Genomic DNA, 112,727 nt, shown 5'->3' on the forward strand with positions numbered 1-112,727 from the left:
GCACTCACGTGTGGATTCCAGAAATTCTTGCATAAACTAAGGCCATCTGTTCCTGAACGCTAAAATAATTAATTGTACGATCCAAACCAGAAGAAAACCCCAAACTGAACATCGCCTTTGATTAACTGAAGAACATCGGTAGTAAATGTTTTCTCCGTACCCTGCAGCCCAGACCAGACATCAGTTGCCAAGGCAAAGCATTAACTGGAAAGGAGAATTGCAGGTCAATGCATGGAAATATCTGAATATCTGGAGAAGAGGGAATAATGTGTCCCCTGCTCCAAAAATGTTTGGCATGGAAAAGAACTGCGGTGCAGCGGGAGACGAGAACACGCTGGGCAGGACCTGGGTCCACCGGGAGGACAAAACAGCTCACCCTGGTGGAGTCAACTCCGCGCTCTTCCTGCTCCAATGCACCACTTAATTGTTACTAAAAAATAATAACACAACCATTTTCTGTATATCATAAAATTAATACTCTTATGTATCTTTAAATATTTATATAAAATGGCTACAAAATTCAGGAATATTTATCCATAAATTTTACCCAAAAATACTTAATATAATAACAAAAGTGTTTCTCTTTACATTTTTAAATCAAGGAACTATTCCATATTTTAGAAAACCAAGGGTTACTCATAAGTGCCGCAAGTAAAACAAGAAATGCCAATGCCAGGCCCTTAGCGAGACTCCGGGAATACGGTTCTCCTGAAAGAAAAAAATAAACACATAAGAGCTAAATTTCAGTTTAGACAACAACCCAAAATATATAGATTAAAGTATATGCAAAGCCTGAATCAAATAGTGGAGCAGAAAGCAAGGGATACGCTGCTTCGTACTTATGAAACTCTATACTTCGTATAACTCCAGTCCCAAAGGTCTGCAGATAACAAACACGGGCAGTTGCCTCTGTCCATGCAGCTCTGGGAACAGAGCCCAAGTGGCACCCTGAAATTCCACAAGAGTCTCCCATAAAACATCCACCACACTTTTACACAGAGAATATTTAAAAATTAACTGGTTTACGAATCTGGCAGATTTTTACTGGAACTCACACGGGCTGACTGAAAAAACATACGGGCAAAGTGAGAAAAAGTCTCCCACCACCCTCCCAGGGCACTGAAAATACTACAATAACACTGGAAAATGGAAAGAGAACAGTATCATAAAGTGATTTAACTCTTCTCCCTCCAAACTCTACAGAGGAGTGAAAAAAGAACCTCTCTCTGTCAAAAACCTATTCACAAAATGTCAATCTTAGCCACAAAGTACACCTAGTCATTTTTTTCCCACTAGTCTAAGTAAGAAATTATGCATTGTCAATGAAAAAATTAATGCATTTTTGGACCATGCTTTCTAACAGAGGAATTTTAATTCCCTCCTACAAAGCATTCTTTCAGACTAAACTCCACACGTGTCATTACATTTCAAAGCAATAAGGCCAGTTCACAGCATTCCACACTGCTTATTATTATTTTTACCTGTGTAAAACCGTGTCAATGGATAAAAAAGTTGTGGCCAGCACACATCGTTTCGATTGCAGTCAAATTCTGTATAATTAATCTGAAATCTGAAGGAAGAAAACAAACAAACACAGGTTAATTAACTACGGTACCAGAACACCTGCACAAATGGAACAAAAAAAAAAGGTGAAAAGGTGTCCAGATTACAGGAAAAAAATAAAAAACCAACTAAACCACAAACTTCCCGTTACTCTCCTATGACTTTTTTCTTTAATAAAATCAGTGTCCCTAAAATAAAATTGATCACTTTAATAAAATCTGTGTCCCTATCAGAGCTGCTAATAAATCTTTGAACCAGGCCTTCTTGGTGTGCACTCCACCAAACCCAAGTAACCTTTTGCTCAACGCTGCATCTGGTTAATTCAATGTCAAATATCAATGCTTTTAAAAATTACCTCGTCATCGGAACAGGCGGCTGAGCTGGCACTTTGATAAACTGAACAGAAGTGGTGATGGGAAGAAAGCTGACGCTGTTTTCACAGATAAGCCCACACTGGAATTGCCATATGACAGTTGAGTAACTGTAAGAATACACATTATTATAGCTTGAGGGCTGTAAATGGAAATTTAGAGCCTAAACATAACCATGAAAGGAGAAAATGCACAGTATTTAGGAGGTGGTTGCTGATCTCTGGATTTTCAACACCATGTGCAGGAAGGGAACTTGTAAAGCCTGGAAATGAGGTAAAATAGAGCAGAGTGCCACGTATTTGGTTTGGATTAATTTAGGAAAAAGTGTTTGCAAAATGAAAATTTCCTATTTTGGGAAAGGAAAAAGCATTCACCACAGCTCACAAGAAGATGCCAGAGCACAACACAACGTTGTCTTTTCCACCACGTGACAAGAAATTACAATATTCTTCTGATCAGATGGCCTGTGTATGTGTACTACCGGCAGCATCATAGATTTTATTTCACATTTCAGTGGAGTAGAAAGATTATCTACTGCTACCCATTCATAGTTTTGTTATTATTTTCATTTCAGAGGGAGAAAGGCAAACCTCGTTGTGATCAAAGGAATTTGGGCTGCGCATGCAAATAGAAAAGGCATGAAAAATTAGAAATAACAGTAACATTTTTGTTTGTAAAATTTAATCTGGGTACGTTAGGTAAGCAAAATGAACCATTCATTTGTCAGATCGCCAGAGACACAACTGTCTACCTGATCTGCACAGCGAGGATCTCTTGCTGGGGAACCCCTTGTACGGCGCCCACATCGGCAAAGATGATGCGAATATTCAGATTTGCAGGAATATCTGGACAAATGCCATTAAAGTTTCTAGTGCTCACATTCGTATCAGAATTAAATGGATCAAGACCTATGGAAGAGAACGGAGTTATTTAAAATGAAATATTATGGAAAAGATAACATTTTACATGATTATTGTCATAGTCCAGTGAAACGCTTCCAACACAGGAATACAGTAAAAAATGCTCATAAGAAAAGGAGCACTTTATCAACAGTATCTGTATACATACTGAGCTATATGTGTGCGTGTACACATATATGGATGGATCCAGACATACAGATCAGTATCTTTAGGCATCTGAAATTACAGTTTGGTTTTATTTTGAGACGCTCTATTGATTGTATGGGCATATTTAGACTCTAAACAACACCACAAACCTCACTTACGTATAATTTCCACCCAGTCATTTAAATCACTGTAATTTGAATTGTCCCTCTTTCCGACGTGAGTGGCTTGTATTAACGAATTCAATTTCTCTGTTACGTTTCTTCTGCAAAATAAGAATGTGAGATTATGCAAAAAGTCAATCTGTACTGTCTACTGCTCTGGGTCCCAACATTATTGTGTCATAAGGTCGGTTTCCTCTGAGAGATGTTATCACTCAACAAAAACTAACAAACTATTGAGTTATCTGTTGAAGGGAAGAAATGGCAAACATTCCACTGCAGCATAATCCTCATTCAAATACAGAGAGATCTGAGCAAAACCATTATTATAATTACCCTGATAGGAGGCACTTGGAGAGAATCATGTTATAAGCAACAAAGGAGATGCAGAGATCTACATAGCTCACCTTAAAAAGCTGCAATCTTCATTAATAGCAACTTCTAGAACGCACCCAGAGAGTGAATCCAGTCCGAATAAAACTGGTGTATAAGTTGCTGACGTACATAAACCCCTGCCGGCTATGAAATGAAAACATCTTACTCGAGCTTTCTTCTATCAACTTTCAGTTTTATGAAAAAATATCAAACATTAGAATTCAAAACAATAAGTGGTATAATTCATATACAGATACAAGCCCATTCAACGTATATTTTCCAGTAAAGCATTGGGGGCTTACTCATTGAAGTTTGAACAAAGACTGTGGTATAGTCTAGAAAAGCAAAAATACAAGGTTTGGCAGAGATTCTTAACTAAAATACCTTAAAAAAAAGACATTTTAGCATTACTGCAGTTGAAGTTGCAGCCTCACAAGCCAGTACCTGGCTGCCAAATGTTTAGGCTTCCAAAAGTCTCAGAAGCATTTATATTTGCAGCTCTCACTGGATTTCCAACTTGATAACCTAAACACAGAAGGGAAAACAGTGAACATTGTATAAGAATCAATAAGCATTAGCATTGTTTTAATAATAAATGTCACCAGTCTCAAAGTAAATGAGCAGACATTGCCATTACAGCAGGAATACACTCACTTTAAATGATCAATATCTATACAACAAAAGCCTGAAAACCAATCACTGCTATTCCAGTTGGCAGTGCAGCAAGACAGAATGGTGGGGACCAGCAACATAAAGAATTATAAAAGGGATATAAAACATCACCACTGATAATCTGTACAGTGCAGATTTCTTTCTTTTCACTTTTAAGAGACAAACCAAAATATTAATACCTGGATTTCCCAACAGTTCTGCTGCATTAGTACCCTCTGAATTTAGAAATCTGGCCGTGAATCTCTGTGTCAGTATTTCTGGTAAAAGACAAAAAAAACTAACTTTACTTTGAAATGAGTATATTAGCAAAAAGTATGTTCTATATAGGACACAAACTTCCATCCTTCATTAGTGAAAGAAGATTCAAAATAGTACAAACTGATGGTAATCAGCCCCACAAATTTTCTTTCCAGAGTCCAGGGGAAATTGTTTATAAGAAGTATTAGGAAATAAGAGATTCCATCACAGCATTTCCATGCTGAATTAAAACATAAAATAAAATAATCTTAAAAGAAATTTCCTTATACCTCCATCACATAAACTTCCGAGGAAGACTGTGACATTTATTTGCTCTATGTTCTCGTCTTTCCAAATGAACGTATAATGCTCTGCAAAAGTTACATTTTGACACAGAAGCTCAGCAGTAGGAAGGCTTTCTGGGGAAGAAAAAAAAAAAGCTATAATGAAAAGCACTGCTAATTAGAAAGCTACATTACTGTAGCTGAAAAAGAACACATTAAAGAACTGTAGCAAAACTCTGGAAATGATAACATTTATCTTTTTGAGAATATCTTCTACTGTTTAAGTCCCATCTTAAGAGGACGGTGCGACAGTACAAGCCCCTGGCTTATCAATACTTTAACACTGGTGGATCCAGGCCCTTTTGTAGCTAAACCTCTCCTGAAGAACCCAGCGCTGGACCTTCCATCAACAGCTGACGCTCTTCTCTGGACTCAGGACTCTGTCTACATTGATCTCATCCCTCCCAGGGAGCCACCGCTGCCCAGAAAAACACATTAGCTTGGATGCCATTAGTTCCACTTGTGTTGCATTACCCTCTTGCTGGCTGGGAATCACTGTTCTACAGCAAATAACTGCTCTGTGGGCTGAAAAAGGCCCTTAAAAAACACAAGAGCTTACAAAACAGACAGATACATCTGCTTACAGTCTGCCCATCCCACTTAAAAGTTCATCACAGAGATGTTTTTAAAGCATTCTTTATACCTTTATTTCTTGACCAACTTTAAATGAAGTTGGTGTAAATTAAACCAGTAAGCAAAATAGTTTACCTTTTGAGCATTAGATAGCATAAAAGATCCCTCCTAAGGATTGCAGCAGGTAAACATGGTAGGCATCAAAATAATCGATTTCTTATATAGTCCAGGTTATGTAAGAAACTTATTTGTTAAATGAGAGACCTACCACTTTCAGTGATGAATTTGCCTGTGTCAGCGACAGTCCTATAGATGACGTTTTGTTGGATGAAGTCTGAGAATAAAAACCAAAAACTGCAGTAATTCTGACTAATAAGAGAGACAGACACCCACGATGCAATCTTTGTTGTTATGAAATTGGTAAAGAACCAATCAGTTTATGCGTTTTGAGAGCATAGTTAGTTATCTCCGGGTCTGACAAAAATAATATAGACAAAATTAGACAATTACGTAGTGTAAAATAATATTTATGCTGCTAATCAGATTATCTCACACTTCAGAAGGACACTTTGTAAGTATATGCTTTTGTCATGCACATAATGTAATTCTAAAATGATGATACTGCACCCTCTTGACAGAAAAAGGGCTCTGCAGCAGCCTGAAAATAGAAAGTGGGAGAGATGCTGTTGTGAGGTATGTAGCCACAAGTCAGATAAATGGGAAACAAAGGCTGATCTCTCTATTTCTTATCTCCTAAATCCTGGGAAATAGTGGGACACTTGCAAGAAGGACATCAGAAAGAGGAATTGAACATCCCCAAACGCTGAACTACAGTCACCAGAAAACGAAGATCCTAGTTGTATTACAGCTACTATGTCAACAGCCCTCAGGTTTGTTCTGTTCCAGCAGCTCTGAGAATCACACCTGGTGTTCCCGTCAGGGTTTACGCAGCGTACCTCCTGTGCCCGTGTTTATCCTCACGTCGTGGGGCAGCCCGTCCTTGTAAGACGCTCGATCGGAAAGGCATTTGACATCAAAGTTCTGGAGATACGCGACAGGGGCGTTTCCAACGCACTGACCAGCCAAGGATCGCTGCAGGTAGTTCAACAGAGATATGCTGGGCCCTTTCCTAGTCCCTTGCTTCTCATCTTAAGACTATTTATTAGTGAAATCCTGCAAGTATGTACTACAGCCACATGACATTTTGACAAACAAGTGATCAGCGTCATCCTAACTTGTCAATAATTATAACCAATAAGTCCCTCTTAAATGCAAAAGGAATTTGAAAAAAGTAGAACCAGATGGCTAAGATTCAAAGGGGAAACCAACTGTAGTGCTCAGTAATACAGCAGGCAAACCAAAAAATACAGAAATATGATAAGCCATAAACTATTGATCAGGATGCCAAGCTTGCTTTTACTTCTTAAAATAATTTAATTACCATTTGGGGGGATATGCAGGGGGACCTGGAAGGATAATGTTTACTTTTGATAATGATTTTGTGCCTTTTTTTTTGACAGTGAAAAATATATTCCACCACCTCACAATAGCAAGTTGCAGAATCTGGTTACAAAGCCACAAGGAGTGTGGTATATAGAGAATATCAAACAAACCAAGAAGAACCAAGAGCTCCTAAACATGAAGTGATTACCTGGGGAATGGTAAAATACTCATTTTCTTCTGTCATAATTGGATCTCCTTGTCTGTAACCAGTGAAGAGTTTCCTGGGAGAAGTTTGTAAAGGGATCTTAAATGGAGGAACTCTGGGTGTAGAACTGCAAATAAATTTAAAAATTAGACAGTTCTTTGCACTCTACCTTACGCAATTATACATTTGCTTTCATGTCCCACGTCCTTGTATAGTAACAATGACATTTCTCCGTTTAAAGTTCCCACCCTAGATTCCAATTTCAAAATAACTTTCATTATAAAAACAGGTTATATTTTTGTCAGCACATCTAATGTATGCGTTGAGAAAATAAATTTCCTTAAGACTTACGTAGAGCCATGATAAAAGTAGCCAAGAAATGGTGTATTGTTAAGAGAAGACTGTACACAGAGGAAGGGAAACCAATCAGGGGTATATTCCATTGAGTGAGAAGAGCACAGCTGATCGAAAGGTGGGTTTACATCCCCACCAAACACGCCAGTGAAACATGATCCATTGAATAACTGCTTCAAGTCTGGTGTACATTCCTGAAAGGGAAAAGAATGGTCACTTTTTAGCACAGTAATTGCAATACCACAGGCACCACAGCCATACTGGCAGGTAAATCACACCCATTTTGTAGAGAAAAGTCATATTTCCTATTAGAAACACTGGAAAATCCAAACAAGCCCTCTAGCCCCATCGAGTCTGAAGCATTCAGCACCTCTCCCTCCAGACAACAGAAAGAAGCTACACATTTTGAAAACACTTCATCAAATTTTAATAGGAAACAAGTACCTGATCACAGCAACAGCGAACATCACACGCTCCAGCTGTCAAGTCACAAGGACAAGAGCCCAAGGGCTGAAACACCTGGTTTGGGATGACACTTGCATTTTCTGTAAAAGAATTAAAAAAAAAAAGAAGATAAAATCATATTAAATGGACTGGAATCCAAATAAATAGACCATGTGCATTGCAGGTTATTCTGACTGTGTACAAAACATTTGTTAAATTCCATTAATGATTTTTCAGTGTCTCTTATTGCTGCCCAAGTCCCAATTTGTTGGTTGGTTGGTTTTGTTTTGTTTTTATATAGAGAGGAAAAAAAACAGCCAAAATGCCATTTCTTCTTTAGCATATCTGAACACTTACCCGACACATTTCCTGCAAAGGAAGAGTTGGCATAGATTTCAGCTTGAATCAGGAGATGCGCCAACATCACTGAATCACGACAAGCTAAAACCTGAAGCGTTTCCACCACGCAGAGAGGTGCCGCGCAGCAGTCAGTGGCATTGGGCAAACACAAGTGCAGGTTTTGAGTCGAGCTTACAGTCACTTTGGAAATGTTCTGAAAAAATGCAAAATAAAGTTTGACAGCTTTGACGGCTCATTTTAATTTGCTCTTATTTATACGACTCATCAGCTTCTGAAAGAGAAGTCTGAGTCCCACTGTGCTTTGTCAGAGCTAAAATGCAACGACGTTCATCCTGGATAAAATAGGACGTTTGTTGAGCGTGGAATGACAAAGGGTCTGCAACAGAGAAATGCAGTGAGGATGTGAACTGTACACAGAATTTTTTAAGGCACACATGCAGGTTAAGTTACCTCAGAAATCACATGCAAATTCGAAAGAAAAGAACAAATACTGAAAAGTGAATTTCAGTTTTTACAGCTGCCTTCAGTTGGAAACAGGAATGACTGCAGAGCTGATAAAACCCCCAAGGAATTATGTATAACATAACATTGAAGGCAAGTCTAATAAATATTGATGTTCCAGAGTTTGTGCTGTGTAAAACCACTACATTTTTATTTCTATTAACATCTTACATTAACATCTTACTAGAGTTTCATTAGCCCTTACTATATGACACTTCAGTCCCTCCCATTTTGAAGAATCAGTATTTTACATACCACACCAGGTGTTACATTCAAATTCCAGGCACCAGCTCTTGTACTTCCACTGCAATTTGCAAGTTGCAATCTTCCTATATCAAAATAAAAATTTAAAAAGTATTCCACTGTCATTGAGAAAAAGACTAGGAAATGAGGTACATATAAACTCCTCTGGTGCCTTTAAGCAGTCATCCCCTCAAGCCCAGCTGACAAGGATTTCCCAGCAGAAATCTTTTGGAACTCCTATTTCAGTAACAATTAAAGCACTAATTCAAATGCACTACTGTTTCTCCAGTAATTTTAGTGGCAGAAAAAAAATATTCAGAATTCAAACATATTTATTTACATGCTATTGGGGGGGGGAGAGGGGGGGAGGGATTGTTCTTACCTGTCTCTTCATCTACAGAACTTAAAATGATAGAAAAATTAACTCCTGAAGAATTTCCGTGAAAAAATGAATTGACTCTGGGCCCTGACATATGGATAAATGAAGGCTGAAAGACTAGAAGAAAAAGAAACAAGTCTTAACACACAATGGAAAAGGTAACATCCGTAAGACATATTTAGGTCTTATACTTGGGCTAGATTCTTATCTTCCTATACTTTAAATTGTCATAAATAGCACCAAAATATCTCATTATACAGGTCAATATTTACATTCTCACAAAATGCCAGAGCAGCGTGTTCACCATAGCTTTCTGTATTTCAAATTTACATTTGTTAAGATTTTCAGTAAACATGGGAACTAAGGCAGGAGTCTGCAGCACTGACTGGGCTATGCAGATACCACCCAGACCAGGCAACAACATATTTAGCATTTCTTGCTGACTTCAGCTCTCACACTTTAGTTTCTTGCAGCCACAAAGGGCATCAGGATGATCCACAACCTGTGATCCCGTAATCACAGTGTCCTCAGCATTTGGACATAGTTTCAAGTTCAGGGTTCCCATTAGGAGCTTCACTCGAGTTTCCTTCACAGACTTTACCAAGGTCTAAAGGTTCAAAATAAGCAGCTCCACCTTTGCCCACGACCTCCTAGTCCCTGGGGACCCCTCGGGGTCTCCATGGCCTCCCCTCACGCCCACCCGGGCAAGCCCCACCACTAGTCAGTCAGGGAAGGTCCCGCCGCACACCGACCCCCCCTTCCCCTCACCCCCGGCCACCCTTCCCTCAGCAGCCTCCCCCAGGAGGCTGCCGTTCACCGCGGCCCCTGACGCTCTGCACCCACCGGGGTCCCAGGCCGGCTGCCCGGAGCAGGGTGCCGCCAACAGCAGCAGCAGCGCCCGGAGGAGCGCGGCCGCCATGGCGCCTAAAGAGGCGGCGGTTCCCGCCCAGCCGCCATCTTGGAGCGGCAGCGCCGTGTTATGGCAACGGGTCACCATGGCAACGGGAGAGGGCGGGAAGCGCTGCCGGCGCCGCCTCCCCGCACACAGGCCGCGTCCCCAACAGCCGCACTTCTATACCGTAAAACTGCGGCTCGCCCTTAAAAATATCCTTTATTACTGTAGCAATATTTAACCACGTTTGAAAAAGAAGAGGTTTTATTACAAAAGTTTTATACAAAGGAAATTATAAATACAGCCTTCAAAGAAAATAGAGTATCAAGAAACGACATAGAATTCCTGTATACACATTGAGGAAAAAAAATACATATATTTTTCTACGTAGGAAGCAATTGCTGTCCATTTTACTTTGAGGAGACATCAGTTACTTGCAACAGGTTAAGACACCAAATGATACAGCTACCTTTTGAAAGCAGATTTGTTGTTTGTTTGTTTAAACCAAAGACATGTACCTGAGTACACAGCACACCCTCATTTCTGACACAAAACACACCAAACCCCTTCCTTCTTACTTGCCAAATGCCACACATAAAACCAGAGTAAAAAACAAAAAGTGTGCCTACTGTCATATTACATACAATTAATCTTTTGTTTTCCAGTTTTAAAATACAACCTGAAAGACTAACCAGCATTAACTAGACTGCATTTATTGAAGCTGTTTTAAACAAAGGGGCGGCTTTTTGTTCACACAATGAACAGAGATCCGACTGAGAAAGAAATACCACAAAGACAGTACGGTCAAAGGAATACGCAGGGGAATTAGCATCTTAAAAAAAGGGTTCTAAGCCATCTTGAAAATCTTGCTCATTTATTTTGAAATTGATGCTGTCCCAGACCAAAACTTGCTAGAAAAAGATGGCAAGAAGTTCAAGTCCCTGAATAAAAGAGTGTTAAGATGCTGACCCTACACACCAGAAATTGCTGTTCTTACCTTTATACAAAAAAGAATCCGAGCTTTCTTGTCTTTGAAAATACTTTGGAGGTGTGATATTCACATTGGCTAAAATAACTTCTACTTCACAGGGTCTGTCTGTCTGTAAACTTCTGGTTCCTCTCAGAATATTTAAAACAGTACAGGTTACATGGTAATACAGTGATTTGTTACTTAAAGAGCTGCGTAGAAAACATATGATTTAAATATCTATCCCTTAAGAAACAAGTAGTAACACTGCACACAGTTCTTTCATATCCAGTTAACAGTGCCATCAATTTCTTACATATATTCCATTGCATGGAATTACTGGAAGAGGCAATGATGTATTTACATAATGTTGTTACACAGCTAACTTTAATTTCTTCTTCTTAGCTTTCATAACAGGCGGCAATGATATTTTGAAAGCAGTCCTGAAACAACATAAAAAAGGAACTGTCAGATCCACGGAACACATCTCCACACCCATCCCTAAGACAAGAAAAAGAAACACTTACTCGCATGTGCTACAAATAGGACTGAAGTTGCAGAATACTGGAAAATAAAAGAATTTGCTTTCAGTAAAACGGTTCATTGGAATGTAAGGAATCAGACTCTTAAGTATTTATAAACTTACTTGACAAGCACACAGAGCACACGTAACCAATTTCAATAAGATTTCGATGACAGAAGCATGCGGCTCTGTAGTCAACATGAATGGGAGGTGGGAGGACAAGCTGTGATCTTTGCTCTTGATCAGGGAGAAATACCCACTGCAAGAACAGAGACAAATATATTTTGCAAATTGGAATGGTCTTGCTGTATTGCCTTGTCGACAAAGTCAGTAAGATTTCGCATCTGACACAGGAAAAACACTGAAGTGGTTTTCAAATGACTTACCAACAAATACTGCAGAAGGGATGGCATGTGGAGCACCTTCAAATATATACCACCCGTAATGTCACAAGCCTGGAAAGCGGAGAGCAGGATCAGATTGTTAAGATTTATGAGATTAACAGGGTATTTAAAATATCCACATACTGCTCAAGGACTGCATGTTGGAACTGTCAGATTCACTGAACAGATTTGCACACCCACTCCTGAAACAACAGAGAGAGCTTAAGAACACGTCAAACCATATAGCACGAAGAATCTATGAATTAGGATAAACGCAAATAATAGGATGTCTGTACCTGTTGTAGAAGACCCGAGTCAGACTCCAAGACACAGGCATCAATCAAAACATTCTGCAAGAATAAAGATGACATGCACAAAAAACAAATTCAGCTAGGGCTAATGTAACCTCAGTGTTATTGTCACGATCTGTTTCCGCTATAAATACGCTCCACATATAAATGCACAAGCTTCTACAGCAGAAGGACCACAATAGCCTTAGGGAAGCTCTTTGACTTTATCAGAAACACAAATCCAACCTCCAGTATGTCCCTTCTAACACATGGTAAAAAAAGAAGTGCCATCAAATGTACCTCATACACATTAGCTGTAAGGAGGGACAAAAGGCTACTACTGGTACTTCCACAGTAACCTTTCATTAGTCTAGTAAACTACGATATGGATTGTTCTGGTTTATTTTTTAAACTTGGTTACCACTTTTTCCCCTGGCCATGACAGGCTTCATATCAAAGAACCTTTAACTAGATCATAATAAGAGAAATGAACAGTTTTGTTATCTTTGCACATTAATAAAAGATAATATATATAACAATGAAATGCCAGCTTCACCTGTTTCTGTGCTGCAAAGATCACATTCATGAAATTCATATATTGCAATGCACTGTCTTCTGCAGCTTTTATGACCTAAAGAAAGCAATTCAAACTTGTTAGCTTATATAATATCACTGGATCGCAGGACTGAAAGAAAACTGACAGCAGAAGTTCTTACCAAAATCCTTGATTTTATTTCTTGATTGGCTAAGTATTGAAAAGAAAAAGAAATGTATTAGTACATTGCATCTACCTCTGGGAAAGGAAAACCAAATCTGAGTAAGAAATTCAAGTATTGTCAGAGCCCTTTGGAGGAGGATTTGTGCATCAGGTGACTTTCCAAAAGTTCCTCTCAGCCTCCCGATGTTGTACAGATTCCAGTTTCAACTTTACTTGTTTCACTTGCATTCGATAGAAAATCAGAATACAAGCGTGGACTAATGATCAAATCATCACCCAGACCCAGTTTAAACCATCCAACTTCAAATGATGGGGATAAACCTATACCTATTAGACACAATTTTGGAAATGGGCATGTGTCAAAACACAGGCCTATTTGACCGTATGGACATACGCACTTATATCTGTTATTCTGATTCAAATATTTATGTTAAGTATTTAAAAAAGGAGAAGAGGCGTTACCTTTTACCTCTTTGCTTATCCTGTTGATATCTGTGTCAGTTGACATTAAGGAATCTACATCTATTCTTGGAAATAACACCAGCATCCATACCACGTATTCACCACCTCAGCCAACACACATTTCAGTGACTCACAGTTATTAGGCAAACATTTCAGTTTTGAGTACTATTATAGAACAGGAACAGTAAAACTTATATTGAAGCATAATTAATATTATAAGAAACAGTCTTAAAAATACATAAAGGCTTTGAAGACTCTACGATCAGAAGGATACAACAAAGAGCTTTAGCAAGTGATCCTGCTAACTGAGTTTCTGTTTGCTCGCCCTTCATTTCAGCTGCAACACAAGAAAAGTTGGAGAAGTTACTCTTATATATAAAACCAGTTCCTAAAACTGACAATACCAAATGCTACAAGTTTGATCTTTGGCAAACAGTATTACTGCAGAGGCCTGAAATGTCAGGTACAGGGTGTTCCAAAAAGATGGACCCAATTTCAAAGCAGTGTATTGCACAATGGCAACATGTTGCAATTATACAAAAATTTACAAACGGTTTAACGAGTTATCAAGTGTTAAGAATTTGAAACTCTATGCCCTGCCCTTTCCAGTGGAAAGAGTTTCATTCACGGACAGTTTGTGGTTGCAGAGATACAGTGATTTCAAATTGGGTCCATTTTTTTTAAGCACCCTGCGTAATAAACTTATCTACTTCACATATATTAAAATTCACATAATCAAAATAAAGGACATTCTTACAACTCCTTGACATAAAAGTGTTTTGCAATTCTGTATATTAAGCATAGACTTTTATTTTCCTTACTTTTTGTCATGAGATCTTTAATCTCTTCTGCAATTGCATCATTTATTGCTGTTAACAATTCATATTTTCCATCCCTGCTGCCAGAGCAATTAGATTCTATGGAACTCCCACCATCTCCAAAGAGATCAGCAACGGCCCAGCGCTTCCCAGGGTACAAGAAACGGCTGAAACAGAGAAAATTTTTTAAAAGTATTTGTGTTTTGTCTCTAAAAAATACCATAAACTAATCAGCTGTAGACACCAATACTCTGAAGTATAATTTCAAATAATTTTAATACTTTAGACATAGAAAAGCAGGCAATCTTCAAACCCAAAATGGAGTAAAATCCACATTCACCTCCCCCCTTTCAAGATGTGTTTTAAGAGAACTGGCAAATAGGCACCACACTTGCACTTAGCAGTAAATCCTGACTCACTAATATCTAGGTATAAATATCCCCCAAACAGGACACTTCTGTCACTTGCATCGTCCTACTTGTCACATCTCTCCCATCCTCTCTCTCCATATATTTTTAAGTAAAACTCTGTTTAAACCTCCCTTTTATCTTATAAGCCTTTTCATTTATTTGTATAAGTCACATTACTTCTTTCCCACACAGTTTTAGTTAATTGCTGCTCTTAAGACAACGATATCTAATGCATTTTAAATCTGGTATCAATTATATACTTCAACAAAAAAATCAGAAGACAGGTACAGGAAGGTACACTTCAAACTTTTACACTGATAAGAAGCAACTACACCTTTCTTGTGTGTGACTGGCTATGACAGCCAGCTTGTTGTTACGATTCATAAGTAAGTGTGAATTTCCCAGTACCATCACGGCATCGATGCATTTTGATAGGGTGAACTGTTGGGAAAAGAAAAAGAAGTAGTAGACACAGCACAGTAACATTTATAGTTAAGAAATGTATAAGTTTCTCAGGTAACTGCAGTTAAAGAACTTCAGTTTTAAGATGCTGAAAGTTCTTCCTAAGTGGAAGTGATTGTCCCCCTGTATTGGGCACCAAGGAGGCCAAACCTTGAACACTGGGTTCAGTTTCGGGCCCCTCATGACAAGGACGTTGAGGTGCTGGAGCGAGTGGAGAGAAGGGAACGGAGCTGGTGAGGGGCTGGAGCACAAGTGTGATGGGAGCGGCTGAGGGACCTGGGGGGTTCAGCTGAGAACAGGAGCTGAGGGGAGACCTTCTGATCTCTGAACTGCCTGAAAGGAGCTTGGAGCCAGAGGGGTCGGGCTCTGCTCCCCAGGAACAAGCGCCAGGAGCAGAGGAAACGGCCTCAAGTTGCACCAGGGGAGGTTGAGGTTGGATGTGGGAACAATTTCTTCCCCAAAGGGCTGTGGGGCATTGGAACAGGCTGCCCAGGGCAGTGCTGGAGTCACCGTCCCTGGAGGGCTGGACAGACGGACATGAGGTTCTCAGGGACATGGGTTAGAGGTAAACTTGACAGTGTTGGGTTAATGGTTGGACCTGATGATCTTCAAGGCCTTTCCCAACCAAAATGATTCTATGATTTAGAAAAAAACTTTGAAAAATACACAACACTGGGTTGCTATTTTTAAAAGTGTATTCCATTATGTTATCTCTGTTTTAGTAGACAATATTTTGGACATAGCTTGGAAGACTAATCTCGTTTGTTCCCCACTCACTAAGATATTTATTCAATAAATTATTTCCCTCGGAAATCACCAGCTGCAGCACCAACCCCCACAGATGTACCTCAGCTTCTCCCAGCGCCTTCTTCCCCCACCAGATCGGGTTGGTGTCAATGACCACGACCAGCAGGCTCAGCTCATCATCTGAAAAAGCGACAGGGCGGCAGCGTCACCCCGAGCTCGCCCCAAGGTCCCCGGGGAGCTCAGAGGAGCCGCAGCCGCGGCGGGAACACGGGGAACCGGGCACCGCGGAGCAGCGCGGGCCTGGCGGAGCTTCGTTCCGGAGGCACCGGGGCCATAGGCCACACGGAGCCCGGGCAGCCCGGCGGCAGAGCCCCGCCAGGCCCCGGCAGCCGCTCCCGCCGCCCCGCGACCGCGTCCCGGCTCCCGCCGCCTCACCCGCACTCATCGCGGCGGCAGCGGCTGCCGGCACCTGGAGATGACGCCACCGTGGCGTCATCCAAACGGGTCGCGTCACGTCCAGCCGGGGCGGGGAGCGGAGCGGCCATGAGCACGGACGGTAACGGGAGCGGGGCCGGGCGGGAGGGGCAGCGCCGGGCCGGGCCTGACGCGCCCCCCGTTCCCTTACAGACCTGATCGAGACCTTCAGGGCGCAGCTGAGGAACGACCCCGATGTGGCCTCGGCCGTGGCCGCCATCCGCGCGCTGCTGGGCTTCCTCAAGCAGGACCGAGGTGGGTCCGGGTTCCCCCTCAGCCCCGCCGGGGTCCCCCGGGTCTCCCCTGACCGGGCTCCTCCGCCTCTCCCCGCAGGAGAGACCATCCAGGGGCTGAGGAGCAGCCTGCGGGCCGCCATCGACACGCTGTCGCGGGTGGACTCGTCGGTGGCCGTGTCGTCCGGCGGGGAGCTGTTCCTGCGCTTCATCAGCCTCACGTCCCTCGAGTACTCGGTAAGGGCGCCGCGCCGGAGCGGGACCCGCTGCGGGAGCCTCCCGCCGCACAGCGGAGATCTCGGTGTCTTGCAGGACTACTCCAAGTGCAAAGAAATCATGATCGAGCGCGGGGAGATCTTCCTGACCAAAGTCTCCGCCTCGAGGAACAAAATCGCCAAGCTGTGCCATCCGTTCATCAGAGACGGGGCTGTAAGTTGGCCGGGGCGCTCTGGTCCTGCTACTCTGCTCCTCCTGCAAGGGAAACGCACAAGGGGAGGAGAGGGAAGCTCATTAAAACTCACTGCAGTGTTTTCTGATGGTGGCTTCTGCGAGCACATGGATAGAATATCACCCAGCGCTTTATTTTATTAAGATTTTCCCCTCTCCCTGCTTCAGTTTCTGTGCAATCCGACTTTAACCTGTGATTTACTTCTAAGAGGTACTGAGGAGTCACAGCTTCGAGTTACCATTTAAACTACTAGATCATCACCCCTTGGCAGCAGCGCACAGCGTGGTTTGCTAATCTGTGACTTATAGAACACGAGTGACATTAGGTTATTTAACATTGATGGGCAGCTGCGTGAAGTAGAAGCCGTGACATCATTCACAATTAAGTAAAGGTTTCCCAGAGCTCAGCAAAAGAGTAATGCCTGGCTATTATTATTTTGACAGCGAATATTGACACATGCCTACTCAAGAGTGGTCCTCAGAGTGTTAGAAGCAGCTGTGGAGTCAAAGAAGCGATTCAGTGTTTATGTTACTGAATCACAGCCAGATCAAGCAGGGCAAGTACTCATTCATTTGCGTTTTGTCTCGGTTAACAGGGTAAGGTACAGCTAGCATCAAATCTGTCATACCATGCTAGGCTTGTTTGCAACATTTTAAATGGTAATCCTCATTAATAATATCACATTATTCTGGACAAATGAAAATAAAACAAACAAACAACAGTACTGGCAAGTAACTTCTATTAACAGTGTTAGGTAGGTTTTCCTCAAAGGTTTACAAAGTTTCGATCAGTGCCAGGCAACCTCTGTTTCCCTTGGGAGAAAACTGATAATCAGTATTATCTTAAACATAGCAAAGTAAACCACTTAGCTAACAATGTCTGAAGATGCCAAATAAAACATGTTACTGATGGCAAGAGAGCAAGCTTTCCCTCTTCAGAGCAAACACTGTTGTGCAGGGGAAGCACTAAATCCTACATACGGGATAATACATGTTAACAAGTTTTTCACTAGAATCAAGGATGACCAGTAAAGTGAAGTATATACTTCACTAAAATAACTTCTGGCAATGCACTCTGTGCTTTATTACTTGTTTCTTACACCCTGTTGATGAAAAAGCTCAGACAGTTTAGGTTATCTGTCATCTTAATAATAGTTCACTGACTCATCTTTGTGTAGCTGTAATTCCTGGCATCTAAAACAAACTAACTTGACTTTTGTTGCGTTTGTTTTAACCCGTTTGTTTCCATTTCTGCACAATAACTTCTTTTCTATTAGAGCATACATAATAAACAAAAACTACAAGCAAGGGAACATGGGCAGTTATGGGTTTCAGTCTTTCTGCTAATACATTTCTAGCACTCATCTTAAAGAAAAAACATTTAAGCTTCACATTTTTTTTCAATAGGCAAAAAATGGCAAAGGCCTTGAGGCAGCTGAACATTCCTGTGACTGTGATTCTGGATGCTGCAGTTGGGTAAGTCTGATCATTACATCTTACCATCACCACACTTTCATTTTGACTGTATGTTTCCCTAGAAGCTTGTTCAAACGACAGAGTTTATTAACCTGGTTTGTCATAGTGGTCAAACCGGCTAAACAAGTTACACCTTTAGGTGCACAATTAGGAGAATGCTCCTGCTACAGAACAAGTATTTGCTGTTTGCACATTAGAATGAAAACTGGAGTCAGACCTAAGCGTAGAACTTGGGAATATATGTCATTAATTAAAGAAATAAAAACCTGAGGTGCCATACAAAAAGGCTATTTTTTTTTCTAAATTGCATACATGATGTCATTGGGGGTTTCTTAAGCTATTTGCTGAAACTAGTTCAGAAAAGTGGCAGACTGTTTGAATTACTAATTTCTGTTCTGTTCAGTACGTCATTTGTTACATTACCCAGCAAGACTTGGATTTTTTCCCCCTTTGAACAGCTACATTATGGAGAAAGTGGACCTGGTGTTAGTTGGTGCTGAAGGCGTTGTTGAAAGCGGAGGCATTATTAACAAGGTAATAGGTAGTGAGTTTATTACATCATTCTGTGAACTCTAAAGTTTGGTTTCTATGACTAATTCAAGGCTTTCTGAAAAATCTTTTCTATTTGCATGTTATCCAGTAAACAGCTATTTATTGCTGGAAACTGAGCAATATTCTGTCACGCTAGCACTGAGCCTGCATGTTGTTTTCCATCTGTCTCCACAGATTGGCACTAATCAAATCGCTGTGTGTGCCAAAGCGCAGAATAAGCCATTTTATGTGGTAGCAGAAAGTTTCAAGTTTGTAAGACTTTTCCCTCTAAATCAGCAGGACGTCCCAGATAAGTTTAAGGTAAGAGAAATTCAAATTATTTCTTAGCCAGCTCAGATGCACACTTAGGTATCTATGAACAATTTTCATCTAAGCTTGTCTTCATTTATCTGGGTCTCTCTACCGTCATTTACTTTACGTAATACAGATTTGCTCCATGTTACAGTCACACATCAAACAGCCATAATTAGTCATAACACTAACACATCATTCCTAAAGCAGTTCCTTTGGGGCACAGGAGCAGGTGAGGGCAAGATGCAGTTAAATCAACATGCTTCTCAACTACAGGTTGTACTTTATAAAGATAAAACAGCTGAGACCAGGGCGGCACAAGCCTCACTTTAATTGACTTTTTTCAGTTTTACCACAAACATCTGCTCTGGACTGTAGCGCTGCTCTTGCCCAAAAGCCGTTTTCACCTGCAGTTGTGTAATAACTAATGGTCTCCCTTTCCTTCTAGTACAAAGCAGACACTCTGAAAACAAGTCAGAATCTAACAGAGGAGCATCCCTGGATCGACTACACATCACCGTCGCTAATTACGTTACTTTTTACAGACCTGGGTGTATTAACTCCATCAGCTGTCAGTGACGAACTTATTAAACTCTATCTGTAACACAGGACTCAGCCTACAGGATGTATCATCTTCAGCGACTATCACAGTTGTAACAACTTGCAAGATGATACAAGTTATATGGACACGGTAAGACAACATTATAGGGATTAACGTAATTATCACTCGAGTTTTTAAAGCAAAATGTTACATATGGATGGACCACTGTTAAAAAAAAAATCCCCAAATGACTACAGCTTCTAAAGACCTAAAATAAATTATTTTAAAGATGGGTGGAGCATTTTTATATTGTAAAATAAATACCTTATGCTGTATGAACCTCATCCTGAAGTGTGCTGTTACTTACTGATCTGGGGTACGTACCTGAGAAAAGCAAAGTGAAAACATGGCCGAGGCTGGTAATGAGAGTCTGCAGCTCCTGCCACGCCATGCGAGAGCTTTTGTTCTTAACCACGGGCTTGTTTGTACGTCTTTATGGACACCAGGTCTCTTTATGAAGAAATTAGATCAATTCTGTTCTCCACATCATTATGTTGTTACAAAAATACAGTTTTATTGAAATAGGCAGTATTTTAATCTAAAAGTGGCATTAGAATAACTGTCAACCTTCAGACTCCAAGTCAGCAACAGTTTCTGCTTTAAGTCTGCTCGGGTTGCCTGTTAGTCTCTTCTCAAACTCTTCTTCACTAATTTTCCCTTTTTTTAATCGTTTCAAGAGTCTCGTGTCATTCAGCAGCTCTTCCATATCCTCATCGTCGATATCAGAGCCCTGTGGGCATTGAAAACCAACAAATTAAACACAACCCCAAAAGGTTTTCATTCTACACAACTGAACACTAGAGACATTTACAACTCTGATTTTGCCAAGAATATCCAAGCAGGAAACAGTCGCAATTTCTACCCAGGGAATTATGACCTCTGAGAAATCAAATCGTTTCCTAGGCTGGCAGCATTACTGACTAACATCAGAGCTGACAGGTTGTTTCAGTGTTTGCCTTTAAAAAGCTTCTCTATAATTTTTGTAAGCTTTGCCTGTCAAGGTCCTAAAGTTAATTTACAGTCGTCAATCCCACCAACCCACAGCTCTGCCATTTGCTGCAGTAATCACGTGCAGTTTAATAGAACGGGCACCGTTTACCTCTTCACGTTTCCTTTTAGCTGTTATTTTCTTCTTCTTCTCCTTTTTGGCTTTCTGCTTCGACCAGGCTTTATTCTTTACAAATTTCTTTTTGCCCCCATTTTCCTCTCTTTCTTTTCTTTGTTGTTCTAATTGCTTTTGCCTCTGTTTTTCTCTATTTTTATCCTTAAATGAAATGGAGTCTGTATTAACAGTGACCGGAGTAAAGTCTGGAAAACATTTTCCTCTTAGTTCAGGCATCTTTGGCATTTTTAACAGTGCGAAGCCTTTGGCAAGGCTAGCAAAATCCAGATCTGTTAAAATAAAGATGATAAAGTCAGTTTCCTGCTGGATAAAAAGTTGATTTCACTTAGCAAGTCACAGAAAAATAACATCATCTTATTGTATCATTGGCATTCTATACTGAATACTAGTAACAATATTAAGTCACTTTTATTTATCCTTATGTCAGTTTGGTCAACTCGCTAATTAAATATCTTCTCTTGAAAACAACGAGAAACAAGTTCATTGGAAAACATAGGAGTTTTGTCAGAATCTGATGCTACAGAAAGTAAATCTGAGATGAGGAATCAATAGTTAAAGCTTGTGGACAATCACAGCAGTTTTTTTTACCAAACTAAATACTGTCTTCTGAAAAATCACAGTAAAAGATACCAGCTGCTGCCGGGAATTACCTTTTATTCGGAAGATCAGATTACATTCGTGTTTGGCATAAGCCTGGACGTAAGACACAAATGCTTTCATCCCCTTCTCAAACACGGCCCTGTCAGCCAGGGCCATGGCCTTCAGTTTGGGAAGGAGGTCTGACACGTTTGTCTGGGGCTTCATCTCCTGCATGGGACACTGACAACCAGAAAAGAAATATAAAACCAAAGGAAAAGTTAATTCTGAGTGAGCTTTGAGCCCCTTTCCCCTCCTGCTCCGTCATTTCAATGCTCCCGTTTCACCGTTCAGCCCCACGCAGCCGTCCGGGCCCTGCAGAACAGTTCACGCACTGCGGCTCAAGAGACAACGTCTTCATCTCATGCCTTATCAAGCCATGTTCTCATCAGCATGGCTCTAGAGAACTTCTTATACAACTAATCCCATAAATGCAGGAAATTATCCAAGATAAAAATAAATAAACCAATAAATAAAGCAATGCTGGCAGGGTTGGGGGTAGGAGCGTAAACCAGCGCTGCCCTTCTGGAAACACTCAGTCTACACATCCTTAGAAATTAAAAGCTTTTCCTTACTCAGTGCATCACATATTCCTATTACAAACTCAGTAGATAACACCAGGAGCAATTGTGTTCCAACAGTTGCATTTGGTGATTAATAAGCACCTTTATATTTTTTTAATCATGCGCCTCTGCTAAAACATTATTTATGTGTACGATCTTAAGTCCTCCAAATTCTGATTTCCAAATTCCTACCAGTAAGCCTGTCCCCTTGCCCCTTCCTGCTTTGGGGTGGAAAAAAGTCTACTCACCTTTTGGTTGATGGAGAGAAAGTTAATGTAGGATTCTTCCATGGGAAGCAAAAACACAAGCGCGCTGCCTACATTGCCGATCCGCGCTGTTCGACCGCACCGGTGCACAAAGGCACTGAAACAACACGACAGAGGAGATGCTCGGTTTGATTTTAAAGTATTAGAATGGCAAATTTGAAGTATTGTATACTGTTGAATTAAACCAACAGGAATCAGTAAAATGCAATACAAGGGGTGTGTAGCATTCCCACTCCATTGTTAGGACTGTATGCTAAAGCAAGGGGCATCTGGTTTGGGGGTGACACTTGAGCAAGTTGCAGAGAGAACTATGACAATAGAAGTTAAAATACAGGGAAAAGCACCTTTAATGTGAACTTTCAATGCGCTGTTCTTAGAAGAACTCTGTCCCCGCTCTCACCTCTCATTATTTCTTTGATATTCTCCCACTAAGCCTTACACCAGAGCCTCTTCACACAAACATACAACAAACACCCATTTGACTTACACACGTACAAAGTCACGTCAATTCACACTGGTTACAACAAAAATCGCATCGTTTTGATCTCCCTTGTTCACGCATTATTTTGTGCGTTCACTCAGACCAACTTCCAGGCAGCAATTAAACGTGTTTTCTGCAGCTGTGTGTTCCCAATTTATTTCTGAACAGCACGCTAACATGACCACAAGTAGAGATTGTTGAGATCTGAAGTTGTACCTGGCGCTGCTCGGTGGGTCGTACTGTAAAACCCAGTGAACCTCTGGAATGTCTATGCCACGAGCCATCACATCAGTGCAAACTAAAATGCCACTAGGAAGAAGAAGAAAAACCACATTTTCATTAAATTGTCACTTGGCCAGTCTCCCCTCAGCTGTGTATTCTGCATCTACACTGAAGAACGACGAACAAAGTGTTTCAAAACATATATTTTTTGAAAAGAGACCAAATATTATAAGGTAGTTGCAGCTTTCAGCAAATAAAATTCTACATAACATTATGAAAAGGAATGTGATTTATATCACAACCAACATGTCACTGAGAAAAATCAATTTCCTATTACAAATTCTATTTTTCAATCACCAGTGCATCCACAGCTGAACATAACGCTACAAATGTTTTAATAAAGACCTAAGTGACCGCCAGCCTTGGCACGCTATTCCAAACAGTTCTGCCAGTCTGTTAGTAATTATTTTTCCTGCAATATAAAATGCTAAAACTCAAGTCCTATCCCACAAAGCTGCCGAAGAACGCTTTTCCGCAGGTAAATTACAGCATCATGTTGCTTTATTCTTGTTCATATAGCAACAAAACAGTATCCTGAGTTTCCACTCTGGCAATCCATCAGGAGAAGGTGATTTCCCCTCCCAGGTCCCTGCTGATGCCACTTTCCGCCTATTCGTATGTTCTTACCCTGGGAGCTTCCGAAACTCAGTAAAAATCTTGTTGCGCTTGTGTTTCATTTTCCCGTGAATGCTCATTATTTTCACTTGTTTAATTAAGGATTCCAAAGCCTTCCCATAGTATTCCACACAGGCACACGTGCTGTTGTGATAAAGACAGATATAAAAGCCAAAGATTGTGCTGCATTTTCAATCTGGTTTAGACAGTCAAGTTACAATGGTCTGAGACTTTTCAAAAATATACACTATTTTTTTTTAAATATGTACCTCATTTTTATAATCAACATATAATCATCTATAATGCCTTACTTTAAAAATGCATATAAAATTTATGTTTTGCTTAATAAAGTTCAACAGAATCCTGAAAGGAGGCAATGACCAATTGACAAGATATCTATTCTTATTATTATACTTGACAAGATATCTATTAAAATGAATCACTTTTAAAATAGTTGTGTCCTCCTCAACACAGGGCACAGTTTTGGAATTCCAGTAATAAATCACTGTACTGTTTTCACAATGAAACACACAGAGAATTACCTGAAAAAGACAAGATGTTTTTCCTGTTTGTGCTGTCGAAGAAAATGCACCAACTGATTAAATTTTTCATCTGCTTTGCAGATCTATACAATGTAAAAGAAAAGAAAAAGTAAAGAAATGGATTCAATACAAAGTTTCCTCCATTCATTGTGCACTGATACGCCTATGGACGTAATTCCTTAATCATTTGCACCAGTTTATAATGTGGAGTGTTTCTCTTTTATGGATCTTAAGTTCAAAACCAAATACTTCAGCTCCCTGTTTTCCCACCCGCAGCCACAATCTCTCTCCTGAAGCAGCATCTCAAGGAACCCTCAGGTCCTTCTCTAAAATCCCCAGCGTCTCCTCCCACACCCCCTCGCTATGAGCAGGACAAGGAGCAGCACAGCAGCGAGTTTGGGATTCCAGCTCCTCCAAGCAGCCACAAAAACTCGCAGAGCAGGAAACAACAGGGCTGCTAATTCAGATCTTTCTCCTCAGCTTGGTTGCCGATCTTTGTAGAACCTGCAAGAGTCCTGGAGACTTCTGGTTCCTCGATTAATGTGATCCTAACTGGGTGAGATTGACAAACTTATTGACAGAACCACGGAAAAAGGAGAAGGAATGAGAAACGCAGTGGTTCGCACCATGTAATAGTTCTCCAGGCGTGTGGGAGTTTTCTGTGCGTTGCTCGCTGCCACCCCCTTCTCTTTCACCGAGATGCGGACGGGATTGCGCAGGCCGGCTCGCACCAGGTTCTCCACCTCTTGAGTCTGAGTCGCTGAGAACAGACCCGTCCGCCTCTGCTTGGGCAAGAAGTCCAGAATGGTGTTTAAACTGCAAGTAAGCACACAGAAAACAGAACTGTCCTAAGACTTCCCTCAGAAAGAAGTTTAATCGTTGGAAACAAGAGTTTATAATCAAAGTAGCTTTTACTACAGAGTGCCAAGGACACAGCATCTTCTATCGAGCTAATTATCTTAAGAGAAAAGGGACATCAAAGGTTATTTATTAGAGTGTTTTAAGCCATTCCAGTGCATAAATTATATGTAATCAAGTGCTAATACACGTGCTAATACACATTAAAGAAATTGTAAACTCTCTATTCATCAAGGATCCACTTTTCCTGATTCTTTACCCCTCTAAACAATTGCTTTACATACTCTACAGAGCAAAGACAGGTAAAAACAAAGCAGAACAAATTTAATTTTAGAGGTCATTGTCGGCCACACTCATGCACATCAATCTTATATGAACTCATTTAAAACTTCACAAGGATTACTAGAATGTATTACTTACCTTGCTTCAAAGCCCATATCTAGAAGTCTGTCTGCTTCGTCTAACACCAACACGTCCAGAGACTTCACACAACTTGCCAGGTCCAGCCCATCTGCTTTTCTTCTGAACAGATCCTCCAAGCGGCCTGGTGTAGCTACAATGATGTTCCCGCTGTTTGCGAACAAAACACACTGCGGTTTTGTGACCAGGCAAAGTAAGGACTTCAGGGGAGCTGGAACATTGTTATCACAGCACAGAGCTGCGTTCAGCAGTAAAACTATTTCAGTTTGTCACTTCTAACTGTTTTCGCATCTCAGTGCCTTTCAGTCACTATGTCAATGTAAATGGTACCAATTCCATGTATGATCATTTCCTATTGTCTCACTCACGGAAAATAATCGACAATTTCCACATACACCCTCACATTCTCAAGCAGCACCACCAAACTGCAGCACCAGCGGAAGCAAAGCCCTAATCTGAAAACCCCGACAACAAGAAGAAAACCGCAACTGCGAGGCATTGACAAAAATTATTAACAACTCACCCGTGTTCTTTAAACTTTTCAACATCTTCCATGGGATTCCTACCGCCAATTAAAAGAATCTGACTAAAACAATAAACCAGAAAGCTTTAGGTCATCCTTTGCTAGTTTACGAATGGCAGAAGTCCAAAGGAAAAGGAACTGCGGGCGTGACAAGCCTGAAGTTCACTCACCTAAACCTGGGGAAGTGTTTTGTGAAATGTGATAGCACCTCATCAATTTGAATAGCTAATTCTCTTGTTGGTGTGATAATTATAGCTCCAACCTGCATGTGAAAAACAAAAGAAGTTTGATCCTGTCAAATTAAAAGCTATATCTAAGTACAAAGAGAGCACCCCAATATTTATATTCAAGTTTTAAAGTTTCTTGTTACTGCTACAACAAAGAGCAGAGCACGCAGTCACTTTAGGTTTATGCAATTTTCCACATTGGTACTTTTCCTGAAGTTGTCAAATCTTATTGGCATATCACAAAACCATACTCAGAGCTGAATAACTTAATCTTACCTGCATTTTCTTCAATTTTTCTTCCCGTCTGAGAAGAATTTCCAGTATGGGAATCACAAACGCTAAGGTTTTCCCACTGCCTGTCACCTGTAAGAAGGGAAAGAGTCAGTCCTCTGCTCCAGAGACAAACCAAGAAAAGTGATGAACTCGACCAAGACAGAGTGCTCACCGCTTCCGCAGCAACATCTTTGTTATTCATGAAGAGTGGGATGGTTGCCGACTGAAAAAAAAGAGACATCACATGAACAGCTGAACTGGCTACGGTGCAAGTAACCACACAGCACCTAAATCCCCCCAAGGACACCAAAGCTTTCTGTAATGTGCCCCAAGCAGAGCCCATGGCAAGAAAGCCACAGGCAGAGACTTCTAGTGAACCCACCGCCCGCCCCGGGTGCCCCGGCCCACGGACCCCACAGCTCGTCCCAGGGCAGCCGGGCTGGCCCAGGCACCCACAGCCTCCTTGGGGTCACAGAATCAGTTTGGTTCTAAGAGACCCTTAAAATCATCAAGTCAAACCATAACCTACATCTAGCACTGCACCATGTTCCTGAGAACCTCATGTCCGTCTGTCCGACCCTCCAGGGCTGGTGACTCCAGCACTGCCCTGGGCAGCCTGTTCCAATGTCTCACAGCCCTTTGGGGAAGAAATTGTTCCCAGATCCAACCTCAACCTCCCCTGGCACAACTTGAGGCCGTTTCCTCTGCTCCTGGCGCTTGTTCCTGGGGAGCAGAGCCCGACCCCCCTGGCTCCAAGCTCCTTTCAGGCAGTTCAGAGATCAGAAGGTCTCCCCTCAGCTCCTGTTCTCCAGCTGAACCCCCAGGTCCCTCAGCTGCTCCCATCACACTTGTGCTCCAGCCCCTCACCAGCTCCGTTCCCTTCTCTCCACTCGCTCCAGCACCTCCAGGGATTTCTTGAGGGGGGCCCAGAACTGCCCCCGGGATTCGGTGCATCCTCAGGCCCCGCCTGCCACCCCCGCCCCCCGCACAGCCCGGCCCGGCGGGGACCGTCCCCTCACCTGCACCGGGGTCATGCGGGCGAAGCCGAGCTCCCGCAGCGCCCGCAGCACGCCCGGGCTCAGCGCCACGGGCAGCGACTCCCAGCTCCCCTCAGTCACCGCCTCCATCTTGGGCGGCCCCGGGCCCGCCCGCGCTCCGCTCCGCCCGACCGTGCGGAAACAGCGGCCGCAGCGCTTCGGTTCCGGCGCGGGCCCCGCGGCTCCTCCGTGAGGAAACACCAGAGCCAACACCGAACACCCCGCTTCGGTACAGCAAAATTCATCTTTTTTATGGCAAGAAGTACGTTGTGCGGGTCGTACAGAAGCTCTGGGACACCCAAATACCTGGAGGTGAGGAGCAAAGCTGCAGGATTAGGATGGTGTATCAGAAAAGAGGAAAGATTCCAAAAGCGAGGTTCTGTCCCGCTTACAGTATCGTGTTCTAACAGCGGACAGGACAAGCAGCTCCTCACACCATCAATAATTCTCCATCCCACTTATAGTATCGTGTTCTAACAGCGGACAGGACAAGCAGCTCCTCCCACCATCAATAATTCTCCTCTAATTCTGCCTTTCACCCGTCTAAATTTTTAAGGACTGCTGCAGCACTGAAGCTTTTCAAGCGTCTTCATAAATGGTTCAGTGATATAAGTTAAAAAGACCCATAAATGCGGCACTTCAGGACATGGTTTAGCGGTGAGCTCAGTTTATGGTCAAACTTGATGATCCTAAAGGTCTTTTCCAACCTGAGTGATCCTATGAATTACCTGTGATTTCTTCTACCTGCTCACAAAGCTGAGTGGCCTTTGGATGAATCCAACAAATCCGAACAAATACTTGGTAGGTTAAAGCAGCTCTGTGTTAAACTGTCCTTCCTTAAAGTATCAAACTAAAAAAAAACCCAAAACACCAATGTTACTTTTTTTTTTTTAAAGAATTTGTTTATTTATCGAACCTGGGTCATATTTAGATTCACAAGCAATTTTTAAATGTACATCTTAGAATTCAATTTTAAGTGGTTTTTTTTTTTTTTTTTTACACAAAAATATTGGCACACAACAGTCGCAATAAGGTGTAACAGCCACCTTCCTGAAGAACTGCTGCAAATGTTCGCCCGAGGTTGAAAAAACTTTACCTGGAACATGAAAACCTGTAACAAATTTTAAATTAATTGTACAAAACTGTTGTGTGTTACTTGTAGAAGCTCCCCCCTGGAAAAGACCCCACCCCACCCCCAAAAATGATTACAACTAATATACATCAGTCACAACATAATCCTGGCTCAGCACCCACATCAGACGCTTCTTTAATTTTTAAACCAATCATCAGATACCGAGGAAAGTAACTTTATACAAAAACAAATCTACATGTGCCTGAAAAAGAAAACACACCAGTATTTAGCATTATGCTAATTATGATCAGATAATGGCAGAGACTGCCACTTAACTTAAATACAAGGGCTGCATAGCATCACAATAAACCCCCAGAATCATTAACCCTTTGGCAGCAGGAACCCAGATTTCCTGAACACTCGTGGATTCTGCAGCAGCGTCAACAGGCTGAGCTTTGGCCCTGCGGCCACCAAAGGGTTAACTACTGCTTGCCAAGCCACCGCACACAACCAACTTCCATATAAAACCTCCAAAAGGCTAAAAACCATACGATAAATATTCGGTGATGAGAGGAGGAAACACATTTTCATAGGCTATTTAATTTAAAATAACTTTGGGAATAAGTTGATGTAACCAGGACAGTTACTGAGGATTTCCTTTTAAATAGCAACTAGGCGTCAATACTAGACGGGAAGTTGTCAGCTGTCTCCTATTCGTTATCAGAATAACGTTCCGATTGCTTCTCCTTGGCAGTTTATTTAAGTGAAGAAGGGATTATTTTGATTTGGTAACACTTACTGCAGGGTTAAAGATGCCAAAAACGCAACAGTCATGTCAGGGCCTTGTACCGTTTCCCTAGATAGAACCGCAAGTACGAAAACAGGGAGAAAGGTTAGAAAAGACATCGACATCGCTTGTTACTACAGCTGAATTACAGCATTTGCAGCTTGCTTGGACCTCGCTTAGCGCACAGACTAGGCAGGTTTAAGTGAAAAAAATGATGCCAATTAAGTGACAAGTTTTCAGCACAGCTTTCGCTACAGAAGAGATATAAAAACAATTCATTTTTTAACTAGGAAGGAACAGAAGCAATAAGTTTTACAGTTCAGTAAAGAGGGTTCAGAAACTAAATGACTTTTTTTGTGACCAGGATGTTTGGTAGACAGTGAACTGAAATCCGGGACCAGAAAAGTACTCTTAAACAACCCTTCGGACTTCAAAAAACCTCTTCAGGTAGTAGATTTGTCCCAGTGTCATGGCAACTAATACGAGAGCTTCAAAGAATGACCAAAGAACCACTCTGCTGTTCGTGTTGTCATTAACTGTTGGGGGGAAAGATAAAATGCAGTAAGTAACAAAGCATTTAAAACAAACTTCAAACATAATTTGTCATTGAAACTGAAGTATTGCATATAAACCTCTGATATTTCTCTCACATCATTACAAATGCCCCAGAGGACTCTGCAGCCTCAGAGACGAGATCTGAGAGCTGAAAGGGGATGTTTTCTGCAAGCAGATGTTTTCACCTCACTTTTGGACACACGCTGTAGTTTCATTCTCTATTCTGCCCAACCTCAAAGAGGCCAACCAGAAGTTCCCAATGCCAAACAGAACCCCCTTGATTTCTCAGGTAACTGTTGCATATTATGGTCTCAATGGAAAGTGGGGAATTTCTAATCTCTAAAGGGTTCATCATATTTGGTTCTAAATATTCAGCATTTTCTTCAATCAGACCCCTGGCAACAAAAGTCATAATACTGAAGATACCCATAGGTTCAAACAGTTGAGGGGCCAGTACTTTAATGTTGCATTTTCACATTAAAAATATTTGCCCTTTATTCTCACTGGGCTTCCCCTGCGGCACCACTGAGCACCCTTAGCCATATTTTAACACTATATTTCAGAAAACACGGGTTGCAACAGAGCAGTTCACCTTATTCTCTGCTTGCTAATAACAGCAGTTCTGCTCTATTTCAACTTAACATTTTAAACATACTTTGGCTGAATTATTCAGCCACACCCGCTTCAAGGATGAAGCCACCAAAGTCTGTCCCTGGGAATCATATCATTACTGTATCCTCATGAATACGCCATTCAAAGAATTATAGAATGTACACCTATTAAGCAAAGATTATTTTGCATAACAGTCTTAATGACACAAGAGATGAGCCAATTTTAAGAAGACTGCAAGCATCTACTACATTGTATGGGCAAATCCTTCAGAACTTGCTCTAATTTTTTAATAAGCTTGAACAGCTTTCATGAACTCGTACTTGAAATCACATTTTCTAAGTTCATTTGAGAGATGAGTTAAGTCAAAGACACGTACTTGCTCTATGTATTCTTTCACGAACTTCCATGTACTCCTGTTCATGCTTCACAGCTGTCATGGCCACTGCTAACTCGTTAATCATCTCTTCTAGCCTGTTCTGATGAGCTGCGGAATAATTTCAGAAGCATCAGAAAGTCCGTCATTGACTCAAAAAACAATGCGTTAAAACTTATGAACAGTTAAACATCATTTCCCGTTGCAGAAGTTCTGTAAAACACAGTCTGTGCAGCTGAAAACTTTCTATCCTTACAGCACAGTTTAGTTTTCACAGCGCCACTTCTCACAACACGTCTCTGTGGTATTTACTAAGTGGGAAAACATCTTTCTCCACATCCGACTAGAAGGCAGAAGACACGCAATTTAGAGTCAGTACAGACCACTTATTCCAAATATGGGCACGCTTTTCCAGAAAAACAGAAGGTAAGAACGCATGAGATCAATACCACACACTAGTATCTATTTTGCCAATATCGTCCAATATATTCCAAGCAAATTATCTTAACGTTACAGCTTTTCCTAGTTGTTAAGCTTGCAAAAATAGAACGACTGAGAATTTAGCTTAAGATCATGATGCTGGCAAAACGAGATCACTTTCTGAAGCAACACATCACATCTTGTGACCTTCCGGTTCAGCTGAAGCACAGAATTCAGCAGACACGATGCCAAAGGGGCCCGGCAGGAACCGGCTGCAGGTTCTGGTATGTCGTGAAAGCAGAAGAGGAAAATACCAAACCAACGACAAGAGAAAACTCGCTTGAGATAGTTCAGCAAATGGAAGGATCAGAGATCCAGGATTTAGTGATCTGACTGTCAATCGCAGGATCTTTGAAACACATTCATGCTCAAAGAACTGTCCACTTATAAATTTATAAATTAAGTGATTTTCAAAGTCTTCTAGCACCAAAAGAAGTTCGAGATCTCATTCTGCAGACGCGCTGGGCAATCAGCTCTTTTTAAAAAGCCATAAAACCCAACATATTATCTATTGAAGGGACATACTTGACTCTGAAGCTACCTTATTACATTTTTTTATTTATTAATTAAGTATTTCAGATCACAATCTGAAAATTAAGCTATTCAAAATACACACCTTATGGGGAACAGTCAAAAAGAGGATCAGAGAATAACTCTCATTCGAGTTCCAATTAAAATCTAAATTGTTGTGTAAACCACACTCACTTTTCTAATACCATAAATCCCTTCTTTTCATGGCCAACTGGTCTTTGCAATAAGTGTATTTTATTAGTAAGAGAAGAAATTACAGTTGCTCGGATTGTTTCAATCCACTCAAAAGACCCTCAAGAAAAAGTGCCTTGAAAATTTAAAGCTGCACTAAAATTCTTAACAACGGATAAATTCGGACTCCTGATTTAACTTAGTCTTTTTAAAAAGAAAAAGTTGGGAACTTCTTACTTTTCGAGTGATATCAAGCACTCAATGCACAGTTATTTACTTGCTAAAATAGAAAACAAAACTTTATCGCCCTTCTAGCTACAGCTAGTGATTTCTAAATAATGCTTGATAAATTGTTACCCAAAACATTAATTTCTTTATTTAAATGACAAGTCTGAGGTTTTACCTCTTGTAACACTTCTGATAGTTAATAACCTAAAGGAAGCTTATTGCTTCCAAAAGCCGTGGATTATTCAACACTCCCTGTAGCGACAAAAAGCAAACACAGTCTAAAACATCCAGTGCTCTCGGATGTTCGGTGTTTTAGTTTAATTTCACCTAAAACTCCTGATTAATTAAGTTTTCTGTTAGCCAGAAATAACCACCTGCAGACCAACTGTCAGGGGCAGTTCAAGGACCTGATCCCAAGAGCTGCCAAGTGTATGAACCTCTCGCTGAAAGCTTGCAGGTGCTCAGCATTGCTCAGAATCAGACCTTGTATGTAGTTTATTAAAAAGACATTCTCATGCTACAAACAGACGTTACAGAGAAAAAGCAAACGTTAGCTGTTAGTGAATAAACGTATGCAAAGGACAAGATGCTAATGAGCTTTCAAAAAGCAGTACACATACCATCCCAGGTATCTCCACCACCTAGAGAAAAGTGTAAGAGATGAACACAAGTACAGAACAAAAGGCTGCAGATAAAACAGTCATTTACAGGGCTAAGAGAAAATTTATATATTAGCACATTTATCCAAGAGCTCAACTAATGCAGGTAGTAGCCTACATAGTGCTGAGCAAACTAGAAATCGGAGAATGAAACCGATGAAAAGACTAAAGGATGAAAGCATTAGTTACTGCAGATGGGCAAGTGGTTCCCTGGTGATTTTTGCATTAAACTGTGTAACGAGATCTAGAAACATCCACATCCATTTTAGCTATGCAAGAGAAGAGCTGACTAGACAGCCTGAAGAAACAAGATTTCTGAGAATCCCGGTCAAGTTCGGAAGTCCTGCACGTAGGGAAAAGCTCCCAAACCCCAGCTAATTTCTTCCCAGGAGTCCTCCTCACCTTCTGTCTCCATGTCTTGCCCCTTCGGAGCTTCCCCGATGTCAATAGTGAACATCACTATCTTGGGAGTCATGGTGGACATTCTGTTGCTAAAGCAAAACTTGTACGTTCCATCCATGTGGGCAGCAAATGTGTATTTTCCACTGGACTCTCGATCGCCTTTATAAATTCCTTTATTATCAGGCCCTGTAATCTGGATGAGGAAAACAAAATGTCATGCATTTTATTTAAAAGATGGTGGTTTCAAATACACCACTAGAGCACTGCACACATGTTCTGAAGTTATCCAGTCAGATTTACCTTTCCCTCCCAAAACTCCAAAGCAATAACACATTTTTCTGCACAGAAAGAAACTCAATGGTAAAAAAAGCCAAACAAAAGTCTCTCTTACTGGCCAACATTACTGGTCTTCCATACCCAAGATAAGACGCGTTCAAGAACAAGTAAATAGTAATCTGCTGATAGCACTGGCTGCTACCCAAATTAACAACTGCACGGGAAAACTTATCTTTGATATTTGAAAGAAAATAAAAGAAGGGGAAAAAAAGACATTCACCCATACATCAATGCTAATTTAGAAACACATGTATTGTTGCAGTTTGCATTTCAAATGGACTAAGGGGTCAGAGCCACTGGGATTTAAGGCTTTGATCCTTCAGACCACCAACCTCAGCTGAGCTTCGACATCTGAACGAGACTTCACAGCTTCCTGACTCTGTCCTGTATTAGAGCCATGGGCAATTTTAAACCATTATATTCACCCTCAGCAACGACTTTCTCATGGCCAAGTTATCCCAAACAAACAATTATTTATTCTTTACCAAGGTGAGAATTCTTATTTATTATTCTCCTATAGTTCTGACATCTCATCGAAGAACTTTCCTACAACTCTCAAGAGGGCAATCAGCCTGATTAAAGCCAACACCTTCTGATTCGTGGGGACACACGCTGCTCCCAGAATAAGCAACATGTTTTTTTAACGAGTAATCCTGTCCATTCACAGAATCCCAGAGTGTCAGGGGTTGGAAGGGACCTGGAAAGCTCACCCAGTGCAATCCCCCCATGGAGCAGGAACACCCAGATGAGGCTACACAGGAAGGTGTCCAGGCGGGTTGGAATGTCTGCACAGAAGGAGACTCCACACCCGCCCTGGGCAGCCTGGGCCAGGCTCTGACACCCTCACCGGGAACAAGTTTCTTCCCACCGAACGGTTTATTATGACAAGTCCGTACCAAGCAGCACAACGAAGAAAACCTCAAGAGAACGGCTCTAGGAGCAGAAGGGCTGCCTAGTGCAGCAGGAACGCCGAGCAGCCTGAGGAACCGGAACCCCCGGGAGCGGCCCCTCGGCCCCCCCGCGCTGCCCCGGGCCCGACCGGCCGCAGAGCCGCCGTGCCCGCCGGACCGAGGGCGCCCCCGCCGCACAGGGGCCTGCGACGGGGCGGGACCGCCCCAAGCTCCACCGCCGGGCTGAGCCTCCCTCAGGCCGCCGCTCGCCCCCGCCCGGGCGCTGCCCCGACCCCCAGGGCCTCCCCGCGGCGGCGGGGGCCGAGCGCTCCGGGCCGGGCCCCGGGGCAGCCCCGCGGCGGCGGACAGGGCCGGGCGCGGTTCTCCCCCGCCCCGCCTCACCTCTACGTCGATGTCCAGGAACCCCCCCTCCGCCACCTCGAAAATGAGCCCCATCTTCGTGCCGGACGGCACCCGCTCCAGGAAGCACTCCTCGGCGTGCGCGTCGATGCTGACGAAGTAGGAGGCGGCCGGGGCCGCCAGCGCGGCCAACAGCGCCAGCACCGCCCGCACCGGCGACATGGCGGAGCCAGCGGGACGGGCACCGACCGGGCCAGCAGGAAAAGGGGAGGGGGGACTTCCGGCTGCCGCCACGCCCCTTCCGGGGCACGGGGCCGCCGCTCATAGGTCGACACAGCCCCACTGCCACGTCCCGCCAGTGCTACGGTGGCCGTGAAGGGACCGTTCGGAAAGACTCCGCCTGAGCCCTGAGGCAAGGGCTGCGCGGTGCGGGGGCGGGACGTTAACTCAGATTCAACCAATGAGCACGGAGAAGTGGCGGAGCCGCGGCGGCGAGAAGCCAATCAGGACGAGGCGGGGAGAGCTGGCATGTGAGAAAGCGCGGCGCGCGGAACGGCATTGGCTGAGCGGCTGAGGAGGCGTTGCCAGGCAACCGTGGGCGGGAGCGCGGGAAGCGCCTGAGGGGATTCGGGCGGGAGCGGCTGTGGCCGCCGTCACCGCTGTCCCTGCTGTCCCCAAACCTGCCACAGCAACGTGGAGATTTAGGGAGCAACTAACGATCGAGAAAGACACAGGGAAGCCCACCTTGTGGGCTACTCGCCATACACGAGTAAATCCAATCATGACACACAGCAGGCTTGTGCATCACCCAACACGTACATAAAACAATTATGTGTTGCATGGCCATGTTTAAATGCTAATTTTCAGTTAAAACTTCCAGTCAGAAACACAGGTCATGCTGGAGCTTAAGGAAGGCTCTTTTTATGACTCAGCTACCCACAGGAGATTTAAAGACTAAAGCACAATCTGGCTTTCCAGTGAAATATTTATGCGTTTGGGTTTTCTGAGCAAGCACCAGCCATTGTACTCTTGGTGACACTCAGACGTTGTGTTTGTTTTCAGTTGTGTGACAGATATTAGTGCAAATACTGGATTTACAGGAGCGAATCGGCTCATCGCGCTCCAGCCGCCTGTTTGAACTGGGTGTGGATCATGTGGAGGGGAAACTCAGCAAGAGAAACGTCAGCTTGAGGAGCTGCAGGTCGCGTACGTGACTGGATGGGAAACTCCTGCCAAATCACTGAAAACTGCCATTTTTTGCAATAAATTTGGATCAAGCCAACCTTGAATCTACTGCTTTCCATAGCATAAACCGCTTCGCTGCTTTTTCATCTGTCTCAAAGTATTTTTATTCTTCCCACTAGCACATTCTCTACATTATTACTGACGTCTTCTACGTGCATTTGTACACAACAAACGGGACCTCATTTAATACCGAATCCTGGTGGGACGAACTCTTTTCTCTTCTCTAACTTGGACAAAACGATGGTTTCACAGCACATTCGTTCCCCTGAGCGTTTTCCAAACGTTCTGCTCAGTGCTTCTCCTGTTGGTGCTTTCGCAAGCAGGCTTTGCCAGGAAAGGATGACTACGCCATTATTCATCCTCACGCTCCCGCTGGAACTTTGTGCAATATCCCGCGCTGTGATAGATGTGTAGATATGTTTTCACAATATGTCATTGATTATTACTATAAAGCAGGGAATACCAAACTCAGATGTTTGGAGACTGTTTTATTACTTTCCTGGCCGCCCTGCCCTGCATGAGGAAGACTGAAATTTTGTAACTTTGTGACAGAATGTTACATACAATATTGGATGAAAAAGTTTGAGTGTCACAGTGTTGCATTTCACGTCATTCAAACCTCCCATTCACTTGCATCAGTGTTTTGCGTCTGCCAAAAACAGAGATTAATTCTGCGTTCACAACATGTATCAGTCATTCCAAGCTTGGCTTTTGCATCTCTAGTTTTATTTGCCCTGAGTAGTTCCAGTGTTTGACATTGTTCATTGTAACTTGCCCAAAATATAATGTATTATCATACATTGCATATAGCAAGTGGCAGGATTGGAACCTAAAATAATTTCAGGGCACATTTAATTTATATCTAAAGACTTATGCAGAGCACCTCTTACTAAACATCATGAGGATAAGAAATGAAACTGCACAGTAGCCCTGAAGGCAAAAATACTGAAAAACTTAATCAGAAAAGTACACTTTGATTTAAATTCCTCTGTACGTAGATCCATCCTCTATAAGTGCTCCGACGACTGGATGCTCTTGCATTGCTTATATTCACACAATCTTTACTTAAGCATTATAATTAAAAAAAAAATTAAATACATCTGTACTAAAAAGTAATTGATGGCCTTAGTGACAATTGTTTAGTTTCTTACTTACAATACATCTATTAATTATTAGTTAAATATAAACTAAGCACTCTGCTTCTAGACAATATATTACTTAATCTTTTGTCTCCCCCTTGTCATGCAGAAGGATCTAAAACTTGAAAAATATCCCCTCGTTTTGCAGATGGTCAGAAAGCATTTATCATGTCAATCGGTTAATGATGGGCACGTCTTTTGTAACTGAATCACAGTACCCATTAATTTGGCAGCTTCTCTTCAGGGTCGGTACCACGAGCAATCCCGCTGCTGGAGCATCTCAGCGCAAGCGAGATCCCCCGCGTTCGCCGACGCTGCTCTGCGAAACCAACCCCCGCGGAGCAGCGGCTTTCCCGCGGGGATCGCCCGCCCGCAGCCCGGAGCGGCGCGGGGACCACGGGCATGCGCGGAGCCTCCCCCGGCCCGCCCGGCACCGGCCATTGGCCCCGAGCGACGGGGCGGGGGTGCCGGGGAGACCGCGCCCGCCCGCCCTCCCGCCGCCGCTCCCCTCCCGCCGCCCGGCCAAGTTTAAACACCCCCCCGCGCCCCGTCCGCCCGAGTTCGCGGGAGTTGCGCGGGGCCGCCGGGGAGGCGGGGGCGGCTGCCGGAGGGAGCCCCGGCGCTGCCTATGAGGGCGCAGCGGGGCCGGGGGAGCCATGGACGTTGTCGGGGCGCCGCCCGCCCTGGAGAAGAACGCGGCGGAGCTGACGGTCATGGACGTGTACGACATCGCCTCCGCCGTGGGGCAGGAGTTTGAGCGGGTGATCGATCAGCACGGCTGCGAGGCCATCGCCCGCCTCATGCCCAAGGTGGTGCGGGTGCTGGAGATCCTGGAGGTGCTGGTGAGCCGCAACCACATCAACCCCGAGATGGAGGAGCTGCGCCTGGAGCTCGACCGCCTGCGCCTGGAGAGGATGGACCGCATCGAGAAGGAGCGGAAGCACCAGAAGGTGCGGGATGGGGCCCAGGGGAACGCGGCGGGGCTAGGCTGCCGCAGCCGGCCCGGGGGACAACCGGGACCCGGCCCCCCCCGCCCGCCACCGGGAAAACAAAGAGGGCGGCCGGGGTGCGGGCCAGGGTTTTCCGATGCCGGCGGGGAACGCGGGCGAACGGCCGGGGCAGGCGCCGGGCTCGGCGCGGATGCTGCCACAGCGTGGCTGAGGGTTTGGGTGTGTTGTTGTTTTCCTTTCCCTCCTGGAAGTTTCCTTCCTCCTTCCCTTTCTCCACCCCTTCCCCAGTCGCCGCATATCCTTCCCCTTGCGTCTCCCCGATTAGGATTCCTGCTCCATCCCCGCTCCTGAGGAGAGGACAGTGCTGCTTCCTGCTAGGCCAGGGAAGGTCACAGACAATAATACACTTCTCTCCAGAGCTGTGAATGATTTAGCTGTCTAGTTTTCCTGGCACACTCATCAGGAAGGCAAGTCATAGGACAGAGATGGAGGATCAAGTGATTTCAGAGCAATGAAGAGTAGGGAAGAGAAGTCTCCCGGATTCCTGCTCCATCCTCTGATGCTAAGATGTCGTCCCTTGGCTCGATCTGGGGTGGTCACAGTGTCCCCTGACCCTGTTCCCATGAAAGCCCAAGGTAGAGATCGTTTCCCTACCCTGTTACCCTCATGTGGCAGGACAGCACGAGCTGCTCCACTTGCTACTCCTTAAAGAATGGTTCTTGTAAGTGACTGTGCTAAATCATTGCTGCCTTATGCCATTCCTGCTTGCACAGATTCAGAATAACGAGGAGAAAGGGAATTTGTAGATGACTTAAACTTCAAGAGTTGGCTTTAATTTCAGTAAATTCAAGTTTTATGTTTTAAAAGAGTCAGCTGGGGGACTTTCTCTTAGGATATGGAAAATTCAGGATAATTCCTGCAACATTTTGCAGAGGGAATCTATAGTGTCTCTGAAAAGGATGGTAGAAGATCTTTAATATATAAAGCCCTAGTAAGTCTCCAAGGTATGAAGGAAGAAGGTCTAGAGGATAGAATAGGTACCAAACCTTGCCCTTCTAACACATCTAAGGAGGCAAGTGGGTGTTCTGTTGTGCTGCTCCCATACGGTGTCTGCTCCCTCTGCTACAACCAAACTAAGTCTCCCGAGCCCTGGCTGCCAGCAGGTTTTTGGACGGCACGTCACCTCTGGGCAGAACTGACTGCCCAAGGCAGAGTCAACAGTAATTCTTTATCACAGACATCTACAAAATGCTGCGTGGTGAAGTGGGTATTGAACTGGGCCTGGTAGTGACACCCGGTATCGTTGTACGAGCTGATGTTCTGCGTGGATGCTCCTGAAGTTCATAGATGTATTAAAAAGTTTTCTAAACTTGTTCAGTGTGTAACACTGCCTGGCAGATGGCAGCTCATCTCCCTGCCAGCTCACTGTCCCTGCCAGCTTCTCTGACAGACAGGGAATGGCTCAGGGAGCATTAGATGATCCAGATGAAACTCTGGTGGAAACATGTTTTAACAGGGAAAATAAAGTATATTATACATATTTTTTTTAATTGAGTTGATCCCCAGCGCACCAAGACCCTATAGAACAGTCTGTGTTCCCATGTGAGGGTTTGAAGACTCTTTCACAGGACAGGTACTTGGTAAGCAGAAAAAGCCAGAGACTGAGAAATATTTGTGACCCAAAAGCCTCCAAAAACCAACCCAGACAAGCTTTAAGTGGTCCTTGCAAGCACCAGCTTGAGATTTTAGCACTTAAAATCTTTAGATGTGAATCTGTTCTGCCTGTAAACCTGGCTTAACGCTGCCTGGAGTTTCCAGAGCTGGCTGGCACCCATGGGCACAGAGATCTGCCTTGGCTGTCCAATACTTGTGCTAACGAGGGCTCAGAAGTTAATTTCTCCTCCAATTTATTGGGTTCTTCAATAGCAATAAATAAATAAGAACTTTTGCCTAGGCAAACTTTCATCTAACTGTGGGTTTACAGTGTGGCCACACATAAATGATGTAAGTTTAGCTAGTTTGGGGGCTTGTGTGTGTTCTATTTTGTGTGTTGCTTCAAACTGACGAATGTGCTGTTTTATTATCTAAACTAGGTCAGCATGTTATTTTAGCTACAGAGTTGTAATATGCAGCATCACTGTAAATGGTATAGGTATTGGGCACTATCAAATTCATTACAGATTTGCTTTTGTCTCACAATAAAGTGTTTTAAGTAAAATAGAGGTGATCCATGAAACTTTATTTACTTCTTAATTATTAAGTCTGCATGGCTTGTAACACCTATATGTTACTTATAATCTGTCATATAGCGTTTTCTGCAAAACTTTTAGCAAGTGTTATAAAATGACAACAATGTAGTGATAAATACTGGAATAAAATGATATCTGGACCAGAAAGTCAATAGGAATATGGTTTTCCATTATCAGAGCATACATCCAAACCAGAAATCTCTCTCCTTTAATCTCTCGGCAGAGCTTATTTTAGCCTAGAGCTGTGCTTGGCGGGGTTGTTGTCTGCATGTTTTGTTGTTAGGTAGGAAAGGGGCTGGATGAATGTAGAAGGCAGCAAGTGACTCAGCCCGGCTCCAGGGATTTGCATGCGGCTTTTTGTGATTGAAGCACATACGTGAAAATACAGAGAATGCCCCCCGCTGCAGAAATATGATTTATGAAAAAGGCTTTTGGAACAAGTAAAGCTCTAAATACAACTGTTTTTCCTTGAGGACTTTATACTTTTTGTCCCAATTTGACCTTTATGGCGACAGCTGCTCTTGACACGCAGTGTCCTGACAAATGGGGGTTGTTGTCATGACCCGTCTCGCTGCCGCCAACATCGGTGCCGCTCACGACATTGCCTGGAGAACCATTTACATGAGGAGCAGCACAGTTTTCCTTGTGTTTACCATGTGCACTCGGAGCTCAGAGTTTGCTGCACTGTATCATTATTTTACACGTGTGTTTCATAACAATTTAGGCTGGAGATGCTGCTCTTTCAAAATGAGCGTTCCTAGCGCTGACTCCCCTGGCCCACGCAGAGGGATATTTCTGGGGCATTTCTACCAGCCCTTGTGCTGCTTCCCGGGATGCAGAAGGTGATTGTTGCTCATGTTTGATTCTCTTGTCGAACAGAGCAGTTCCCTTCATCTGGTGCTCACAGCAAAATGGGGCATAAGGAGCCATCCTTTGGGTAACCTGCACATCGAAAATGTTTGCATCAGGAATTGTCTCTTCGTGTGTTTACAAAAAGAGACTTTGATAGTTGGTTTCTTGATGCTGGCATTAGAAAAGTAGATGTCTTTAAGAAATTCCAAGTAGTCTCATTGAATCGTTTTTCTATAAGAATCACAGTGGGATTGTTATTGGTTTGATCTGTAAATAGTCGAGTCAAAGACTCGTAATGTGTTTAAAAATACCAACGTGTTGTCCCGGTCTACCCTTTAGGAATTAGAACTGGTGGAGGATGTCTGGAGAGGGGAAGCACAGGACCTTCTTACCCAAATTGCACAGCTGCAGGAGGAGAATAAACAACTGATGACAAACTTGTCTCACAAAGACATTAATTTCACAGAAGAGGAATTTCAGAAGCATGAAGGCAAGTTTGATATTTCAAATTCAGTACTTGCTTTTGTTATAAAAAGCAATACTTTATAAAAAATATTTTGACTGGATAGCCTGGCTCTTTTCTTATAGATTAATGCGGGTATGGGGTTTGTTTTTACCTGAATAGGAAATATCAGTATACATGATGACACTGAAGACGTGATACAAGGTGGGGGTAGGAGGGAAAGAAAAGCCTGAACAACTTCTTGTTAGGCTGAGAATTATCTCTGAAAGTAAAGCCTAGCTTCATTTTTTTGGTCTATCATTTTAGTTTGCTTTTTGCAGAAAACATTCCTAAGCCCTCCTTTTGTTTTCTAGTTCAAGAGGAATAATCCATTCACCAATGTTTATTTCACCATCATGCACAAAAATAAGTGCAACTTTTGATCTATTCAGGATAACTGTAAGGCAGCAAATCAAGAGGTTTTTTAATTACATCAGTCCACCATATGGAGATATTCTAGGAGAATATTGTGATCCTCTCCTAGAATAGGCGAGAGTCATGTCACTTGGTTTATCTGCCTTCAGGGTTCTCTCACTTATTTGGGACTTAGAGCCAATTTAGAGTAAGTGAAGAGATTTCTAATCCAGGGAGTGGGTGAATCCTAAAGAGTTGAAATGACCAGTTTGTGGGCAACGTCTTTCCTGAGGCAGAGTGTATTTCAAGACGTAAGGTTCTGACTTGCAGGTACAGGTGGATTTCACTGCAGCAACTGCAACAATTGCCATCGCCAGCTCTCACCCACCGCCCAGCAAACAGCTCTTTCCAAAGAGCAGACGAACAGATGTCTGTTGGCTCCACAGTTTGCAGCACATCATTTGAAGCTGCTGGATACCGAGTCCATTTCATGATACTTTGCTGGGGTTTAAGCTGAGGAGCTGGGAAAAATAAACACAAACACAAAGCCTGTGCAGCTTTGGGGATGAGGCGGCCTTGAGCCGAGCGCTGGAGCAGACAGCCGAGCGCGGGGACAGCGTCACCCCAGCAGCAGAACCTGCCAGCGATGGTGAGTCAGTCTGGGAGCTGCTGGTGCATGGACAGGACTCTGGGCTTTCACAGCAGGTTCTGCCGATCAGGGAAGTCGTGGCTCCCTCAAAAGGCCAACAGCCTCTGCATGGCGTGCAGAGCCACCGGCCATCTGAAAACCAGAGCGCACGGCTGAGCTCTCCAGTAAAGCACCAGCAACAAAGCGACATCCTTTGCCAGCTGCTGGAGGTCGGGATCAAACAGGCGCTCGCTGTAGATGGATGAAACTGTCCAACGCCGCAGAACTTGCGCTTGCCTCCTCCCAGAGGCCGAGTGCTGCTCACTTGCCTCGGGGAGGAGCATAATGAAATATTCAAAAAGCAAAAATTGTTAAATCTTTCACGATCACCACTTTTTTTACAGCAAGTGCCATGTTTTCAGTATAAGAGTCAATTAATGGCAAAGAAGTCGCTCAACATCAGCCTTACAAACTCCATGCAAAGTTTCAGAATGGCGGTGATGAGTCATGGACAATGAGGACTATGACGTCTTGTTATAAAGAATCATCTTCCCCTTTGTTCTCTCCTTCTTTTTTTTCCCTTCTTCCAGTGGGTATCTCGCTCGCTGCAGCTCATGTGCTATTTAAATATAGCCATACTCTTCACATTCGGCTGGCCAAGCAGATGCCAGGCATGCTTTTCTTGTTATTTTTACTGTGTCTAACCAAGTATAATAACACAAACAAACCCTATAAACCCATTCCAGAGACCAGATCCCGGGATCACTGGTATTCTTTGGCCAAAATCATCAGCTTAAGTCAAATCACGTTAATTTACAGCAACTCCACCTTCTTAATGGGACCCATTCTATCAAACCCAACTGTTTTCCTTTTAGGAAATTTTGTCATTGGTGAACAGGGATAGATTTATCTCAACTGACTTATTTGGATAGTGTCAATAAGCAGTCATGCTGCTCTTTTTCAGTCTCCATCATTTGATACGATATGTACAGAGTCTACAGGGGCAAGTTTTCAAGCTAGACACTCTGTTAGATACTCTGACCAGACTCCATTCTTTGTATGTCGGTGTGATTTAGTTCTGTGATGGTGTCTCCCTCAGTGGTTACCCCCTGGGATTAACTCACCAGACAGCTAAAGAAGTTATTTTTAGCGCAGGCAAGAGAGGGCAGTGATTTGGGTGTGCAAGACTTCGAGATTCAATCCTTGCCAACTCATAGTCGCAGAGCCTTGCTTTAGCATAATGAAGGTGTTTATAGGAGAAAGGGATGCAATCCTGTCTAAACAGGAGTGTTCCGCACAGGGGGCACCTGCCGAGGGGCTGAGCAGACGAGGCTCATTTGAAAGGATGTGCGGCAAAATACGCAGGAGGGGTTAGAAGTGAGTCTGCAAAATCCATTAATGCTGCTCATCCCGAGCTCAAACCGAGCGCTTCCTGATGGTGCCGAGCGGCTGGAACATCCCAGCCAAATGCCAGGATCAAACTTGACCGAATGCGCGTCAGACAGGACGGGCAGGCTGCTGTGTCACTGCAGCGAGGGAGCTGCTGGCTCACACGGGCTGTGGGAACAGAGGGAGGCAGCAGGACGGCAACAGTTGTGTGAACCTCTTGTGCCGGCTGCTGAGGAACCTACAATCCCCTTTCAAAAGTGAAGGAAAACTAACAATCTGAGTATTCAGGTATTGGCGCAGTGCCACGGGCCCTGACTGGCACTTTGGCCTGTTGTGATAGGTATATAAACAACAGTAAGTGGGTCCTTAAGCATAAATAATGTTGGTGGGGTGTTTTTTTCAGTTTCTTTTCCTTTTTTTTTAAATATTTTCTTTTTCAGTTGCTTCCCTTTCTCTCGCTGGAACGATGCAATGATCACAGCAACTCACAGGAACAATGCAATGATCACAGCAATCCACAGGAAGCTGCTCATAGGCTGTGCCTAGAGAAGCCGGCTGGGCGTGCCATTTATGATCCCACAGTTATTAGTCTTGGAATCATTTAGAGCTAATTACTTTACATTTAGGGCACTTAGTGATTTCACTCTTCCCTTTCACAGTGCTGGAGGAAATGGAAGAAGATGTGACTGTTTCACAAACACTTCCCACCTTTCCTTTCCCCTCCTCCTGAAATACAAAGGATAATGTAGTGATCCGTGCACACAACTGAAGTCTTTTATGTTCACCAAATGTTAGGGAGAAAAACGAGCACAGTGGGAGGAAAAGCAGTCAGCACTGAAATGGTACTTTATGCTTTAAATAGCACCTACTATCTAGAGATCTCAAAGCATCTTGCAAGTACTAATGAATCCAGCTGCACTCACTATTCCTGGCTCCTGCTGGGGTGAAACCACCAGTCTGGACTTTCACTGCAGTCCCTCTGTGCTTCAAGGCAAAGTTTTGGGTTTCTTTGTTTTAAAAACTGCTGATGTGTTGGGTCCAGTCCTGAGATTGGAGCCAGGAACCTGTCCTGGGGTTTATGGCTGCAGTGCTGGATCAGACCTCTGTGATGGGAGAGCGTGGATCCATTAGAAGAGTTAAGCAGCAGAATGTGTCAGTGTCTACTTGTCCTCCCTGGTGGCTACGAGCTGTTATCATAGCGAGGAATAATCCTGCAAAGAGTTAGAACCTAGAGCAGAGAGATAAGGACCAGGATCCAGAAATAGAGCAGCACACACCACTGAATTAAAGAAGATGAGAATGTAATACTAGAATGTGAACACCGTGTCACTCTCGGCTCTTTTCTGGGGTTTGGCAGGAACGTGTCCTCTGAACCACATCCCGGGCCAGCCGTGGTCACCAGTCCCCTGCCCAGCAGAGCGGTTCTCTGCTGTGCCGCAGCTCTGGTCCTTCAGCAGCGAGACCCTTATCCATCAGTTCAAACCGCAGATGATCTGTAGGCTGGAGTTCCTAATGACATGCAGCTTTGGATTTCTCTGATGAGGGAAGGACATAACCAGAAAGTCTGAGCTAATGTTAGTAAGTAGAGACTTGAGCAGCTGGATACATTTGATGTGTATGCAGCATCTTTCTGATGTGGGAACTGCTTTAATGTATTAAAAAGGAATTGGCTTTCCAGCCGCCCCAGAGGGTTTTGTAAAGGGAGGAAGCTGAAGATCTACGTAACTAAGTAGTTTGCCAAAGGCAATAAACCAAGACAGCAGCAGAGCCTGGATTTGAGCTCCTGCTTGGCCTGGATTTTGGCCAGAGCAGCCACACAGCACCCTGGTGACAGGCTTTCATCTCCAGCCATCCTATGGCTCACGTTGTGCAACGTGGTTTTATGTGATAGTTGACAACCATCAAACTGCATGTCCACGCGCAGTTAGTGCAGTAGATTTATCATCTCACCAAGTTAAATCATCTGGTCTGTGTTTGCTCTGAAAAGCCCATCACTGGAGTGCCAGGAGTTCTCCATTATCTCTCGAATGGCAAATAATGGAAAAAAGCTTCCTGTTCTGTGATTTATGATATTTCCTGGTGATTTGTTGGTCAGATGTCAGATGAATCCAGTCCATTATTTATTTTCAAACAGGATGTTGGATTCTTGACAATGTTCCAATCATCTTTCAAAAGTGAAATGCCCTGTAGCATTTTTCTCTGAAGTACAGTTATTCTAAATACGAGTTATCATACAGTAGGATGGGGAAAGGGTTGCAAAACATGAGGAGAAAATATGTGATTATAATTCCAACTAAATTTCTGTCCTAGGCTCAGGGTGGAGGTGCCCTCTGCAGGTCCTGCTTCTTCTCCCTTTCACCCAACACAAAACTGGGTTTCAACGTAAAATCACTCTAGCCCAGTTCACCTGGGCTTGTTTGGATCTAGATGCCATCCATGGCACTGACGTGCTGTTCAGATCTTGCTGAGGATCCAGACCATCCTTTTTACAATTTTCAGTGGATCTTGGCCAGCTGATTGTGCAGATTATCACACAGATAACCAAGCTCCCAGTGCGCAGTGTGAACAGTGGTGTAAAACTGCTGAGGCAGCAAGATGGAGCAGTGTCACTCCCCTGTTACAAATGTTTCTGAGGACTGTCAGTTCCTTTGTTAAGGAGCTTCTGTGCAGCAGCTTTATGGATTGCATTGTGTCACCTGTGTTCCTGTTACCCTTGAAGCAACCTTCAAAGCTTCTTCCAACAGCTTCTCTGTAATTCTACCAGCGGGCAACTTCCAAAGTCTTTACCTAAATATTTCTCACTGTTATTGTTCTCGGTCTCAGCAGCTCCTGAGTGTCCTTAGTTTGTTTCCTGTGTTCTTTTTTTAACCAGGAATGTCAGAAAGAGAGCGACAAGTCATGAAGAAGCTGAAGGAAGTGGTAGATAAACAGAGGGATGAAATCAGAGCAAAGGACCGGGAACTTGGACTTAAAAATGAGGATGTAGAGGCTGTAAGTGGCTCTTAGTCTTCCTATTTCTCTTCATTCTCACCCATACTTCCATAGTCTGCTTTCAAGATTTAAATTAATGCCCGGGTCACTTTTGCCAGCAGTGAACAGAAGGTCACTTAGAGGATGGGTGGCTCTGGGAACCACAGCACAAGAGATCTGGGTTTAGCCTCAGGTGAGTCACAGACTCCACTGAGACTTTGGGAATCGTGTCACATCTTGGTTCTTTCTGTGTCAGGAGGAATGACCTCCTGACCCATATTTTGCTTCCCATCCTCATCTCCTGAGGCCGTGGGACTTTTCTGGTACTAGTGAGGCCAGACCCAGATGATCTTCACTCTACCCACGTGCCTTTGGCCTTTCAAATTGATGCTGTCCATACAATGCCCAGCAGGTCACATCCTGCCTTAGGAGGGAGCCTAACAGCTCCAAGAAAAGTACTTGTAATATCAATTGAATACTAAGCATTCCTCTATGTTGTATTTCCTCTGCTCTGGGTTAAGATTTGATTCAGAATCCTGTAAGCCACCCTGTCCTTGAGCTTTGCTTTTTTGAAACATAATATCAGAAGTGATGAATTTGCTTTTAGCTGGAGAATTCCCTTTACTAGGGGAAAAAATGCCTCTTTACTCTGGAAACCAATTAAATTTCGGTGACTGCAACTGCAGTAGATAATTAGATATTAAAAAAAAAATAATCTGGGGGCAAAGAGGAGGAGGACGGGGGAGAATTTTCCAGATTAAGTTCAATAGGAACACACAACTTTTTCTTCAACAGTATATTTGGGACTTGGTGATCATGGCTGAAAGATGCTGACCTACTGCATCAATGTTTTGCAGCTTCAGCAGCAACAGAACAGGTTAATGAAAATAAACCACGATCTGCGGCACCGGATCACCGTTGTTGAGGCTCAGGGGAAGGCGCTGATTGAGCAGAAGGTGGAGTTAGAGGCTTATCTGCAAACCAAGGAGCAGGAGATGGGCAACCTGCGAGCAGAGCTGGGGAAGCTGCGAGAAAAACTGCAGGGTGAGGACAGCCAAAATGGGGAGGAAGAGAAGGTAAGACGCACTTTAAATCACTTTTTAAACAGCCTTCTAAAGAGCATCAGGCTTCATACCAAGCACCTTTTCTTTGGATAAACATGATAGATGCGGAATTTGCCAAATACCAGAACAAATCCTTGCTTCAAAGGAAAGTGTTCTATTAAAAACATCATGAAGCGATCCAAAATCTCTGGAGCATCAGCTGTTAGTTTGGATTGGAGGCAGATAGCGGTTTGGTACTGCTGTATCACTACGCTTGGCTTAATTTTGTTTGTACACATCAACCCCTTCCCCAGAGGAAAACAAACCAATCCCTTAAACAGTCTGGAATTTCCAAAAGATAAACAGCTAATAAGTAGCACAAACTTTGCCGAGTTTGCAAAGATGTGAGTCCTAATGGGTCCCAAAGATGCAACGCACTGTGACAGTGGTGGCATGTGAACCGTAGAAGAAATAGTGTCAGAAGGGGTCACAGAGACAATGCAGAACTCTGCACGCTTGGTCCTCACAGTGTTTAGGGCACTTCTCATCTGTCAGGACTAAGCCGGTCCATTGCCACCAAATCAATATATAAATATTTGAAGGCACCTTTTAGATGAACCAATTTTGGCCTTATTTCTGCTTCCGCTTCCTATTAGAATTAGTGCAGTGAAGCGTTACTAGCACAAATGCTCATGAAAAGCAAATATTACTGCTTGCGTACTCAGGTACTTGCAGGAACAGTCAAAGAGTCAATCTGGAGTTGGGCCTGAGGTCAGAGCAGCAGGAATGAAAACCTGGGGAGCTCCCTGAGAGAAAGACCCATCTCTGATCTGGTGCATCCCTTCATCCTCTTTATGGTTCCAATGATTTTTCTTTGTGCATACAACAGTACTTCTGTCATTCTAAAGCTGCATTTCCCTTTCCTAATGCTACTCTTAAAGAGCAAAAAATAGGATAAGGGGTTTTCTGATATGAAAGAACTGATGGGGTACCCTGGTCCCCCCTGGGACGTGACAGCCAGTGTTAACATGTCACTGCTGAATGGGGCAAACACTGTGTTAATCACGAAAAGGATGATTTCATTGCTGTTCATTTAGTCAGGACACCCAGATTTGTAAATGGGGATGTGGAGCCCAGGCCTGGAGCCAGCAGGAGTGAAAGTGTCTTCAGTGTTTGGAGAGAAAGGATGCATTCTGTACCTCTCTCCAGCTCTTCAATTCCGTGGCAGTGGCGCCTCTTCTAATTAGAGCCGTTTCCCGCTCGCTTTGCCAGGAGGATGGTTGGACTGAACCGCAGTGGCGAGCAGCAAGCTGGACTAGCTGCGTGCTCTGGAATGGACGTTGCTTGTTGGCTTCAGTCAAGTACATTTGCATTGGCTACCGGCTGCGCAGACTTTGTTGATTTGAGCAAAATCTAGCAAAAATAGCTTATTTGCGCAAATATACAACCAAAAGAACAGGCATCAGCTCAGACCCTAATCTAGAGGGGTGAAGAAAAGTGTTTGGGTAACTTCCTTTGAACCTCTTGTTAGGTTGTGTCAATCTTTTATTTACTGTAGTCCGTGTAAAGAATGAATGGGGTGAATCAAAGAGAGCAGCGAGCATCGCTCTGCGGCTTTGTCTGTGCAGGACAAGGACTGCAGTCCCTGCTCTAGAAATTGATAATGCACCAGCTGTAGCCCAGCCAGGTTTAACCTGAAATCCTGTACCTATAGATAGCAAAACTGTTTGACAAACACATTAGCTCAAAAGACGGTTGGATCAGGCCTCCAAAAAATGGGTTTTCTTTAAGAATTTCTGTAGTTAGCTCCTCAAATTTGCAGCGTGTATCCCAGCGAGGTGTCACTGCAACACAGGAGCTCTGAGACTCTGCTCTCTGCATCCGCGAGGAGAGCGGGTGGCTGACCTGGCTGCTGGTAGACTGAGAAATACTTTACACTCCTCAGGCACGCACTCACATGGTGAATTTAAAGACCGTGTTTCATTTCCCAGGTAGAACCAAACAACGATGACTGCCTCTCAGAGTCAGAAAAGATGGCAATGGACCTAAAAGATCCGAATCGTCCAAGATTCACCTTGCAGGAGCTCCGGGATGTCCTTCATGAGAGGAATGAATTGAAATCTAAAGTGTTTTTACTTCAAGAGGAGCTTTTATATTACAAAAGGTAAGTTAGATCTGCTCTCCTGTTGCATGCTATACACAGAGGAGCCATAGGGCAGGTCTAGAAACCATAAACGTGCTCTTAAATGTGTCCAACAAGCTTATATTTCTGCAAAGGCTTAAGGTAGAGATTGCAAGCATATGGCTTTAGTTTGAATCTGGTTCCTCAAAACTGTCCTTCCCTAACTCCCAGCTTCCCGCTGAATCTTAGAGAGATTACAAACATTCAACAGTTTTGAACTTAAAAAAACAAGGATAAGAGTGGGTCTAAAATGAAAATTCTAGAACTTTTATTCAATGTGTTCCTCTTCTGCCCCTCCTTGTTGCAATGGGAAGAAAATACTGAAAGGAGACTCGGTTCTAGGTGCTGTTCTGTGGTTGACAAAAAAATCTCCCATTGATTTCAATGAGCTTGGAACAGATCTTTTTGCATTTCTTCATCAACACTACTACCTCAGACTGAATTTTAGAACTTAAAGCACTTCCATGGCTTGGGAGGAGAACGTTAATTATCTTTTATTTCTTTCAAGTGAGGAAACAGAAGAAGAAACCAGATCCCCTCAACCTACACCCATAATTCAGTCAAAACCCTCAACTCAGCCTGAATCTGGAATCAAACGCCTGTAAGTAGCATATTTTCTAAGGATACTGGATATAGTCTGCAAATACTAAATGTTTCTTATGGGTAGGACAGTTTTAAAGAATATTAAAATTAAGATAACCACATCTCTAATGTATATGAGTGAGACATCAAAGGAGCACTTGACAGGTATCATGAAACAGCAGTTGGCTTTGAGCAAAACTTCTGCCTACTTCTGGGTCACCGTTCAGTCTCGGATTATTTCCTGCGGTACATTTAGGTCCCTACGTGCAGACAGCAGCAGGGAGTCCAACCGTGCTCTGTGTGCTGGTATTTATGGGCCACACTGGTCTGCCCAAGAAGCCCACGCCAGTTCTGATGTTTCCTTCTGTTCAGGGTAACCTAAAGAGCACGTGTGGCAACGTTTCATTGCAGCTGGGACGAGCCGCTGAGCTCTTCAACACACACACCTCATCCTAGAGAATTTTCTTGTCTGGGCCACGTAGTCAGACTCCAAAGGGAGGTGCTGCCAGTTGTGCTCTTATCCAGAGCACAGCTCAACCTGTCCTGGGAGCCCAAAACTGAAGTCAGTGCTGGGTCTCAGCGTGTGAGGATTGTAGGAACAATGCTCCTGTTCAAGTGCAAGGACCAGTTCCTTAACACACATCCCAAGGCGGTGGAGGGTCAGAAACTTCTGGTCATGCTCGGAAGACGTGTAAAGAGTGTTGGTCACGAGTAAAACCAGCTGCAGACCTGCAGCAGTTGGGTGTGGAGAGCAAAGCTTCCCATGACCTCGCTGTGCCCATTTCCCTGCTGGCTTAAGCCTTCAGACCCTGATATGCCCTATGTGTACAGCACATAAACCTTTTGTTTGCAGAACAAACTCACTGCTGGAGAGGATGCCAGCTTTCCTGGCTATAAAGAACCCCACCTTCTTATCATGAAGTATTTAATGTTGCTGTCCAAAACCTAAGCTTACTGTCAGAGGTTTACATCTACTGAAATATCACTTAATTACAAAACTGCAGTGTTAGCCAATCCATTTGTCTGTTGAAACTCCCTTCTTGTACATTTACTTATTTCAAATTAAGTCCTGTAACCTTATAGCAAGTCTTTGGTTTTTGTGACACTGGAAGCCTAACTTTTTTACCTGCATAAATGATTTTGGAACAGACATTTCGTTCCACATAAAAAGCTCTTCCATCCCGTCCCCACGTCCATAACCTTCAGTCCTTGTTTAATAATAGCAGCAGCCCTGTACGAGTAAGTTCCATGGGAAGATCTGGACTGATCCAAAACATCATAAAGCCAGGAGGTCACTTTTGATTATTTTCAGAAGACTCCAGTGTCTGTCTGTGCTGCTTCATTTGCTGAGAGAACCCTTCCCCTCATGTGACTAGAAAATACATCTTGAGTTCAGACTTCAGTTTTCATTCTGCAACTGTGATGATGATAATAATACTTTGTCTCACAAGATCTCCACTGTAAAGCTTCTCTTTGCTTTTACATTTATTTTAGTACCTTTTAAAGCTAATCCCATTGTGGGGGACGGCTGGTTTCAGTTTAGGCAGTTTGCATGGATTGCAGTCTCCATGCTTGATTTATGAAGCAAAGGCAGCACAAAAACGGGAGGGGACATTGTACGATGGAACACACGCTGACGAGGTATCAGCTTTGGCTCTGCCTTCTGCATTGAGGCGGCAGCAACGCAGCGAGCGGCGGCAGGAGGCACAGACGTGTTTTCAAGCAGCTATCTCAGTGCTTTCATCCTCTCAGTTTATTTATTAGTGACAATTCGTTGAGCATCAGCCTAATCAGTGCACATTTTCAGACATCTGTCTGAATTTTGTTTCTCAAACCACACACGATAAAACACAAAACGATGTTGGTTTGGTGAGAGTCCTCTTCTGCCAGACACTGGAAGCACGTATTGAACTGCTCTGAAGATGAAATGACTTGCTTTAGTTGTCATGCTCTGTCCCTGGGCTTTTTTCTGCTCTCTTAATGTAGCCATCACATTAAATAAGGGAAGATAAAACCCTTCACTTAAGTAAGCTGAAGGACTGTAATAGTTTTCGGGTTTGTTTTATTCCTGCAGCCTGTCTGGATGGATGTAGCTAGTGTGGGTTTCTCTTCTTTCCCCCTTCCTGTGTGTGTGTGTTGGCAACAGTGTCCTTGTAGATGTGCTCTAAAAGGACAGGAAATGTCACTGCCGGCAAAACCAAAGAACTCTCCATAGCCAATGACATGAGGAAAACTTGTAACACTGGTATTCGCTTTTCCCTCCATTTCAGACCTTTCCTCCTGGTTTAAACAGAAAGCCGAAATACAAAAGCAGGAGAGGCTGTTGCTGCCCTCTCAAGAGAAGTTTGATGCTTCCTTGTGTAATGTGACCCTTTTTCCTTCACCACGCAGCATCTCAGGGAATGAGGCACATGTATCTGTAGCCTGTGCCATCTAAGATGTGCTCTGTTGGTCCTGTGCAGCATCTCCATAAACAACGGAAACCAGAAATGAGATAAATCAGCATTTTTTCACTCCCAGGGTTTGCATATTTGAGGCAAACTCTGCACTCTGATCTCAGACTGATTTGTCTCTACCACATCACATGTCAGAATTTTGATGAAATAATGTAACCAGGAGGCTTTACTGAGGAGGAGAAGTACAAGGATTAAAAATGCTCCCTCTGTTTTGAGCAGAAAACACCCTTTTGTTTTCTCTTTAGGGATACGTGCTTGTTTGCCACTGATGTAATGCCTGAAACAGCCATAAGTTTTCTTCCAATTCTTGCAGTCTACAAAAGCTGATGTGTCTGTCTCGTTTCTGCAGCTCACGGCCTGTGCCACAATGCATAAAACCAGAAGTTCTAGTTACCCCTAATGATACAACAATGTTTGCTTGTTTGTTTTCATTTTTAATCTGAGAATAGCAGTTAGAGTGACTGTGTTGGGGAGAGCTGCGTTTGGTCACAAGTGAAACGTCTCTCGTGATTTCAACTTAATCTTTAATTGACATTAGTCCACAGTTCAAAAAACTATTTGGCACAAGGGAGAACCTCTGAGGAGAATCCTTAGAAAAACAGAGGGTGTTCCAGGTACGGACGAAGGTGTGTTGGCAGGTTTGTGTGGGGCCGGAGCGCCTCGCCAGCGCGCGCGCTCTCGGCCTCTACGTTGCATGAATTGAACTGTATAATGCGTGGTAAAAGCGCTGAACTCTGACAAAGAACCACTCTTGCTGCTGGCCAGCTGGAAAGCGTTTCTGCTACAAGAGTTGCAAGGTTTCAAATTAGTATTTAGCTGCCTGCAGTTGGAGTCTTTCTGCATGTGAAGCGACGCAGGTTGTTTTGGAACAGATACACGGGCCCTTTAACCAAGTAGCTTGCATAGGAGGTTATTTCAAGATTTCACCTGCGATACTGGTTTTTAACGTGAAACATTTGTAAAATCTTTAACTGTAATGCTGGTCCTGTCTAACCCCGTTTTCTGTGCAAATACCCAGTAGTCACAGCAGAGTCCTGTTTTGTAGTTCGTAACATACACCTCCATCCCTCATTTCATCATGTATGTGCCCGTTTGTCTCTTGGGAAGGAAAACATCCACTCTGCTCTGCATTGCTAGAGGTGGTCATACCTTGATGAAATCCAACCCGGACCACAGGCAGAAACAGAAAAGTGGTATCTTTTAGAAATTCGAAAGCAATTGAAACTGTTACAATGACTGTTTTTTCTAAATAAGAGATTTTCAGTGAGGAGAGCTGTCTTGGGTGATGCAGATCCACCTCTCCTGTAACATGTCCTGTGTGGTAATTCAAAGTAACCCCATGTACCATGTTTGCCTCTCTTCTTGTTAATGGAATGCTTTTTCTTTCCCTTGCTCCAGTCTTATCTCTTCTGTGTCTGTACTTTCCTGACCAGGATCTTTACAGCCATAATGCCCATGGTAGCAGCTGGATTGATTCCAGACGATCCCACATTGCAGCCAATAAGAAGACTTGTGTCCCTTGTAGGAATTTTTCTTTAAATGTTTGGTATCGTGGTTCCCTTTTGCATGACCCCGTGTTAACATGCGCTGCTGGTTACATTCTCATCGGCTGCCTGTGGGATCACAGAGGAACAAAGTGCCCATCAGAATGACCAGTCAGTACTCAACTCATCGTAGTCCCCCATGCTCATCCTCAAGTATTGACATTTTATCACCTTTTGCCTTAATGTTACCATGCTAAACCACTCCTTACTCATAGAAAATCGTTGCAATATGCAATTTTAACCAGCATCTGTTAATTTTGCTAACTAAGTGTGCCTATTCACAATTCACACCAATACTTTTGAAGAAACCCATGTCGTTCTAATGACTGGTTACCAATCAGTTAGGTTTACAGAATGTACTGGCTGATATCTACATTAATGTCCAGTGTTACTTATAGGCTGCTGCTTCCATGTCTTTCTATCTCTGCACTGTATATTTTGTCTCTGATTATGGATTTTGCAATAGAGTATACACACTCAATAATCTATTCTATCATCCTTTTCTTGGCTGTCCCTGGGAGACATACTGATAATTGTTAATGCAAAGTCTCTTTGCATTAGAACTGCTGCTTTAGTGATCCTCATATTGACAGCAGAAACACAGCGTTTAAATTCCCTTCCTCTCCACACGGACAGGCTTTTCCCAAACATCCTTTTCTAGGCACAATAACAATTCTCATCGTTTCAGAAGGAATTACAAAAGCCTAACCCTTCTGCTTCGTGTAGAGATTTTACAAACATATTTTTCTATTGTTTAATTTCATGATAAAGTGAAAAATTACTTAGACATTTGAAACTTACTGCATAAATAGAGCAGTCATTTGTGTGGACTTCAAGACATGAAGCCTGGCCATGCAGGACCAAACATGCTCAGCAAAAGCCTCAGTCACGCAACACTTCTGTCAGCTGCAATCAGACATGGCCCCTCAAAGACACAGCATATGTGTGTGAATTTTTGAGCTCCTGTGATGAAGGTGGTAGAAAAGTATGAGGCTAACGAAGTGCAAAAGACTTATTTCACTATTAAGGCTCCACATTCGAAGCCAGGAAATGCAAACGTTCAGGTCCTGCTAGCAACGTTAGATATCTGGCATTGTGTAGCTTTTTATATCATTTTGTAGCCAAGAAATAAGTATCCTTAATATTCTTAATAATTATCACCATCATGCTTACCTGCATGCATGACAGGATATTTTTTGAGGAAAGCTGCCTCAAAGCTCATCTGACAGTCAAATGCAGCCTCCTAGGAGACTGGAGACACGGAGGGCAGAGCTCCCGGCTCTGCACAAGGTGGCAGGATGGTTGGGATCGTGATGCTGAGGGAGATGGGGGGAGAAGAACCTGAGACGGGTGGTGTGGACATGGGGTCAGGTTTATGCCCTGACCAATATTCCATCACCTGAGTTTATATTGACATTTACTGTAGAAGGATTTAGCAGTTCCTGTCCTGGCTCAGAATTGCGTTATGCTTGGTACTGTGCAAGCAAAACACTATTTACCTCCTAAATGCACCGTTAAACCAAACGGGCAAGCAGCCAATTCCAACCTTTGGTAGCTGGAACCACAACTTTTGCATTTCTCAGCAGACCTAAACAGCGCACTAACACCTCTTGTACCGAACTCATGACGAACATTGGATTTGCCTAACCGAGTAACTACATCCTATACAAATAAAATGATATTAAGGATTTTTCCAACTGTATTTTTTTAGCTCTGTTGTCAGCAAAACTGGTTTTAGCTCTGTTGTTGTATTAAATGGCTGTTGGTTCATGTACGTCATTATCTTAGAGCACCCAAGCTGTGTGATAGGAAATGACGTGCACACTTGTGTGCATTTGTTTAGAGCCTTCCTCCTGCAAACTCTGGTGCACATATGTGCATTTATGCACTTATTTTTCCAGGAATCAAGTCCATCTATCAAAGTCTGTACACCTGGAAAAATGTGGAGGCTTATTATCTTATGAATTTCCCTGCTGACACCCTTATAAACATTATCTATTTCTGCTTTATGGCAAATTATACAGATTTAAAGCCAAAGATACCACTTTACTTATGCCAAGAAACTAACCTATATTGTGTCGCTTCTTTACCTCAGGGCTGGGGAAGGGGGAATATACATCTAAAACGATACCTGCACCTTGTAGACTCAACAGCATTTAGAGCTTATTTGAAGCTTCCGTAGCCAAACCGCTTGAGATTGCAATGACTCCATCTCTAATAACATTTTGACATGCCCTCCCATCAGGCTTCACTGCCTTGATTTTTGCAGATGCAACCAGATTTTTTTGCTCGGTGTTTTGTTGTGCTGTGTATTGCGTGCGGTGTTTGAAGTGTTTTCAAACAGTAAATATTCTTCTTTCTTTTCCTTCCCCTCCCTTCCCGGAAGGTTTAGTTTCTTCTCTCGTGATAAGAAGCGTATGCAGGCGTCACAGAAACACGTCCACTTCCAGGATACCTTTGGAGATTGGTCAAATTCCAATAAAGATGACTCCTACACCGAACAAGGACAAGAAGCCCTGCAGCATCTGTGACTAAAACTTCGAGGTGTTGAGTTTACCACAGTAGGGCTCGACAGTCCGGCGACAAGAAGCTGCTGTAAACAAATGGGGCAGCTCATCACTCTTCTTCGCCTCGCGCACCTCGGTGGTTGCGTTTCAGATGTACTGCTCAACAGGAATCCCTCCCTGGTTACTTGGTGACTGTTTGCTGAAAACAGAATCCAAGCTTTGTAGGAATAGTCACCGATACCCTGGGACATCGAAGCTTTTAGATGACTTGTGCTGAATAACAAGTCCATGGTCTTGTTCATGCATTAACTACAGTAACACAAGCTTCTTTAAACCAAAAAAAAGGACCTGTGCCATTATTGGAATTTTGTTTGCAGTGTACAATATCTAGTGACAAAGACTCTTTTACCCTGTTTGTTAACACTACCGGTTGTTTGCTTTTTATTTCTGTAAGAATTTTTTCAAGAGGAACACAACAGCTGGCCGCTCCCATGGCAGGTCTGAGCGCTGCTGGGTCCCCTGAAGTTCAGCTGCCGTCTGCATTTTGCAGAGTAACTGCTTGGAAATCCACCTGATACACACTGATAAACTGGAGTAGCCTTGAGAGGGACAGCGAGTGTACATTTCCCTTTCTGCTTATAGTGCCTAAAGCATGAAGAAACCCATGTATGAGGTGAGCGTGCCTTGCGTTTTGTCATGAGTTCTGCAGTACTAATGGAAATTGCTTACCAGGAGGAATTCTAACACTTGAATTTTTTCCTTCTTACCAGGGACTTCCCCCTAGAGTGGCAGCAGCTGCTGTCAAGGAACGAGGTCTCTTTCCCACAGGCAGGTTTTTAATTAAGTCACACGCCACTTTTCTGTCTAGGTAAGACTGCCTAGTTCAGAGTGACAGATCCTCAACTACCTGACATCAACTATTGTAACTGACTTAGAGATGACCCCAATTCCAAATGTTTTTTCTGACTGAACGCTACCTGGGGAGGTGCTGAGGCCACTCTGTGAACTCGGCCACGTAGGAGGGTCAGCGCTGGAGCGCGGTGCTGCTGGTGAGGAATAGCTGGTTGTGGCGAGGCTGTAGGTGACTTTGCACGTGTGGCTCAGTGTGGGAGCTGTGAGCTGCTGCTGGCGCCTTCCCCAGCGACTCCACCTGCTCTGCATCGAGCCTCTTCTCAAGAGCAGCACTAAGGGCAGAAAACAACACTTAGGCTGGAGTAAAGCTCCAACTACTCCAGGTACGGAAGTCTTGAATGACAGCAAGAGAGAGGCTTTGGTGCAGGCCAGTTTTTAACACAGGATAATCCAAGACTCTGGATTTTTTAATGCACATGGGCAGCAAATGGTATCAGCCTGTCTATAGTGTCACAACCAGGAGACTGGTTTTGCAGCGGTGGGCTGAGCGCTGCTCTGCTCCAAACCGTAACTGTGCTGTGTTTGAACACGGACCTTCTGTGTGCTCTGCGTAGAGATGTTTCCTGCACGTCCCTGGCGTCACAGCGGTGCAGGGCAGGGAGGAAACATGGCCTTAGATGAAAGGCATCTGAGATAGTGACGGCAGCGTCTGGTGCTCGGTGAAGCAGATATGCTGTCGTCTGGTTACGTTTTGGTAACAGTTTTATGCTTATAGCAGCTATATCCATAAAACAGCAGCACTTCCCCCACCGTGTGCGAAAAGCAATTCTTAAATGGGGGGAGTGTCTTAATTTAATCATGCTTAAATTGCTAAGATCTCAATTTCACTTCCATATTAAAAAAAAAAAATACACTACAGTTGTATCAGGCAGTTAAAGTGTGAATTGTGAGCGACACCCTTTGGGTCTCTCCCTAACTCAGTTCAGTCGTTTGGCACGTTTAGGAGAGACGCAGCAATCAGAAACAATGCCAGAATGCTGTGGGTGCACAGCCTGAATAAGCACATCGCTTTTGAGATCAGCTGAGAGCAACGCACCGGGATAATAGAAACACACAGACAATGTTTTCCCTGGCGCACAAGCCGTGTTGCACAAAGCACGTCTCCCTGCAAAGCCGATCCCGGACACCAGAGCCCCACGCGCTGTTGTGGGTCATATCTGTGGCCATTTCCACACAATGGCACGAGCAGCACGACCTTCCCCACCCAGCTCTGCAGCCTGGTACCTCAAAAACCTAATAAGTTGCTCCTGCCCTGCTGGTATTAACCACTTCACTCCTCAGTCTCATGTTTGAAATGCTGAGTTTATACACTCCAAGTGCCATCGGAAAGGGTGGCATGTAGGGAAGAGTATGTAAAGATCTGAAGATCTGTCACGTTGTTTCTTAATACTCAAGTAAAATCTGCTTTTAGAAAAGGGGCCAGGATGTTGTCAGGTATGGGGCATAACAATCCTGTCTGCAAAGTGCAGGATCACTGAAGTTTTTTGGGTTGGTTTCTTTGGGTTTTTTTTTGGTTGGGCAGTAAATCATTTTAACAGTTTAATAAATATTTCTGAAAAACAAGTATTTCTGCAAGACTTGAGTCCTTTTTTTTTTTTGTCAAAATACCACCTCTTCTTAGGGATGTACCATACGGGGGTGTCTTTTTCCCCTGAAAAAGGCTCCTACAACTCTTCATGGAAATAAAGCCTCAAACTGGGCAAGGTTCACAACAGGGGCATTCAAAGGCTGACAAAAAAATACAGTTTAGAATACATTAACAGATATTTAGCAATGGCTTTTCTCTCTCACCTCACAGAACAAATGAAGGACATGATATTACTAAAGATCTCACCTGTCCCCTTGTCTTCAAGAAAATAAAGTCACTTTCCACCAGCTTCTGGTTTGGGCCACATTTTTCAGCAGCTTAGTTAGTTGCTATTTCATTACTATTTCTTCAACAAGTGACTATTTCATAAACGGCATCTGTCTCACTAAATGAGTGTGGATATCTGCCACATAAGTAATTAAATCTGGAGCTCTCTCACGAGCCCTGCTCCAGGCAGCCAGCTGGGCATCAGTCGAGGTGTGTCCTCAGCGTCGCTGGGATGTCTGTACACACGGTGCATTTCTTACAGCATCACCAGTTCAAAAACACGAATACAAAGGTTTATTTTCTCTGAAGAACAACTCAACATGTATCTTAACTGCATTAGCAACCAAACTACAGAGTTTCCAGGACATGCAAGTCAGGGCACACAACAGTAACAGCACAGCTGCATGTTCAGAACACTGCTCACAGCCCCATGAAGGCAACATCTGTGACTGGAACATACTGGGTGTAAGAGCAGACGCCAACGCCAGTGACAAGGCACTGTCACCTACCGATGCTTATCCTCGTCTCGTTGCTTCTTGCTGTCTCTTTCCCTGCTCCGGTCTCTATCCCTGTCCTTCCTGTCTCTGTCCTTCCGCTCCCTCCCTCTGCTCCTCTCCTCTTTGGAGTCGCGCTCTCTCTCACTTTCACCCCATGCCCACGACCGCTCCCTTTCTGGCCTTCGGTTGTCTCTGCTCCTTTCATGGTCTCGGTCCCTTGTTCTCCAGTCCCGCGTTCCCTCACGAGACCAGTTTCTTTTCTCCGCTGATCCTTCTCCATAGAAATCATTTTTCACGTTTGGCAAATTGATGGGCTTTCGGAAAGGTCTGTCCCGTCCTCCAAACCGCAGCTGCCCAGATTCTTTTTTGCCCCCAAACCCACCCCCAAGCCTGCGAGGAATCCATCCTTTGAGAGTTCTTTCCAGTTCGAAGTCTACAAAGATCTCATGCTGATCAATAACCAGTCTGTTGGCATCTCTGTGGGCCTTCAAGAGAGCACGCTCCTCTTTGTACTCAATAAATGCGTAGCCCTTGGAGAACCCCGTGACCAAGTCTCGAACCAGACGGATCTTTCTGATGTCTCCATAGCGGGAAAAAGTCTCCTTTAACTTCTCTTCTGTCGTCTGAAGATTGAGCCTCGCTACGAACAGGGTGAGGTGCGGGTCTCCGGTAACTCCCTTGTTGGGTACGTAGCGGGCCAGCATAGCCCTCCAGATGGCCCGGTCATGGGGCTCTTCGTCTGTGCCATCAATGCTCCCGGCCTTGAGGGGGTCGTACTCCTTGGCTATGGGGGCCCAGTCATTCATTGTCTACCGGGAAGAAAACCTGCATCACACAGATACACAAGTATTTTAGGAAAAAAAGCAGGCAGTGTAAGAAGTACTTTCAGCACTGCTATACAGTATTTTTTAACGCAAAAGTCAAAGTTTGGCAAGCTGAAACAGACCGGCAATATCGCTGTTGTTTGAGTTCACCTCCTGGGGAGAGCCATGGTGGGGAGCCCAGCGCCAGCACCAGCCTGACCCCCCCATGGCCCCGCCCGGTTTCACAGAATCATAGAATGTGAGGGGTTGGAAGGGCCCTGGAAAGCTCATGCAGTGCAATCCCCCCATGGAGCAGGAACACCCAGATGAGGTTACACAGGAAGGTGTCCAGGGGGTTGGAATGTCTGCAGAGAAGGAGACTCCACAACCCCCTGGGCAGCCTGGGCCAGGCTCTGGCGACCTCATTGAGAAGTTTCTTCTCATATTTAAGTGAAACCTCTTGTGTTCCAGTTTTTACTCATTGTCCCTTGTCCTGTCACTGGTTGTCACCAGAAGAGCCTGGCTCCATCCTCCTGACACTCACTCTTTACATATTTATAAACACCAATAAGGTCACCCCTCAGTCTCCTCTTGTCCAGCTCCAGAGCCCCAGCTCCCTCAGCCTTTGCTCACACGGGAGACGCTCCACTCCCTTCAGCATCTTCGTTCCCCGGGCTGAGGGGACCCCGCGGCCCTGCCCGTTCCCCCAGCCCTGCCCGTTCCCCCGGCCCTGCCCGCTCCCCCGGCCCTGCCCGTTCCCCCGGCCCTGCCCGGTTCCCCCGGCCCTGCCCCGCTCCCCAGTCTCTCCCCTCCCCCCCTCACCTCTCCGTGCGGCGCGATGGCGGCTCCTCCGCCGGCACCGGCCGATTCGCCAGGCCCTGCGGGGCACGGGGCTCCCCGCCTGTTTAATTTGCGTATTTTAACCCCTTTTCCCCTCTCCGCGTCTGGCGGAGGCACCACCGACCCTCCGCTCCCCCCGCCCCGCTCCCCGGGGCCGCCCGAGCCGCTCGGCCACGCCGCCTGGCGAATGTGGCGCTGGGGAACAGCGGATGCATTTACCTCCCGCCCGGCCCGGTTCGGTTCCGGTGCCCGGGCCGTGCCCGGCGGTGCGTGGGTGGGTGGGGTCTCCTCAGGGGAAGGGCGGGAAGCGCCGCGGGGCCGCGGCCTCCGCCATGGAAACCGGCGGGGGCGGGAGGGCTCGCTCCGCCCGCGGGCCCCGCCGGCAGCGCCGCCCGGCCCGGCCGTCCCCGGGGAAGGGAGTTGGCGGCGCGCATGGAGCAGGGCCGGGAGGAGGAGGAGGAGGAGCTGGAGGAGGACGATGGCGGCCCAGAGAGGGCTCTGGAGAAGAGCCCGTTCCAGCTGACGGCCGCGGATGTGTACGACATCTCCGCCGTGGTGGGCCGGGACCTGCTGCAGCTGCAGCTCAGCGCGGGGCCGCCGCTGCCCGCCGCGCTGGCCCGGCTGCAGTTCCGCATCGTGCGGGTGCTGGAGATGCTGGAAGCGCTGGTGAGCGAGAGCAGCCTGGCCGAGGAGCAGCTGCGGCGGGAGCGGGACAGCCTGCGGCGGCAGCTGGAGGAGCTGCGGGCGGCGGGGGCCCGGGCTGGCGCGGGGCAGGTGGGTGCCAGGGCCGCGGGTCCCCAGCGGGTGGCACGGCCGTGCGGGGGGGTCGCAAACTCACCCTAACACCAGCTGGGGCAGAGGGTGCTTCTGCAGCAACCGCCGGGCTGTCTGATCGCAGCGGAACGAGTCTCAGAAACTTTGCTTCTCATCCTGGTTGGAGGCTGTGAAGCCATTTCCAGAGCGGAGATCTTTTTAACCTCATCTGGGTGTTCCTGCCCCGGCGGGGGATTGCACTGGATGAGCTTTCAGGGTCCCTGACAATCCCTGACAATCTGGGGTTCTGTTACAAGCCACAGTGGTGACTGACCGTGCTTTTACTTCGTGCTGATGGCGTTCAGACACAGGCAGTTTCAGAGTACAGATCCACCACTGTGCAGCTCCTCCTCCTGCAAATGCTGAAGTTTTGTTACTCTGTGCAACAGAAACCGGTGTCAGTGACCGAAAAAGACATTACCACAAAGGTCTTAAGTTAGGAAGGGACAATTCAGTTCTCTCTCTGCCACAGTTTCGATATGACGTTGGACAGATTGTTCAGTGTCTCTCATCATCACAACAGCAGAGAAAAGCAGCTTCTTGGCAAACTAAACTGCGTACTCTTTGGGACAGAGACTTTGTTTTTAGCTCTGGTCAGAGCCTGTCACAGTTGGGCCCTGTACTTGGCTGGGAAATACAGACACCAAGGGAATTAAAAAATAATAAGAAAACTCATAATTAACTGCTTGGAAAAAATCAGGATTGTGATAAACTCATGCTGGTTCTAAGAACCACAATATATTTATAAAAGTCAGAGTTTTTACTCTGTGAATGCCCTGTTTCTGACAGGCTACAGTATCATGATTACCACCTTTTATTTTACAGCTCAGCCTTGGACCAGACAAAATGGTAATAGACCTCACAGATCCAAATCGCCCCCGGTTCACATTACAGGAGCTACGAGATGTATTGCAAGAGCGTAACCAGCTGAAAGCTCAGCTTCTTGTGGTGCAAGAGGAGCTACAGTGCTATAAGAGGTATATCGTGAAGCCAGCAAAGAACTAACAACAATTACGTTTTGTCAGAGGGGCTGATCAGATGAGAGTAGCCCAAGTTTGAGCACCTGGGGCAGGCTGGGTACTGTCCAGACATAAACGAGACAACTGTGCTCCCAAGAGCTTACAAATGAAGCAAAGAAAAATGGGGGAATTAAGTTGTCGCTATGCAACATAATTTTAAATCTAAACTCTCTGTTACTCTGTGCAGTTCGCAGCCTGTTCCCATAATGTACCGCTGTGAGCCTATGTAGAGTTCCTGCCACTGCACATCCGAGCTGGATTCTCACACACATTAACTCATCTGTGCAGTCTCAGCAGTTGCATACATATTGTTTTTGTCTAAAGCCACACTACGTACCAAAGAGCACGGGGGTTTCCATCTCAGATTTAGTCAAAATTTCCTTCCTCCTCCAGCTTGCTGTCAGGGACATTAGTTTATCTGCTGCTCCTTTGCTTCCACAGGGGTATGGCATTGATCTAGAAAGCAGAATATTAATCCTTTTCATCATCATTCAAGATAAGCTGTGGTTTGTTTTGTTTTTCTTTTTGACTGCCAACAGAGGGTTGGGTAAGGCACTCGAACTGTGCAAAACAAGTGCTGTCAGGGAAAATGCTTTTGTTCTGTCTAGAAGGGACCACACTGCGGGATTTTAAATAAGAGCAGTTCATGACAAGAAATAGGCCAGGCTGCCATCCGTGTTCTGTGAACATCCATTCACCCACGTCCTAGGCTGCCCCGAGGGGTTTAACATAGACAGCAATGCCATGCTGTGCACAAACCCATGAAAAATAAACAAACCCTCTTATTTTCCCAGTGGGATCATCTCACAGAGAAAGGACCAAACTGAAGAACTGGAAAAAGAGGCGACCAGCAGCAGCTCCGGCACCAGCCGGGACAGTGAAGAGAAGACCATCATCAAACGGCTGTAAGTTTGTCAGCATCTTTTTGTGGCAGATTAAGAGAGAATATAGCATGTGTCATACTTAGTGAATCCAAGGATAAATGCCAAACTTTGGCCTAGGTGGCTGGATATTGTTTTCTCCTCCTCTCCCTCTGAAATTAAAACGCGATAGAAAAATCCTTTCCTGTGGAAAAAGCGCTCCACAGGAAGCCAACCTCCACCCAGCCAAGCAGGGCATCGCTTTTTTTTCTAAGAAAAATAAGCATTTCAGAGCTCCCATGTTAAGGCTCTGCTGTGGGAACACAACAGCTGTCCCCAGAGGTTGGTTGACATTGTACGAAGCAGCTGTACCCGGTACCCATAAGCTCAGGCTGTGTCCCCAAAGTGCCCTAAAATAGCAGAACACATTGACGCAGCTGTCTCACTGTATGTTCCTTTTTTTCCAGTTGTACATTGTTTTCTTTTTTTTTTTAGGTTTTCTTTTAAACATGGAAAAGGAGCATCCTCGAGAACTTAACCGCTTCTGTTCAGAAATGGCACTGATGAGAGCTGCTAAGGCATCAAGGGAGTCAATGATTGGAAGAAAAAGCATCACTCCTACTGTAGAGAATAATCAATCTCATAAAAATAATGTTGTACAATATTCTTTCAAGATAGATTTTACTTTGCTTTTTTAGAAACTGTTTAAGACACACACCTTTTGTATTTCTTCACTTCCTGCCAGACATTACACACACACACAGAGAATAAACATTTGTACAAAAGTGGTTTTTATTTTTATTAAAAGAGCCTGTGATAATCTGTACTACCACTTCTTTATCCTGTCCACCTATCAAACTGCTCAGCCCAAATGATTTTGCAAGCTGAAGATATTTTTAAAAGCTCCATGCCATTCAGCAGTGCATTGAGAAGCACTGGGAAGGAAAAACCCTTTCAGATCGCTCCTCTTACGCAGAAAGTAATTATTTCACATTAACGCAGAATGGCTTGAAGCAAACCCCAGCATTGCTTTTTGTTCTGTGTCTTTCCTTCCATCAGATGGGTGATACCCAGGCAGGAGCCTGTCACACCCCACCCCACCAAAGATGCAGCCCCTGCACACCCTTTGGGGTCAAGATGAAAGATGCTGGAGAAAAGCACGGCCAGGGGAGAAAAGCTGCTGCATTATGCTCTGCCCATATCTTTTCAGAGGGGCAGACATGCTCAAACTGGAACAGATACACCAAACATTTCATTTCTGACAGCTAAAGGTCTCCTGTGGTTGACAGTTGTATTTTTCATAAGCTCTGTTCTTTCAATCAACTCTCACAAGCTCAAGAAATGAGATTTATCATTCGTGGAAGCAAAGAGAGGAGTAGAAAAGCAGCTTGAAAGATACCAATTAGGTTCCACATTTAGAAAAGCAGAATTTCCAGAGCAGAAAAGTCTGAACAAACATAAAAGGAGCAGTGACAGGTATCAAACGATGATCTTACTCTCTTCAGAAGTGAAAGCAGGCTCTGAAATCTTTTGATTTCCTCTCATACACTAGGCAGCATGAAAAATACATGACACTCCACACATCTGCTCAGATGCACAATGCAAACGCAGCTTTGCAGAAAGTAGAACTGCAGTCTCCTTTCAGAGAGAATTTGTTAGCAAGGGTACATTAGCAAGGCAACATTCTCAGTGTCTGACCTGAGTAAGCTGGTTTAGCCAGGGCACAGAACTGCTGAAGTAAAATATTAATAAGCCTTGGCCATGTCCCCACGATGTACTTTCCAGAGCATGGTAGCATGGAAGGAAGTTACTGCATTTCCTTGGCAGAGGCTTTGTGTTTAGAGTGAAGAAAAACCCAACAACACAAAAAAACCCACACAAAACCCAAAACACACCACAAACCAATCAATTGTGCATGAGTAACAGCCAGAATACACCTCTGAAGCGAGATGTGTCTGCATGTGCCCTGAACTCCCTCCTCTTCTATGCTTTATCCAGGGAGGTATTTCCACACCTCCTTTAAAAAGGGGAGGGAGGAGGAACTGTGCCTCAAAACACACTAATCACTCTACAAAGTCTTAATGAAACAACTTCAGGTAATCAACTGCGCAGATTAAATGGAGCTGTGCAAAAGCAGTGGAGGTGCAGAAGACTAACATAGCCTGAGGCCACTCTTCGCAGTTAACAAAAGGAGACAATAATGAAAGCTGCAATTATTCTTTTCAGTTTATTACAAAAAAAAGTGGGGGTTCACCACTTAAAGTAGACAGGAGAGCACCTCAGCCTCTTTGCACCAGTCTCTTTCTGGATCCCTCCCAGCTGCACACATGCTGGTGCCAAGTGAGCCGCACAGCTTCCCTCTTGAAAGTGGAGCAAATCCCTTGGCTACAGCTGCACCAGGAGAAGCTCCAGCCCTGCGAGGGAAACGCGGTGCCTCTGGCAAAGCCACGAGAGCTGAACAAACAGTTTAGCTCCTAATGCAAGGCTGTCGTGCCCTGCTGAGTGCTTTACACCTTGTTAGAAGATAAAACCTTCCAATAAGGCACAAGGATAGAAGTCCAAATGGCTTGTTTCTGTGAAAAGCATTTGATATATGCATATATTACATCAGTTCCTAGAAAAGTAAAGGATACATACTCAGTGCAACATCAGCTTTATTACCATCTTCCGATGCAGTGCTACTTCATTACCAGTTAAGCGTTTTCAGAGAAGACAATTTTCTTTTTACGTAGAACAGGGAGAGATCTTCCCCCTTTCTTGTTTACAAAAATGATGCTGAAAAACAAAGATTTTAAGCTATCTGACTTGATAGAGAATAAGCAAATGTTTTTCTTTTTAAAAAAAAAGCATTTATTCTAATTTTGACTTCAGGGAAGTGCTCTAATAAAACAGGATACCATACACTGCTGTAGTCTCTGAGACCAGAGAAAAACGAGTGTCAACTCAAAAAAAGTCAGCCAGAGAAGCTTACCTGTAACTCAGTGCGTGACAGGTAACAGGTCTCCAGTTAATTCTTCAGAAATGGTCAAAACACACAGGCTGTCTCTGATGAGCTTGCCTTGTGTTAAGTGGTAAATAATATAAAGCATTTAATGGCTAATGATTTTCACAGCTTTCTTTCAAAATGCTAATTATCTGCAATGGAGACAGGTACTATAGCAGCCACTTCATCAATAATAAATATATTCTTTATTTTACAGAGACATTGTCTTCAAGTTTTTAATTTAAAAAATACATCACTAAGCCACCTCTCTTGCTGCTGGAGCGTACAACCAGGATGTTGTTGCTATTTGACCTATCACATAGGCAAGCGAATAAGATTGTGCTAGAGGGCATGAGCTGGAACAGCAGCAGCCTTCAAGACATGAGGAACAGAGAACAGAGCCACAGATCCCTTGCCGACATCTCCCAGCAGCAAGCGTGGCTGATGGCTCACAGCCATTTTCATCTACACACATGCCAAGCTTGCCTTGGCAAAAATTCCAACTGGTAAGAATTCATCTTTAACATAAAGGACCTGCATTGTATTGCCCGCCTATATCACAGATTTGGTTCTCCAACAGTAACGTTATGAACATCCACAAGATGCTAAGCGCTCAACTCCCATTTAAGACAGTGGGACCAGACCACGCTGGACAGACCTACAGGACCAGGCAATAAGGAATCTACTTTCTTCATTGCATGAACTCCATCATTACAGTTTGAAGCTGCATATGAAGATGACTCCTATTTTTTGGAACCACTATGCTCTACTTCAAGCATTCACAGTAAATAAATAGCTTCTGATACGGCTAATTAGCATAGGAAGGTAATAAAATTTTTTGAAGAGAGCTTTTTCTTTTACTTCTTTAAAATTTTCCAGAAGACACCTCCGAGAATCAGCCATTAACTATAAAAAGGTACCGTCTTAAGTTTTAGAAAATAAGTCATGTCAAACATTGATTCTCACTGTGAAGTTCTATCTTCACATTTCTAATCAGTGTCAACCCAGTCTATCAAAATCCATCCTTATTTGGCTTGGAGTCATTCCTCTGAAGAAAGCAGCCAATTTGACCATCCATTTCCCTCAGCGCCAGTGCATTTAAAGTTCATTGCCAACATGAGATATGACACTGGAAAAACTGGATTCCTACCACAAATTATTTGAGAATGACAGAAACAGTCGCATCCATCTCAGGGAAGCCTGTCAGCGCTGGCTTGTAAAATGCAGCCCGACAAGCAGGGAAGCCATGGGATGTCAGAGTACAGAAGTACATCTGCCATCACAAAGCTAACGCCAAGTTCACCACCCCACAAAGTGGAGCACGAGATTTCATCGCAAAAGCAGAAGCACTACTCAAATGATTAAGTTTCTGTGCAAGTCTTTGCATGTTCAGGTGGCACTGGTCACTATGCAGACGCATTCAAATGTTAGGGAGGGTTTCCTTTCATGATATAAAAGTTTTGGCAATCTAAGATCAATTATTCAAGCCTGCCTGGAAAACTGTAATAGGTATTTAAATATTGCAAAGCAAAAAGGTAGTTTTTAAGGAGCTCAGAACACCATAAGCAGTCCACTAAGAAAGCTGAGGGAAGTGAGGGGAAAAAACAAATTCCACTGACTCCTTGTAGAGCACTCAGTCCAAAAAAAGAAACCCAAACAAGATGAATTAGTGTTTCAGCCATGGATGAGCTTCAATGGAAGCTTTGCTTCTGTCTCCATAGTCGTACAACAGTTCTTCACCTGCTTTAATGTCTCTGGAAGCTATCAGTATGAGATGAGGCACACCGTCAATGTCATGAAGCTTTGTTTGACAATTGCCACATTTGCTGTGATTAATCAGTCTTCCCAGACGATCAGTTTCTTTTGTAGCATCAACACTGAAAGAACAAGAACAGAATGCAGAATTGCTGCATATTGTGCAATCACGTTTGTGGACAAAAACCTAAGTGCAAATTGCATAAAGAATGAGGAATCCACATAAGGCTTGAAAAAAATGAATGAAAACCAGAACATTCCAGAATACTAATATGATTAAACAGATGGCATGTAATATGGCAATGTAGGGAAACTAAAGCAATTCTGGGAGACTTTCAAACTAGCACAAAACCCAGAAAACTGAAAGCTTTGGACTACCTTTCCTTTTAGCCCAGAGCTACAGGAGGCTCTTGGACCATGAAACAGTGCTCCAAAAAGATTTCCTAATTCATGGTTCCCATTAAAAAAACCAAAATGCACGAGAACAAGAGAAGACTTAGCAGCATTCAAAGCCTCCGTCACTCAAATAGCACACTAAAGAGAAGAGAAGCTTACCAGTACGTTTTGCTGAGGTACTGAAAATAGTACATATAGCAGCCTGTGGATGGATCTTGAGCATACACGGCTTCTCGCTTTTTAGCATCAGTGATCTCTATGAGATCCCCATGATATTCAACTACAAATTCTCCTCGATTAAAATGTTTAGTAGCAATTACTCCTCTGCCTTTGCCATCGATGTAATCAATCTGTTGAGTTGAAAAAAGAATCAGCTGGGAAAGTATTTACATGATTGCAAATACACTGTTCACTATTAAATGAGTGATTTGTGATTAAAAAATGCTACAGCAGAGTACTTGTGTGTACCGCAGACAAAGCCGCAGAAGCCCAATGCACAGCATTGTGGAAGAAATAAAAGGTGAGTTCAGGATACACCCTACAAGTTACCAGATCTTTTGATACAAAGTCTTCTAACCAAATTACTAATTACCTTAAATAAACCATACACAGAGCTATGTGTTCTTTTTAAACTATTAGCTGAGGCAGTAAGCTTTTCCATTTCAGGTGTGCCATCACCATTAGCACGCACAGGTTAAAAAGTTAGAGGCACAGAAAGATCAACCACGGAAATTACATTTATCACCCACCAGTATACTTTATTATTCCTGCCTCTCCTTGTAAGTTGGACAATTCCAAGAAACTTCTCCTGTCACTGTCATAGATGTGACAGTGTTAAGTGCAAGCTGCTGTTTTTCAAGTATGACAGCTCTCGCACTTCCAGGAACCTTTTCTGCTTTAAAGTCTAAAAAGGGTGACCAAACTAACCCAAATGGTAAGCACTTGGTCCCAATAATTACTATTTGCTAGCAGTGGGAGGAAAACCAGTACAACCCAAGTGCCACAATGAAGACCCACAGCGACTGGCTGTGAACAGGCTAAGAGAATTTGTTTCCATACACACAACATATATGGGTATTGCTTTTAAAACATACAATTCAGATGCTGTTATCTAGCCCCATTTCTGGAAGCTAACCCAAGAAATGAAATACTCAAGGAATCAAGTGCATTTTCAGTAGAGATTATAAAGCCCCTTCAATATTTATGACCAAGGCTGTACATACATGTTCTTCAGAGCCAAATATTGCTCATCCAAAAGGACAGCCTGCTCCAGTTTTGCTGCACTTGCATCTTACTATCAAGGAACTGCAGCAGTTCTGAGACTGAATTCTGTTACTTTCTGCTCAAACAGATTAGCAGCAAGACACTGTATAAACAGCACATGGCTACTCAGGTTGGCATTGCACTTACCTTCATTCCCTCTTCTTTTCCACTTGTAATTAGCTCATCTATTTTCCTCCTCTCCTCAGTCTGCAGAAGAAATGAGAACAAATCAACCACACTACTGTTGATAGTTTTTGCAGCTTATTCTACAGCTAAAAGGACATTATTAATCAGTGACACTCGTTTTTCCAAACTATCCCATATTTCTAGCAAAACTGAATGGGAAAGAGGCAAAATATGCAAGAAGCTAGGTTCTATCCTAAAAGAACTGTATCAGCATTTCCAAATTTTAAGAATGTTCTTAACAATACCTCCAGTGCACAATGTTTGTTATATTTGGCCAACTTAATCCATTTACAGATAGTTATGTACTTCCTCAAATGTTAAATTAATTAGCAACATTGTAAGTAATGATGTAATCTTAACAAGAAGCACTACCTCCAATTCCGATTTGCTCTTCCTGGAACTTCTTCTAACTGGGTAATAATCTGTCACTTTTCGATTTGGTGTTCTTCCTTGTGTTCTAAGGGATAAAAAAAACAGAGAACACACATTTCAGACTATTTGTGAACTTATACCTCTAGGACACAGGTAAGAAATGTTTATTTTCAGCTTGTTAAGTCGAAAGGCAATCAGTATGAATCAGTGTTTCTTATCAGCACTCCTCCCTTCAAGCCAAAAGCTAGATCCCCTTTTATTCCTCACGCTGTTTCCATTACTCTAGTATGAATTCTCTAACTACAAGAATGAGATGCCATTGGAAACGAACTGAAGGTCACATTACAAGTCTGAAGCCCCCTGTGTGCCCTGCCAGAAGGCACTCTAAAATTTAGGTCATGAAAACTGCTTGGTAAGGAATTCATTAATGTTAGGTCACATTACTCAGATATCAGGCGAAAGAATCTCAGCTCAGCCAGGAAGCCTCCAACTGTAATTAATCTAATATTCTGTTTCTGAAAAGATATGTCCTCATGTGCCATTTGTCCACTGAAAAGTATGTCTTAATGGCTCGTTAATTTCTTTTTCTATAGGTGATCAGCAAGTATTTCACTTGAGATAAAACACAATAGCATTGCTTTCCAGAAAAAGAAAAAAAAAAAAAAGCCCTCTACAAGGTACACAAATACTTTGGGTGCTTTCAAACATATTATTATGGAGAAAACAAAGAATCTCCTTCAAGATTTGTTCCACTTAAAAAACGTCAACAAGACAAACATTAATTACAGGTTTGACTATAGTTCCTAAAGGAAAAATGCAGATCAAAGCCTCCTGGTACAAAAGGACACATAGAAGAAAGGTTTTCCTAATCCCAGAAGTCACTTACTTTCTCCTTGGTCCACGTTTTGCTTTAACCACCTTTTTCTGAGCTGGCTTTGCATTGGCCTCCTCAGCACAGCCTGAAGGCAGCGGTGTCTTTTGAGCTTCTACACTTTCTTGGTTTTGATCAGAGGAGGCCACCGAAGTATTGCACCCACCTTCTTTATCTTTCTGGTCTTCTGGTTTCATAGCACCTTCGATTATATTGCCACCATTTTTTTTTCCTGGTGACAGGAAAATAAAGTAAGGCTCTGATCTTAGCATCCTCTATACCAGAGTGCTTTAAATTAATTCTAATGGTTTCTAGCCTAAGTTTATAGTTCTGTCCAACATGAGAAAGAGGAAGGGAATGAGAAAAGCTCTTTCTGCTAGAACTCAGATAGGCTGTTACTCAACTTTTGACTAGTCATTGCTACAGTACACATAGTACAAAGGGAGGGGTGAGTGGAAAAAGGGAAAGGGTAAAACAGGGTCCAAGTACTTTGTCATGTTAAGTTTGTGACTTAGAGTTTTCCAAACCTGAACACACAGCACCTCCAGTGCAGTGTTTGAAACAACTGCTCAGTTTGCACCTGGCACACTAAATTATCAAGTTGCCATAAGCTAATTGACACCCTGGACTGATGGGGGAGAGGAAGCCTCTCTGGGTCCTGCAGTGCTGTGATCAGTGGCTGCAAACGCTAGTACCAAGGGGCCAAAACCAGTCCGACAAAACCCACAGAAGCTAAAGGGCTGACACTTACAAGAAGCCTACCCCACACAACACCAACATTTTCTTGGCTATGTGCATCCCACCCGGACATGACCACATCCTCCTCCTCAGCCAGCTGATTGAGAGGTAGGTAAGCAAGGCTTGAAGCTGCATAAACTTTTTATCTAAAGCAAATCACCAGGTTTAACAGTCCCATCTGCTGAGACAGATGCTTCAGTCTCACTGGATAAGTACAACTGCAAGGCCACAGCAGCAGGACAAGCTAAAGCCACCTTCGCTTTCTTGTCAAAACTGGAGAGCTAAATTAGGAGCTAAAGGCCCCAAGTTTCCAGAAGACAGGACAATCCCTGTGTTGAGTGGAACTTAAAATAACTGCTTGGTAAAAGTGTTTGCATCAAAATGTTTTGACAAATTACCAAGGTTACTAAATCCACCTTTAAACACAAGCCAGCTTTTCCCCCTGCCCCCCCCCCCCCCCCCCAAACTGTGGAACATTCCCTTTCCTAGTCACTACAATGAAGCACCTACGAAGCCTGGCACTTGGCATCCACAACCTGTGCTTCTCCTTCTCATTGCCTTTATTTCATCCTGAAAATTTAAGAATTGTTGCTTCTTCTACCAGTATTTCTACCTCATACCTGATTTGACTTTGAATTGCCTTTATATAAATTAGTATAAAGTAGTCAAAATAGAGAACAAGCCGGTTTTAGGTAATAAAAAAGGTTAAAAAAAATAGATAAACTGCCAAATGCTGACCTGAAAAAGCAGAGCAGTAATGGAATTGCAGGGATAACAGGGCATATTGACAATACAAGCATTAGTTTTTTATATCCAGAGAGACAATATAAACATAGCCAGACAAAAAACAGAGGAGAAAATGTCTGGTAAATCCATGACCTAAGTTTTGAAAAGGATAAGGACACCTTCATCTTTATAGAGTCCCAGTTTGCCAACAGAGTTGTAGCACTGTGAAAGCAACCGGGCTGGGGAGCTGCCTGGCCCTTGTGACTGTGCAATTAAGTTCTCAAATTGAGGGTGGGGGAAGCACATTTAATGAGGCAAGCAATCCAAAAATCAATCTTACCATCTCCTTTCCTGTAGGTTTTGCTTAGTGTTTTGCCCTGACATTTCACCTCGTGATACATGACAGAGTTTTCCTCTTGAAGCGGGGGGCGAGCACCAGGAGTTTTGTTAGGATTCAGGTAGCTGTAGATTTTGGATTGAGCAATAAACACATTCTCCTAAAACAGACCCATACAAAAATCAGTTCAAAGATGCCAGGTACATGAAGTTGGTATCCACAACACACTACAAAGACCAGGGCTGACAGCTGACTGCACTAATGCAAATTACACTGCTTTAATGCATCATCCTTAATGCTGTTGCTATTTCTACTAAGTGAAAAACATAACGGTGGTAAGCACTCAGAGAACTTACTCATGCAAACTCCCAGCCCAAGAGGACTTTCCTATGAAGTGTGGCAGGATGGAGCAGTCATAATTAACTCCAGCTTCCACTCTCTGCTTCACAGTATGAACTCTGATGCTAAAAAAAACCCTCAGTAGCCCTGTGCGCCTTGGAAGGAAGGCGGCCTCAAAGAGCACAAGCCAAAAAAAATACAAATAAGAGAGCAAAAATTGCCCAAGCCTAGAACATACCTCTTATAGCCAGAGAGGTATGAGCTCACCCAAACACTCTTACGAGGTGTCAAATGTTACTGCAGTTAATTATATGCTCTACTGAGCAACACAGAAGACAGAAATCAGTTTTACAGTCTACCTTGAGCAACTCCCAATGAAGCCTAGGAGATAAACAATGCTATCCTTTTATCCATTAGATTTCACAAAATAAAGTGTAAATTTGCTCATGGCAAACGAAACATTAAAGAGTTTACATGAAGTATTCATGCCCAGCCAGGAAAATGGCAAAACCCTCCAGCATGGTCAAACACCACAGAGACCAGGGTTTTTACACTGGCTTGGCCTCAAAGAACATCAACAGTGAGCAGTATCAAATTTAGCAAAGCTTAGTGGAGTCGTGCCACCTTTGCTTTGGCCGTCTCCTGCCCCCTCGCAAGTTTGACTCTGCAGCATATGTAGGGCACACAGATTTCAACTGTGGAATCACAGTGCCTGGACAAGCAGATGCAACGTGGCCAGAATGAGTTTGTCTTGGCTATATTTTGACTCAACTAGAACCAATTTCCAGACACTGCAAGCCAGTTAAAACAACAAAAACATGCAGCCATTTTTTTTCAGAAAAGCACATAAAGGCTCCCATTAGTTTAAAAAAATAGCTCAAATATAGCTGACTAAACAAATACTCCAGCATATATACTCACATAAACACTAAAAAAGTAAACAAAGCACATAATAGAACACATAGGATAACTTAAATAATTAGCATAATAAGTAACAAACTTAATGCATACATAATTCACGCATAAAATATGACCAGTTAAAGGCTCAAATATCAGTACACAAATCAACTTCACTAAATATTAAGATTACAGTAGAACAGTCTGAGAAAAAGCAAGTCAGACACTCCCTGACCCCCACTGTTTCTGAAAGGCCTATGAAAGACAAAACTTGCTTATTTTAAAAAACTGAGGTTTTTGAGGATAAAATGCTACGAAAGCACTCCATTTTAACAATTACCAGCAGCAAACCCTGTGCTGCAAAGTTCTCAAGATTTAGCGAGGAGTTTAAATATGGGCATTTCCGGAGAAAGCCAAAAGCAGTGAACTGCAGCAGTCCACCTGCCAGCAAAGCTTTCTGGCTTTGAATACACCATTAACAGGAAACGAACGACTATTTTCCCAGCGTATCTCCCTCCCCTCATTCCCAGCTCCCTGCCTGCTGCGCTCTTGGCGCTACCGAGACGTGGCTGCCACGTCTTTGTCTGTGCCAGGCTTGAGACCCTTGAGAGCAGAGATTTTTCTCAGCACAACAGAGCACATGAAGGGCTGGTGAAGAGCTCTGGGATTTGATGCAATAGCCACAATTATTTCCAAGGGAGGTTAAATGCAAAGTGACAAACAAGCTCCTGCCAGCTGCCTGTAACAGAACTGCAGGACGGGAAGGTGGCACGGAGGGATTGCTGAGCCTGGGCCTGGCTGCTCGCTGACAGCCCCGGCAGCGCCCCGCGCTTGCAGGGCAGCTGAAGGAGGTCACCGGAAAACACGGAAAGTGTGCCATTCCACTTAAAGTTAACCGATTGCTGAATGATTGGAGGAACCCCAGAAGTCAAGCGCCCGGGGCCACGCGGCTCGCCGGGGCAGCCCGCACCCCGGCCCGCTCGCACCGGGAGGAGCCGGGGGGCACAGAGGACCCCAGGGAGCCGCCCGCCCCGCTCTGCTCTGCTCTGCTCCACCCGCCCAGGCCCGGGCAGTGCTTACCCCGCCGGCCCGGGGGCGACCGGGGCCCTTCCTCTCGGCGCTCTCGGGGCTCGCCTCCTCCGCGCCGCCCGCCCTGGCTTTGGGCATGTTCTTCCCTAGGAACAAGGGGGGAAGATCGGCGCCTGAGCCATGTCCGGCGCGGCCGCCCGCGGTCATCGCCCAGCCACCGCGGCCTGCGCCATGTTTAAAGGGCTGGATGCGGCAGGGCGAGCCGCGGCGGCCCAGCCCCTTCCCGGCGAGCTGCGCACACCGCGCGGGGGAGGAGTCCCGCCGGCCCCGGCGCCTCGCGTCTCCCGGGAGGAGCATCCGCGCCGCGGAGATGCCCCCGCGCCGCCCGGCCCCCGCCCTGCACTCGGCGCGACAGCCGCCGCGCCCCGGCTCCGCTCCTCCTCGACGCCGCGCCCGCGCACCTTTAGCCATGACCGCTGCGGCGCAGCCCGGCGCCCTGGAGCCCCCCGCGGCCGGGCTGCCCCGACGGTCCCCGAGGAGCTCCCCCGCTGAAACCAACCGCTCCGCAGGGAGACACCGCGGTCCTCTCGGCAACCCCATTGGCTGAACCGCGTGCCAATAACCGCTTCCGCGTCCCTGATTGGCATACAGAGCCGCTCCCCGCCCTCTCCCTGTCACACAGCGATGCTCGCAGCTCCCGGGAACAGAGTTTAAACGCGAGTTCCCCGAGCGCTGATTGGCCCGTGGGAAGAGCAACCGGCTTTCTGATTGGCGGTCCGGGAAGGAACGCCCTTCCGCGGCAGGGTTCGCCACGTGGGTAGGACGCCGCGCTGGGAGCGGGTCCCGCCGGACCGTCCGCGCCGCTCCGTCACACGGAACGCCGGCAGGCGCCGGGGGTGGTGACATGTAACCCCGTCCTGTCCGCTCCGCTCCTGCGGGGCAGCGGCATCGCCCAGTGCGGCCCCGTCAACACCTTCGCAGAGCACGTGGATCTCTGCTCCCGCCTTGGGCGCGCACAGCGCCCGCCGCCTCCCAGCGAGGATCCGGGGGGCCCTTAATTCCGTCGGGATCGTAAAACTCTGCGAAATTATCAGACTGCTTTATGCAATGTCTCGCTTAAATCTGAAAATTATATCAAAGGCCATTAATTCCATCCTCTTCAAAGCTTGCCTGGAGAACAGTATTGCGTCAAACCCCTGATTCCCTAACAAGCATGGCTAAAACACAGCAAAAACACAGAAGGGCTTCAACAGCCCCATGACACGCCTGGTACATACACTGCGAAATCAGGAAAGTACCATTGCAAAGAGTAAAGTGGCAATGAGGCACGACGACACACAGATCAAGGCATACTGCGTGTTTCTTCTTTGTAAGTAAAGGTCATAACGGACAACAGGAGATTACCACACAGGATCTCTTTGGTGTTCCATGTTAAGAGGAACAATTATATTCAGTGACGACGTATGGCTAGTCTTTCTTTTTATCTTTTAAGACCCATCTAACAACAGCCACCTGTGCCTGCTGGGGATATGGGTCTGTAGGACGTCAGCTGACCCCAAGTGTCATTGTCACAGGGGTGGGTTCCCACCCAGGGCTTATCTGCACCCACAGGCGGCTGCTTGTCCCTTGGGCATCCCCACAGTGGCATGATCAGCTAGTTCTGGAGGGTGAAACAACTGAAAACCAGGATTTTCATTTAGAACAGCAGAGAAGAAAACAAACAAACAAAAATCATTAAAAAACCCATACACAAAACCACATACACACGCAAACCAACCAACCAACCAACCAACAGGGAGTGGCTGCAGAGGAGACAGGGGAAGGCAGCAGGTGCTTCAGCCCACCCTCGCCACATTTTGTGATTGCTCTCCACGCAAACGGGCACTTCAAGAAAAGGCAAAAGAATCCGAGCTCTGCATCATCACAATTTTTTCATCTTCACTAACATATATTTCACAGAAAGGTGACCAAAATGCTCTGGGTGTTGTTTTGTTAACACCAGCGGACAGAAGGCTGCATCATCCTGATAATCTCTGCTGCAGAAGCAGGTAGGCCAAGCTCTCCAGAAGAGCATCGGGGCCCTTGTTCTGATTTTTCCACCCTAATTCACACTCTTTCCACACAGCTAGGATGGGATTGGAAAAAATTCTTTATAAATTACTAATGATACTTTCTTTCTTGCAGTCATTAAGGAACACTGTTCCTAATTGTCATGGGAAAGCTCTGGGAACACCTTTACTGTGGTTTTGCTCTGCTTTTGTGGGTTGGATGTTTTTAATATTAATTTTATATATTATACAAAGCAACCAAGTTTACATTGAAGCTGTGCCACTAGAGGGCAAAGCAAGCTAAGTAATTATCTTCCCTTGAGCAACAAAGAAAACAATGTCACCTCTAACTAGCCCCTGCTCCCAGCACGGTGGGATCATACTGGGAATACACAAGCCAGGCTGTTTTTACCCCTTAGCGCTTCAGGGAGTTATCACCAAAAAGCCAGTACTGAGGGGAAGGAAAAATGTTATCAAGAGAGAAGGCTACAGCCCAAAAGAGGGCACATCCATGTGCAATTGCCCGTCACCGTGACTAAGGACAGCAGCACATGGGAAAGCGCCAGCCAGGGCGATACTGAGGAGGGAGCAGCACGACTCCCACCAGCACCAGCCGTAAAACCCAGTGACCTAAATATTTATTATCTCCAGTAGTAGTGTAAGGGCAGTCCCTGAGAGCACTGCTTTAACATTGAGACGTGAAAGCCTTTTGTGGGGGAAGAAAAACACACAAGCAAAATGTTGGATTTGCTCAGAAAGGAAAGAAAATCTTCAGAGTAAAGACTTTCAGTCTAAATTAACACTCGACTCAATTTAAAAAAATATCTTATTTTTTAGGACTGGTTACCTTTGAATTAAAAAGTTCAATTTCTTTCAAATATACCAACAAGACATTTTTGTTAAATATTTCTACCTTGGAGCAAGTTCTCAATGTAGTTCTCACACTGCAAGTAAATAAGTGTCACAAAATTTGCACAAATTCATTATTCACAAGATGAAATCCTGACAATTTGTGCCTCAGCCACTGCACTTCTCCATGAGAAAGCATGTAAAAACGATGCCCTAAGGGTAACTGTTGAGTGGTACATTAAGCAACCTTATTTTATAAAGACATTTAGTAAAATGCCAGTAGGTGCTAGCTACATTTAATAGATTATAATATATAATATTACATTCAGAATAGTATCTACCAATGATAAAAGGGTATGTCTGACAAAAATTGCATTGAGATCTGCAAGTTACACGCAAAATCCCAGGGAAACTGCATCCTGCAGATAATACTGCCTGTGCTCTATCACCCCAATAAGAAGCATAATGGTCACCAGTGGGGTTTACTCACCTCTCTTTTCAATTCAAGACATCAAAAAGGTCACTTTTGCGATTGTAGGAAGCTGCTTAGATGAATTGAACGTTGGACACCCCGCACATGAGCTGTGCTTCATCGTGCCTTTATTTGAAGTGTGTGGAGGGCAATAATCAAGATATCAGCTGCCAGCTAAATTGTTCTTCTTGTCTCTGGCCAACTTCTGTCATCCTTTTTCTCCATTTAGTGTCTGAAGCGTTGCTGATTAATCCGAATTACTTAAGTCAGTTTAATTAACATTGCTTTGTCTTTAAATAGCTTAGCCTAAATCTGTCTAATCCTTCATTGGTTATTTTAATCCTTGTTAAGTTTGTCTTAACTATCAGTGAACTTGTATAAAGTTGAATGAGCAGTATCGAGCATTTTAAGCAGATTTCATGACTGCCCAAACTTTATTTACATCTGCTTGAATTTTATGTTAAAAATTCTTTTAAATGTTCCTCTTTTTACACAGCTGGGAAAGCGTTCTAATGGAAGACCGTATTCTTGCAAAAATCTGTCGGAGGGTGTTAAGGGCTAAAAAGATCTCTCCAGATGTTAAACTAGCATAGTAGTCATCAGGTTTTCAAACATATGTTAGCTCTCTGCAGCAGAAAATTTCACTTTAGCAGCTTGTGGAATATTTAAAAGGAGAAACTCATGTGCCAGCCCATCCCCACAGGCGTGTCCTTCCCAGGCCGTTCAGCAGGGATGTCCCCAGCACAGCACCGCTGTCACTCCTCATTCTCCTACGGGAGGCCGGGAAGATCCTGTGAGGGAAACACCGGAGCGGCGGGACTATGCGGGCAGCGGGGCTGTACATATCCCCAACACGGGGCGGCCCCGGCGCCGCCAGATCACTCGGGCCCTACGGAGCCACCTCAGTGTGCTGTTACAGGGAGCCGCCCAGGCTCGGCTGCACAGGAACACCTGCCAACCGCGGCAGAACGGAACCGAGGGGCCGCTTGAGGGCAGACGCGTTCAGCAGCGGGAGGGCGGGCGCCGGGGCCCACAGGACACCGTTTCTCCTCAGGCGGGCACCCGCCCAGCCGCCCGCTCAGCCGCAACGGCCGCCAGCGCCGCGCGCATGCGCGCCGGCACGACCGCCCCCGCGCGGGCACACGACACGCGCGTGCGCACTGCTCCGCATCCCCCGCCTTCTTTCCCACAATGCCTCGCGAACAGGCCGGATCTCGCGAGAGCGCAGCTCATCGCGTCCGCGCGGCACCCGCCATCTTGGGGAAGCCGGGATCACGTGACCGCTCGCAGCCGTTCGCCTCCGCCTTCCCCTCCCCCACCCACCGGGAACCGGGCCCGGATCATCACTCCCGACTCTCGGCCGCCGCCCTAGGGCCGGGCCCGCCCGCGGGGGCTTCGCTTTTTGCGGACGCCGGAAGCGCCGCGTGGTTTGGGGAGTTCGCCGCCTTCGCCCGTTGCCGGGGCAGGGAGCGACAAGGAGCCGCATGTCACGTGAACGGGGACCGCGGGGAGCGCGCGCCAAAGCCCGGCGGCGGTGGCGGCGGCGGGGAGGGGGGGGGGGCGGGCGGGGGGATGGGCGAGGGACCGCGGCAGCCGGGCCACGTGACAGGGTGGAGGCGGTGGTTGGGTCACGTGGCGCGGAGCGCGGTCCAGCGGCGGGCGGTGGCGGGTGTCACGTGGGGAGGGTGCGTCGCGCCGGGCGGGGGGAGGTGCGGCGGCGGTCACGTGGTGCGGCGCGGCGGGCGGCCCCGGCCCCCTCCCCTCCCCCTCCCCTGTGAGAGGGGAGGGAGGGCAAAGATGGCGGCCGTGAGTTAGAAAGCGGCGGGGCCAGCGGCGGAGACTTCCAGGACCGGTTGCGGGAGGACCGAGAGCGAGAGAGAGTGAGTCCCGCTCCGCCCGTGCGCCTGACCGCGGGCCTGCCCGGCCGCCTCGGGCTGCTCCCTGCGTGGTGGGGTCACCGCGGCGCCCCTGGGGGTTTCCTCCCCTCAGTTCCTCCGTTACCGGGCGGCTGGGCCCGCGGCGGCAGCGGGAGGGTGGCCGGAAGGGAGGTTGCCGTGCAGGCGGTGAGCTCCGCGTCTCCCTCTGCCTCTGAGCCTGAGCTGGGCCGCGCCGCCGCCCCCGCCGGGGGTCCCCGGTGGGCCAGGGCCGGGCCGGCGTGCGGGGGAGGGCCCCGCTACCTCGGCGGCACCGCCGCTGCCCCGGGAGTCGGGCAAACTTTGTGCTGGAGCGCGGGTGGGGGCGGAGGGGCCGCTGGGGCGGGCGGCGAAGCCCCCTGGCTCCGGGGAAGCGTTTGGGGAGCGGCTGGCGGAGCTGGCGGCGCGGGGGTGGGGGGGCGGCCGCGGGGCTGGGGCTCCCCCCGCCCTGCTCGGCTACAACGGCATCGGCACCGCGGCGTCTCGCTGCCAGATCCGCGCCTTTGTGCGCTCTTTCCGCGTCTGGGTTAATTGTTAAGGTTTGAAATGGAGCTGCTCTGGTGAAACGAGGCGGGGGGGTGTTTGCTGGTGATTTATGGTGCTTGAGCAGCTCTAAAAGCCGCCGTGAGCCGCAGCTCTGTCGCCCTTCCCCGCGCTCCGAACGCAATTAAAGGGCTCTTTAAAGCCACGAAGGGCTGAAAACAAAAAAGTCGTGCATGGGACACAATTACGCAGCCAATTCTTGCCTAACCCGGAAGTTTATGTCGAGAACACGTGTTGGCGGGGCTGGGACCGGGACCCCCCCCCGCCGGGGCCCCGCAGCTCCCGGCCCGGGGCGGGGGGGCCGGACGTGGCGGCCACAGACCCGGCCTCAAAGTCCAGGGACTGTTCCCGAGCGCACCTCGCACGGGGGTTGCTAGGGTGAGTAATTGTTTAACATTAAAAATGCCCTTACAGGCTGAAGGGGAAGAGGCCTTGTGGGTTTTTCTTGTATATTTTTTCTGTTGTTACATTATTGTTTTTAGCTGATCAGGTTCTGCGCTTTTTGAGGGTATAAATTAGAACTCGTATTTCCTTCCAGGTACTCGTAGGCTGTTTTTAGATGATTGATTTCTGTTAAAGATGAGGCAAATCCTTTAAACGATTTAAAAGGTTGAATTGATGTCTTAGTTAACATTAGTCTGTGCTGTTTGCTCACACTAAGAATTTTTTAAACTTGTTCTAGAGTTAAGAATTAGCATGAGACTGTGTGGCTTTAGAGTCCATGAGCTGTGTCTGGATTAAAATAATGTAAATATATACAGGAATGTTTTGCAAGGGTTTTTTTTTTCTTTCCCTTAGATTGAAAAACTCAATGAGGTGAAGCGAAGAATTTACTATGGTAGAAGCTGTATAACAGCACACTTGGTTTGCTTTTCTCTATCTTCGTTAGCAGCACGTTTCATTTGAGTGAAATCTTAGTCTTCAAAAATAAAATGTGAACAGTTTGTGGTGCTGCCCAGACAGGTTCTCTGGTGTCAGAACTGGCTGATAGTTACTCAAAAGCTATTGAAGTAGGTTCCAGATACAGTTAATGTATTTCTTGTTGCTTGAGATACACTTAGAACTGACTCAGGCCAAAACTGAGGAAGGGTTCTAGTGCTCAGATACCGCTCTTATCTCTTTTGGGTTTTTACCTCTTAAAAACTTTCACTACTGGCTAAATTATCACCTTCAACCACTTAGTGTGAAAGCTGATTTCATGCCAAATCATTGTATTGTTAAGTCTCTTTAACGACTTCTGAATTTCACAGCTTACAGCTATCCTGAATAGCGTAAATTCCGTAAACACTCATAAGACAGTTTTGAGGCTGATTTGAATCCCACAGTATCCTGAGCTGTACCTCATGTCCTCTCAAGCTATGACTTTGGAGAGGTAACCAGGGGTTGGAAAAGCGGTGTGTTTTTTACAGGATTGGAATCATTTTCACAAAAATCAGAAGTTAACTTTGTTCATTTAAATGCAATCTTAACTACTAGTCTTGAGGTTAAAGCATCTAGGGATGGGTGGGTTCAGTAATTAGTGTTTTACTCTTTGATTAGATGGTGACTTGGAAAGGACCAGAAGGGATTGGGCTGGTTGAGTTTTTTCTGTTTTGTTGTTACCCAGGTTGCCTTCTGGAGTCAAAAGCTGCTAGATAACCAGATCTATCTGGATATCCAGAGAGTCCTGTTGTTTGGGATTGGGGCTTTGCAGCCCTTACCTCTCTGTTAAGAGGCTGCAAATGGAGATGTGAAATTTTTAGGTTGATAATAGCTCACAGTTGAGACAGCCAGATAATTTGGAGGGTATTTTAAATGGCTTCCAGTATAGTTCAAGTGATACATATTCCTCAGCAAGCCTGTGGGAAAAACCCTTCCAGGAAAAGGAGAACAAGAATTTCTTTGCTACGTTAGTGTCCCAGGCCAAGCATTAAAACCTGAGTTTGCAGGTTGGGTTCTCCACAGAGACCACATGTCCAAAGGGTTTGGAAATAGCTGTACCTGGTTGATGACGATGTTTGATTTGGGCTAAGTTGTGATATTAGAGTTCATTGTGATTTTTAAATAAGTACTTTCGGGTGTACAGTGTTACAACATGTAACTCACAGACTTAAAAATCAAAAGCCTTTTAATTGTTTAGGATTTTACCATTATTTCTCTAAGAGGAAATGGAGAGCAGGTTGCTTGACATGTGTTTTAGAATCTCTTTTTATTTTGCTTCTTTGTACCAAAGCTAAAATGGAGGGAGGGAGAGAGCCATGTTGGCATGGATACATGACACAATATTAAACATGGCATTCTGGTTTTGTGTCTTTAAATCGGAAATTATTTACATAATGTGCAGTGGCAGCAAAACTGTCTTTTAATCAAAGTTTTAGGCTCTATTCTCCAGCAGAAGAGCACCTTACAAAAATACTTGGTGTGTTGTGATAGATGTTCTTGAAATGGCAGCAGTTTATATTATTAATACAAAGAAAATAGAGATACTACTGTTGAAATTTTATAAATATATTTTTTTAGGTTTATCTAACAGGTTGGTTCTCGCTCACTGATATTGGACAGACTAACTAAACATAGACAACCGTATCTGCAAGATTCTGCATGCTCAGAACAGTTCTTCAACTGGTGAAATGCTCAGGGAACAGCTTGTAATATTCACAACTTTTTTATAACTATTTTCTTTGGGAGATTTTAAAGATGTGGCAAACAGGTCCTTATATAGTATTGCCAAAGCTGAGCTGCAGAGCTTGGTAAAGTCCCTTTCACTTATGTTAACTAAAGAGGCTCCTACCTTGTAAGACTGTGGAGCTGTTTCAGCGTGATAACATTTCAGGCTTGACTAGTGTATGTCACAAAAAATAAACTAAGCTACCATGATGCAGCTTTTCCTGGGTGGTTCTTGGTTTGATTTTTGTTTCCCCCCCACCCCATTTAATTTCCTTACTAAATTAAAACTATATGGGGGGGAAAGAGAAATTAAAGAGTGCAAGGAGGGCAGCAACAGTGCTTGGAAGTTTTACAAAGCCTAAAATTGGTGCTATGTATTCAGTGATTTTTTTTTTTTTAATGTAAAAATTCTAGAAGGTCAGAATTCCTTTTGTTCCAGTTTCAAACAATGAAGCTTTGTTCCTAGTATGCAGAAACAAAATAAGTGAAACTAGTCAAACTTTCATTGTCCAAACTGACAGACAAGTAAACAATTGCTGCTGTTTTACTGAGCTTTTTGCTGCCTTCTTAGCAACTGCTAATTTTCAAGACTTAAAATTGCAGTTAGCATAAGCGATGCAGCTGGGGCATTTCTTGCATGAAAACAGCTCTGCTAAGAAAAGGATGGTTCTACACTGAAGATACTTACTCTGGAATTTTAGGATTCACTGTACTAGTTTCTATCACTAGTCACTAGGCGAATATGTATCACTAAGCGAAGACTTGGAAGTAACCAATTAAACTATTACTGCTATTTTTTTGTCTGAATTCGGTTAGACTGTGCTTAAGGTACTCAAACCATCTTATTTTTAAAAGTTAAAAATGTAGAGTTTAGTGTCATCCTGGATGTGTTGAACTTGAAACAGACTTGCTAGGTTGTGGCACCATTTTAGAGTGGTCGGGGCAGATGTTCTTGGGTAATGTTGGCATTTTTTTATAGCCTTGGTTTTGCTTTGAGTCTCAACTTAATAGAAAGGCCTTTCCTTCGTATGTTGCCAGAGTAGATGAGGAGTTATCTTGGGTAATTTTGTTGTCCCAGTTCTCTTTGAAGTAAACAGCCCCAAGCTTCTGCCTTTCCCTGCCTCTAGTCAGTATGGCCAATTTTCTCTCCACCAAGTTTTAGTCATACTTTCTTTTAGAAACGGCGTGATCGAAACTACATGCAGACCAAATAATGACACAGCAAACTTTTTTCCTTGCACATTTAGACATTTTTATTTGACCGCATTGAGCAGAGTTGTGGATGTTACACTGTGTGGCGGAGTGTTCGTGCATTTTTGTCAAACGGATACTGTAAAATGTTTCAGAGCTGCTGGTTTGAGGGGGTTACTTGTGTTAATTCCCCTTCTGTAGAGAAATTCACTTTCAATAGCGGCTCTAAAGTTCCTAACACCAAAAGTACTGATAAGCTAAAACTTGATCTGCAGAGTTAATCTTTCTCCTCTCACTTGTTTCTAATTAGTAAACAATGTTGTAAGCTTCTGAACTTAGATACGATGGTCACTGTTGGTGTCTTAGTTAGATGAAAATTAAGGATTTATCCTACCCAATTAATATATTTATGTAGTCCCCTCTTTTTGATGCAGGAGGCTTCATCCTTCTGGAAGGTGAAGCTAACAGTCTATTCTTACTCATTTTTCTTGACCCATTCAGGGTTCGAGGAGACAGACTAGTGGGAGGTGACATCTTCGAAGGACCTGCCATGTTAATTAAATCTGCCAGATGTCTCAATATTTCTTAGTATCTTCTGCATCTGATAACTGCAAACCAGGTCGTTCTGCCAATTTAGCCGATCACCTCAAATACCTTAAAAGATTCTAGTTCTGACCCAGCAAGTGGTGTTTAATGGCGTTGCATGTGGTCAGTAGCAGTTCTGACAATTATTATATGTTTCTTTGGGTACAGTCTCTAGTGCTTAAAAATCTGTCTTCTCCTTGTCCGAGTACCTTACATCCACCACTGCAATTGTGGTGCAGCCATCTTAGTGTCAGTCCACTAAAAGAAGGTTTCTCCATGCTATTGGGCAGATTAAAACTAGGAAGAGTAAGAATGAAGTGCCCGGGGCTTTATTTATTACAAGAATTACCTGTTCTGCTACGTGTACTTCGCTCTGCGTGTGACCAAACAGCTGGATGTGGCTTTGCTGTACATGTAGAGAGGGAGAAGCCAGTGAGAGCTGTTTCAGAGTCTGTCAGTGAGTGCATCTAAAATCTCAGTAAATATATTTGTTTGTTTTATAGCAAGTGGTCAGTTTTGTTGGTTTTCAATGTTTTATTTTTTACCAGTGGGTGTTACAGGCTGTGGAGAATAAGTGAAATGAGTTTCTGCTTGAGGTGTATCTGAGAAGACATAAGCAACAGCTCTAGTGATGTGGACTCATTTATTTGCTGTCTTAGTACTAGGGCAAATGGGCTTCCTTCTTAAGGAAGCAAAACACATTATCTTCCCACTTCATCTTAAAATGTAGTGTGTTTGGCTTTTTACTAAGTTTTTACACTATCTAGAATAGCTTTTTGAAATGAATTTTGCTTGTCCTACACATAAAGGAGTCTGTGACCTGATGTTAGTGTCCTATTTAATATGTAGTTAACATACTATAATAGTGGAACATTCGTTCTTTCCACTATGCAAAACAAAATTTCCCCGATGAATGAATTACTACCTAATGTAATGGCAAGGAAGAAATAAAAGCTTTCCTTGTAAGCTTTTTATCGCTAACTTGTTGTTACAAGATAAACTAAATGAGTTTTAATTGTGCTTTGCTTGTGCAGTGAGCTTCACTGGCGGAGACGCATCATGAGCATCATACAGTCACACCATTTCTGCCTCTTGGTGTTTCTTGTGATGCTTAAAAATGTAGTGAAGACTAGAAGTGTTTTTTCTTTTTAAGTTTGTGGATATGATAGCATTTCATATAGTAAATAATTTCTCTTTTTTTTGGCTCCTAATTTAAAACATAAAATAGAGGAAAAAAATCTACCAAAGAACAAAGGAACCAGAGCAAATCTAGAAAGTGAAACTCTGTGTATGAGAGTCAGCAGTGCGTGTGCCCTTAAATCCAGGAAAGGGAAATTTAAATGTGAGTGCGTGTGCACAAAATGAAGCAGAATTAAATGTAACTTGTCTTTATGGTTCCTTTTTCTTTTTTTCTCCAGAGATGGTGGAGCCAGGACAAGATCTGTTGCTTGCTGCTTTGAGTGAGAGTGGAATCAGTCCAAATGATCTATTTGATATTGACTCTCCGGATGTGGTTCTTGCAAATCCAGCACCAACTCCAGCTGTTCAGCAGGTTAAAAGAAGAACATAGTTGTTGCTAGAGGATAAGAGAGCTTGTACTTGATGTATTGTGGAGGGTGGGGATGGTGGCCATAGCAAGTGGTTAATGAATGAGGAGTTTCTTGAATTTCTTGCTTAATAGTACTGAAATTAGAAAATAACTGGCTAATTAATTTTAAAATTCTATACAAAAAACAGTCTGAAATACACTATTGAGCTCAGTGCAAACGTTAAATATGCTTAACTTCTGGATATTAAGTGGGAGCGTGTTGTCATGTATCCATGGCTAAGTCTAATATTACTGGAGTCTAGCTGCTCTGCTATAAAATGTCCAAAAAGTGTGATATAACACGGTGTTTAAGCTCCATGACAGTATTCAGTCTGTAAGAACGTAACGATTTCAGTCACAGACTGGAAACAGTAGTATGTTGAGTGGTGGCATCACAAGACTAATTACATTTTCACCACAATTAACTAACCAGGTGTTATACGTTTAACTTCTTTGAATGGGAAATCAACCACTTGATGATCTTTATTTTCAGTGGAACCTTTGTTAATGAGCACAGTTAAGGACTTGCCCATTAACTTCCATGTTGTGGGTGAATATTTAGTCTTGAGGGATTTTTTTTCCCCACTAATGTGTTTCCTGATCCTTACTTTCTTTTCCCTGCAGTCAGTGCCACTTAGTGCGTTAGAACTAGGCTTGGAGACTGAGGCCACAGCTGCTGTGAAACAGGAGCCAGAGACCGTATCAAGTCCAGCCTTATTAAATGTTCGGGTAAGAACTGATACTTGGGGATTTCGTGTCTGTGGTGTTACCCCAAGTTGAGCCTGTTTAGCCCATGGCAGTAATTACTGATCTTACTGTCCTTATCTTGAGCCTTTCATCGTTTTTTTTCTCCCCCTGTCCAGTTGAGGAGGGGGAGCAATAGAGCAGCTCAGTGGGCACCTGGTGTCCAGCCAAGGGGTAAAAACCAAGCTATTTTCTCTGCTAGTTGTGTAGCTAGTTTATATATCGGAAACTCTCTTCAGCTTAGTGTTCTTGTACCTGTAGTAGTCACATCTTGTACGTACATGATTAATCTGTCATGCTGGTTTTTAATGTCCTTTCCTTTACCTTAAAATAAAATTGAAAAACACCACTCAAAAATACTTATAGCAATATATTGATAGATACTTCTTGCTCAGGTGGTTGCACCACGAGATGCTCTAGCACTTTCAGTGTATTATGTTGAGACATTTCTTATTACAAGTGTCTTAAAAACTGGTGACTCCTGTGCTCCAGGTGAAAGGCTGATAAACTCTGCTTATTTTTCCCCTGTATTCTGAAAATTTCCCTGGTTCTTTGTTGCTAGCAACCACCATCCACCACAACCTTTGTGCTGAATCAAATAAATCAGCTTCCGACTTTGGGAACTACCATAGTGATGACAAAAACAACACCTGTTACTACTACGAGACAGACGATCACCGTAGCAAAAATAATTCAGACCAGCACAACTACTCGACCGTCGGTTGCAGCACCAGCAGTTCGCAATGCCTTGACCACTGCACCTTCCAAGGACCAGATTCAGCTGAAAGATCTGCTCAAGAATAATAGTCTTAACGAACTCATGAAACTGAAGCCACCTCCTAATATTGCCCAACCAGTAGCAACAGCAGCAAGTGAGTTTTCTTCTTTCTTCATTATTATGCTATTTTAGACAAAGTGTGAAACAATGTAATGTGAAGATCTTTGCACATCTTGTATTTTCATTGATTAGTAACATATCACAGCAAAATGAAATGGTTCAGAAAACCTGATAAATTCTGTTCTAACTTTAATAGTGTTAAAATTCGGGGTGAGGTAATACTAAATAACAGGCTTTAAAATATATTAAACTTCTGATTTCCTGCAAGACATGAGCAAAATAACGTTTTAGATTGCAGCTGTCAAATGGGTAAAATCAGTTGTCGAACATGACTGAAGTGGATGTAGTTATCTTGAGTCTCTGTGAGTTTTTGTTCTACTGTATATTTGCTGTAGAACTATGACAAGTGAGTACTTTTTTTTTGTTTTCATCTTCCAAACTAGACTTGTAGTTTGTGAGAGTGCTCTATGATAGGGGGTTTCTGTAAAGCATCTCCTGAGAAAGAACTTGTCTCTCTCTCTGTGTTTCATGGGAGGCATCAGATCCATTGTGTTTAAAAACTTAAGTCCGAAAAGCTTGCTGATTGTTTCCATGTTACTTCTTAAATGTGGTGGTAACAAAATACTTGTGGCGTTTAAGTTACCACGCTCCAAATGTTCATTTTGTGATTCCTTTCATAATCTTTTTTTTGTATGTTTCTTCTAATATGTGGACAGCTTATGTGGTCCACTTAATATAAAGGAAAACGTGCATCTGTATGTATTACTTGATTATTTCAGTTTATTCTAGTTTTAGCATGAGGTTAAGAACAGACTAGTTAAGATTGAAAATGTCTCTTGCTGCTGCTTCTGAAAAGTACAGAGACTTTTCCTGCATTATTTTCATTGTCTCTGCCTATTTTCATAGGCGGGGTTGGAAGTAACCTATTTTTTTCAGTTGCAGATAGAGCGTGCAATACGTAAAGCTGTCTGGGGCTGAAACAAAAAGAAGAATGTGCATCCTTGTTTCATTGCTTTGTTATGGAGTGATTGACAAAAATTGAGGTTGAGACACGCAACTGAATACTTGTAGAAAATCTAAGGGTAGAGAAGGTCTCGGAAAGCAACATGGTCTTTTCATATAATTCAGGCAGCATAGAGTTAAATTATGGAACCTCTTTGAGGAAAACTTTATTTGTGCAATTGTATTAATTGTCTTTGAAGGGCAATTATGTGAAATTTATTACGTGCATTGACTGTCAATGTGACAGAACCTTGACAGCTGCTCGCAATGTTTTATCTCCATCCTTGTGTAATTTTTTTGAGTTCAGTACTGAGCCCTATTGCCAGTTGCTTCCAAATGGGGCCGAGGACAGGCAGGTTAATAAATCATCCTCTTTGAAGGATCCTGTTACAAACTTTAGACAATTGAGTCCCAAGTGTTGACTTTTTTGTTTTACAGAAATAATTGTAGTTTCTCCTAAGGTGGTAAATGCCACCAGACCAGGTACGTTCATTTCTGTTGAAACACTGGGCTTTCTGGTTGGTTGTTAAGCTTCAAAGGCTCACAAGATGGAGTATTTCTTAACGTTACGTGTACATTTGGTGAAGGTCCAACCCCCTTTTTTTTTCTAAATACTGAAACTCATGCACAGCTGTGTCAAATGCAGTGGTGTTGCATGGGAGGTTTCTTCAGTTGGTAAAGTAACAGATTTAACTACTTGCTCAGACTTTTTAATTTGGACAAAAATCATCATTGTGTTCTTGAAGCATCAGTGTGCTACTGGACATTTTAAATGTCTCTTCCAGCTCATTACTAGAGAAAGATCTTAATTTTAGTTGAAGTTTGGAGGGAATTCCTGTAAAACAACTTTTCTTTTATAGCTGATCTCAGCAATGGTGCAGTGAAGAAGGAGGCTTCCACAAAAGAGGTAGCAAGAATATGGATAAATGATATTAAAATGAGAAGTTTTTCACCTACTATGGTAAGTAGTACAAATGGTTAAGTTGCTAAATGGAAGTACATTTTATTGGCCGTAACCACCTGTGACTAGTTTCAGTAGTTACTCATACGTGCCTTTTGTGTGGTAGAATTATCGAGTGCATCTGTTTGGTCGAAAGGTTGGTTTCTCCACTAGATGAATACTTGGTTAGGTGACTAAAAGTAGCAGCTGTGTAGAACAGAATACCTGTATAGTGGATGACAATTTCAATAAATTGTTGTCCCGAACAGAACCTCATTGTGTGGACGAAGATGGGTGTGCTCCAGTTAAAGCTGATAAGCATATCACTTGCTCTGTGCTTCAAGATGTTTTCTTTTAAAATATTCCAGTTTGTGTAACTAGCAGCAAGGAAACTAAGAGACTTTTTTTTTTCTAGCATGGTGGTGTGATTTGTAAGATGTAAATTAAGTATCATTCAAATTTCTAAATGTAACAAAAGTACATTCTGATGCTGTAAGCACTTGAGTTTCAGCATCTTCACTGATAACTAGAATCAGGTTGAAGTTTGAACAGTGCTCCTTAGGGACTGGCATACAGAAGGATTTTCAGATACATATTTTTTTTATATTAAACATTGAATTAATAATTGTGGAAGGCTTATTTATCATCTAGTGAGTACTTTAAAATTATTCATATATTTACATTGACCAAGATGACCCTAAAAAATGGGTAACTGTCAGGTTTCAGACCATACTGGATAGAACTGTGACTATTGCAACTGTTTCCTGGTTTTATGTTGCGAAATTACATAATGAATGTGAAACTGCAGGAGGCTTCATGTGAGTACATCTATTTTGGCTGTTAACTGTTCTGTTTTCAAGACAGTTTTCTTTAAGTGACAGTTTGGATTTAAAATTTTGCAAGAAGTGTTTATTTTTTTTAATTATACTTGAGTTTGAAGTACTTAAATCTCCTTGCAAAGGAGAGAAGTTCCCTGACTTTGTCTTTGGAGGGTAGTTCAGAGTGTACAAAATCTTGCAGTTCTGACTGTAGTTTTCCCAGCTGCTCCCTGGTTCATCTATTTACATGTGTTACAACATTCATGTGCAAGTTGGCGCTCATTTCATTGCTCATGTTAATATCCAGAACACAGAATATTAACAAGGTGGTGTTTGACTAATGCAGGTTATTTCTCTATTCTAGAAAGTGCCAGCAGTAAAGGAGGAGGAGGAACCCGAGGAAGAAGATGAAGAAGAAATGGGCCATGCAGAAACTTATGCTGAGTATATGCCAATAAAATGTATGCCTTGCAGTTTTGTTATGTCAAATGGCTTAAATGTTTTTAGACCTAATGTGTTATTTACTTGTCTGTAGTTACTAACACCAGAGAACAGGTTACTATCTGAATCAAGTCAAAAGGACCTGAATTTGTGGAATTTTTTGTGTTCTATAATGCTTAGTTCTGAAAGGCACATAGATTTTTATTTTCAATAGAAAATGAATTCTTTAGTGTATCTTTGAGCAGTACTCACTTCAAAAATATGATTGAACTGGGATCAGGCTCTTTTTACCTGTGTTAAGACACTTTGTGCCTCAGCAGATGAAATTTTATAAAGGGATTAAGTGGTCACTGCTACACTTAAGAATCTAGTTTGAGTCTTCTGGTGTGAAGTCACCCTAAGCACATTCTTCCTGCATTATTCCGGACTGACTTCTTAGAGCTTTTTTATTTCTTAAAAAAAAAAGTGAGTCTTACTGCTGTTAATTGCTCTCTCCCCCCTTAATTCCCCCCCTTCTATTCTTTATTTTAATCAGTGACGAAAAGCTGTTCTCTTGTTTCCTGGGTACGTTGCTGACCTCCTGTAAAAGCAAGGCAGAACATTTTGCGTGGAGTTTGTAGCTAAATGGTTAATTTCTATTGTCACTGAGATCTGTCAGCAATTAAACAATGTCTGTTTTAAATGTTTTCTCCTCTCATGCTGCTTAAAACCAGCACTATATAAACAGTGAGAAGAATGTTGCTTTTGTGATTCTGGCATCTTGTGGCTGCCTCTGGCCTTTTGGGGAGGCAAGGTTCAGACCAGTTTGTTTGGGTTCTTTTCCAAACATTTTAAGTGTACAAATATTTTAGTTTTCTGTGAACTGAATTTTATCTAATTTCATGAAAAGCTGGGGGAAGGTGTTGAGAAACAAAGTTAAGATTAGAGTTATACAAATTCAGGTTAATGTATTCCTTTGTATGAGATGTGGTTTAACACTTTAAGTACTGTTGCAATGAAACATAGTTGTTCTTGAGTTCAGCCTTTGCAATGGACAGTTGTAATTTGTTTTGGTAAATACAGTAACCTGTGCTGCAGTGACAGAGCTCTGTAATTACGTTTTCATCTTCCCTTTTCAACCAGTAAAAATTGGTCTACGTCATCCTGACCCGGTAGTGGAAACCAGCTCATTATCCAGTGTGACTCCTCCTGATGTGTGGTACCAGACATCAATATCGGAGGAAACAATTGATAGCGGCTGGTTGTCAGCATTGCAACTTGAAGCAATCACTTACGCAGCTCAGGTATGCCAGACATTAGTACAGCTCAAAAGATAACGTAGAATTTAAGAAGAGAAAGTGTCTGCCAAGTGCAGCTATGTCCACTTTACAAGGAGATGAAATAGTAAGAACTTAAAGGTTTCAGTTGCATTAGAATGTGGCAAGTGAGCTTCAGTTGAGATAAACATGAGGTAATACACCTAGGAGAGCTTTGTCTAAACCACTTCCATGATGCTGATCTCAAACTCTCTTAAAACTCAGAAGGGCATCTTAGTCATTGTCCATATTGCTCTGAAATAACTTAGTGGCTGCAGTAGCCGTAGGGTGAGAAAACCAACACTGTTTGGCATCATTGGGAAGGGTGTGGAGAACAAGACTGGGTGTTACTTTGCTGCTGTGTTAAATTTCAGCGGGCCCATGTCAGATGTTGTGCGTGCAGCTCGCTGCATGGTGGGGGGAAGGCAGTGAAGTTAAACAACAACTAAAATGATGATGGGAGGGGAGAAGTTGCCTCATGAAGAGACAAACAAGGCTGGGATGCCTCAGGCTGGAGAGGAGAAAAATGAATGGTAAGGAAATCAAAGTTTACATAATCAAGAAGGCAGTGGAATCCTGCAAAACAAGAACAAAGCAGAACTTGGCAAAACTGATAGGAGATTGGTTTAAGACTAATAGGATAATACTTCTTGATGCAGGCACTAGATACCTGGGCCTTGTTGCCACAAAAGGCTATAGAGGTGTGTATCAGTGGTTTTTAAAAAAAAGCAGCCGGTCTGTTAGTAGGGTCTAGAATAATTAGATGTGTACAGTGGTTTTACAGCAATTCTGGGTGCTGAGGGAAGAAGGGGCAGACTGGGTCACATAAAGCAATTAGGCTCATATGCTCTCCCTAAATGAAATCCCCTCTTCCTGCTGTTGGGAGGCTACTTGGCTGGGTGACCACTGGTCTCCTTCAATAGGATGTTTCTGATGTTTGCTCATTTCTGACAATCCGCAGCGATGTGTGCTGGAGAATGGGTACAAGTTTTTTGTTCTTTCTCCTACAGCAACATGAAACATTCCTGCCCAATGGAGACAGAGCTGGATTCTTGATAGGTGATGGTGCTGGTGTAGGAAAAGGAAGGACCATAGCTGGAATAATCTATGAAAATTACTTGTTAGGCAGAAAAAGAGCAGTCTGGTAAGTGTGTCAGGATTTGTTAGAGCAGACACTGTAGTGACTGTAGTACTTAAATTTGGTGTAACGTGTCTTCTGACAGATACTCTGGCAACAGTCTAACTTCTGCTGTAACTTACAGAATGTATGCTTTGTTTCATGTCTTCAGGTTTAGCGTGTCAAATGATCTGAAATATGATGCTGAAAGAGATTTGAGAGATATTGGAGCAAAAAACATATTGGTTCATTCATTAAACAAGGTGTGGAAACTTTTTACTATGTACAGTTGGGGCAAAACTTTAGGTATGCTTGTGTGACAAGTTGTGCATGTTGACTGTTTTAAGAGCAAAAATGTACTAATTTCAATAAAGCTGCTGTCTGGGTCTTGTTTAACAGGCCTTAATCTTATGAAGAACCACATGGTGCTTTGAGTTAATTGTGTTGATAGGCCCCTTGTAGGATTGAGTCTTAGCTGTGATTTTAATATTAATTTTTAAGCTGCTACTGACACTACTAGTAGAGCATTTTGTAGAAGTTTAAATATTCTTTAAATCTTTTAGACGTTTACATTTTTTCCTTTTTATCTCCCAGCGCACATTTTGTATGTAGTACATTTTATAAGTATTATTCTAATAGTAGGATTCCTTAGTAATTTGGTAAAGCAGCAGTAGTATGTGAAGTTATTTTTGGAGACTGTGGCTCAGCTCACAATTAGCAACTTAGACAAATGGTGAAGTGTGATTACTGGTTGAATTCACTGAACTTAGTTGGTTTTAAGGTAGTAGTTTTGCTTTGTGAAGTCTTAATTTCTAAAATACAGCAAAGCTTTAGAAGTTGTCGTTTATGGTAGCAGCTGTGAATACACTTGACCCGTTAGCCCTAAGGGATGCACAAAAACTAAATTTTAATTGTATTAAAGTTAAGGAAACCATGTAGTTGAAGAACAAGGCTGTTAATCTGAGGCCTCAGGTCTGGTCTTCGTGAAGGATAAATTTAAGGCCATGCGTAACCCCCTTAACCACATCACCGTGTGCCAGCTCTGCCCTAATGTGATGTAGGGATGCGGGTGGTTCAAAGCGCACACATCTTAGACCACCAGTGTGTCTTAAGCATATGGTAGGTCGGTTTGGTGAGGGATCTGGTTTGAGTGATTTCTGTAATTTCTTATCTTTGTATTGCAGTTCAAGTATGGGAAAATCTCTTCCAAACATAATGGCAGCGTGAAGAAAGGTGTCATCTTCGCTACCTATTCTTCTCTTATTGGTGAAAGTCAGTCTGGTGGAAAATACAAGACCAGATTAAAGCAGCTTCTTCACTGGTGTGGTGAAGACTTTGATGGAGTTGTATCCTTTATCTGCAGTTCAGTTGATTGTAACCAGACTACTGTTTAAGCTTGCACCTTTAAAGGCAATCTTTTTATTTGCTGCTGCTTCTAGGTATTGTTCTTTATTTATGATGGTAATTGATTGTGTGCATGCTCTGACATTAGACTTGAAGTTTTACACGCTTTGTGCCAAATCTGTTACCATCATATTGCTGCCACACAACTCTGGTACAAGAGGGAAGCTTCTGCTTTTTTTATAACAAACACTTAAAGGGGGATGTTTAAGAACCTTAAGTTTTCACTGAAATTTTCTCCAGTGAATTCTTAAATTTTGAGTATCAACAGCATTTTAAAGAACTTGTGTTGGTAATAGCGCTCTTAAATACTTACTAGCTAAACATGTTTCCTGAAGTTTAGTGAAAAATGACTAGTGGTTTTTCGAGTTTACAATAGGTGGCAGTAGTAAATTGTAATGAGCAGTTTTTCTTGTCTTCTGTTGTATCACACACTCTCCATTCTAAAAATAAGTGGGACAAAATTCTTTCCTTAATTACGGTTCAGATTGTATTTGACGAGTGTCATAAAGCGAAGAATCTGTGTCCTGTTGGTTCATCAAAACCAACAAAAACAGGTCTGGCCGTATTGGAACTTCAGAATAAACTTCCAAAAGCCAGGGTTGTCTATGCTAGTGCCACAGGTATGTACAACTTACTTTGCGTTCGGTGTCTCAGTGTGTTTTTATTGGCACTGGTACAAAGTGTGTTCCTCTCCTAGGTGCGTCTGAGCCAAGAAATATGGCGTATATGAACCGTCTTGGAATATGGGGTGAAGGAACTCCGTTTAGGGAATTCAGCGACTTTATTCAGGCTGTTGAAAGAAGGTAATATTTCTAAGAGCCATAGCAAGAACATGTGTGGTTGTGATTGACTGTGCTTTCCAGTTCCTTTATCTTCACTCGTTTGTTGTCCTCTATAAACTTGTCCTGACACACTAAAAACTGTTTTCTTCTAAAGCACTTGAGGTTTGGTTGGTATGTTTGTTTGTTTTTAACAAATCCTTGCTCTTGAAAGCTATAACATTGACTTAATTTCTTCCTTTATTTCAGAGGTGTTGGTGCCATGGAAATAGTTGCTATGGATATGAAGCTGAGAGGAATGTACATAGCAAGACAGCTGAGTTTTTCGGGTGTAACTTTTAAAATTGATGAAGTTCTGCTTTCACAGGAATATGTTAAAATGTACAATAAATCTGTGAAACTGGTAAGAGTGCCTTTTAAAACTTGCTTTCTGTACTGAGTTATGAAAGGCTGAAGTGATTTGGTTTAAACTTGATTGCTCCTGAAATCACGTGTAGTACCGTTGCCTCTTGAGAGACAGTGTAGACATTTCTCCTTTTAAAACTTGACAAAAGCTGTTACTTCTAAGTCATAAATGCTGCAATTTTGGGTGCATTGTCCAGCATCTGCCAGATCTGCTTTCTAGCAAGACTTGAGACCTTGGTCATTGCCTGGGATAAAGCTGTTCACCTGTTGGTCCTGGTTTTGTGCTCCAGTCCTCCCCCTTTAGGCAACTGTGAAGTGATGCTTGTAGTTTAACTGTGCAGGGGGATAGTTTTAATCACACAGCAGAGCAAATCTAAAGCATCGAAGCTGTGGTTCCCATTAATATTTTAATTTATTCACCTGCTGCTTATCTTTTTCATGTTGTTCGTAATTGTTTTGTCCACATGCGAAGCTGAGTGTCTCTTTCCTGAGTGCACATTCTGCTTGTACATTACTGCTGCTCTATTGGATAAAAATAGTTGCTCCTTGGACATAGATTGAAATGACCAGGGTCTTTACCTGCTTTGGAAGTGCTTATGCATGACTTGGTATTCGTGGAGTATGGCTACAGTAATGAAAATTTATATTTGACAGGCATATGACATCAACTTTAAAGCAGTACTTCATGAATATTGTTTAGGAAGATCCCTAAATTTGGGTCCAGAGCTTACTTTACCTAACCTGGAAACAACTACTCTGACAGAATGTTGTAGAAACGAAGGCAGTGGGTGTTTTTTTTCTTGGGTTCTTGCTTGATACTTAATGATGGGCAGTGCTTTTTGCTTGCTTACCTGAGTGTGTTAATGGATAAATGAGAATTAGAAAATACTGTGAATGTTTGCATTGGTATCTGCTTTTCACTATGTGAGTAGGTATCTTCTGAATTTATTAAGCCACAGCTATTGTCTTTTTTTGTGAGCTAGCTTTCTATGACGAGTTCTCTTCACTTGCGGTCCCATAGTACTGTAACTTGAAGGTTCTGTCTTTATCTGCCTATTAAACAATATACTTATGTAGCCTTGAAATGTGGCATGTAAAGCAATGAACATTTTCTTTTTTAGTGGGTCAGTGCTAGAGAAAGATTCCAACAAGCAGCCGATCTTATCGATGCGGAACAACGAATGAAGAAGTCTATGTGGGGTCAGTTTTGGTCAGCTCATCAGAGGTTTTTCAAGTACCTTTGCATAGCATCGAAAGTGAAGAGGGTGGTGCAGCTGGCTCGAGAAGAAATCAAGAATGGGAAAGTAAGTTGATCAAGCCCCATTTTTAAATATCTTTGTTCAATGTAAAGCTGTTAGATCTTTTTGTTTGTTTATAACACGTTTTCAGACATGGCAGTAATGTACTTTTGTACTTTATGGTATTGAAGCTATTTTACGAGCAGAAATTCACGCAAAAATAAACTTACCAATTCAGTCATCTTGGTGACAGTGCCTTGTATTTATTTCTCCTTCAGTGTGTTGTTATTGGCCTGCAGTCAACAGGAGAAGCAAGAACATTAGAAGCTTTGGAGGAGGGTGGTGGTGAACTGAATGACTTTGTTTCTACAGCAAAGTAAGACTGAAGTTTGTTAGAACTGTCCTTTACAAAACTAACCTTAATCCAGCTTAGTATATGTAGTAATGAGTCTTTTAATGTATACATTCTGCATCAGTGCACAGAATAAGTTGGGTGTCCCTTAGTACCGATGTTCTTAAGCTGCCTGGATATAAAATCTGACAGTATTGCTTAAGTGAACCATTGGTTCCTAGTTCTTCTGGTGCTCTGTGAATTGAAGTTTTTGGATGTGAACAGCTGGTGCTGTTCTACTCAAACTGGTTGGAGGGGAAGACCTGTCAAGGGTACACTGCATTTATTTATATCAAAGCAAGTTACAATCATGACTTCCCTTTCTTATCAGATGAGCCGGGTCCAATCATGAGACTAGCTTGCTGAAGAACTGAATTCAACTTAATCTGTCATTTAAACTTGAAGCAATAAGAAAATGCGAGTAGCAATACAACTTGATACCAGAAACAAATTTAACAAGTTAGAAGTACTGTAAAGTAAATGTCTCCTACTTTTACGAAGGTGACAAATATAGTAATACGGGTGATAATTAGATGGGGTGCTTGTGTAATAGCATTCACAAGGAATAATTCTTCAGAGAAGTCAAGCAAGCTGTTAAAATGTTACAGGTTTCTACTCTAAATAAATGTAAATTCAGCTGAAGAATCCCTTTCTTTCCTTTCTTAAACAGAGGAGTATTCCAGTCTCTTATTGAAAAGCACTTTCCAGCTCCTGACAGGAAGAAGCTGTTCAGCTTGTTGGGAATTGACTTGACTGCTCAAAGTAATAACAATTCACCCAGAGACAGCCCTTGCAAGGAGAACAAAATAAAGAAACGGAAAGGTAATGCCTGAGTTATTACACTAATGCCACAGTGAAAATGACAATTCTAGAGCTGCCTAAGAGTGAACTCTGGGAAGAAATATGGGAATGTAAATAGCAGTGCAGTCATTTGTGAAAAAGCATGTATTACAAGTCTCTTGAGGTTTTTGTTAGAAATTTCCGTTAATAGATTTTAAAACTGTTGCTGAAACAATATAACCTGTAAATTGTGGTTACTTTGCTTAAAATGCGTTGACCTCATATGTGACTTTATCCCAAAATGCTTTGCACGTGTCAGACCACTTCCTGATGCAGTCAAGCAAACAATTGCTTTTTCCTGAGGCTCTGTAGAGAAGCCTAATACTGCTCCCTTCCCAAACTGATTATATTCTCAGCAAAAAGTAGAGGATCATAAAAGATGTTGAGAGGGATCTTCCAGCAAACTTAGATTAGATTATTTTAAATGGTTCTGGTTTTAGAAGTTGACTGTTTTTCTAGTCTGTATGCAGTGCTGGTAAAACAAGCTCAAAAGTAGACTACAAGGTCTGAATTTAACTTGTTTTTTCCTTCTGGGGTGATGATGGAATTAGGTGAAGAAATAAGCAGAGAAGCCAAAAAAGCTCGTAAAACAGGCGGCCTCGCAGGGAGCAGCTCTGACGAGAGTGAAAGTGAGTCTGATGCTTCCGACAATGAAGAAAGTGACAATGAGAGCTCCAAGTTTTTGAGTTCTGGAGATGATGATGACTTCAACCCATTCAGAGATGAATCCAGTGAAGATGATGAAGATGGTAAGACAGCTTGTTTCATCAAGCAAGTAACTACTTGCAGATAGGAAGCATAAGGTTTTCCCTAACCATTTCAGTGAGCCAAAAATAAGTGGTTGATAAGCATGTAGTTTAATTCTAATGAGACTGGAATTAGTACTAGAATGTTGATTTGCATTTTCTTTAAGTAGGTTTTACACACTAGAGTTCATACAAGTCACCCTTTGTAATGAGAATGTAGTTTTTTGAAAGGGAAGGATAGCTTTGTAGTAAATACTTGAAACTTCTAAAATGTTTTTATTTAATTTTAGATCCCTGGTTAATTAGAAAAGAGCATAAAAAAAATAAAGACAAGAAAAAGAAGAAAAGTATAGACCCAGATTCTATTCAAAGTGCCTTATTAGCTTCTGGTCTCGGATCAAAACGACCTAGCTGCTTTACTTCTGCTGTTGGTTCCACCACTTCCAGCACCAACACGTCAGGTAAGAATAAGTTCCTTTGTCACCATTCCCTTTCTTAGCAATTAGTCAGTGAAATTCTAAGAGTCTGTCTTAAATTGCAGCAAACAGCAACACAAACAGCAGCTTCGTAACAAGTCAGGATGCTGTTGAAAGGGCCCAACAAATGAAAAAAGAACTGCTTGATAAACTGGAAAAGCTGGCTGAAGATCTTCCACCTAATACACTGGACGAGCTTATAGACGAACTGGGTGGTCCCGAAAATGTGGCAGAGGTAAGTTGATGTGCACATTTAGAAAAAATGATGTGTTTTTTTCCTGCCGTAGCCATCCATTATCTGTCTGGCTGCAGTGAAACAGTGTTGTCATTCTTCAAGGTTGTGTGTGACTTAAGTATCTACTGAAGAGAACTTGTTTATCAGTTTTACACAATAATCTCACAGGGGTAACAATCTTGCTTACGCTTGCTGAGTACTTCTGAATTAAAGAGAAACTTGAAGATTGCATTAGAATACAGAGAAGAGCTCTGAATGGATAAATAGGTTATTTCTGAGACAATAGTTTCTTGTTGGGTAAATCATACTAGTTTCTCTTTACAGTGGTATATTTCTCTAAGTAGCTGTAGTCATTTTGAAGATGGTGTATATAAAACAAAACAGCTTTAGTTAATCTTCCAGGTGATGAATACTAAGAACCTATATAATAAAACTGCATTAGTGAAGAGCCTGATTGAATTACTATCACTTCTTCTCAATAACTGTAGAAACTTCAGTAAGCTACCTGTCTATCAAGTAGAAACAACACTGTCTTCTAAATCACAATGATAAGATCAGTGTCAATCTCACTGTTTTTATTTTCTTAGTACTTCTGGTAAATCCCTCATGGACAGTAGTATAATATGTCATTTCTACACAGGCTTTATGCTTTTTACTTCCCCAAGTTACCTCTAAAGAAGTGTTCCACATAGCAGATAATGGCTCAACCAAAAAATAGCCTGAGCTTCTTAATGTAGTTTTGCACTTAGAGTAAATTACTGAATCTATTTTAAGGCTGGTGTATGAATAAATAACATCCTTGCTTGACGTTTTTGGTCATGTAATAATTTAGGTTTTGCTTGCGTTCCCTTTTATTTTTACAGATGACGGGCCGCAAAGGGAGAGTTGTGAGCAACGACGATGGCAGCATATCTTACGAGTCCAGGTCTGAACTTGATGTCCCTGTTGAGATTCTGAACATCACGGAAAAGCAGAGGTTCATGGATGGAGATAAGGTAGTTGTTACAGACGTACAATAGTTACTCAAGTTGTGACTCTACCATTATCCCACAGTGTCTTTTTTAAGGTGCTATATGTACTAGTTAAAGTGTTTTCTATTCAGTGTGTTCACTAGTCCTGTGTATCGTGTAGCTGCAGCGTGCTTTAGGGGTCAGGCTGTTGTTTGGGTGGCCAGGGAGCCCTGTGCTTCAGAGCTGTGCACACATGTGCCAAACTGCCAGCGCCTTTAAGCTGGCCTTGTGAAACAGCCTATGGGTAAAAGGCAGATAAACCTTCCACAGCTTTGTGATTCCTTTATCTGGATTACTGTGCACCTCTGCTTCCAAGAAGAAATTATGAAATAGAGAAAATGGACTGGAATAATGGTAGAATTGAAGCTGATTTGAAAAAAAGGAGAAAAAAACACCACCTGTGTGGTTCATTTGGGCTCTGCTACCACAAGAGGGCAAATCAAGTAAATGTAGCTGTTGTGTGGAACTTCTGTGGTCTGTTTTACACTTGAGGGTAAATACCCATTTTCTTGTAAGTGACCTGTGCACAGTCAAAACATTTACATTCTTTAAAGGCAAATGCATTCAGATACTAGAATGGCCATATCCTCAGACCTGCCTTTTGGAGTGGTAGGACTGCAACATATGCTACCTTTCTTCATTTGCACAGAAAGGTGTTGCTGAAGAGTGAAAACCACTCTTTTCACGCAAAGAATGTTAGTATTTCTATTGTAACTCTGATAAAGAGAACTGTACTTCTCCCCTCCCTGCCTTGTGATAGGAACACCAAATAACAATGAAACCATTGCAGACCCATGTTTAGTAGTAACTGTAAAATTTAAACCGAAAACCAAAGTTTGACCTTGGATTTATTGTTAACTACCTACTCCTTTCTTAAAACAAGAACATTGCCATCATCTCAGAGGCTGCCAGCTCTGGGATATCGTTGCAAGCAGACCGTAGAGCGAAGAATCAGAGACGGAGAGTTCACATGACGCTGGAGTTGCCGTGGAGCGCAGACAGAGCAATACAGCAGTTTGGTAAATAACTTATTGTATCCTTCTCCTAGCATACTCAGTAATACTGAATTTTTCTTTAGTCATAGCTGATATTCTTGAAAGTTTTGGAAGAAACTTAAACTTACACTGCAGCTTAGGGATATTTCCTGTAGCAAGCGGCTTTATGAAAGTTGCCACAACTCTAGAGTGTTTGTACTACCCTCCCTTGGTTGTATTACAGCAGAATCTAATTTTCAGCAGGATTAAGTTCTGACATTTTTCTTTACTCTTCACAATTCATAGTTTATTAGAAACATTCAATGAAGTGGAATTTATTTAACATACGTGCTTCTACTTGATTATCCAGGAAGAACTCATCGATCCAACCAAGTGACTGCTCCAGAGTATGTGTTCCTGATTTCTGAACTGGCAGGAGAGCAAAGATTTGCATCTATAGTTGCAAAAAGACTGGAGAGCTTGGTAAGATTGTTTCAAGAAGTCTGATCCTTCATTTGAGAAACCACAACTTAGACTTCTTTTCCTTAAAACGTGATGTAGTTACCAAGGTGTGTCTTCACAGGGAGCTCTCACTCATGGTGACAGACGGGCTACAGAAACTCGAGACCTCAGCAGATTCAATTTTGACAACAAGGTGATGGTTGTTTTTGTTTGAAAGCTCATGCTGTGGTGCTTATTCCACAAATGACCTGTTGAGGAAGGATTTCTTCCATCTCATGTTTTGCTTTTAACTGTATTGCTTTCTGATAGACGGCCTCTTTGTGAGATAGCCGGGAAACATTGTTAGTTCTGCTGGCAAAGCCACGTGGAACACAAATATGTGTGTAAATTACTTTTCTACATTTGCTAACAACCCAAGTCTTAAGTAAACAATGTGTCCTTTCAGTCACAACTGAAAGGTTAATTTGGTAATTCTAATTAGAAATTAAGACTGGGCTATTTATATAGTGTAGTTCATAATTGAAAAGCTAATAACCAGTTCCCTGTACTATTGTAGAGAGAAACGTTTTGTTGTGAATTACAAATGCTTGTTAAACCGCATGTACTTGGGGCTGAGGCTCAAATTGCGGATCGTGTTATCAGAGCGACTTTCTTTTTCTTGTGCAGTACGGCAGAAATGCTTTGGAGATTGTTATGAAATCCATTGTGAACTTGGACTCCCCCATGGTCTCACCTCCTCCTGATTTTCCTGGAGACTTCTTCAAAGGTACGTATAGCTCAGTGGCCATGACAGCTCCCTTTTGATCATTCTCCACTATGAAGAAAATGCAAATAATTTTAGAGCTAGAAAACATTGTTACTGTTTAAACCAACCAGCTGGCCTGGATATGCTCTCACTGGATGTTACTGCTGTGCAAGTTGCTTGAATGTTGAAGTTCATGTATGAAACAAGATATAGAACATGCCTTATAATGAGAGTTCACATATGTTTAGCCAAAGCATTACATATAGTTCTTTCATTTAATTTTCCTGTTATCTCTTGCAATATCTTGTTCTCCTCTGAACTCATGTGTGTGCTATTAGTAGTTTTCCTGCCAGTGCTTCCTGGAAGGACGGAAGGCAAAGTTCTGTCTTGCTTGTTGAGCTGTAGAAGTGGCAAGTAATGTATTTGAGGGGTGTCAGAAGTTTTGGAATTGGCTCCTGAAACAAGATTGCTAAACAAGCTGTTACTTGGTCGGTTTATTTTTAGAAGGCAAAGCAGCTGTGATTTAACTTATTTCTTTCTCCTAGATGTTCGTCAGGGATTGATTGGCGTAGGCTTGATAAATGTAGAAGACAGATCTGGAATACTAACACTTGATAAAGGTATTTGTGTGTTAAGCATATCTTAGAATGTTGCTAGGAATGTTGTGTATCGTGATAGTGGATTCCTGGCAAGAGAACTGAAGTTGTAACTATCTAAAAAGTCACTTTTTTGGAGAAATTCTGAATGTTTTCCTAATTTCTGAAAGAATGAATTCAAGTAGTCTTTGTGAGACTCTTTGAATACTGATTGAGAGCTTCTCATCCAACTTAATCGTTGACCTAATACATGTATTTCTCATTCTTTTTAAGATTATAACAACATTGGGAAGTTTCTGAATAGAATTCTTGGTATGGAAGTACATCAGCAGAATGCTTTATTCCAGTACTTTTCCGACACGTTAAATGCAGTTATTCAGAATGCTAAAAAGAACGGAAGATACGATATGGGCATCTTAGGTGAGTACATGGGTTTCTCGGTGCTCTTGTACTGCAGTCAGAAGAGAGAAACAGAATAACTCTATCTTCTTCTTTTAAGATTTGGGCTCTGGGGATGAGAAAGTAAGGAAGGCTGATGTTAAGAAGTTTTTAACTCCCGGATATTCTACCTCTGGACATGTAGAACTATACACAGTAAGTTAATTCTGGATCTTCTCTGTGTGAACTTAGAAAACTTGCTTGCTGTTGAGTTTTTAAACACGGCAGTTAGCCAAGTGAGGGGAGGTTCCAGGCCTTTCGCTGGGCAATATTTGGCTCTATGGCTCTTTGGTTCCTGTGTCTGCTGTTGTAAATACCCTGTGTGGCTGTTTTCTAGATCAGTGTAGAGAGAGGAATGTCGTGGGACGAGGCCACTAAGATCTGGGCAGAACAGACGGGTCCAGACGATGGATTTTATTTATCACTACAGGTAAGATTCTTTGTCTCTTGCATTACATTCAGAGTTGTATTTCAGGGACTAACCAAATACACCATCTCCTCTGAAAAACTTACTGTTCATATTAACTACTGTTCAGTTTTACAAAACGCTTTCAGTCTTGCATTAAAATTGATATCAAGTTTGCTTCCAACGCTGAGTATCAAGTGCTCCTTTCTAGCTACTCAGGAGATTTTCTGATAGGAATGTGAGCCCAAATTAATAGCTCTTATTTACACCTTCATCAAGGAACCAGATGCTTTCACTGTAAGGAAAAGTTGTGAGGTTAATGTAGATGAGCAGTACTGTTTTCTAAAGGTGTCCTTATTACTGGTCGTCTTGTTGCACGCACACACATGTTACTCTGTATGTGCACAGTATGGAATCACATAAGGTCGATACTGTCAGCATGTTCACAAAATTTTTTGTTTGTCTTTTCTTTGCCAGATAAGAAATAACAAGAAAACTGCTATTCTAGTAAAAGAAGTGAATCCTAAAAAGAAGCTTTTTTTAGTGTACAGACCAAATACTGGGAAACAACTCAAACTCGAAACATGTGCAGACCTGAAAAAGAAATATAAGAAGGTAAGCATTGAAGTTATGCTGGTTTTAAGCTTAAAAGAGGAAAATAAATATAAGGACTTTTCTGGAATTTGTGCATAATTCTGGCAAGTGAAAAAACAGGCTTCTTTTTTCAGAGGAGAGCTTGTGTTTGGGTCTTTTGAAGCAGGTGTGCCTAGTTTCTGCTTTCCTATATTTAAAGCTTTCTGAGTATGAAGAGTCTGTGGTGTGTAATGGAAAGTTTGGGGTCCAGCAAGGAAAAGCCTTTGTTTTTGTGTGAGGTGTATAAATGTGTTCTTAAATAAGCAGCTCTGTACAGTGTGTTCTAAGCAATGATTGTGAAGCTTCAGCTGTTTGCTGGTGACACTTCAAATACTGTAATGGATTATTTTGTTTAGAGGCTGGTAAGATACCCAACACTTGACCAGTTTTATAGTGCTGAATTTGTAAAAACTTGAGGTAACTCTGAGAATCAGGTTGACTGTTGGAAAAGCTCAGAGCTGCTGCCATGCTCGTCACTGAGATTATGCGTTGAAGCATTTTGTTCATCCTTTGAGACGGCATTCCATTGAAGAGCCTGAAATTACAGAGTACTGTACCCCTTTTCACCTTCAGAGCGGTGGTTCTCCCTCTTTTCTTACAGTAATAACCAAATTGCTTTTGTTTTACGCAAGTCTTACTGTGTTTTACTTTATTATTCCCACTTTGAATCACTTTTCCAGGTACCTTCTGAAGATGCCCTGCCACACTGGTTGGAGCAGTACAATTCCTCTGCGGATACCTGCACCCATGCTTATTGGTAAGTATTTGCGTGCACACAGATGCCTTAACTTCAGCTGTTTACCTAAGCTGGTTTCTCACTATTCTGTTCTTTTGTTTCTTGCTGGAGAAAAATTAACCTATGACCAGTCAAATAGCTCAACCATGGAGTGGAAACACAAAGCTTTGCACTTGCCCTTAAAGTCCTGATATATTAGATGAATGCTAAGATATAAATTGCACTCCAGTAAGCGTATAATGACTGGAGAGTCACTTGTGCTGAAGTGTCTTAATCTGATCTGTTATCATGGTCAAATAGTTCAGATGTTATTTGAGGGAGGGGAAATATTTATACTTCACGTAGAGCTGAGATGGATGTCAGAAACAGCTGCTCTTGTGCTGCCTCTTCAGTGTCTCAACTCAGCAGCTGATGTTTAACTCCTGAGGAGCAGCGTAGCTGGTAGGAGCTTCAGGTTAATATTGGAGCTTCTGAAATAGCACTGGTCAGATACCAGTTCTACATGGAGCAGATTTGGGTTCTTTGGTGATGTAAATGAGTAATATCTTTGCCTTAAAGCTCTGTCTGTATATTTTGGACATCTGGTCCTATATAGGCCAATGCTTCCCAAAGTTTTACTATTTCAACGTATGCTGCAGCTAAAGTATCCTACACAAGACTGTACTTGCAGCCCTCGCTCAACTCTGAATAGGTCAAATAACTTCAAGTCTCATTTTTAATTGAACTAGATATTTCTTGTTTCCAGAATTACTTTGAAAGCTTTTTTTTTCCTCTACACAGGAGAGGCAACTGCAAGAAGGCCGGCTTGGGGTTAGTTTGTGAAGTGGGACTGCGCTGTCGAACTTACTACGTCTTGTGTGGTTCAGTACTGAGCGTCTGGACAAAAGTAGAAGGCGTTCTAGCCTCTGTGAGCGGTACCAATGTGAAAATGCAAATTGTTCGCCTAAGGACGGAAGATGGGCAGAGGATTGTAGGTAAGCGGCTTGTCTGCTCCTTTATTGCCATCTTGGAGTAGAAGGAATTTGTAACTTACAAGTGATTCTGTGGTGAGAGTCAGGTAGATTTTATAATAAAAATGTTTAAAAGAGAAAAGGCCCGTCAGTGGCTGTTTTGGGGAGTGTAGCTCTTGAAATCTACAGAGTACAAACACTGGTTTGAGTCAGGTTAGAGAAGGAAGACCTTCTTTTTTTCAGCCAGGCTTTGGAACACTTATTCTCTCAGTTCTTTTGATTTACTAGGAACAAAATCATTACATTCAGTCTGTTCCAGCCAAGTGACCTTTGAAAGCATAAGTGCTGCACTTCTGATGAAGAATAGTGAGCCCTTGACATGGTGGTTTTCCTGGTTTTTGAGCTACTGAAAGTCACATATAATCAATAGTTTAGAATGACTTTAAGATGCTGATGTCATGTCTTGTGGCCAGACCTCTTAGTGAAGCCCACGCAGTTGGTACCTCAAAGGCTAAAGTCTCCTTTTTTTAATAGGACTTCCTGTGGATGTGCAATATCATGGTAGCTCCTCCTCTTAGCAGCAGTTTCCCAAGATGTTGAAACTAGTCTTTTCATATGTAAACTTTAATTATGGTGTAACTTCTGTGAGACTAGAAAAACAAAAATAGCTGAGTTCACATTTTATGTGGCAGCGTCGAAACCTAAAATTTGTCTTTGGGGGCCAAAACGGCAACTTTCTTCTGCTTCATGACCTAAAGTGACTTTCAAAGATAAATCTCTTGCTGAGAAGCAGAACTTGTAGCTGTGCTTGATTAAAATTGACGCTGGAAGTGGTCACTGGCCGTTGTGTGAATGAAATGGTAGAATCATCATCCTGAGTGAGGTTTTTAACGAACAAACTGCTGTTTTCAGGTTTGATCATTCCCGCAAATTGTGTGTCGCCCCTTGTGAACCTCCTGTCCACGTCAGACCAGTCGCAGCAGCTCGCGGTCCAGCAGCAGCAGATCTGGCAGCAGCACCACCCGCAGAGCATCACCAACTTCAACAACGCTTAGAAGAGGACGAAGCGCAGGTGTTGACTTTTGGCATTTGAGGAAAAGGCTGTAAAAGCATATCACTCGCATAAAAAATCAGGGACAGATTCCAAAGAAATAGAACTTTTTCAGTTCAGTTGTGTGCTCTCAAATACTTTGGGAATAAAGAGATCTAAAAGGGTTGGTAGAACTGAAAGCCAGCAGTTGTTTATGGTGGTGCATCTGTCTTTCCTTATGCTCTCTGTAGTGCTTCCTGTTTGCTTTTACTTTTGGCCTTTTAAGCTACAAACCACAATTTGTTTGAAAATGCTTGAAAATCCCCAAGCAGGCTTTATTTTTATCTTGTCATACAGTGCTCAGGGTTTAACGCAGTGCATCAATGCCATTGCTGTGGGAGATATCCTTGAATGCATGTATCGAGTATATATATATAGAAAATATATATTGGGTTTTTCTCTTCGATTTATGAGTTTATAAAAGCATGAAACCTTGAGGTTGCACATCATGCATTCAGGTTCCTTCCCAGTTTCTGTTTGACAGTGCATGTCTCTGGAAACGGGCATGGACGGGATAAACACACCGGACAGGAATTAGAGAGAAACACAATCTTAGTTGTACAGCATTGGTTATTGCATTTTTATAGTGTTTATACCCAGGTGTTGCATTTTTTTCTGGTTCTCTCCTGGGGGTTATATATTTGAGTCTACAACATGTTCTTTTTTTGTGATAAACATCTTAAATTAAAATTAGTTCCTTTTTAATGTATTAATGGTATTCCTAATGTGTACTGCAAAGGCGGCTGGATGCCTGTTTTCCTTAAATTGAAGCATTTCCTTAATCCGAGGTGGTTCTGGAAACTTAAGTGCAAATTCACTTCCATCTTGCATACAATCTTATATTTTTTACTTCATTAATGTAATAATTTAATTTGTCACTTGTAAGATGAAACCTTACTTGAGCTGTAAATTAGAGAATGGGAAACACTTGAGGGTTCTGCTGTATGTGCTGTTTCTGTTACCCAGTAACTTGAATACTGTTTAATATGTTGTAAGACATTGTAGAGTTTATCTGGAGCTGTTTAAAAGAAATTGTAATGTACAAATGTGAATAGTCACTTATCTATAATATGGGTAAGTTTTGTTTTGCCTATAATAGTAGATGTTTATAAGAAAGTGAAGGACAATGTTTGTCATTTCTTGCTTGCACAGGTTGCACTATTGAAAAATTGAGATTGTATAAACCTGTCCAAAAAAACTACAAGATAATGATCTTGTAGATGTCAAATAAAAGTTATTGTACTAACAAGAAGCGGAGTCTTGTTTAGGCAATCGCTGTATTCCAAAAAAAACACTAACAAGTCTGTACAATTGGAATCTGACAGGACTTGGCATGTTGCGGGCTGCTTTCACCAGGCTGCTGTCGCACAGCCCAACTCGTGCAGTTGAGCTCATTAACCAGGCAACAAGTAAATTCTGTTTAAACCTTGATGCGTATTTCAAGTAAGATTCACCTGACAGAGCAGTGACCCCCGGGGCGCACGTCACCCCGTGAGCGCTCGGAGCCGGACCCAAGTGTTCCATTTCTTACCTAAGTAACAGGGCTGGAAGTTCCACAACTTCATGCTGAAGTGAGTCCCTATGCATTAATTACTTTGAGGTTCTGCTAACCAGCAGGGGCTGGAGCACCTCTCTCAATTCCTTGTCACGCAGGCGGTCGGTGTGTTGGGAGATTTGATGCTCTGGCAGCAAAGGGAGCAGCTCCCGGTGCTGTGGGACCAGT

The 112,727-nt window shown here is 43.2% G+C and overlaps 9 protein-coding genes across 11 annotated transcripts; 3 read left to right on the forward strand and 6 right to left on the reverse strand.

The window, feature by feature from the left end:
- Nucleotides 1-592: 592 nt before the first annotated feature.
- TCTN2 (tectonic family member 2) lies at nt 593-10,221 on the reverse strand (the record flags this gene model as incomplete). The annotated part of the gene is made up of 18 exons (XM_080355623.1): nt 10,133-10,221; nt 9,293-9,406; nt 8,923-8,996; nt 8,164-8,359; nt 7,807-7,907; nt 7,360-7,556; nt 7,012-7,135; nt 6,317-6,452; nt 5,629-5,694; nt 4,734-4,862; nt 4,386-4,463; nt 3,979-4,059; nt 3,567-3,678; nt 3,160-3,263; nt 2,686-2,842; nt 1,919-2,044; nt 1,482-1,570; nt 593-708 (listed from the first exon to the last, which is right to left on the reverse strand). The coding sequence occupies exons 1-18, from the start codon at nt 10,206-10,208 to the stop codon at nt 593-595; spliced, it is 2,076 nt and encodes a 691-aa protein (XP_080211749.1). The 5' UTR covers nt 10,209-10,221.
- A 212-nt stretch (nt 10,222-10,433) lies between these two features.
- Nucleotides 10,434-20,384, reverse strand: GTF2H3 (general transcription factor IIH subunit 3). The gene is given in 16 exon segments (XM_080354997.1): nt 10,434-11,591; nt 11,676-11,712; nt 11,795-11,930; nt 12,058-12,126; nt 12,351-12,404; nt 12,901-12,975; nt 13,061-13,089; nt 13,525-13,554; nt 13,799-13,861; nt 14,346-14,509; nt 15,087-15,193; nt 16,062-16,141; nt 16,602-16,764; nt 16,767-16,947; nt 16,949-17,139; nt 20,360-20,384. Coding segments are annotated over 16 exon segments (1,473 nt in total). The 5' UTR covers nt 20,384; the 3' UTR covers nt 10,434-11,521.
- Nucleotides 20,385-20,461: 77 nt separating this feature from the next.
- DDX55 (DEAD-box helicase 55) lies at nt 20,462-27,983 on the reverse strand. Its single transcript, XM_080354996.1, has 14 exons — nt 27,864-27,983; nt 27,017-27,067; nt 26,848-26,934; nt 26,515-26,606; nt 26,345-26,407; nt 25,822-25,971; nt 25,170-25,359; nt 24,544-24,626; nt 24,014-24,145; nt 23,321-23,413; nt 22,606-22,720; nt 21,809-21,977; nt 21,135-21,427; nt 20,462-20,765 (listed from the first exon to the last, which is right to left on the reverse strand). The coding sequence occupies exons 1-14, from the start codon at nt 27,969-27,971 to the stop codon at nt 20,598-20,600; spliced, it is 1,794 nt and encodes a 597-aa protein (XP_080211122.1). The 5' UTR covers nt 27,972-27,983; the 3' UTR covers nt 20,462-20,597.
- A 1,126-nt stretch (nt 27,984-29,109) lies between these two features.
- TMED2 (transmembrane p24 trafficking protein 2) lies at nt 29,110-35,576 on the reverse strand. Its single transcript, XM_080355479.1, has 4 exons — nt 35,380-35,576; nt 33,752-33,944; nt 31,284-31,391; nt 29,110-30,276 (listed from the first exon to the last, which is right to left on the reverse strand). Exons 1-4 carry the CDS (start codon nt 35,557-35,559, stop codon nt 30,152-30,154), a joined length of 606 nt encoding a protein of 201 aa, XP_080211605.1. The 5' UTR covers nt 35,560-35,576; the 3' UTR covers nt 29,110-30,151.
- Nucleotides 35,577-38,377: 2,801 nt separating this feature from the next.
- On the forward strand, nt 38,378-57,953 carry RILPL1 (Rab interacting lysosomal protein like 1; the record flags this gene model as incomplete). Its single annotated transcript, XM_080355624.1, has 7 exons — nt 38,378-38,671; nt 42,112-42,262; nt 47,518-47,636; nt 48,473-48,691; nt 50,650-50,822; nt 51,349-51,441; nt 57,809-57,953. The coding sequence occupies 7 exons, from the start codon at nt 38,378-38,380 to the stop codon at nt 57,951-57,953; spliced, it is 1,194 nt and encodes a 397-aa protein (XP_080211750.1).
- A 3,144-nt stretch (nt 57,954-61,097) lies between these two features.
- On the reverse strand, nt 61,098-63,173 carry SNRNP35 (small nuclear ribonucleoprotein U11/U12 subunit 35). The gene is made up of 2 exons (XM_080355241.1): nt 63,056-63,173; nt 61,098-62,018 (listed from the first exon to the last, which is right to left on the reverse strand). The coding sequence occupies exon 2, from the start codon at nt 61,997-61,999 to the stop codon at nt 61,202-61,204; it is 798 nt and encodes a 265-aa protein (XP_080211367.1). The 5' UTR covers nt 62,000-62,018; nt 63,056-63,173; the 3' UTR covers nt 61,098-61,201.
- A 95-nt stretch (nt 63,174-63,268) lies between these two features.
- RILPL2 (Rab interacting lysosomal protein like 2) lies at nt 63,269-66,186 on the forward strand (the record flags this gene model as incomplete). The annotated part of the gene is made up of 4 exons (XM_080355242.1): nt 63,269-63,610; nt 64,475-64,626; nt 65,463-65,573; nt 66,024-66,186. The coding sequence occupies 4 exons, from the start codon at nt 63,269-63,271 to the stop codon at nt 66,064-66,066; spliced, it is 648 nt and encodes a 215-aa protein (XP_080211368.1). The 3' UTR covers nt 66,067-66,186.
- Nucleotides 66,187-67,965: 1,779 nt separating this feature from the next.
- On the reverse strand, nt 67,966-77,777 carry KMT5A (lysine methyltransferase 5A; the record flags this gene model as incomplete). 2 transcript variants are annotated; one of them, XR_013922971.1, is made up of 8 exons in its annotated part: nt 67,966-68,303; nt 68,500-70,388; nt 70,822-71,012; nt 72,073-72,132; nt 72,484-72,568; nt 73,370-73,586; nt 75,159-75,315; nt 77,472-77,777. XR_013922971.1 is itself a non-coding variant. In XM_080355297.1 (7 exons), the coding sequence occupies 7 exons, from the start codon at nt 77,775-77,777 to the stop codon at nt 70,178-70,180; spliced, it is 1,227 nt and encodes a 408-aa protein (XP_080211423.1). In that variant the 3' UTR covers nt 67,966-70,177. The 2 variants fall into 2 exon arrangements, 1 of the variants encoding a protein (XP_080211423.1); XM_080355297.1 differs by having other exon boundaries at nt 67,966-70,388.
- Nucleotides 77,778-82,466: 4,689 nt separating this feature from the next.
- On the forward strand, nt 82,467-112,419 carry SBNO1 (strawberry notch homolog 1). Of its 2 annotated transcripts, none has more exons than XM_080355512.1 (32): nt 82,467-82,669; nt 89,086-89,219; nt 89,880-89,984; nt 90,562-90,871; nt 92,700-92,800; nt 93,962-94,058; nt 95,161-95,321; nt 96,344-96,477; nt 96,623-96,713; nt 97,635-97,796; nt 98,339-98,474; nt 98,552-98,657; nt 98,883-99,036; nt 100,160-100,342; nt 100,555-100,652; nt 101,338-101,489; nt 102,059-102,256; nt 102,544-102,714; nt 102,795-102,964; nt 103,828-103,959; nt 104,858-104,993; nt 105,319-105,431; nt 105,532-105,603; nt 106,077-106,176; nt 106,701-106,775; nt 107,025-107,171; nt 107,251-107,345; nt 107,527-107,619; nt 108,073-108,210; nt 108,909-108,985; nt 109,745-109,938; nt 110,827-112,418. In XM_080355512.1, the coding sequence occupies exons 2-32, from the start codon at nt 89,088-89,090 to the stop codon at nt 110,967-110,969; spliced, it is 4,176 nt and encodes a 1,391-aa protein (XP_080211638.1). In that variant the 5' UTR covers nt 82,467-82,669; nt 89,086-89,087; the 3' UTR covers nt 110,970-112,418. The 2 variants fall into 2 exon arrangements, with proteins under 2 accessions (XP_080211638.1, XP_080211639.1); XM_080355513.1 differs by lacking the exon at nt 82,467-82,669 and adding an exon at nt 83,151-83,623 and having other exon boundaries at nt 110,827-112,419.
- Nucleotides 112,420-112,727: the final 308 nt, after the last annotated feature.

Source organism: Nesoenas mayeri, assembly GCF_963082525.1.
Source record: "Nesoenas mayeri genome assembly, chromosome: 17".
Taxonomy (NCBI): Eukaryota; Metazoa; Chordata; class Aves; order Columbiformes; family Columbidae; genus Nesoenas; species Nesoenas mayeri.

Bases quoted from the DNA above. Each gene is read 5' to 3' on its own strand.
- DDX55 (XM_080354996.1), bottom strand. From the start codon at position 27,971: ATGGAGGCGGTGACTGAGGGGAGCTGGGAGTCGCTGCCCGTGGCGCTG. The intron at 24,627-25,169 runs GTGCGAACCACT...TACATTGTATAG, and splicing joins GCCTGGAGAACTATTACATG to ATCTGCAAAGCAGATGAAAA. The intron at 21,428-21,808 runs GTAATTCCCGGC...TTATTTTAACAG, and splicing joins TCTGATCTTCCGAATAAAAG to ATCTGGATTTTGCTAGCCTT.
- TMED2 (XM_080355479.1), bottom strand. From the start codon at position 35,559: ATGTCGCCGGTGCGGGCGGTGCTGGCGCTGTTGGCCGCGCTGGCGGCC. The intron at 31,392-33,751 runs GTGAGGAGGACT...ATTATTCCGCAG, and splicing joins GCAAGACATGGAGACAGAAG to CTCATCAGAACAGGCTAGAA. The intron at 30,277-31,283 runs GTACGTGTCTTT...TCCCCCCAACAG, and splicing joins TGAAAGAATACATAGAGCAA to TTAATGACAACACGAACAGC.
- SNRNP35 (XM_080355241.1), bottom strand. From the start codon at position 61,999: ATGAATGACTGGGCCCCCATAGCCAAGGAGTACGACCCCCTCAAGGCC.
- SBNO1 (XM_080355512.1), top strand. From the start codon at position 89,088: ATGGTGGAGCCAGGACAAGATCTGTTGCTTGCTGCTTTGAGTGAGAGT. The intron at 102,965-103,827 runs GTAAGTTGATGT...TTATTTTTACAG, and splicing joins GTCCCGAAAATGTGGCAGAG to ATGACGGGCCGCAAAGGGAG. The intron at 106,177-106,700 runs GTACGTATAGCT...TCTTTCTCCTAG, and splicing joins TCCTGGAGACTTCTTCAAAG to ATGTTCGTCAGGGATTGATT.